Below are 144,179 nucleotides of genomic sequence, written 5' to 3' on the forward strand. Positions count from 1 at the left end.
CAGGCTGCAACAGGAGGACCTCTCCTGAGTCCCCAAGAACATATTGTTTCCTTCTGTTTGGTTCCTTTTGGTTTAAGTAGATGCAGAAACTCTCACTTTCCACATAGCCTGTTTTCTGTGGCCAGACCCTGATGAACGGATGGTCAAAGAGAGCAAATAATTCTCAACTGTTTGAGATGCCCATCTCAGAAAAGGGCAGGTGGAATTTTGATGAGTGAATTCTAATGAGAATTTGAATCTTTGTTTTGCACAGATGCTTTGAAGAACTGGCCAACTTGTCCCATAAATGGGGTTAAGTTTATCATGGCTCCTAAGTAACAACATTTTCAGCGGATAGATACTTCTGTACCTTGCAAACTACTGGAGCCTAAATCTGTTATGTATAACCAAAGCTCACCTCGAAGATGCATGGTACTTTCCTATAATACTTGCAAACTACAAAGTGTTTCTTACATTTCTTATATATTTTTAATTCATGTTCTTGCTTTAGAATTCTATGAAGTTAAATGTTAACATAACTCTTACTTTTATTGGAGACTTAGGAAAGCCAAATGATTTTTCTCAGAGTGCAATAGAGTGAGAGTACTGTTACGTGCTGTGTGGGAGCAGCTAATCAACACTGTATTCAGCCAAGAGTGATCATGTCATGGAGCTGTAGCCTTTCAGTCTGTGGCCTGAAGCCAACTGTCTTGAAAGTCCTCATGAAGAATGACATATAAGTAAAAAGATTCAGCAAGATTATGAGGGAGAGGAAGGATGATAAGGAGCAAAATTCCAGGAATTCCTTGGCGGTTCAGTGGGTAGGACTCCATATTTTCACTGCCCAGGGCCCAGGTTTGAACTCTGGTTAAAGAACTAAGATACTGCAAGCCAAGTGGCATGGTGAAAAAAAAAGGAAAAGAAAAAAAAAAAAAGGAGCAAACCCCCATGTGGGTAAACCATGCATTCTTCACATTTCAATTTATATATCCAAAGCTTAACATATCCTGAAACTCCTTAAGAGTGTGCAGCAAATAGAAATTTTTCTGAAAAACAAATATTCTACAAAAACTAAAACAACCTAAATGCCAATCAAGAGTAGAAGGGACATATAAATGGTGGTGTAGTTATACAACGGAGGAACAGCGATAAAAACAGAATGACAGACAAAACTTAAGTTCATTATGCTGAACGAGAAAAGAGACAAAAGAGCATGTGCTGTATGAACCCATTTATATGATGTTCTAGCTGAACCATTTATCTGAACTGATCTCTAGTGGAAAGAAAATCTGTCAGGCTTGCCTGGGAATATGGGAGTATGGGGGTGAGGCAGAGTGGACCGGGGAGCTTTCTGAAATGATGAAAATGTGCTCCATCTTGATTGGGGTGATAGTCACTCAAAATGTACACTTAAAATCTATACATTTATTGTCTATAAACTATACCTTGATGTATATACAAGTGTATGTGTGTGTGTGTATAATACAAGTGTATTTTATAGCCTTTCTCTGTGAGGCATTTTTCTAAGTGCTTTACATGATTTAACTTTATTATCACAAAACTATACAAGAGAATATATGTTTATTTGCACTTTACAAATGGGGAAACCGAGGCACAGAGTGGTTACATAAATATATATCTAAGGTAATGGGGCTGGGATTTGAACTAGGGGCAGGATTTGAACAGATTTGAACAGTGATAGTTCGGGTCCAGAGGTGGACGCTTAGCTGCTGAATCATATTTCACACTTGCCAGCAGTGGCAACCAGCTTGCTGTTTCCCATTTCCTATAACAGCTTTTCAAATTTGCTCATAGAAACAGAAAGAATCTGGTTACTTAAGTACACCTATTCACATTGGGCATTGGGGTGTTTTAATGATTCCATTTAGCTTCATGGGAGACAACACCTGAATTGCAGACTGGCCTTGCTAATTATCATGAAGACCAGTTGCCTGCACTTTGTTCGCTAATCATTGTTCAGTACAGTTTATTATAAGATAAGCAAAACTATGTGCTTGATGTTGCCAAGAAATAGAAGGTGAAAGTAATTCTGACATTAAGATTTGAAAGAAGACTCATTCACTCCAGTTTGATAGTTATAACTTACTGTATAGTTTATTATATGCTGATAAAAATGAACAGTGACACCAGTGTTCACTGTAGCTGACTGTGAGGAATGAAACTGAGGTGGGAGGAAGATTTCTAATTTCTTGGTTATACGCTGGAATATCATTTGCAATTTTTATTCTAAGTATGTATTCTGGATTTCTGGATGAGCTATTTTAAAAAGTTTTTTTTAACAGTGATTTAATTAACTATCCCTGCTTATGTGAAGGTTAGTAATTTTGTATTAATCATACACTGAAAAAACATGTACTGACTACTACTGTCTACGAGATGCCAGGTACTAGTACTGGAGATATATAGGAATTAGTAGTCTATCTAGTGGGTCAGACAGACATGAGTGAATAACTATGAAATGAGGTATGCACTCTGAAGTTGAAGGAACTTGGATTAGACCAGGGAAGAGTGCCCCAATTCTCCTTTTAGCTATGTGCCTTTGTTTACTCACTCAGTCATGTCCGACTTTTTGTGACCCGATGGACTGTAGCCCATCAGGCTCCTCTGTCCATGAAATTTTCCAGGCAAGAATACTGGAGTGGATTGCCATTCCTACTCCAGGGGATCTTTGTGACCCAGGGATTGAATCTGCGTCTCTTGTGTCTTCTGCAGTGGCAGATGGAATCTTTACCACTGAGCCACCTGGGAAGGCCCTATTAGCTACAGTAATCTACAGATTACTAAATCATAGGTAGCTCTACATGACTTCCAAGTGGGGGTGGGCTGGGAAGTGCAAGGAAATGAGACATTTCTGAGTGACTTAGGATTCTACAGTCCTCTTATTTTATGAGTATTACTGGAAGCATGCCCAGTGCATGGAAGATATGGAGCTGATTCTGCATGTAAACATGACTTGCAAGACATCGTTTTTTTCCCTAAACTTGGTTTCTCATACTAAAGTGGTTGGGGAATTCCCTGGTGCTCCAGTGGTTAGAACTCCACGCTTTCACTGTACTGGACCTGGGTTCAATCCCTGGTCAGGGAACTAAGATCCTGCAAGCCACAGGATATGGTCGAAAAAAGAAAAAAAAATGGGGGTTGGCAGTTGCCAGAGAACAAAATTGCAAGATTGGTATTTGAGTGCTTTTCTCTGTTCCATTTATGAAATGTATCCCTAAAGTTCAGTCACTGTCTTCCTATTTTGCAAGAGGCAGAGTGAGTAGGGGAGCTGGTTTGAAAATTCTCCAAGCCAGGCTTCAGCAATATGTGAACCGCAAACTTTCAGATGTTCAAGCTAGTTTTAGAAAAGGCAAAGGAACCAGAGATCAAATTGCCAACATCTGATGGATCATCGAAAAAGCAAGAGAGTTCCAGAAAAACATCTATTTCGGCTTTATTGACTATGCCAAAGCCTTTGACTATGTGGATCACAATAAACTGTGGACAATTCTGAAAGAGTATAAGCATACCAGACCACCTGACGTGCCTCTTGAGAAACCTGTATGCAGGTCAGGAAGCAAAAGTTAGAACTGGATATGGAACAACAGACTGGTTCCAAATAGGAAAAGGAGTACGTCAAGGCTGTATATTGTCACCCTGCTTATTTAACTTATATGCAGAGTACATCATGAGAAACGCTGGGCTTGAGGAAGCACAAGCTGGAATCAAGATTTCCGGGAGAAATATAAATAACCTCAGATATGCAAAAGACACCACCCTTATGGCAGAAAGTGAAGAAGAACTAAAGAGCCTCTTGATGAAAGTGAAAGAGGAAAGTGAAAAAGTTGGCTTAAAGCTCAACATTCAGAAAACTAAGAGCATGGCATCTGGTCCCATCACTTCATGGCAAATAGATGGGGAAACAGTGGAAACAGTGTCAGACTTTATTTTTCTGGGCTCCAAAATCACTGCAGATGGTGATTGCAGCCATGAAATTAAAAGACGCTTACTCCTCGGAAGGAAAGTTATGACCAACCTAGATAGCATGTTGAAAAGCAGAGACATTACTTTGCCAACAAAGGTCCATCTAGCCAAGGCTATGGTTTTTCCAGTGGTCATGTATGGATGTGAGAGTTGGACTGTGAAAAAAGCTGAGTGCTGAATAATTGATGCTTTTGAACTATGGTGTTGGAGAAGACTCTTGAGAGTCCCTTGGACTGCAAGGAGATCCAACCAGTCCATGCTAAAGGAGACCAGTCCTGGGTGTTCATTGGAAGGACTGATGTTGAAGCTGAAACTCCAATACTTCGGCCACCTGATGTGAAGAGCTGACTCACTGGAAAAGACCCTGATGCTGGGAAAGATTGAGGGCAGGAGGAGAAGGGGACGACAGAGGATGAGATGGTTGGATGGCGTCATCAACTCGATGGACGTGGGTTTGGGTGGACTCTGGGAGTTGGTGATGGACAGGGAGGCCTGGTGTGTTGTGGTTCATGGGGTCTCAAAAAGTCGGACACAACTGAGCAACTGAACTGAACTGAACTATTGTCTACTTTCTAGAGTCTCTTGAAATAGAAATGCCAAGTGGCCCACTAGCGACCAGGGTAGGAAGAACTCTCTCTACGTCCAGGGCAGTCACAGGGCCTTTGTCATATGAAGGAAAATACACTCATCATCATGAATGCTTGTTGTCTTTAGAGTCAGAAAAAGAATGGCCAATGGGACCTTTTCTTCCTGCTTTAGTTTAAGTGAAAAGTTGTTTTTATTAACAGATTGTAAAACGTGGCACAAGTGGTAAATAATCCACCTGCCAACACAGGAGATGCAAGAGATGCTTTAATCCCTGACTTGGAAAGACCCCCCTGGAGAAGGAAATGGCAACCCACTCCAGTATTCTTACTTGGAAAATTCCATGGACAGAGGAGCCTGGTGATCTACAGTCCATGGGGTTGCAAAGATACACAACTGAGCACACACGCATGCACACACAGTTGTAAAAAGATAAGTATTTTTTAGGACAATTAGCACCATATGGTGCGCCTGTACCAAGCATGTCTTCTTTAATCCTGTGCTCCTGCCTGTTGAAAATGTGAATGATTGCTTCTGCTTCCCCTGCTCCAGTACATTCATTGTAGTTTAATCCTTCCTGGAACACTGTTGTCCTTTAATACCTTCTTTATAATCATTCCTGATTTTGGAATTGTTCTGTAATTGGAAGTCAGCCTCATTGGGCAGGTGCATGTCTTAAGCTCTTCACAATGGCCTACCAGCTTAATTAAACTATAGAAACACAAGAACAATTAGGTGGGAGTATTTGCAAAATGAATGCATGTTAATAATCTGTATAGTTACAGAGACCTCACTCAGACCTAACTGCTTGGATGTGCTGATTTTATCAATGGAAAGAAAAATCAAGAAAAATTTCCATATTTCATGACTCCAATCTATTCTTAGCTGTGACCCTAAGGCTTCTGTGGTGTCAGAGAATTTGTTTGTAACCACAGCTTCTGGATTGGAGAGAGAAATGCCACTTCTGACCCCTTCTCTGTTTGCAAATCAGTGGAAAATAATAAGGAGAATAAGAAGCAGTAAATGTCCCTCTTTATTGAGATTAGGAAACATTCATATCTGGACTCACAATACTGTATTTGAAAAAGGACTTTCAGGTTAATGAAAACTGTATCAGTGTGAAGATAGACTCAGAAAGAAGGGTGGAGACTTCGCATTCCAGGCACAGATAAGACAGAATGCAAAATTCTTCATTTCACAGCCTTGGCTTGAAACAAGGTCAGGGTGCATAGGCTGACAGCAACTTTCTATGCTGGGTGAGTGCAAAACAGCGCTGGGTGACCTTGGGCGACAGCCAAGGAAACACACAGGAAATACAAAGACACTCCATCTTTGCCATTTCAGAAGACTACGGGTGGGTGGAGGATATACTATGAGGAATAAATAGCTCTCTAGTATCTACATCTGCCAAAGAAGAGTGAAGTCATCACTGTCTACCAAAACCTTCAACTGAATAGCTTTACTGGGAAAAGGGAAACTTCCACCTAGCCCAGCACCACTCACAAAGTTCACACAGTATTGATAAGATTTCTGGAGGCAGCAAGCCTCAAGTGCTCACCAGGTCATTTGCCTGATCCTTACCCCCTTACTATCTATTCTCATCACATGACTTAGAAATAATATCTCCCTCCCTCAGTACCAGCCCATTAACAATAATTTCCGAGTGTGGTACTGGAAAGAGACTGGAGTGAATAGGATGGAGAGAAAGGGGTATATGTGTAATATTGCCACTTTTTATTAAAAATGAATATTAATTTTTGAATTTGAAAAGGGGGAGACTTTAACTCTCAGGAATAAAACAGAGTAGAGAAATGCAAAGAGTTAAAAAGAGAAAAAAGAGTGAGAGAGAAAAATAATAGTCATAGTAAACAGAGGAGAACCAACATATGAATAACTGGCATCTCTTACATACTGTGCCATAGGCTTTTATGAAGGCTGACACCAGAACATATAGAACAGAGGGAAAGGACATGCAAATACCATTTATGTTCCCACTTCATCACCACTACACATACACACACAACACATACAAATCAACTATTTACACATGGATTTAAAAAATTACTCTTGTGTATGGACAAAAATGAAAACACAAATAAATTACTTAAGGTATTCCAAAACCTTTCTCACATTCTTTCTTTTGGGTGAAGCCCATTTAATCCAGTCATTAGTATTTGTGTTTCCTCATATAATGTGGTCTTTATGCCATTAAGATCATTGGTGATGAACATTTCACTAAAAAGCATCTTTGCATTGTCTCCAACATGTCACTTTGGGACACCAAAATAAGTAATTCTCAGTAGTGGGGAGGAGAAGAAAGGGGAGGAAGAAGATGCTATAGACCTGAAGCATTCACTCCTGGTTTTCTTCTTTAAAGTTGAAACTCTGTGACAGAAGTATTGATCTGTGGAAATAGCTTGTTTCTCCCCACTCTCCTCAAAGCAGAAAATTCAGCACCTGTACTTAAGAGTTCTGTTGGAGGAGTGGCTGGACTCAAAGTACGTTAGGAATCCAACTGCAGTTCAGTGTTGGTGTATTCAACAAGTTGCAGCAGTTCTTCAAAGAATATAGGCTATGGTTTCCGGTTGGGATGACCTCACCAGGACCCTTGACAACAGCGCTGGAGCAAAGGAGAATAAAATAGTTAGTTGAGACTTCAAAGACAGAAATAGAAGATGAACAGAAGATGACACATGAGACATAGCACAGGGTAGGAAGCCTATTTCTTCCCTCACATTCCAGTTAGTGTTAGTGTTCGTCACTCAGTGGTGTCTGACTCTGTAACCCTATGGACTGTAGCCCACCAGGCTCCTCTGTCTATGCAGTTCTGCAGGCATGAATACTGGAGTGAATTGCGATACCCTTTTCCAGGAAATCTTTCCAACCCAGGGATTGAACCTGGGTCTGCCACATTGCAGGCAGATTCTTTACCATCTGAGCTACCAGGGAAGCCTAACATTCTGGTTAGGGTGGGTTAAGGATAAAGTAGTTTTGGCTCTTAAACCCTGTTTGGCCTGAAAGACTCACCTTATTTCCTCCAGAGTAAACAAATAAAAGATAGAATCAATCTTTATAAAACACTTGCACATGGGGCTTCCCTGGTGGCTCAGTGGAAAGGAATCCTCCCGCCAATGCAGGAGACATAAGTTTGATCCCTGGGCTCGGAGAATCCTACGTGCTGCGGACCAGCTAACCCCATACACCACAGCTACTGAATCTGAGCTCTAGAGCCTGGGAGCCTCAACTACTGAAGTCCACGTGCCCTAGAGTTGATGCTCTGCAAGAAGAGAGGCCACTGAAATGAGAAGCCCATGCACTGCAACCGGAGAGTCACACCTGCTCACTGCAACTAGAGAAAGACCCATGCCACAGCCAAAGTCCAGCACAGCCAAAAATAAATAAATAAAATTATATTTTAAAAAACCCCCAAAACTTGCACCTTAAGAAGGGCAGATGGAGTGGTGATACTGATTTTGAAGATAGAAACTGTACAAGATTGGAGGGCTGGCATGAGTCACTGATGGCCCCTCATCCACAGAGGCTCATCACCAGCATGCTGTCAGGGTAGTCTGCATTGCTCGATACTTTTGAAAGGGAGGCAGTACCTAGTAACTAGTACTAGGGTCTTAGATAAGGGTCTGGGCAGAAAGACTCAAATTTTCTTGGCTCCTTCTATCTTACTCTTGCTTGCACTCATTTTGCTTCAGTAAGTGACATAGTTTCTCCAAGCCCTGATTTTATCTAATGCTTAAAAAAGCAATAGTGCCCAACTTATACAGTGGTTGCAAGGTTTAACTGAGCTAATTCATACAGTGCCTAATACACAGCTGGGGGCATATTAAAATGTTTGAGCAGCATTGGTTAGTGTTATGGTTTCTAGTCTTAGTTGAGAAAAGTCAAGATGGAGGTGTTTTGGGATCCCCTGGTGGTCTAGTGGTTTAGAATCCACCTACCAATGTAAGGGACAAAGGTTCGGTCCCTAGTCCAGGAAGATTCCACATGCTGTGGAGCAACTAAGCCTGTGTGCCACAACCACTGAGCCTGCACTCTAGAATCTAGTGTGCCTCAACTACAGAAGCCTAGGTACCTAAAACCTATGATCCACAGTGAGAAGTCACTGCAGTGAGGAGCCCATGCACCACAATGCCACAACAAAGAGTAGCCCCTGCTGGCTGCACCTGGAGAAAGCCCACACTCAGCAACAAAGAACCAGTATAGTCATAAATAAATAAAAAGATGAAAGGTGGTTAGAACTGCCACGCAGGGTTATGAAGAGTTATGAAGTTATAATAAGTGGACGGTATTTTTATTATTAATGATGACTATAAAGAAGTTATCATCAAAAGTACAATACCTGCTCAGTAGACCCTGGCAACAAGATACGACGTTGGTTGTATTTCTGACTAAGCCGGAGTTGAAGGCATTCTCCAAAATGTGGTGGCAGTTGATGTCTACAGGAGTGTTGGTAAGCATGCCTAGAAGTGGAACAGAGTGCCATTTATTTAATTAATGATGTCACCGAACTCTTCTTCTATTCTTGACTTCTCCACCATGCTCCACACATTTCACATCACAGTATGCTTAAGAGCAGCTCTGCCTCTCAGTTCTCTACAGCAACATATGCTGTGTATGTAAGTGGTGGGCACTGTCCCCCCAATGTTGCCATCCTGTGAGTGCAGGGAGACAGGACACAAACAACACAATATAATACCTGCGATGCAGGCCGTCAGGAAGCAGGCGATGGTCCCCGCAATCAGAGCTCTCATTGCTCCTGCGGTGATGTCACGCTTTCTTGAAGGAGCCATGGAAGCTGGGGAACGTGAAAGAAAGTATGAAAGGTTAATGTTGAGGATATTGATTTAAATTCCAAATTCTCTGCCTCTGAGAGTTCTAGGGCTGGAGTCTCAGGTCAGCTGACTTTTCTTTTCCTTTTGTAAACTGAGTGGGAAAATTCAAGATTCAAGAACTAAGTGATGAGCTCCACACCCAGAGAAGTTTCTCTGGCGTAGGAGACCTCACAGTGTGTTAAGGGCACGGCAAGGTAAATGGGTTGCAAGGAGGGATCCCAAATATCTGCAACTCATCTCTCACCATCCCCTTCTTTGCCTATGGTGGCACAGAATTAATTAATCACAGCATTTTCCCATTGAACTTCCACTGGCCCTCAGAATCCTTCTCCAGGTGGTCATTAAAAATCTACTGGAATTGGCATGCAAAGTGAAATGTATTTGTCATCTTTGAGTGGGGTAATAATATCTGTACAAGGAGCACAAGCTGGAATCAAGATTGCCGGGAGAAATATCAATAACCTCAGATATGCAGATGACACCACCCTTATGGCAGAAAGTGAAGAGGAACTCAAAAGCCTCTTGATGAAAGTGAAAGAGGAGAGTGAAAAAGTTGGCTTAAAGCTCAACATTCAGAAAACGAAAATCATGGCATCCAGTCCCATCACTTCATGGCAAATAGATGGGGAAACAGTGGAAACCGTGTCAGACTTTATTTTTCTGGGCTCCAAAATCACTGCAGATGGTGACTGCAGCCATTGAAATTAAAAGACGCTTACTCCTTGGAAGAAAAGTTATGACCAACCTAGATAGCATATTCAAAAGCAGAGACATTACTTTGCCAACAAAGGTCCATCTAGTCAAGGCCATGGTTTTTCCAGTGGTCATGTATGGATGTGAGAGTTGGACTGTGAAGAAAGCTGAGCACCAAAGAATTGATGCTTTTGAACTGTGGTGTTGGAGAAGAGTCCCTTGGACTGCAAGGAGATCCAACCAGTCCATTCTGAAGGAGATCAGCCCTGGGATTTCTGTGGAAGGAATGATGCTAAAGCTGAAACTCCAGTACTTTGGCTACCTCATGCGAAGAGTTGACTCATTGGAAAAGACTCTGATGCTGGGAGGGATTGGGGGCAGGAGCAGAAGGGGACGACAGAGGATGAGATGGCTGAATGGTATCACTGACTTGATGGACGTGAGTCTCAGTGAACTCCGAGAGTTGGTGATGGACAGGGAGGCCTGGCGTGCTACGATTCATAGGGTCGCAAAGAGTCGGACACGACTGAGGGACTGAACTCACTCCTGATGTTAGCCAGGACACACATAGGAAAAGTACATTGCAGAGCGGGGGCAAAAATAGGCCCCAAAGAATTAACTGCTGTTGCAGTGTCTCTTTTTCTAACACAAATAATGTTACAGAGCAACATGGAGATCAGAAGCACGTTTACACTGTATCTGTCGGTGAAGAATATTCTTTTCACTTACTGAGTCCGCCGATCACTATTCCCAGGGAACCAAAATTGGCAAAGCCACAGAGAGCATAAGTGGAGATTGCCTCAGAACGCATCTGGAAATAAGCATAAACACACAGATGTATACCTGATGTGACCTAGTTTAGTAAATCTGATATCCTAACTGGGCTTCCAATTCTGACTATGAAATCACTATTGACAGGTAAATGTACAGTGTATGGTGTCAAACACCCGTTGTTTTTTCCATCTCCCCCTGAATTTTGAGGAAGGAAAAGGGGCTGTGTGGGTTCAGAGACTTCATGAAGTTCTGAGATTGGTAGTCTTGGCCTCTACAAATGCTATTTTCTGCTCAATGATAACTTTTATATTGTGTCAGGCAAAGTATTAGCTGCTGATGATACAAAATTGGTTCTAGAAAATACTCACATTACATTTATTTGACAGAGGACTTATTCAGAATGTATAAAGAAATGCTATAACTCATTAAGAAGACAAGCACCCAATAAAAAACAGATAAAAAGATTTCATGAAAGATATGCAAGTGGCCACAATAAGCACAGCAGAAGATGTTTGACATCAATTGTCACCAGGAAAATGAAAATTAAATGAAAACAATAAACTATCACTATGCATCCATTAAAACGGCAAAAAAAGATGAACAACATGAAGTGTTGGCAAGGATGTGGAGCAATGGGAATTCTTATACACTGTTAGTGGGAATGTAAAGTGGCACAGCCTGTTCGTAAAATATGAACATACCTAGCAGGTTTTTTTGTAATTGAATTAACATAAGAGCCTGTATGAGCACTAATACCACTCCTAGGAATGTTCCCAGGAGAAATAAAAGCATATGCCTATAAGGAGATTGTACATGAGTATTTAAAGCAGCTTTATTCATAATAGCCCCAAGCTGGAAACAACTCAAATGTCCTTCAATAGCCAGATGGATAAATAAAGTGTGGATATCCATAAAATAGGATACTACTCTACAATAGAAAGGAAAAAACGAACACATGCAACAATATGAATCCTGAATCCATTTATACGAAATTCTAGAACAAGCAAAAATGATTTATAGTGAGAGAAAGATCACTGGTTTCCTGGGACTGGGTTGGGGTGGGATGAGGTGTTGTTGACAACTGGCCAAGGGAAGTTTTCTAAGTGTGGTGGAAATGTTCATTATCTTGACTGTGGGCGTGGTTACAAAGGTGACAGATTTATCAAAATATAGGCCTTTTTTGGTATGTAAATTATACTTCAGTGAAAAGGAATTATCTTAGCAAAAAGGAAGTTCACAGATAGCAGAGAGGTTCCTTTCCGCTATCTGTGTGTGTGCTTGCCTTTCTTTTTTCCTCAGCTCTGACCAGATTATAGGAATATTAGGTACTAGGAGAGTGAATAGTCTTTTTACAGGGAAAGATGAGAAGATGGTAGGTGGATTCTTGGAAGCATGAGCATGACCCTCCTCCTCTGTTCCAATGGACAAGACATGCTGCTCAGTCCAGATAATCTTCCTCAGATTGAGCAGCTGACTGTGGGAGGCTTGGAAGATTCAGTGGGCTCAGTTGTTCACCAGAGGCACAGCCAAAGTGGCAAAGGTGCCCACATGACCAAGGCAATAATTTTCTTTACCAAAATCCTGAAAAATCTATGATTTGTTTTGAAGAACAAACCAGGCTAACGCTCTATCAAAAGTAGCAGTGCCTTTTTTTTCTTTTTTTTTTTTCACTAACTGAATTTTTAAAAGCTCATGTTCAAGGTTCAAGTGGTAATGGTAAGTTTTTTTGTTGATTATAAAGCTCCTCTTCTCTTTCACAATTTCTGAGAACTCCTTTGTTGATATTCTCCATCATCATGCAGACAGGGAAAAAAAAATATTTCAAGTATTTGGGCGGTCCACTGTTTGCGGAAAAGCTCATTCTTGTCCCCTGCTCAGTCTATTGCTTTTTCATTTAGTTCAATTGGCTTCAAAAATAGGCAAGCTTGTTAAGAGGCCATGGGGAAGGAGATGGCAAAAAGTGCTTAAGATTCCCTCCTCATTTCTGAGGATCTAGGGGAAGAAGGGACACAGATGTGGCCACATAGGGTCTTATAATAAGAGGAAAAGGAGGCTGGGATGATTCCACTTAGCCTTTGCCCAAGAGTTATGTGATAGAAAGAGCTGCACTGTACTAGGAAATTAATAATAGTTCCTTCAGCTCTCCTTGTACTGGATCAAAGATGCCACAGGTACAAGGAAAGTCATTGCAGCATTACTTCTAATAGCTAAAAAATTGGAATAGTGCTCATCAACGAGGGACTGGTTGAAATAAGTTATGATGTGTTCATATTGTGTCACAGGCATCCAAGATACGTTGCCAAGGGCAAAGAGCATTGCTAACAGCAGAGAGCATGATGCGAAATGTGGAGAGGAGCGGAATCGTAGAGAAATAGGGAGGATGGCTTCCTTTCCCTGTACACCTCTTGTGCCTTTGAGCTCTGTACCATGGTACGTTTTATGTGTAAACAAACAAACATGGAAAGTATTATCTTTATTCTAAGAAAAAGAAGATGGTGAAAATGATGGAGTGATAAAGGGCTCATTCTGGGGGTAACGTGCTACATATGCATTCCTCTTTTTTTTTTTAAACTGAAGTATATTTGATTTACACTGTTTTGTTAGTTTCTTCTGCTCAGCAAAATGATTCAGATATATATATATATATATATTTATTATATACAGATATGTATTCTTTTCCATTATGGTTTATTACAGGGTATAAATTTAGTTTGCTGGTCTATACAGTAGGACCTTATTGTTTATCTATGTATAGTAGTTTTAATCTGCCAGTACCAAACCTAATTTATCCCTTCTTTTCTCTTTCCCCTTTGGTAACTGTAACTTTGTTTTTCATGTCTGTGACTCTGTGTCTGCTTCATAAATAATTTCATTTGTGTTATATTTTAGATTTCACTTAGATATAAGTGATATCATATGGTATTTGTCTTTCTCTTTCTGACTTACTTTACTTAGTATGATAATAGGTTCATCTACGTTGCTCTAAATGACATTATTTTATTATTTTTTATGGCTAAGTTGTATTCTATTGTGTATATGTACCATATCTTCTTTATCCATTCATCCATTGATGGACATTTAGATTGCTTCCATGTCTTGGCTATTGTAAATAGTGTTGCTATGAACACTGGGGTTACACTTTTCTCTGAGTATATTCCCAGGAATGGGATTGTTGGATCATATGGTCACTCTAGTTTTAGTTTTTTGAGGAAAAGTGAAAGTGAAAGTCTCTCAGTCATGTCTGACTTTTGCGACCCCATGGACTATACAGTCCATGGAATTCTCCAGGCCAGAATACTGGAGTGGGTAGCCTCTCCCTTCTCCAGGGGATCTTCCCAACCTAGGGATCGAACCCAGGTCTCCTGCATTGCAGGCAGATTGTTTACCAGCTGAGCCACAAGGGAAGCCCAAGAATACTGGAGTGGGTAACCTATCCCTTCTCCAGCAGATCTTCCTGACCAGGAATCAAACTGGGGTCTCCTGCATTGCGGGTGGATTATTTACCAACTGAGCTCTCAGGGAACCTCCATACTATTTTCCATAGTGGCTGTACCAATTTACATTCCAACCAACGGTGTAGGAGGGCTCCCTTTTCTCCATTCCCTCTCCAGCATTTGTTATTTGTAGACTTTAATGATGGTCCTTCTGACTGATGTGCGATTGTGCTCATTGCAGTTTGATTTTCATTTCTCTAATAATTAGTGATGGGCATCTTTCCATGTGTCAGTTGGCCATCTGTACATATGCATTCTGAACACTTAGATGAAGGTCATCAGTGTGCATACTTCAATGGATAACACTGTGTTTTTGCCTTACGGACCCAGGTTGTATGCTTTAGTCACATTGTACCTTTTCCAAGAGATGGTGGGATACTCCCACCACTTGTTGGTTGGTAAACAGAAATTGTAAGAACTCGTCCCCATTTGGTTGACTGGAAATAAGACATTTGGAAAAACAAAATGCTTTCCCCTTTGTGACTCAACAATAGCAAAAGCCATTGAGTTCCTATCTCCAAATATCCTCCTGTGAGTCTGCCCCTGGTTAGGCTCACTCCCAACCCACATCAGCTTTACTGTTCTATTTCTATCCTCTTAATAACCTGTTCACAAACTTGCTTAGTACAGCCAGAACTGAGAGCTCACTTTGCTTAATAACAAAACTACTTTTTCCAGGCAACCGGCAGTAGGGGATGGAAAACATTTCACTTAATGTAGCCTATTCTTTATTTTTGGCAGGGAAGCCAGCTAGTTTGTGGTGGCATCCAAATGATGAGGATGTTTGGCCAAGCTCCATTGTGTGGTCAGTTGAAGAATGAACACTGAGAAACAGGAGACCTGCAGAGCTATTGTTCATCTCAGATGTGTGGGTCAAAATGCCCCTGACCATAAATACAAATCAATACTTCCCTGGAGTATGCTGTTATATTTGTGTAACACGTGGGAGTAATCTGCGTGTTTGGTGTTTGGGAGGCTGGGAGAGATGGTCAGAGGTGGGCAGTCTCAGAACCTTGAACAGCATGCTTTTCCTTCCCTTTCCCTTTAAAGCCAAATATGTGCCTAGGACGTTAATTCCAAGCAGATTGTTTTGATGAGTAATGTTGGTGGTAGGAAATGTTCGCCATTTCCCTCAGAGTTTCCATGTGTGACAATTCTGTTCTTCAGAAAAGTAGAAGCTGGAGACTCAGCTGCAAATATGGCTGAGATAACAGCCTCACCTGGATTCCCTCATCCCATTCAAGGCCAAGTAGACATGAGCATCTCCTTGCAGGCTATGGACCTGAAATCGTGCCATAATTATAGGGCCTGAGCTTTTTTTCTTCCCTCATTCACTTGGAGGATAGTTGTTGTGTCTCACTGCCTCTTTAGTATAGGCACTAGGCGGCACTTGGGCAGTTTCTCAGAGATCAAACAGTTTCTTAAACAGGAAGAAAAAGAACTTCATGATCATTAGATGAAGAGTCCCATGAGAACAGAGGCTTTATCACTCATTTAACACTGTGGCAGCCATCCACAGCGCAGTGCTCAAAGAAGACATTCCATAAATATCTGATGTGAAAGTGAAAGTCACGTAGTTGTGTCTGACTCTTTGCAACTCCATGGACTATATAGTCCACAGAATTCTCCAGGCCAGAATACTGGAGTGGGTAGCCATTCCCTTTTCCCAGGGGATCTTCCCAACCCAGGGATCAAACCCAGATCTCCTGCATTGCAGGCAGATTCTTTGCCAGCTGAGCCACCAGGGAAGTCCAAGAATACTGGAGTCGGTAGCCTATCCCTTCTTCAGCAGATCTTCCCAACCCAGGAATTGAACCGGGGTCTTCTGCATTGCAGATGGATTCTTTATCAGTTGAGCTATTGGCTATAATCCCAGCTCATGGACTTGCACTGATAGTGGCTCAAAAGTAAATGATCATAGTGGTAAAGATTAGCTGTGTTTCTTTCTACACACAATCACATACACACATGTGCACATGCATGCCCTGTGATTAACTCAACGTAGCCCGATTGTGAAGTCAAAGATTTGGGGCCTGTTTTCTTCTCTGATGTACCCCAAATACCTGGCATGGTACCTGGCACACAGAGGCACCAGCAGCTATTTGATGAATGTATGTATGTGTTGAAGTATATTGGGAAGGAAATGTACTCACCGACATGTATTGCTGCACACCATCCACAAATTTGGGTCCACCCACTTGCCTTAAAGAGATCAACTTTGAGAGTTGCTGATAAGCCACAAATTCATTGAAGAATGTCTTATAACCTATGAGTTTGGCAACCATAAAGCTATCTTGCCAGTCTACTCCCATCATGAAGGCAAAGGGCATGAAGACGTAGGAGCATATTACCTACAAAAAAAAAAAAAAAAAAAAAGAAGACCTCATTAGAGCAGTGATTTGCTTCCAGTTTTTGGGTCTCATGCCTATGACCAGATTGTTCCCATCCCCTCTGTGTCCTTAGGCAAAGAAATCCCTGTGCCTCCTCTAGCCTCTCTTTATTCTTTAGAAGTAAAGGTTGAAACTGGTCATTTGAAGTAAGGTAGGATTTGGGGGAAGGAGTCAGGAATGAATGTGTTGGGGGAAGGAGGAGAGAGGGGTGGGAAGTTGGGGGGTTCCTGGTAAGTCTGTACATGGTAGAAGAGTGCACTATAGCCAGTTAGAGTATATTATAGACAATTCATAAACCAGCTTTATTTTTAACAAAGATTGGCAGAAATGAAAAGGAGGAGGAATATGATAGAATTGTACCTCAAAACTCAGTTGTGGGTAGTCAAACATGTTTCCCAACCAGGACAGGGCTGAATTCATAAAAGACAGCAGAGCTAGGAAGGCAATCAAATTCACGGCAATGTTCGCCACCAGGGAAATGGATGAGGATGCTCCCTGTGTTGCAGCTTCTAGGAGATTCCTTGAATCACTTTATCAAAAAATAGCAATTCCAGAATTACTAAAGGATTGTCAGTGGATGGACATCATAGGTGTAGAAATGGCATAATTGGAGCTCATTTGAATGGAGAGACAAACTCATTTGAATGGAGAGACAAACCCATGTCCTGGCTGAAATACTCACCACGAAATCATGAAAGGATTTAGTTTTTGAGAGTAGGTGATGGGCATATGAGTGTCACTCTTTTAATTTGGGGAAATAATTTATAATAAAATTTATAATAATTAATACAATTAATTAATATATTGTATTATATTTATTATATTTATTAATATATTAATAATTAATATAATAAATAGTTTATAACAAAAAAGAATAAAATATTATAGGTTTAAACAATTATATTTGATGGCTTCCAGAGAATATTTATAAAATATTCACAGTATCAGTCAGTCAGTTCAGTCGCTCAGTCGTGTCTGACTCTTTGCAACCCCATGAATCACAGCATGCCAGGCCTCCCTGTCCATCACCAACTCTTGGAGTTCACCCGGGAGTTCACAGTATAAGAAGTAACAATTCAAGGAAGGTCTGTGTCGCATCCATCATCTCTTTTAAGAAATGGAATGTCACAACAGCTTTGAGCACTCCCTCGTTAATCACATCTTCTTCTCTCTAATCTCAGAGGTACTTGGCCCACTAGGATTTGCTTTAAGATTCCCTTTTTAGAACTCTATTACACTGTTGGTGGGAATGCAAACTAGTATAGCCACTATGGAGAACAGTGTGGAGATTCCTTAAAAAACTGGAAATAGAACTGCCTTATGATCCAGCAATCCCACTGCTGGGCATACACACTGAGGAAACCAGAAGGGAAAGAGACACGTGTACCGCAATGTTCATCGCAGCACTGTTTGTAATAGCCAGGACATGGAAGCAACCTAGATGTCCATCAGCAGATGAATGGATAAGAAAGCTGTGGTACATATACACAATGGAGTATTACTCAGCCATTAAAAAGAATACATTTGAATCAGTTCTAATGAGATGGATGAAACTGGAACCTATTATACAGAGTGAAGTAAGCCAGAAAGAAAAACACCAATACAGTATACTAATGCATATATATGGAATTTAGAAAGATGGTAACAATAACCCTGTGTACGAGACAGCAAAAGAGACACTGATGTATAGATCCGTCTTATGGACTCTGTGGGAGAGGGAGAGGGTGGGGAGATTTGGGAGAATGGCATTGAAACATGTATAATATCATGTATGAAACGAGTCGCCAGTCCAGGTTCGATGCATGATACTGGATGCTTGGGGCTGGTGCACTAGGACGACCCAGAGGGAGGGTATGGGGAGGGAGGAGGGAGGAGGGTTCAGGATGGGGAACACAGGTATACCTGTGGTGGATTCATTTCAATATTTGGCAAAACTAATACAATATTGTAAAGTTTAAAAATAAAATAAAATAAAAAAAAGATTCCCTTTTTAATTTTCTTTCCCCTGAATAATATATTGTGTTAGTTTACACATTTGCTAGCTATTTATAAGTGAAATCCACATATTCCATATAGATACTTTGGCAACTTGGTTTTCCACTCATGGTTATGATTCTCTACATACAAACAATGGATGAATCTCAGAAACATATTGGTTGATAAATTCCGTTATATAATGACATACTTTTGAACACCCTAAATTCCTTATTTTTTTCCCACCCCTTTCTCTTTCTTTCAAAAAGAGCAAAAAGTAAATGAACCTAAGAGGGGTTAGGAAAACTAATATCACATCTCATCATCCCTATTATATAAGAAACTTCTGGAAATGGTGATCCTATGATTTTCCAACAGTCTTAAATCATGGCCCAGTGAAGCCTATGTGTGGGTTCAGTTGGTCAGTTGCGTCTGACTCTTTGTGACCCTGTGGACTGCAGCCTGCCATGCTCCTCTGTCCTCTGGGATTTTCCTGGCAAGAATACTGGGGTGGGTTGCCATTTCCTTCTCCAGGGGATCTTCCTGACCCAGGGATCAAACCCATGTCTCCTGTGTCTCCTGAATTGTAGGTGGATCCTTAACCGCTGAGCTACCAGGGGAGCCACAATGAACTCTATATGATATTTAAAACTAATGATATATTCACCTGAACCTAATATAATATCACAAACCAACTATCAGATCAGATCAGATCAGTCACTCAGTCGTGTCTGACTCTTTGTGACCCCATGAATTGCAGCATGCCAGGCCTCCCTGTCCATCACCAACTCCCGGAGTTCACCCAGACTCACGTCCATCGAGTCAGTGATGCCATCCAGCTATCTCATCCTCTCTTGTCCCCTTCTCCTCCTGCCCCCAATCCCTCCCAGCATCAGAGTCTTTTCCAATGAGTCAACTCTTCGCATGAGGTGGCCAAAGTACTGGAGTTTCAGCTTTAGCATCATTCCTTCCAAAGAAATCCCAGGGCTGATCTCCTTCAGAATGGACTGGTTGGATCTCCTTGCAGTCCAAGGGACTCCCAAGAGTCTTTTCCAACACCACAGTTCAAAAGCATCAATTCTTTGGTGCTCAGCCTTCTTCACAGTCCAACTCCCACATCCATACATGACCACAGGAGAAACCATAGCCTTAACTAGACGAACCTTTGTTGGCAAAGTAATGTCTCTGCTTTTGAATATGCTATCTAGGTTGGTCATAACTTTCCTTCCAAGGAGTAAGCGTCTTTTAATTTCATGGCTGCAGTCACCATCTGTAGTAATTTTGGAGCCCAGAAAAATAAACCAACTATACTTCAATCTAAAAAAAAGTTAATTAAATGAAATGCCTACAATGAACAGTCAAGGAAATGCATTGACATTTAGGTACTGGTAGTTAGGAAAGACTTCCTTGAGTGTTGAAAGAAGATATTTTGGATAGAGTCTACATAGTTATGTGAAATTAAATTCACTTTAATTCACTGTGTTCTCTGATAATAAAATTTTTGCTGCACTTCGAATTTGCAGCAAAACTCCCCTCCCCCACCCCCAGCCTCCTACTTTTGTAGTAATTAACTATTAACTAGGTGAACTTGTTCCACTTACCCACTTTCCATTTTCATGGCATTCTTGAGGTTTATTTTAGGTGTTTCTGTCTCAGGCCAAAAAAGTTTAGAAATAGCCAATGCCGCAGGTGCAGACATAACTGAAGCAGTTAACAAGTGAGAGGATGAAACCTGTGATTTCAAGAGAAAGACCAGTTTAAGGTTTAGCTTTTCTGTTGTGTTTAGAATGAATGACCCAAATGCCTTACAAGGGAGGTGATGGGCAGGCATTGATTCTGTGCCAGAAATCAGTGTTTCTTTGGAGGCTTGGAAAAGCTCAATAGTCATATCCTGGGCATCAACTTGAGAGAAGGGAGATGGCATCAGTTGACCAAATCTTTTGGAGAAGCACAAACCAAAATTTGACCATTTCAGAAGAGAATTAATCCTGTGTTTAGGAACTTTCTAAGACGATAACTCTACCTCTCTGTTGTTCTTTCAAATGTTCAAATAGCCCCTAAAGCTATTTCATTATGTCCTCAATTTAGTTGATGGGTATCTGGGGTGCAGGCATGCATACACCCTCTCCATCTTCCTTTTGCTTTCCTGATGTCCTTTGTGCCTCTACATAATATCCGTTTATTCAGAGTCCCTTTAATCTGTAAGTTGTTTTTGTTTTCCTCACTGCAGTTCTGCTTAAACTCTTTCCCTTTCCCTTCCACAACCTCATCTTGTTTCTGGATTCTCTTCCCTGTGTTTCCAGAATTATAGAATCTGCTCCTCCCTCCCTACTCCCATTCCATCCAGCACAGTTTTGTAGGCAGAATTCCTATAGCGATCCATCTGGGGCATGAGTCAAACTGCTGTTCCTGAGGTCTCTACCCTTTTTGTCTTTCTTCTTCCCACTGATTGGCTCTGTAAGATTTGGATGAAGTCCTGGATTGAAACTTGCCTATCTTATGTGAATTCCTCATCAGCTGGACCACGCAACTGCTATGTTATTCCATTTTTCCACTGGAGGCTCTAAGCTCTGTGCTCGAGGCATGTGCACCGGTTACCATAACATTCTTCAGCCCCATCCCATAGACCAACGGCTCTCAAACTGGGCTATACAATGAAATCTGAGGACTGAAAAATAATATTGATGCCTGGGTCTCATCCCAAGAGATTCTGGATGAATTACTCTGGGGTATGCACCTGGGCATTAGGGCTTTCAAAAGCTTTTTAAAAATCCCAGGTGATTCTAATGTGAAGTAGGTTTTGAGAATCTCTGCTGTAAGCCAGGAGTCAGAAAAAGCTTTTTGTAAAGGGTAAATAGTTTTGGCTTTTGGGGCCACAACTACTCAACTCTGTATCATAAAAGCTGCTTAGATAATGAACACGAATAGCTGGCTTCCAATTAAACTGTAGTTATTAAAAAAAAAAAAAACCAAAGTGATCTAAATTTGCCCCTGGGCCAGAGTTTGCTAAGGCCTGACCTAGATGGCCTTTAACTAGTGTCTGTAATAGTTAAATTTTTTTTTTTACATATTTAAATTTTCACCCGAAGTAACCTCATAATATGAGGTTATGATTGAAATACCAGATTTCATTCTGGTATGGTTGGATATAGTTCATGTTTAGGTGCCTGGGATATGAACGTGAAACACCAAAGCTCCTTGGGGTCACTCTATTCAAATGCCAAAAGAACTGTGACCATCTATACAGAAAAAAGGGATACTCTTTTTGCCTCCTTATCTGGCAGCAGTAGTAAAGGAAAGAACCGAAATAACAATAGTAAAGAAAAAAAAAAAAAGATTGAATTTTTCCATAAGTTAAGCCTGAAACATTCTTACCCCAAAAGAGATGTATGCACCTAAGACACTTCCAGCAATGGTAGAGAACCCAGCGGTCATGATTGCGTGGAGTTCAGACTTGGTGACGTATGGTAAATACGGTCGGACCAGCAGAGGAGACTCGGTCTGGAAATACAAAGCGACCAGATTAAACGTTCCCTGAGGAGGAGAGGCTACTACTCAAAATTCCATTCTCTACAGCAGAATTTCTAAGAGTGGACTTCAGGCCAGTTCCATCAGCTTGACCCAGGAATTTGTTAGACCCATAAGTTCTCAGAATTACTTAATGGAAAACTCTAGGGCTGGGTCCAGCAGCAGTGTTTTAATGAACTTGCTGGTGGTTCTGATGAGTGTTCATGTTTATGAACCTATACCATCAATGTCTGGGTCTTTTGGACTCTAGGGCAGTGTATATACAGAGTCATGTGTGAAGTTCGTAAGGCCAGTTTATGTAAGGCTCCTGCCTACCCTAGGATTGGACTCTGATGACTTGGTACTCTTTTCTAAGGTTGGACAACCATGGGCCAAGTAACTCTATCCAGTGGCCTGGCCTTGGAAACTATGATTCCCAAACCTCTGTGACTTCCCATCTCCCAGCTTCATCTCAACATACCCTAACCTCTTTGCTGATACCATAGGGAAACAAAGACACAAGTATTAAAAAATACCAGCAATAACAAGGACCGGTGCCCATGGGCCTTTCCCTAACTGAAAATCAGAGAACTACCCCTACTTGCATGGAAAGGCATCAATTAGAATATAGTTGTAAAGGCTTGAGTTCCATTAAGGAGGGCAGGTGGCCTACAGTGTGGGACTCTCCATAAATAACAGCTGTACTTTTAGCATATTAAGTACATATTAAGTATCAAATTGAGCACCACAGGAGCATGTGTGCAATTTTACAATTTTCCCCTAATTATTTCTAATTGTTCTATAAGATTGAGTGTGTTGAGCTTCAATTTATGGACTAAATAGAAACTCAGTACCTGAGCCCTCTTACCCTGCAGGTAGGAGTAATCAGCTCAAGATGGTGCCCTAATTAGTCCTGAGGGATTTTATGGCTATAATTATAATAATTTCAACTACTAGGGAAAGAGCTCTGCTCTAGGCTAGTAAGCTAGGCTTACCAATCAGAAGGCTCAGCCGCCTGGAGCAATTGTAAGCCTTTTAATTTGGGGCCATGTGTTTTTCGGGGTGACTTGATTTTTGCTTCAAATTCAGTTTCCTTGCATAGCCATGCTAGCAAGTATTCATACCTGGTTTCCTTGGTGTGTGATTCCATTCTGCCTGCAGTTATGTATCCTAAGTGATGAGGATTTCTTACTTATATACCCCTTAGGAATGCTGCCATTTTGAGAGATGTCCCTTAGCAACATGTTTCTCTGTTTAAATGGACTTCAGGCAAAAATGTATGTGATAGATAAGGAAGATGAAAATGCTTTTGTTCATCAGCATTTTTCTTTAGGCTCAGCAAAGAGACTGTTGGACGGTTCAGATAAGTTGAGAATGAGCTTAAGTACTGATATGGCTGCATGGTTCTTGGGGGAAAGCCTTTCTTGGTCTCTTTCATTGCCACAAGCTTTATATTAGTACTAAAGAATGAGAGGCTGCCTGTTACATATTTGCAGCTTCAAGACGAATGGTGAACTCCATCTGAGTAGATGAGCTGCTAGCCTTTGATGGGTGGGTCAGAAACCTCAACAACTCAGTTAATTCAGAAAAGATTTGTTGAGAATCTATGCATGAGAAGCCCTATGCTTTGATAAAATGATTCAGTTTTTCTTCCTGTCCATAAATTTCCAAGAACCCAAATTCCACACTAGGCATGGACTCTCTTAGAAGAGCGCTCTCTCTCTGTCTCTCTCTCTCTCTACCCTTGGAGTCTACACATTATTAATATTGAGGGTTCCTTATCTTGATACCTTCCTCCTACAGTAAAGGAAATAACACTGTCATTAAAAACATTTTTTTTTTCTCTTTCTGGAAAGAGTATCCATTTTAGCAGATGTTTTGTTTTTTTGATTTTACAACTTACCTGTCCAATAAATATATTGCCAGAAGCTACTACAGATTCAACAGGAGATGTTCCCATAGTCACTAGCATTACCCATCCAACCTAAAAGGCAAACAAGGATAAAGTCAGTAAAGAACTGTTTGTACACACAGAACTTCAAAGTAGGGATAAAAATCTTTAAAATGGAGGAAAATGCTGAGGACTTCAACAATTGTACTAAACTTGAATATATATACCTTATTGATAGGGACAGAATAAAGGGACAAAGTAGGTGATTAAATAGCAAATCACACTGTTGCCGCTGCTGCTGCTAAGTTGCTTCAGTTGTGTCCGACTCTGTGTGATCCCAGAGATGGCAGCCCACCAGGCTCCCCCGTCCCTGGAATTCTCCAGGCAAGACCACTGGAGTGGGTTGCCATTTCCTTCTCCAATGCATGAAAGTGAAAAGTGAAAGTGAACTCGCTCAGTCGTGTCTGACTCCTAGAGACCCCATGGACTGCAGCCTACCAGGCTCCTCCCTCCATGGAATTTGCCAGGCAAGAGTACTGGAGTGGGTTGCCATTGCCTTCACGCTAAGGGATTGCAAATAGGAAAAAAAAAAAAAAAAAAGGGAGACTCCTGTAAGTTAATGATTACTCAGGAAAGCAGATTTGCTTAAGCATAAAACCAAGTGAGCTAGCTTAGCAACAAACCCTGCAACGGAAGTACAAGACATTCCCCAAAACAACAAAACAATAGTGGCATGAGACCCACATCCTGCTCAGCGAGTTCAGTAACATGCTCTCTGCACACATAAAAACAATAATTTATGAAAAGGTGACACTTCAAAGTGAAAGACCCTCATTGTGCTGAGATCTGAAATAATTTTCCGTAGTGCCATGACAGTCTTGGCTTGACCTGGTGGGGACAAAATCTCCTCTGCCAAGCATGGAGGAGAAGCTGATGATGGAAGCATGGGGTCTACTTAAGAATGAGGAAGAACATGGTTTTTTCCCTGTCTGCACTTTTCCTTTGTTTATAAGACTGTAGCTCACTAGTTTCTCAGGGCGTGGCACCTTCTTGCCTGTCTGCTTGTAAAACTCATAAACATCCTATTCTAATAAATCATGCCTTTCATTGAATTCTTTCTGCACTGAGAAAGAAAAGACTGGAGCTCCTTGCTATGCTAAGTCACCTTAGTCGTGTCTGACTCTGTGTGACCCCATAGACGGCAGCCCACCAGACTCCCCCGTCCCTGGGATTCTCCAGGCAAGAACACTGGAGTGGGCTGCCATTTCCTTCTCCAATGCATGAAAGTGAAAAGTGAAAGTGAAGTCGCTCAGTCGTGTCCGACTCTTATCGACCCCATGGATTGCAGCCTAACAGGCTCCTCCGTCCATGGGATTTTCCAGGCAAGAGTCCTGGAGTGGGGTGCCATTGCCAGCTCCTTGATGTCCTTCAAGACGCCACCTAGCGTTTTCATTACATAGCGCATAAAGCAGGCTGATCAAATCTTTCTTGAATGCTAAGTCTGAGTCAATATGCCAGCAAATTTGAAAACTCAGCAGTGGCCACAGGACTGGAAGAGGTCAGTTTTCATTCCAATTCCAAAGAAAGGCAATGCCAAAGAATGTTAAAACTACTGCACAATTGCACTCATTTCACATGCTAGCAAAGTAATGCTCAAAATTCTCCAAGCCAGGCCTCAGTAGTACATGAACCGTGAACTTCCAGATGCTCAAGTTGGATTTAGAAAAGGCAGGGAAACCAGAGATCAGATTGCCAACATCCGTTGGATCATCAAAAAATCAAGAGAGTTCCAGAAGCATCTACTTCTGCTTTATTGACTACTCCGAAGCCTTTGATTGTGTGGATCACAATAAACTGGAAAATTCTTCAAGAGATGGGAATACCAGACCTCCTGACCTGCCTCCTGAGAAATCTGTATGCAGGTCAAGAAGCAACAGTTAGAACTAGATATGGAACAACAGAGTGGTTCCAAATTGGGAAAGGAGTATGTCAAGGCTGTATATTGTCATCCTGCTTATTTAACTTATATGCAGAGTACATCATGCGAAATACCGGGCTGGATGAAGCACAAGCTGGAATCAAGATTGCTGGGAGAAATATCAATAACCTCAAATATGCAGATGACACCACACTTACGGCAGGAAGCAAAGAACTAAAGAGCCTCTTGATCAAAGTGAAAGAGGAGAGTGAAAAAGTTGGCTTAAAACTCAATATTCAGAAAACTAAGATCATGGCATCCAGTCCCATCACTTCATGGCAAATAGAGGGGGAAACAATGGAAACAGTGACAGACTTTCCTTATTGGGCTCCAAAATCACTGCAGATGGTGACTGCAGCCATGAAATTAAAAGACACTTGCTCCTTGGAAGAAAAGTTATGACCAACCTAGACAGCATATTTAAAAGCAGAGACATTACTTTGCTAACAAAGGTTCATCTAGTCAAAGCTATGGTTTTTCCAGTATGGATGTGAGAATTGGACCATAAAGAAAGCTGAGCACCAAAGAATTGATGCTTTTGAACTGTGGTGTTGGAGAAGACCCTCGAGAGTCCCTTGGACTGCAAGGAGATCCAACCAGTCAATCCTAAAGGAAATTAGTCCTGAACATTCATTGGAAGGACTGATGCTGAAACTCCAATACCTAGGCCACCCGATGTGAAGAACCAACTCATTGGAAAATACTCTGACACTGGGAAAGATTGAAGGTGGGAGGAGAAGGGGTTGACAGAGGATGAGATATTTGGATGGCATCACTGACTCAATGGACATGAGTTTGAGCAAGATCCGGGAGCTGGTGATGGACAGGGAGGCCTGGTGTGCTGCAGTCCATGCTGTCTCAAAGAGTCAGACATGACTGAGTGACTGAACTGAACTGAAGTCTCAGTCATTGTATATTCTTTGAACACTATACAATGAATATCTCTTGACATGTCTATTTTGTATAAGTAATGTCTTGATTTTTTTTCCGAGTAATAAGTTATAATATTTTCTAACAGTCATGTCAGTCTTCACAGCATTCCAAGGACTATTTTAAGCCCTTGTTCTAGTGATGAATTTAATCTTTATAATAACCCTCTCAGGGAGGTCCTATAGTTAGACACATTTTACAGAAGAGGAAACCAAGGCACAGAACTGTTTAGTTGTTCTGTCAGAGATTGCTTAGTTAATAAGTAATGGGATGTAGTTGAGGTTTGGCTTTTTCTACCTAAGTCTCAAACATGGTTGACAGTTCCACTTTTGTAGTAGTTCTTCCAACCAGAGACTGTAGTGCCCACCCGAGAATGGGGACTTTCTGTTGCATCCTCTCTCCTTCCTTCCTGCTTCGACATGAAACACAGGAATGCTAAGTGTTTCAATTGACAGTCAGAAAATTATGCACTCTGGCACTCTTGCTGAAACCTTTAATCCTGCTGGTATTCTGGCTCTCTCTCCATTTTATTTATTTACAGGGATCAAAGGAGGGTTGTGGCTCTGCCCAAAACTTCTATATGCTGCCTTGTTCTTGAGTGCATTTAAACTAACTTACAAATTACTGAGTTTTGCAATATAATATGATGTAGGACTGACAGTGTTGGGGCAGCAGGACTGAGATGAGCTTTTCAGACCTAAAAAAAAAAAAATTTTGCATGCTGACAAAAGCCCTCATGAGAGAAGAGCAGCTTTCCTTTCTTCCTTTGATTCTCTAGCAACTCCTAGACAAGGAAGATCCATTTGGGTTATCATCTGAGGGTAAGCAGTGACTTTGTGTAAGGCATGGGTGGATAGTCAAGATGAAAGGACAATCTGGTCCCAACTTCTTGAAGTCAATTCTTTGGCTAAAGGAGTAACTGCAGAGGTTTCATGAAGATGTCCAGGGAGTCGCAAGTCACAGCGTTATTAGAAATCCTGGAGATAAAATTCCTTCTGCAGATCCATGGAGGATTTTGGGGTTTGAATCTAATACCTTGGGGTAGGAGTGGATTTTGGTACGAAGGGAAAGGCAGTTTGTAAAAATCCAGATAAAAGACATTCAAGACTTTGTCCCTGAGATAATCACCTCTGCCCCTGTCACCCACTTCCTTCTAGTCCCGGTACCTTTCTAATGATCCACTGCATCAATCCGAGGTAGTACAACATGGACATCACAGTGCTGAAGAAAATCACAATGGGCAGGACCTGGGGGTGGGTGGAGGACAAGAGTGGCCACAGGTTAACACTGATCCCAGCAGTACTAGTAGGTTTCAGATCAATCTCCTTTCTGTCTCCTTTTTCCCCTCTGAAATGTCATCAAAATACCAGAAACTTCTCTTGAATAAACAACACTTTTATCAGGCAATTTCCTCATCTACATACAGTTTCTTCTAATTCGTTCAGGATAAACTTGAGTGTATTTCATAGGAAACTTAAAAAAAATCCTACTGTGATGGGCTTTCCTTACTTCAGTTTCTAGAGAAGCAATGACATTTTGGGGAGGAAATTTATAATAATTAGATCAAGAAACTGAAAACCATTGGCAGATATCTTTGTCATTTTGATATTCAACAGACATAGGATTCACTACTTATTATCAGAGCAACCTGGATCAAGGTTAACTGCGAGCAACCTCAGGTCTTTATTCATAGTAGTGACACAGTAGGTACTTAAATAATGCCTCCTATAGAGCAAGCATTCATGCATTTAGTGTTTAGAATAATGAATATTTTACTTACAGATTTTTGAATCATTATACAAAGATTAGACTTTGCAACTAGTCTACTTCTGTGTTAATGAAGGTTGTCTTTTTCTAGATTTTTCCTGATGCTCTTTGGATGCCTTCCATGCAGCTCGCGTTTCTACGGGGAGCAGTTTCTACCCTGCATGAACCACACTGGGTTGTGGTCTGGATCCCTCACCACCCCTACTCCATTGTTCCTTTTCCCTCTGTTCCCAGCTAAATGGCCAAGAACAAGCTGCCATCAGAGACACAGAATGACTGGAGACAATTTGTACAGGATCTGATTTAGAAAACTCTATTAATAATATATAGTAAAAGACTTTTTGTGCCATTATTCAGAATGCACTCATTTATGTGCTTTTATTGGCTTTAATGGGCAGGCAGAGGCTTCCTGAAAGCTTCAAGGAGTTAAAGGGGCTCATCTCACTAACATTCCCACAGGGAATCTATTTTGGCAGAAAGGATGCCCTGGGGGAGAGGATAGGTGTTGTTCTTGTTGTTGTTGATGGTGGTGGTGGTGGGGAGGTCTGAAGACAGTGGTGCGGCCTGAACAGCAAGTTCCTCCTTCTTTGTGATTTTATTTTTTGTAATTCTGGATTCAATTCATGATAGGAACATATTTCTATCTCAGTTTGTAAACACTGGACCTTTCAGAGATGACTTAGTTATTTCAGCACCAAAGTATCAAATCAGTAGTTTAAAAAAAGATTCAGCATAGCAGTTGGCCAAGGTAATTTGGAGGTAAATGGAGTCCATGAGTGAGAAAACAATAAAAAAGTGTAGGAACAGTAGCATGCCATAAAAAAGAAATCTGAAGAAAAAGCCAAATGCTTTTTCTGACTTATCATCAAGGATTTGTAGGGACTTCCCAGAGGAAGGTGAGCTTCCTGGAGCTGTGGGAGGCCTGGGAGAGAATTGATTAGGCCTGACCTTGGGGCTAAGTCGCCAAGTTGCCTTTCCCCTGTAAAATAACATCCTTCCTGTGGTTGGGAGAAGGCCAGGCCTGCAGGCCTGCCAAGGTGAAGGCAGTACTGAAGGAAAGAGGGGAAAGGTTTAGCACCGGGATGGTTCTGTAAGAACAGAGGTTGGTGTGGGTGACCAGCTGTCCCAGTTTGTCTGCGATTAAGAAGTATCCTGAGTGCAGAGCTGTCATTGAGCCTGGACCAGGAAGTCATTAGCAGCCATATTCATTGCCAGGTACCTCATGTTCTTTCCACTGAAATCTCAGATCTTATTACCCCATAGGAGCTTTCATAAGTATGTCAGTAAATGTTACGCAACTCCCCAAAGTACAGGCATAGCTTGTTTTGTTGTGCTTTACTTTATTGTGCTTCTTGCATGTTGTATGTTTCACAGATTGAAGGACTATAGCACTCCTTCACTGAGCAAGTCTACTGGCACCATTTTTCCAACAGCACTTGCTCACTTTGTGTCTTTGGGTTACATGTTGGTAATGCTCACAATATTTCAAACTTTTTCATTATTACTATGTTTGTTATGGTGATCAGTGATCTTTGATGTTACTATTGTGATTGTTCTGGTATTTTTTTTTAGCAATAAAGTGATTTTAAATTAAGGTATGTACTTTTTTTTAGATATACTGCTATGTCACACTTAATAGATGATAGTAGAGTTGTAAACATAATTTTTATGTGCACTGGGAAACCAAAAAATTTGTGTGATCGCTTTATTGTGATATTCACTTTACTGTGGTGGTCTGGAACTGAACTTGCAACATCTCTGAGATCTGCCTATGTTTCGATATTTCTGATTTCCTCTACGTGTTCTCTTTAATGTTAAAAAAAATTATTTATTTATTTGGCTGCATCGTGGCTTAGCTGTGGCAGGCAGGATATTTGATCTTCAGTGTGGCATGCATAATCTTAGTTGCGACATGTGGGATCTAGCTCCCTGACCATTGAACCCGGACCCCCTGCATTGGGAGCTCAGTGTCTTAGCCATTGGACCACTGGGGAAGTCTTCCTTAATGTTATAATAACAAAATAATATGTTTTCAGCCCATTGACTTCAGGTAAATTGTAAATGAGAAAGGATGGTGCTGTGCTGTGCCCCTGTGACATGCCTGGGTTCTGGTCAGTTAGGACCTATCTGAACATCTGCAGATGAAGAAGCCACTTAAAAGGAAATGTCTACGCAGAAAAAAAGTGTTTGGTTTTACCTTGAATGCAAAAAAGTGGTCTGTATATTTCTCACCAAAGACGAATGAAGCACCAGCATCAGTGTACCCCAGGAATGTCTGAATTACAGAAAGGAAAAGAGCAGATCATTACAAACACTGAAACAGTAGTTACCATTCACAAGACAACCAGGCTCTGCAGAGGGTGAGGACCCAGAAAACTTGCGGAGAGACTTGGAGAGTTAATTTTCTTAACTTTCCCCCTCCAGTAGATAGATGGCCAGGAAGTATATTTTAGGACTGTAGCTGCATACGGTTCCTGGCATTTCTGACATTCACTTTGACTCTAGGGTGCTAAAGAATAAGCTGGGTGTGATACTTTGCTCCAGAAGACATAGATGGTACATGGCGGGTACTAGTTACTACTGGATGCATAGAGGTTTGTTTCTCTGTTTGGGGAAGCATCTTAGAAGAGTGGCCCCTGGGACAGGATGCAGGGGTCGAATGAGATAGAGAAGTGATGTCATGGGTGCTTAGTCATTCACTTGTGTCTGACTCTTTGTGACCCCATGGACTTGCAAACCCCTGTCGGGCTCCTTTGTCCATGGGGATTCTCCAGAGTAGAACACTGGAGTGGGTTGCCATGTCCTCCTCCAGGGGATCTTCCCAGCCCAGGGATTGAACCCAGGTCTCCCACGGGCAGGGAAGCCCATGATATGGGAAAGGGACAACCAAAATAATAATGAACTTGGCAGATTAACATATTCCACATAAACAAAATTATTTGTCTAACTCATGCTATGGAATTAAAATTTGAATCAACCAAATAGGAAAAGGAGTACATCAAGGCTGTATATTGTCACCCTGCTTATTTAACTTCTATGCAGAGTACATGATGGGAAACGCTGGACTGGAAGAAGCACAAACTGGAATCAAGATTGCCTGGAGAAATCTCAATAACCTCAGATATACAGATGACACCACCCTTATGGTAGAAAATGAAGAGGAACTAAAAAGCCTCTTGATGAAAGTGAAAGAAGAGAGTGAGAAAGTTGGCTTAAAGCTCAACATTCAGAAAACTAAGATCATGGCATCTGGTCCCATCACTTCATGACAAATAGATGGGGAAACAGTGGCTGATTTTATTATTTTGGGTTCCAAAATCACTGCAAATGGTGACTGCAGCCATGAAATTAAAAGATGCTTACTCCTTGGAAGCAAAGTTACGACCAACCTAGACAGCAGAGACATATTGAAAAGCAGAGACATTACTTTGCCAACAAAGGTCCATCTAGTCAAGGCTATGGTTTTTCCAGTAGTCATGTACAGATGTGAGAGTTTGACTATAAAGAAAGCTGAGCACCGAAGAATTGATGCTTTTGAACTGTGGTGTTGGAGAAGACTCTTGAGCGTCCCTTGAACTGCAAGGAGATCCAACCAGTCCATCCTAAAGGAGATCAGTCCTGAGTTCATTGGAAGGACTGATGCTGAAGCTGAAACTCTAATACTTTGGCCACCTGATACGAAGAGCTGACTTATTTGAAAAGACCCTGATGCTGGGAAAGATTGAGGGCAGGAGGAGAAGGGGATGACAGAGGATGAGATGGTTGGATAGCATCACCAACTCAATGGACATGAGTTGAGTGAACTCCGGGAGTTGGTGATGGACAGGAAGGCCTGGCGTGCTGCAGTCCATGGGGTCTCAAAGAGTGCGACATGACTGAGTGACTGAACTGAACTGAATGCAGATAAATAAACTTATTTCTGACGTATCTTAAGGCTTACATTTAAATGTTAAAAGCACTATAAAAAACAAGGTAGTCCTTTGAACTGAACTTACCTGAACTTGTTTGCCCAACCAATCAAAAGCCATAAATCCAGGTTCTGTCCTTAGTATCAAAAGGCCAAGAAGAAACTGTAACCCAATTCCCCAAAAGACAGGCCTCCAGTAAACCTATACAGAAAGAAGAAGAGACATCTTATTAGAAAATGAATGCTAAACTCAGCATAAATTACCAGAGGATCACTATTTTATTGGAAATTTCTCAGATATGGCTTGTGACTCACCTTTCAGAGGCCAAAGCAGCTGTGAGCAAAGAATCCCTCAGAATTATACTAAAAATCTCAGAATTGTACTATTTCTTCTTAAACCTGAGTTTAAGCCTTCAGTCCTGGAAACGTATGTAACCATTTTGTCATGATAAAATCACTTAGACATGAAGAGCAGTTTTACTAGAGTCATTAAAGGAGAAAGGATCTGGTCTTCTGGTCATGTGGTAAATATTAGATACATATAATTATTTTCCCATCTGGAAAATGGAAAGGCTGAACATGACTTCTCTGTGTGTCCAAGGTTTGTTGATCTGACAATTTGTAAGTAAATTAAGTGAAATTCCACCCTTTGGAGGGGCTTTCATTTCACTGTAATTTCACAATTAACTCTAATGCAGTCCAAGAGAGTGTAGCATGTAAATGGACAATCAAGTGCTTTCATTTTTGGTGCAGAGATGAGTGCTCTGCAAAGAACTACGGGACTGGAGGCACAGAAAGCAGTGGAGATGATCACCTAAACAGGGAAAGCAATTTGGATCTTATCAAGTGGCTTTGGTCTTTGATTAATGCTCTTTTTTTTGGATCAATCACTCAGCCAGTAAAGTCTTCAGACTTTCAGCTAGTAAAGTTTGCTGTTATGAATCATATGTGAAAGTTTTAATATCTCAAAATTCTTGCCGATTTAGTGGGTTCCAGGACGATAAAAACAAGGATGAGAATTGAATTCAATGTAAACAAAACTGCTTAAGGACAAATTTTTGGAGCAAAATAAACTCAACGGCAAATAGAAATTTGAGAAACTGCAGAATCCAATGGTAGAATATTGTTATTTACTGACCTGAAGAAATTTGGATCAAAATGAATGAGTTTTCTTTGTATGGGTGTTTAATGGGGGGGGGGGGGGCGGGGATGGGGATACAGAAGTAGAAATCAGACTTGACAGAAGAGAATATTTCACTGGTTGAACAACTGGAAAATTACTGAGAATGAAAAAGGTAGAGTAATAGAACTATTACCATTCAGGAAAAGGGCACCTTAGCCATTTAAAATATCATAGCAAGGTAAGAAAAATATGGAATAGCAGTTCAATTCTTTCATACTCATTACTTTGAGCAATTTACACATGAGGGAAAAAAAGGAGAAAAAAAATGATTGATTTCATACTTACTTTGGTTGGGTGCTTGGAAAATAGAAATGTTAGGGAAGTGTACATTATGAGTCCTCCAAAAGACACCAGCTGCTGTTGGCCCAGTTTGGCAGTGTCAAAGACCAGCCAGAGAATAACTCCCAGGATTAGGCAGCCCCATATCACCCTAAGAAAATCAGGAAGGATGCTTTGGCATCATCTGTTGTGCTAACGTGGAAATCTTAATCAGGCTTAAATGTACAAAAAAAAAAAAAAAAAACCAAAAAAACATATTGAGAAACACATCCTGGCACTTGGAAATTATGTGTCTACAAATTGCAAAAGACTCTCTTTGGGTGTAGCTAGAAAGGCACATAGTCAAAAAATGAAGCAATGTATCCCCAATACTCCACAACTCTTGGACTCTTTGCTGGTGTAGTATTCATAAAGGGGTCAGAGAGGAGAAAGGATGCCTGGAGAAGAAATCTGGTGATTTCTTCCTGAGAGCTGCTGGGAATTCTCTCCTCCATTTAGGGAGATGGGTGAAGCATTACCTTCTTCCTCTCAAGGAAGAACTTGAAATGTGTCCTCTGCATTGGGGGACCCACCCAAGCCTCGGAGAGCTAAGTTGGATTTTAGACCTGGTTCTGACTCCCTGGAGAACCCAGTGGGCAAAACAGGAGTGATTCAGTAAATGGCAAAGCTGGAGAGGATGCTCTGTTGGGATTGTACAACTCTGGTCATTAGGCCAAGAATGTGTGAACTTTCTTGGTAGATCCCATGTTGGCCATACTGAGGAGAATGGGTTCTGGGTCCTACCCTGCAGGGCCACCTGCAGGCAGGGGGGGTCCCAAAGAGACAGGCTGAAAGAAAAGCCCTGAACAGTCACCTGCAGGACAGGGGTCCTATAAGAGAGAGTTGATTTTAATAATTTACAGATGCCCAGAGAGAAAGTCACCCCTTCAAGTCAGAACCATCCCAACTTTTGGACAACATTTTATCACTTAGTGGCACTTGAAATGAAGGCAGTTTGTAGGGGCATTTGAGCACATCTTGCATGAATCACTGCCTGATCTAGGCCTTCATGTCCTGATTATAAAATGAAGGTTTAAAAAAAATTTTTTTAATGAATTATTCCCTGGGTTGTTCCTAGCTTTAATATCCCATCAATGAGGAAGCAATTTTAGAATGAATCTATGGAACAGTGTTGCAAAAGACTAACATCCCTCTCAACCACAATAAAAGAACTGAGTGCATTTACCACTTCAACCAGAACCAATGGCTGTCCAGTAGCCTTTGGCCTGGAGACAGGAACCTGGCTATCTGAGACTCATATTTGGCCATGAGGTGATCCCAGACCACAAAGAAGATGGCAACCACGGTGATCACGAAAAGAGGAAGGGCTCTGTGAAAGTTCATCACACAGGCTGCAATCACCAGGGCCAGGTAACCTGTGCAGGAAGCAAACACAGACAGTGAACATCACCAGTCAGCTGGAGACCAGCCTCCAGCACTGATCTGGCTCAGCCAAGGGCAGGGCCCACCAGGAAACCATTGAACACAGGGTTGCTCTTGACATAGCTATTGGCCCTTCTGATGATAAGGATTGTATTGTGGGTCAAATTCCTTTATTTTTTTTTTTTAAATAGTCTCTCCAAGAATGCTAGAAGCACAGGGTGCCAGGTTTTTTTTCTTAAGGAAACTTCTGAATTCCTGAATCTTGTTGCTTGATCACTGGGGCTCTTGCTTAGTGGGTGCATGCTAAGTCACTTTAGTGCTTCTAAGTCTGTGTGACACTATAGATTATAGCTTCCCAGCTTTTCTGTCCATGGAATTCTCCAGGCAAAAATACTGAAGTGGGCTGCCATGCCCTTCTCCAGGGGATCTTACCAACCTATTGATCGAACCCGGGTCTTCTGCACTGCAGGCAGATTCTTTACCATCTGAGCCACCAGGGAAGCCTCTTGCTTAGTACTGACTACTTTTTCTGATACCCAGACTCAGCAGATGAGCTTCTACAGAGAAAGGCCAGGCACCAAAGCAACCACTGGCAAAAATTATTGAGTCTCCTGGTTTGTGGCCCAGATTTGGCCTAAACTTGAGTAGGAAAATCTCTGAATGCCACAACACCGACATGCTACAGAATCTCTAAAGGAAAGAGGTGGGTGATGACTAGGCTGATAGCTTTAGAAGAGGAGATTCTGGGATAAGAACACAAGGTTTTCCATTAAAAGTTGGCAAACATGGCTTTGTTTGCAAGTTAAATTTGGCCTTCCACTTGTTTTTGTAGGTGGCAAGTACAGTTGTATTTGTATATTTGTATTTGTAGTCTACAAATAAAGTTGCCTTGGCACATGGCCACACCATCTGCTTAGTTTGTACTACAATGGCATAGCTGTGTAGTTTTGAGTATGGTCTGCAAAATACTATTTGGGCTGGTAGAAAGCAAGCAAGCATGCTTTCAACCCTGATGCTCCCTGTTCTGGCAGTGTGAGACCGGAAAACCACTGACCTCTTGGGGCCAGCCATCTTGGACTAATGTCCATGGACTTGAGTGGGAGGGCTCACATTTTATAGACAGGAATGGTCTTTGAAATGGGCCCTGGAGCCTTTTGTTTGGAGGGAATCAAAGCAGAACACCTGCTCATCTGTGAAGACACCCTGGTCCGGCTTTCAGGTAGGAGGAGAGGGCTTCGTGACCCTAGGCTCCTCCTTGTTCTGTGTTCATATAAAGCAGTAATTGATCAGATATTTCACCCCTTCAATTAGGTTGCTGCCTTGTGATTGTCACCATTTTTCCAGTTACCTGAATTTGCATTATCCGACCCTCAAATCCATACCACATTAACAAAGACTATGGGAGTAGGTGATCTAAAAAGTCAGCTGCTGGCTGCATAAACAGGACATGGGGCTTTCCCCTGGTGGCTCAGTGGCAAAGAGTCTGCCTGCAGTGCAAGAGACCTGGCTTCGATCCCTGGGTTGGGAAGATGCCCTGGAGGAGGGCATCGCAACCCCCTCCAGAATTCTTACCTGGAGAATCCCATGGACAGAGGAGCCTGGCAGGCTACAGTCTATAGGGTCTCAAGAGTCAGACACAACTGAAGTGCCTTAGCACGCAGAACAGCTATCTACATGGGCATTTCAAGCCGAGACCCACCACTCAGGGGCTTTTTGGTGAAATTCTCTCCTCTCTGGATGACTCACAGATAATTCAGGGAAGGGAAGACTTATTTGTTTTCTACAGAAAACTGATATTTGCGAGAACCTGGAAAAGAGACACTAGTATCCCATTCCCTTTTGCTATTTACCTGCTATTAAAATGCCCCAGATGATGTACCAAAGGGTTGTTTTGTGTTCCCTGCAAAAATCAGACATCCTCCCACACATCCTTTCCAGGCACCTGTAACAACACAAAGGCAAGAAGTAGGCAGATGTAAACACCACATACACGACATGTCCTGGCACGCTAAAGCGATAGTAGATTAGGCTTTGTAAGTCATCAGGTAAACATATTCATGAGGTATGTGTCCTACAAAATAGAAATAAGAAACTCATTTCATTTTAGACCAAAATCAGCCATGGTTTGGCTCAACCTTTGCTGAATGGATGTGCCAAGCTCTGAGGGATTATGGAGATGCAGAAAATGTGCTCCCAGAAATAAAGCAGAGGACAGGATAACCAACCAAAAGCTGAGAATGAATCATAGGATGAGACTGTTTCTCACTAGGCTAGATCACCCCCTCTCTAGTGGAAGGGTGACTGTCTTCACAAGATGCTTGAAAAGTGAAGTAGGATTTTGGGGATTTGAGGGCTGTCAACCAATGGGTTGTGATATAGCTTTCTTAGAAGGTTCTGGAATTGTTGATGTCTTTGTTTCTGCCCAGAGCTTTGTTACAGGGTGGTGTGGAGTGTGCAAGCCATGTGTGCATCTGATCACTTCTTCCAAGGAAGATGGTGTACAGCAGTAAGGGAGTCTGGAGAGGTCCCAGGGTGGTACCCACAACAACTGTCCTTTCTTCTCCCTGGTGTTCCCAGTCGCCCTGTGCTTGCTTTGAACTCTGGCTTCCCTGCATACACCTCTTTCCTCAGTGTGCCTCCCAACGCAGGCCTCTCCTCTCCTACTTGAGGCTAAACGGAAGGAATTTACTTGCACATTTAATATGACCACTTTCAGGCCATTGGACAGGATTTCTAAGATAACCCTGTCTCCTGTATAGAAGATTCACAATCTCCAGGATCTCAAAGGACTCAGACCCCAGCTGGGACCTCCCAGCCCCTTGGTAAACATTCTCCAGTTCCCCTCCCTCCAGCAGTCATGCCCACGTGTCCATGTCACCGTCCCCTTCATGGTTCAGGGCACTGCTCAAGCCCTTCGCTTCCGCAAAGCCTTCTTGCATTTCCTCAGACAGAGGTAGTCCTCTGCAACCTCTTCCTACTATCTCCTTTGATTATGAAGGAGACAATCCTTCAAAATCAAAGATAGTAGGAGATGATTCCTACTATCTCTTTTGTTATGAAGCCTTGACTGACTGTTAACTTCATGGAGAATAGATGTCTGAGCCCAACATCAGCAGCTTGGACACTGAGTGCTTGACAGGCCTTTGTTGAATTCTTAGATAAATGAAATGGTAGTTCTTATTGCTTTTCTGGAACAATATTTTACAGCTGTGGGTTGGGACCCATTCGTGAGTTGTGAAGTTTTTGATACAGTGCGTGATAATTGTCCTTAAACAAAAGAATAGGACATATCAGAGTATGTCACACATAGTGATGACAGGCATTATTTCATGAACATTTTGTCTTATGTATGTGTATGAATTGGTGTACTGAGAATTAGTGGCATTGTTCTAGAACATGTTGAGGGAGTATAAGTACAATAAAGACTACATTTTTCGTGGTCTAGTTTAGGACAGGCTGCTCATACATTGTCCTCAGTTGCAGATATAGTGTTATAAGGCAGCAGCGTCAGACAGCAACATTCAATAGAGCACATCCATCTACTCTAGGTCAAATGCACCAGACTGTTTAATTGCAGGGAGTGTGTATAGTCCATTACAGCAACCTGACACTGCAAAAAAAGCAAGTGGCTAGAAATAGTCACTTTGGCCATTTGGTTATCTAGGCTGAATGACTCCAAATCTCTTGGTGGTTGTTTTTCCATCCATTAACATTGATGAAACCTGAGTACCTCTGACCACCCAAGAGAATCTCTTGGCCCCAAGGGTCAGAGATTCTTGAACTAAAATGAGGATGAAACTGAATTCAGGTTTCCAACATGGTAAAAATTCTTTTTAAAAAGAAAATTTTTATTGGAGTATAAGCTGCTTTACAATGTTGTGTTAGTTTCTGCTGTACAGGAAAGTGAATCACCTATATGTATACATATAACCACTCTTTTTTGGATTTCCTTCCCATTTAGGTCACCACAGAGTACTGAGTAGAGCTCCCTGTGTTATACAGTAGGTTCTCACGGTGGTAAAAATTCTTTATGATGTATATGTGACAAGAACTTTCAATCTGAATTTTGACCAGCTCTATCTTCTGATACACAAGTTCCTCAGAGACTCAGGAATTAACACCAAATTTAAATAGGAATTTAGAAAATTTACAAATACTTTAGTGTTATGATAGAGACAGTCTTGGACTAGGAATCAGAAGCTGAAATTTAAAATAGCTTTTTTTGCAGCTGACAAACCCTTGGCTAAGTCTGAGCTTCATTTTTGTGGTCCAAAAAATAAAAGTAATAATTTGCCTCTCCTGCTAATGAGTGATAAGGACGTGGACTATTTTCATGAGACCATGAGGTAAGAGCAAGTTTGTTGGGACTAAAAGTGAATTGGGTTTTGAGAAATCAATTGCTCATTGATTGAACATTGAGAAGATGAATTAACTACTTTTGCATGGACTGGGGCAATTAGTTGGCAATTTACAGCTTTAATTAGAAGACTGTCCTGGATATTGGGTTCCTAGGACATCAGCAATTTGAATTTACCACATTGATTATACTAGAGTTTCATTAATTTTTCTGAAAATGCTGTTAGGTGGGTAGTAGGCAGGGGAGATTGGTGGTGACTATCTCTGATAAATCATCAGATCAGATCAGATCAGTCGCTCAGTTGTGTCTGACTCTTTGCGACCCCATGGACTGCAGCATGCCAGGGCTCCCTGTCCATCACCAACTCCCGGAGTTCACTCAGACTCATGTCCATCGAGTCAGTGATGCCATCCAGCCATCTCATCCTCTGTCGTCCCCTTCTCCTTCTGCCCCCAATCCCTCCCAGCATCAGAGTCTTTTCCAATAAGTCAACTCTTCGCATGAGGTGGCCAAAGTACTGGAGTTTCAGCTTTAGCATCATTCCTTCCAAAGAAATCCCAGGGCTGATCTCCTTCAGAATGGACTGGTTGGATCTCCTTGCAGTCCAAGGGACTCTCAAGAGTCTTCTCCAGCACCACAGTTCAAAAGCATCAATTCTTCGGCGCTCAGCCTTCCTCACAGTCCAACTCTTACATCCATACCTGACCACAGGAAAAACCATAGTCTTGACTAGACGAACCTTTGTTGGCAAAGTAATGTCTCTGCTTTTCAATATGCTATCTAGGTTGGTCATAACTTTCCTTCCAAGCAGTAAGCGTCTTTTAATTTCATGGCTGCAATCACCATCTGTAGTGATTTTGGAGCCCAGAAAAATAAAGTCTGACACTGTTTCCACTGTTTCCCCATCTATTTCCCATGAAGTGGTGGGACTGGATGCCATGATCTTCGTTTTCTGAATGTTGAGCTTTAAGCCAACTTTTTCACTCTCCACTTTCACTTTCATCAAGAGGCTTTTAAGTTCCTCTTCACTTTCTGCCATAAGGGTGGTGTCATCTGCATAGCTGAGGTTATTGATATTTCTCCCGGCAATCTTGATTCCAGTTTGTGTTTCTTCCAGTCCAGCGTTTCTCATGATGTACTCTGCATATAAGTTAAATAAACAGGGTGACAATATACAGCCTTGATGAACTCCTTCTCCTATTTGGAACCAGTCTGTTGTTCCATGTCTAGTTCTAACTGTTGCTTCCTGACCTGCATACAAATTTCTCAAGAGGCAGATCAGGTGTTCTGGTATTCCCATCTCTTGAAGAATTTTCCACAGTTTATTGTGATCCACACAGTCAAAGGCTTTGGCATAGTCAATAAAGCAGAAATAGATGTTTTTCTGGAACTCTCTTGCTTTTTCCATGATCCAGCAGATGTTGGCAATTTGATCTCTGGTTCCTCTGCCTTTTCTAAAACTGCTTGAACATCAGGAAGTTCACGGTTCACATATTGCTGAAGCCTGGCTTGGAGAATTTTGAGCATTACTTTACTAGCATATGAGATGAGTGCAATTTTGCGGTAGTTTGAGCATTCTTTGGCATTGCCTTTCTTTGGGATTGGAATGAAAAGTGACCTTTTCCAGTCCTGTGGCCACTGCTGAGTTTTCCAAATTTGCTGGCATATTGAGTGCAGCACTTTCACAGCATCATCTTTCAGGATTTGGAATAGCTCAACTGGAATTCCATCACCTCCACTAGCTTTGTTCATAGTGATGCTTTCTAAGGCTCTAGGTCAGATCTTCCCGACCCAGGGATCGAACCCGGGTCTCATGAGTTTCAGGCAGAGGTTTTAACCTCTGAGCCACCAGGGAAGTCTTATGATAAATTATAATTAATGTTAAAAATTAGATGAGAATAAAAAAGTGGCAAAACTACTTTGCTTAGGAGGTACTGTTCGTGCTTAGTCACTTACTCCATGGACAGTAATCTGCCAGGCTCCTCTGTTCCTGAGGATTCTCCAGGCAAGAATACTAGTGTGAGTTGCCATGCCCTCTCCCAGGGGATATTCCAAAACCAGAGATTGAATCCAGGTCTCCTGAATTGCAGGTGGATTCATTACTGTCTGAGCCACCAGGGAAGCCCAAGAACATTTCTATGGTTTGAACCTGTACCCTTTTCGATGTGTTTCTTGATCATCCTCCTCTTCTTCATCCTTTCTTAGAGAATCCTGCCCGATGGTGATGTGCTCTTCTACCTGGAAATCAAACACGGGGACAGAGATGGATGATGAGAATGCTGAGCATAATGGACTCTGATCTATTTTGCTCAGAATTTGGTAAGGAAATTTTTCCAAATTATTTAAATTACTTTAAAATTATTATGCAAGATGATGTCTCCAATTATCAACTGCTCAGAGATTTTTCCCCTTGTCACAAAAAAATCTAGGTTCATTCATCTCTCCCTTTACTTAAAAGGAGCCATTGGTATTTTCTCCATTTCTTCAGCCAATGGGCTAATATCTCTGCTTTTAGTTCCTATCTCTACTGTAATCATTCAGTTCCCGCTCTGTTTTCAGACCAGTGCTCAATGAAGTTAATACCAAAGGCTACATAAATCTCCCTTTATATTCTGTTAGCCCCAGTTTCCAGAAAACTGAGACTAAGGCTGTTTTTATTTTCCTGGCAGCCCAAGGCTTGGTCTTCTGATATGAACAGTAGCTCAGCATCTTCCATAGCTGTTAAACTACCCTTGGGAACTAGGGTTCTTCTATCAATTGGGTTAAGGGGAAATATTTCCTCACACAACTAGCCCTTGCTCTAGTTACTGAGTGATGTATATGCCTGGGCTTCCCTGGTGGCTCAGACAGTAAAGAATCTGCCTGCAACGCAGGAGACCCGAATTCAATCCCTGGATCAGGAAGGTCCCCTGGAGAAGGGAATGGCTATCCACTCCAGTATTCTTGCCTGGAGATTTCCATGGACAGAGGTGCCTGGTGGGCTACAGTCCATGGGTCACAAAGAGTCAGACACGACCAAGCAACTTTCACCTTTTCTTTTTCGTACCTGTGCTATCTTTTTCTTTGGGGTGGAGGGTGTTGTACAGCATGTGGGATCTTAGTTTCCCAACTAGGGATGGAACCCATGCCCGCTGCATTGGAAGCATAGAACCTTAACCATTGGACTGTCCTGCTGGGAAGTTCCAACCTGGGATATCTTTTATGGACAATCTTCATAAGTACTGTTGGAGCTCTTAAGCATCCATGACCCATTCTATTCTTGTGATGGTGGGAAGGATTTCCTGCCTCCCATCATTCTGTGATAATGTCTCAAACAGGTCCAGCTATTGTAAGCAAAGGCAAGGGAAGGTTGGGAGGGAGTAGGCAGCTGTTGGAGAAGGCAATGGCACCCCACTCCAGTACTCTTGCCTGGAAAATCCCATGGACCGAGGGCCTGGTGGGCTGTAGTCCATGGGGACGCTAAGAGTCAGACACAACTGAGCGACTTCACTTTCATTTTTCACTTTCATGCATTGGAGAAGGAAATGGCAACCCACTCCAGTGTTCTTGCCTGGAGAATCCCAGGGACGGGGGAGCCTCGTGGGCTGCCATCCATGGGGTCGCACAGAGTCAGACATGACTGAAGTGACTTAGCAGCAGCAGCAGCAGGCAGCTATTAAGCAGTTTTGAACATGCTCAAGAGGTATAATGCCAAATCTCAGACTTAGTTTGTTGCCAGATCCCATGAGGCTTTCATTTCTCTTTAACAAAACAACAAAACCCATGGAAATTAGTTATTAGCATGTCTCTGAAAGGATCCTCAAAGATTATCTTGTCCTTTGAGGCTAAACTCCCATTATGCTCCTGATTCAGGCAGCCTCCAGGTCGTGGGCTGGGCCTCAGGCACAAGGATGGTTGTAATAGAGACCAGCTGAGTCCAGGCTGCAGCTGCAAAGGTCAGGGGTTCAGAGAAGCCCTTCTCATTTTCCCCCACCTAACGCTACACCTGGCCAAGAGAAAAAGTTTGGTAAAATTTTCACTTAAATGATCTTCATCATTATTTTCTTTGACTAAAATTGTCCCAAGTTACTTACCATATGGAATGTCTAGTATTTCTTTGTTTTCTCTTTTGGTCTTTTCAACCCCTTTTCATCTTTGAAACAAGACAAAACAAAACAACAAAACCTTCCTGACCCCACAGTCATGGGACATCTATACTCCCTCCTTCCCTTGACAGTCAAACCACTTGAAAGAACTGTCCTTACGTTCAGAGACATTCCATATCCTGTTCACTTCTCAACTCTCTGTGACCAAACTTTTACTGAGATGGCTTCTGCTAAGGTCACTGCCAAGGTCAACTAAGGACCACTGTGACCAAACCAGTAGCTACTTCTCAGTCTTCATATTTCTATTTATAATAATACTTAATTTTTGTTTTTGACTTTTTTTGTGAAACAATTTCTAAACCAAGACTTTTAAGAGCATATTTTTTTTAGGTTCATAGCAAAATTGAGAGGAAGGTTCAGTTTTCTCATATATTTTTGCCCCCTACCTCATGCAGCCTTTCCCATTATTGACTTCTCCACCAAAGTGGTACATTTGTTACAAGTGATGGACCCATGAAGTCTATAGTTTACATCAGGGCTTATTCTTGATGTACATTCTATGGGCTTGCTCAAATGTTTAATACCAGGTATCAACCATTATAATATCATGCAGAGTATTTTCACCATCCTGAGAATCCCCTGTGCCTATTCGTCCTTCCCTCCCTCCCACCTTCCCTCCCATCTGGGCAGCCAGTGATCTTTCTGCTGTTCCCATAGTTTGCCTTCTCCAGAATGTCATTTAGTTTAAACTACACAGTATGGAGTCTTCTCAGATTGCTTCTGTTAGTAATACATATGTAATGGTCCCTCATTTCTTTTGATGTCTTGATAGCTAATTTGTTTTTAGTGCTGAATAATATTGCATTGTCTGGATGGACCACCATTCATTTATCCATTCACCTACTGAAGGATATTTTGGTTGCTTTTAGGTTTTGGTGATTATGAATCAAGCTTGTATAATCATCCATGTACAGGCTTTTGTCTGAAAAGAAGTATTATCTTCTCTCTCTCTCTCTTTTTTTTTTTGGTTGAAGAACACTTACTGATATGAACACTTTAGAATATATTAAGTGAAATAGACAATTACCAAATAATATGAAAGCACAATCCCAATATACCTGACATGCACATAGGTGTATAGGTAACTTGGATTGAAACAAGCTACATTCCAATATGTTAGACACTGATTTTTTTTTCTGGAATTACAGTTCATTATTTGTCTTCCAAATTTTGCTGCAATAGTATTTCAAATTTTCTACTTCAAATAAGCTATTTATTTATCATGAGCAAACTCCCCCTAAAATATGGCACCCCCCAAAAATTACTTTTTAAAGGATGATATACATGGGTAATTTGCTCCCTTTTAAGCAGCAGGTTTTTTTTTCAAATGAGACCCTTACATCTGTAGCTTATATAATACTGTACATCAACTATACTTCATAAAAATTTAATTAAAAAATCTATAATCAGTGAAAATATCCTTCAAAAATGAAGACATAATATAGATATTTTCAGGCAAACAAAAAAATAAGATCCTACCCAGAATTCAATATATAAAAGAAATAAGAGGTTTTGTCACAGAGCACCTCAACTTGCTGTGTACAGTTAGATGTCATTGAGGGGCCCTAGGGTGTCACAAACACAGTTTTAGAACCGTGTCTTAGAACCTTCCTCTTGTCTGCCTCATTTACTTTAAAATTGAGATGTTTTTGTTGAAGCCAGTGCTTTCTGTCTTAGGATGGAATTTGGAATGTGCAATCACGAAGTGTCAGAGCAAGCCTGGGTACTCTCTCCATCAGAGAGGACAGGTGTATAAACACAAAATCTTTGTTTGTGCATATGTGTTTTCCTTATGATCCTGCCATACCCACTCTAATTGCCATTTAACTTGTTCCTCTGAGTGCCAGACTTTCAGTCCCTATAGCTGTTGCACGGCAGTTGCCGTGGTGACAGATTCACTGTTTTCCAGTCATACCTGTTTGCCATTTTCATGCTCTCTGTTTTGCACAACTCTGTTCCTTAGTGAGTGGTCATTTCCTGATGGGTTCTGGTTTTCAAAGCCATCTTCATCATTCTAAGAAAAAATACAGGATTGCAAAAATAAAATTTCAGAGCCAAAAAAGAAATGTTCTTTCAATGAATGATACTCAAAGACTTTTGAGGGATGGGACAACAAAGATGAAGTGTTTAGATGAGTCAGCTGATTAAAGAAAGAAACAATGAATCTTAGTACTTAAAGAAATAGAAATGACTATAAAAAAATTTGAAAATTTACTATCTGTAAAAGCCACATAAGGAAAAAGATTATCTCAGTCTAGAAATGTAAATCCTTTTGTTTTCTTGCCTTTTTTTTTTTGGCTGTGAAATCTTAGTTCCCTGACTAGGGACTGACCCCAAGCCCCTTGCAATGGAAGCCCAGAGCTCTAACTACCGGACAGCCAGGGAGTTCTCTAAATCCTTTTGTTTTCTAATTTAATCTAAGGATACCTATGGTTGCTGGTACCAAAAATATGTTTTAGTTAAAAGTTTAGATGACTTATATTTCACATATTTTTTCCTTGAAAGATATGAATGCTGTAAGTACAAGACTAACAAAAGCTTAAATGTTTTGTATTTTTCCACTTCTTTGATTATACATGTTCCTGAGCAGTTTCTCTGCTTTTAATCTTTCTTTACTTCAGATCTGTATGTAAATTCCTTCTATGCTACTCTTTCTACATAATAAAATGCGACTCCTGGGCTCTGGAGTCAATTGCACACTCCTCAGCACAGTTCAGGGTTGCTCGATCCTGTTCATTCGTCTTACTCCGCTCCCCTTGCAGGCACCACGAAGGAACACCCACCCAAACAGAACTATGTGCCCTTCTCCAGGCCCAGATTAAGTTTTCCTGCCTTGTGTCTGAGATGCTTTCTATCCTGCAAAACAACCTACAAAATATTAGCAGTTCCTTCTAAACAAGATTTAAAGATAAAGCATGGTTCAACTACAAAAGATGATGATCTGAAAAATGCATGTGTTGTACTGAAAGTCACTACTTATATTTGAAACATGCATGATTTTTGTTGGTGTTGTTATGATGGAAAAGATTGGTGTGGTCCAACTTGAAGAAGACAGAAGGAAGAAGGTTGCTGGGACTAGGCTATGTAGCCTTCCAATAAGCAGAGCTGAGATGAGAGTGCAGCTTTCCAACCTCCTTTTCAACACTTCACACAGACTTTCAAATTATAAAACGAAACAAAATATAGTTAACTGTGGGCTGGATAATTTTATTCTTAGACGTTGGATTTGTGAGATGTTAAAATGTGTTCTGTTTGGTTTAAAGCATTCTCTGGTAGTAATGAGCATGATAAAAAATGCCTTCTTCTGCGAGACCAATTTGGCTTTAACTTTTTCTGATTTTTCTTTTACAAACTGAGTAGGGTTTTCTCTTGGAGGTGTGTCTTGACCGCTAGACAAACACTTGGCTCATTTTTCCTTTACCTTTTTGGGATGGGTCCAATCTTTCTCCCATCTCTTCCCCAACTAGCCTTTTTAGATGGCATTTTATTCCAAGTAAGGCCGCAGATAGATAAACAGTGTCAGATAGGTGCTTTTATCTTTTCAAGAAATGTTTCCTGCTAGCCTTGTCAGCTGTGACATTGATTTGAAAAAGAAACAAGTGTGTGAGTTTGATTATTATTTTTAGCCATGTAGGATCTTCCACCAGGGATGGAACCCATGCCCCACTGCACCACCAGGCAAGTCCCTCTGTGAGTTTCATTTTAACTTTAGATCTCTGGCTGGCCCCACAGATCTAGGGGAAAAAAGTACAATTCCAACTTGTAATGTATGTTCCAAACCTGCAACTCCTGCTTGGAAGGCAGATTCTTTGCCTCTGAGCCATCTGGGGATCCCCTATTGGAACACAGGACTGTATAAACGTGAATAAAGTCTAACTTCCAGCACTCTGATTTATGCATGAAAGTCTTGTGGCCAAACTGCTTTTTTTGTGTGTTACAAATGCTTACACCTTACTTTAGCCCAGCTCCTTGCTTATAACTTCCATGAGTGCTGAAAATTTACTTAATAAAAAGCTAAAAATAAAACCCAACAGGAGTTGGAAAAACAGGACCTAGGTAACTGAGGGGGGTTGGTCCTTTGGGTCCCTAAATACACAGGTGACACCGGGCAGGTCACATCTTTCTACCACTATGTCCACCCATCTACACGACAGTTTCCACTTGGTATTCTCAGGGTCCATTTCCAACTCCTATCATTTTCTGGCTCCAAGAGCTTCTGCTTCTAGGTGCTGATTACTCCTGCCACCTAGTGGCAGAATTGGAGACTTCCTTGAGCAGCTTGGTGCGGGATGGAGCTGACCTTTTATAGGGTTAATGTAAGAGGAGAGGGGTGGGGGTGGCAGTGTAGGGGTTGAGTGAGCGGTAGAGTGGGCACCTCTGGACATGTAATGGGATTGTTTTACCCCCACTATAGTACATGCTTTGGCTTTTCAGCGTTGTTCAGAAGAACAATATCTCCCAGTTGGGGATTTTCAACAGAAGCAAAGGTGTTTCTGGGTGTTAATTGGTGCCTGAAAAATGACCCTTAAAATACCTGTTTATCTGCTTCTTTTTAAATTGGAGTCCTATGTGCTATAATAGGTGGCCCATAATTACTTCTTAGCCCATTGTTTTTTTTTTTTCCCCATCTATTTAGCAATTCGGATTGAAAGATATCATAGTACACTGGACTCCTACAACCATGACTGTATTCTGAGGCATACCTGCTCCCTGAATGGGTAACAACGTTGTGGGTGTGGTGTATGAGTACTCTAAGCAATTTACAGCACAGCACTTTTAACTTCTCTACTTAACCTTAGTGGCTGTGTGTCCTAAGGGGATGATCTTGGATTGGGCCCCCGCTGGAGGGCAGATCCTTGAGCCAGGAGTACTTGGTGTTTGGGCTTGTTCCCCTACCTTGTCTTTTTAATCTTGCATTTCCATGTGGTTCAAGCAACTATAGATCCACAGTCGGTGTTCCAGGGAGTACAGATGGACAGAAGCCTTTTAAGTTAATTTCTTCCTTTCATTCAGTTTCTAAACCACACAACTTCTAGAACATAGTCCTGAAAACTGAAATCACCCTCCTCCCCACTGGCATCTATTTGTGGGTGGGAGGGGTCTCCTATAGAATTTTAGCTGAACACATCACCACCCAAAATAAAGGTGACAATTGCAAGCTTCCCTTTTAACTAGATTCTGGTCAATGAAATGTAAATAGAAGTGGAGCCCTGAGTTGGGCAACTTGGGGATGCTCCTTAATATATGGCTGGCAGGTCCTCTTTATTCCTTCTAGCCTCTCCTCTGTCCCGCTGCCTGGTGGTGGATGGTTCCAACTGGGTCATGAACACAAAGGCCCCATCCTTGTGATGTCAAAGTGGTGAACTAGAGGGGCCTTGGGCCCCTGGAAAACTTTAGCTCCCACTCTGCCTCTGCACAACCCACCTCCTGACTTATCTGCAGGAAAGACACTTCTCCCTTATTACTTTTGGTTTTTGCTTTTATGTACACCTGAGCTTACATAATATTTAGTGGGTTCAAGACACTGTATGAAACCTTTACAGCATTTTGCATTTGATCTATAGAGGCCTGTGAGGTGACTATTGGGATCACCCTTTTTACAGATGGGGAAACTAAGGCAAAGATAAGTAAATTCCCTGACTCATGTACAACCAGAAGTACAGAAGATGGTATCTGAGTTAAGACTTTCCAACTTCAGGCCCTAATATACTCGTAGAGTTTAGCCAGTGGGCCAAGGCCTTTTGGCCTTGGGAATGTCTAAAGACATCGTAGTATACCTACAGATTGAATTCCCTTTCAATTAAGAAAGCCTGATTTGGACTATAGCTATTAACATTAGCTTAGAGTAGAAATGACAGAGATACTTAAGATTCCAGAAAGGCTGGGGTCACTTTTAAACTTGTTTTAGGTTCTGGCAGTCATTTCTTACGCCAGCATGATGGCCTTCCTACCTTAGATTCTAAGTCAACTCTGCCCTTTAAATAACATGAGTGGGCACTCCTGCATTTGTGGGCAGGTCACGTCTCCGTGGGGGGCTTCCCTGGTGGCTCAGATGCTAAAAAATCTGCCTGCAATGTGGGAGACTCAAATTCAATCCCTGGGTCAGGAAGATTCCCCTGGAGAAGGGAATGGCAACCCACTCCAGTATTCTTGCCTGGAGAACTCCATGGACAGAGGAGCCTGACGGGCTACAGTCCATGGCTTCGCAAAGAGTTGGACATGACGGAGTGACTAAGGCCAGCATAGTACATGTCTCCATAATGAATGTAATATTCTTTCTTCTTTTAACCATGCCTGCTCCACTCACTTGGTCTCTCTCTTCCACTGTGGCCCTGATTGAACCAACATGGCTTCCATTTCTCAGCTGCAGTGTCTCTATCGAGACTCAGTATCACTGTACCAGGAGGGCCTTTCTTTCCACTTTCCTTATACAAACTGCTCTGGCCTCACGTGGTCTGACTAGGGGTCTGGCCTTGCTGAGGCAGGCACTGCTTGGCTTTGAGACCTGGAGCAAGAACGGAAATCTTCCTCCAAGGAGACTTTGACCCTAATCTTTGGCTGGACGTAGAACGTATAGGTTTATCCAAGATGAGATTTCCCAGCAGGCAGAGCGATGTTGACAAGGAGCTCCAGGAATTGCTGTGACGTTCCTTAATTTGTTCTAGGGCTTGGCATTACATAGCAAGTTTTAGGAGGTGTTTGATAATATACCTTGGGTGGAGGGTTTTATACTGCTCAAACAGATTAGATTGGTGATCTAGGTTGCTTATTTTCCATGTATTTAATATGTATATAAGACTGTGGTGGTAGTGGTGGTTTAGTCGCTAAATTGTGTCTGACTCTTATAACCCCATGGACTGTAACCTGCTAGGCTCCTCTGGTCCATGGAAATTTCCCAGGCAAGAATACTGGAGTGGGTTGCCATTTCCTTCTCCAATATGTGTGTATCTATTTCCAAATCTCTGTCCACCTTTAATGCAAACTTCCTCAAAGTGTTATTCATGCTTTACAGCCTAGGCCCTAGGCATAGAAACTGGTTTTTAGCTGTACAGGCTAGTTGTATTTTCTCAATAGGATACCATAAAGGCCCACAGCAAAACAGATAGAGGACAAAGCAGACTGAGGGTCACCGCTTTCCTTGCTTTGATTTAATCCCTGTGTTTCCATACCAACACCTGAGACCTGAAGGACATTTGCCTGATTTATCTCTGTGTTTGCTTCCGAAGTACCTGGTGTTTGGCAGAAATGCTCTGTAGCTGTGCTGGGGGAGATATGTGCTTGGAGAGATATACAGTGGTCAACCACCCAGAGCTGGCTCTGACGTGACCACAGGAAGGCGCCTGCAAAAATGAAACCCGGAAGTATCCAAGAGTTACCTCTGCTTCATCACCCAAAGCGGGGATTTGTACTCTGCTAGGTGCAATTGGTGGAGAAGGAAATGGCAACGCTCCAGTGTTCTTGCCTGGAGAATCCCAGGGACTGGGGAGCCTGGTGGGCTGCCGTCCACGGGGTCGCACAGAGTCAGACACGACTGAAGCGACTTAGCGGCAGCAGCACCAGGTGCAACTGGTGCCGTGTGCAAAGGAGCATGGAAGACTGAGCGTGCCCTGGTTGCCCCTGGAAATCTCCACCCCTTTCCTAGAGCCTGATGACCTGTCTACCTCCTGGTCCTGGGAATTCCCTGACTGCTCTCCCTCCGGGAAGAAGGTACCTTTATTTATTTATTTATTTTTTCTAATTTTATTTTATTTTTAAACTTTACATAATTGTATTAGTACCTTCAGAATGTGAGCTCCCCTTCTCTATTCTCTGGCAAAGCCTGTCTTGCTTGCACCAAACTCAGTTTCATTATCGGCAGCATAAACTTGGGCAGCAAAGAACTCCCCGACCAAGCCAGGAATGCTTCAGTTTGACTAAACCCCCAAGAGGGGTGGCCTTGTGTCTAATTTGGTAATAGAAGCAACAACGTGGTACATTCTGAGAGGCAGGGACACCTTAAATATTGCCACGGATGTTGACGTCCCAATGCCTGCAATGAAAATGGGAATGTGATGTCATTTGGACTTGGGACTGGGTAAATCTGTATTTTACCCCCTGGACTCTGAGCTGAGAAGCCAGATACTCTGTCCTTTGTTCTCTGATGAGTACCAAGTGCCCAGCACAGTGCCAGGCTCAGAAGTGCTCAATGACTGTTTTAGAATCATACATTAACAGATAAAACAGTGTCTCTACAAGCGGTAACCCACCCGAAGTGACTCAGATGGTGAAGAATCCGCCTGCAATGCAGGAGACTGGGGTTTCATCCCCGGGTCAAGAAGATCCCCTGGAGGAGGGCATGGCAACCCACTCCAGTATTCTTGCCTGGAGAATCCCATGGACAGAGTAGCCTGGTGGGCTACAGACCATGGGTTCGCAAAGAATCCAACACAACTGAGCGACTAACACTAACCAGTGGTGGGGGCTAGCACAAGACTGCTCTCTCTCCTTCCTTAAGAAGGTCATCTTGTGTTCTGATATTCTTAGCCTTAAGTGTCTAAGTGAAGGTGTCAGTAATACATCTCCAATTTCGGCTGCTTTTCTGAGTTTCTTCAAGTGATCTAACCTTTCTGTATCCATTTCTCTGAAAATGGATAAGGACTAGACTCCAACCAGTCCATCCTAAAGGAGATCAGTCCTGGGTGTTCATTGGAAGGACTGATGCTAAAGCTGAAACTCCAATACTTTGGCCACCTCATGCGAAGAGTTGACTCATTGGAAAAGACCCTGATGCTGGGAAGGACTGGGGGCAAGAGGAGAAGGGGACGACAGAAGATGAAATGGCTGGATGGCATCACTGACTCGATGGACATGAGTTTGAGTGAACTCTGGGAGTTGGTGATGAACAGGGAGGCCTGGCGTGCTGCAATTCATGGGGTCGCAGAGTCAGACATGACTGAGCGACAACTATAGAGCAACTACTTCAAATAATAACTTAAAATTCCAAAATGCAATACAAATAGATCATAGGCAATGACTCAGCATAAATCTCAGGCAACTGCTTCTTGGGATATTGATAAATTATCTATATGAATTGTGGCTGCATTATGATTAAAAAGCTTGAGTTCCATAGTCACACTTGGGTTCAAATCCAGCCTTAATTTCTTGAGGCCTCATACTCTATTACATGGGAACACAGCATTCTTTACTTAACTAAGGGGGCTGTGTGGTCAGTCTGGTGCCACTCATAGTAAGTACTTTGAAAGTATTGACTTTCTTTTTTTTTTTTTTTAATGTTAATTTTATGGTTTAGTTTGCTACTTGCTTGCTTGTTCTGGGGCATTTAGTCACTTTGTTCTCTTATTAAAATTCGGCTTGTAAAAGTCAACATCTGTTTTGTGAATCTAATTTCTTCAAATTACCATTATTACCCCCAACCCCACCACTTATCCACCTATCTATCTATCATCTATTTAAAAAATCTACAAATGTCAACTATTTTAAGACTATTCCTGGGACTTCCCTGGTGGACCAGTGATTAAGACACTGCCTTCCAAGGCCAGGGGCATGGGTTTGATCCTGGTTTGGAGAGCTAAGATCCCATATGTTTTGAGGTGCAGCCAAAATAAAATAAAAATTTTAAAAGGCCATTACTTCCTAATATTTTCTTCCAAGTTGCATGAGCATTGCCTTGGAATGGTTGCATTTTCAAAGGCAGTATTCCAGAAGCCTCTAAACTTGACCTATTGCTCCTGACCCTTTTGACTCATACAACGTCTGGCTCAAGTCTTGGGTTTACGTAATCCTTAATGTGAGATGATGGGCACTGGCTAGACTGCTCCTCTGTGAAACATTTCAGTTCTTCCTGCCAAGCCTGTGTGGGTTGACAGATTGGGTGCAATATCGTGGGAGGCAAGCACCTGATCAGCCTGGGGCTCATTGTCACACTGCCCTGGCACAATCCTCTGTTACCTCTGAATGCTCTAGTGGGAGCTCTGAGTTGGGTGCAAGGTGTCAGGGCTACAGAACACTGATGACATTCTCCCCTCATGATCTTTGTGAGCCAGAGGCAAGGGGAACCTCTAAGGATAGAAATATAAGGAAAAGTAGAAACAGGCAGAGTTCTATACCTGGAGGAGAAAAATTAGAGGAAAGTTTTATTTGTTGGATTAAAAAGAATACTTTTAAGCATGCAAATACTCACGGACTATGACTTCTGTGAACTTTCTAAGAATGTTTTTTTGACATGGACCATTTTTAATGTCTGTATTGAATATATTACAAAATTGGTTCTGCTTTATGTGTTTTGTTTTTTTTTTTTGCTTTTTAAAAAAAATTATTTATTTATTTTAGTTGGAGGCTAATTACAATATTGTGGTGGTTTTTGCAATTCACTGACATGAATTAGTTTTTTGGCCATGAGATATGTGGGCTCTTAACTCTCTAGCCAGGGGACGAACTTATAGCCGGTGCGTTGGAAAGCGAAGTCTTAACCACTGGACCACCAGGGAAGTCCCTGGGGAGCTTTGTTGAGGAAACTTCTCAAGGAAAAAATAGCCAAATGGAGAAATTTTGGCAAAATAAGTGATAGTATGTTTTGAATCTATTTTTAATGAATCAAAACCCCAAACAATTTAGGGATTAAGATTCCAGAACAAATTATAAACATTATAACCCCTACTAATGTAGAAAAAATGATCAGAGCACCGCTTGAGGGAGGAGGAAATAAAAAGATCAATGATAGGCTAAGTAGGCCTGTTTCCTCAAAGTTTAATTTCTGGAACTGGAAGAGATTTTAAGTAGCAGTGTTTAAAGTAGAAAGGTAAATGCTAAAACATATATAGTCAGCCAAAATCAAGTGATGGAAGAGAAGGAAATAAAATAATGGAAAGTAGAAAATATACAAATTCTGTGATCATTCACAATTTTAAGTTGGTTATAAAAGGAAACATTAAAATAAACAAACAAATACATCTTCAGAAGAAACCAAACAAAAATAAACCAAACCAAACAATGAAAAGATTAAAAAAAAATTACAACCTGAAATATGATGAGAGGAGCTTTTTTTTTTTTGGAAGTTGCTCAGTTGTGTCTGACTCTTTGTGACAGTATACGGTCCATGTAATTCTCCAGGCCAGAATACTGGAGTGGATAGCCTTTCCCTTCTCCAGGGGATCTTCCCAACCCAGGGATTGAACCCAGGTCTCCCACATTGCTGGCAGATTCTTTACCAGCTGAGTCACAAGGGAAAACCAAGTATACTGGAGTGGGTAGCCTATCCCTTCTCCATCGGATCTTCTAGACCCAAGAATTGAACTGGGGTCTCCTGCATTGCAGGAGGATTCTTTACCAACTGAGCTATCAGGGAGAAGAGCTAAGAGCAAGCAAATCAGTTTGAGTCAGATAGAATAACAGAACACAACCATATACTGAAAATGACTCAGTGGTCATCATCTTAATCAATCCAGGCTGAATAGAGCACAAGAAATTCAATGACTATGTCCAAAAAAATACCAGTGGTCAAGGTACACTCACACTCTTTAATGTATGGCCATCTATATACAAGTGGCATGGATTAATAAGGGAAACAGGGAGAAAAATTTAGACACGTTTAGAAAGACATTGAGAGAACACTTTCAGTCTATGAGAAATCAAATGGGAAAGCAAGGATAAAGGAAAACCAAAATAACAGAGAATAGAAATCTAACATCTCTTGAGCTCCAATAAAAAATATATGTTGTGGCTGAGATGGCTAGTTGTCCCCAAAATCTATTCTTCCCCATTTCCTTTAGAAACACAACTCTGAATTTTAGCAGGACCTATGATTTCCCAGAAAAGGGCATGTTTCCTAACCTTCCAGCAGTTCTGATGAAGTCTGCCTTTGTGACTGAAGCTATGTACAACTTCTGGGAGCTGTTCTAGGGCAGGACAGTGGGTGGAGCTGACATAGCCATTTCAGAATGCTTTTAAAAACATAAAATTAAATATATAGGATTAAAAGGAAGCCAATTATATTGAAATACCAGTTATTAAAATATTGAAATTAATTTGTGATAGGATAACATATATGCATCTCTATTAACACATTATAAAACAAGGAAAAAAAAACCCAACAAGGTCCAGTGGCAAGTTCCAATAACCACATTAATTTCAATGCCATGGATGCAAATTATGCAACAGATATGAATTCTTTTTTCTACTTGTATTTACTAACTCACTGTAGTGAGGCTCCTGTCACATACATTTCAAACATGAGGTTCGATCTCCCCTTGGTTTATGGAGTGGAATGTGCTCCTTTCTCATCAGGCCCGTTGGGAAGGTTTCCCTGCCCACTCTCCAGCTGATGTATCTCTTAGTTATGAAGCCACCATAAATGAATACATCTGGGAGAATATGGACCTTTTTTAAAAAATCTTATTTGTCCCTGGAGGTCCTGGTTTTATGTCTGATTCTATTCACCTTGCTGCTGCTGCTGCTGCTAAGTCGCTTCAGTCGTGTCCGACTCTGTGCGACCCCATAGACGGCAGCCCACCAGGCTCCTCTGTCCCTGGGATTCTCCAGGCAAGAACACTGGAGTGGGTTGCCATTTCCTTCTCCAATGCATGAAAGGGAAAAGTGAAAGTGAAGTCGCTCAGTCGTGTCCGACTCCTTGCGACCCCATGGACTGCAGCCTACCAGGCTCCTCCGTCCATGGGATTCTCCAGGCAAAAGTACTGGAGTGGGGTGCCATTGACTTCTCCTGGGTTATATTTAAAAGATGAAATGTAGATTATTTTCCAGTGTAATTCTGGAACCCGACCAGACCAAGCTCAGGTAGACTGGAGAGTGGTTGTTGCATGCAACGTCCACTTGGTGGTGCCACTCCCCTGATGCTGCTAGATAGAGGTGCCACGAAGGCCAACCCAAGGGCCCCCTCTGACTCCGGCAGTCTGGAAGCTGGAACCTGGTAAAAACCATTACTGTGACCTCATGTTTATATACTCTGAATGCTTACTTAATATCCTGTCTAGGGTGATTATATCTAATAAATAAATCCAGTCATTGGTAAAAAGCATTCTGAGATCACTGACCAAATTTGGGCCAAATTGAATACCAAAAAGTAAAAAATAAGAATAAAGTCTGTAACTTACTCACGCCAAAAAATAAGATGGAATGACAGATGGATAAAGGACAGCGTAGATGAAGAAATATGTGATAAATTGCAGTAAAATACAGATTGTAGGTGATGTGTTCACTACAAAACTCTCAACTTTTCTGTATGTTTGAAAAATTTCATAATATGATGTTGGTAATTAATTATAAGATGATGAATAAAAAGGAATATTAGTCCATAGTGATATTCAAAAAGAGAGAAAAAAGAAAAAAAGGGAAGTTCATTCTTTTCAAAAGAAAAGAATAAGGTAAGGAATATTGACAAAATTAAAGTCAACATTTTGCAAATCCTAAGGTAATAATTGATTGAGGAAAAGGTCATCAATGGATGCAAAAACCGTGGGGTGAAATGTACTGGGGACCTGAAGAATCACTGCTCAGATCACTTACTAACTAGAAAGAGAAAAATGTAACTTCATAATGGAATAGTCTACCAAGTTATCCCAATAGTGGAGTTAAATTTCTCTAGCACACATATGTGTATGTTTTCCTTTTTTCACATATGGTTTCTAGATCCTGGAACTAGTTAAAAGTCATATACATGTAGAATTGTACTCTCCTAGACATCACTGCCCTTCTGCTGAGCTATCTTTCACTCTTTTCTTAGTTTCTGATATCTGTACTTGATAATGTGTGATTATTTCAGCCTGGTTCCAATTTTCTATTATTGTTTCTTTTGCCTGTCTTTGACTTAAGTTGATTGTTTAAATATTTGAGGTCACTCCCATAAGAACTCCTAAGATATACTTGAGAGGGAGAGTCTCAAGACACCCACAGAGCAGCTAATCCTAGGAACAATAATATGACAACTTCTGTACTTCTTATTCTGGGTCAGGCACAGGGCTCTGTGCTTTCCCAGGAACTACCGTACTCAACCCCCTTTGCTCTTGATTTTCTAACATTTGCATCTTCAATAATTTTTTTTGTTATGTGAAGTCAAGAATTCTTCTCCCATTAAAAACCAGTTTTCTATCTGCACTTACTGGTTGCTACGGTCTGAATGTTTGTGTCCCCTCAAAACTCATTATGTTGAAATTCTAACCCTCAAAGATGATGGTATTAGGAAGTGGGGCCTTCAAGAGTTGCTTGAGTCATGAGGGTGGAGCCCTAATGATTGGGAATAATTAGTGCCCTTGTGAAAGTAAGCGCACAGAAATCCCTACCCCTTCCACTACACAAGGACACAGGGATTTCAAGGGTGCTGACTATAAAACAGGAAGAAGGCTCACAATAGAACCATGACTATGCTGACACCCTGATCTTGGGCTTCCAGTCTCCAGATATAAATTTCTGTTATCTTTAAGCTACTGAGTTTGTGGTATTTTGTTACAACAGCCTGATTAGATAAGATACTGGTTTTCCGTTTTGCCTCATGTTCATTCTTTAACCCATGCTGAACTGGCTTTCATTCCTACCATGCTAGAAATCACCCTTGCTAAAGTAAATCAATGGTTTCCATTTCCCTAAGTCCAGTTTTCATCGTACACAATGGACCAGGTACTCTTTGAAATGTTCTTGTCCCTGACTTCTGTGATCACATTTTGTTAGTTCTCCCCTACCATCTGGGCTTCTTCTTTTGTACTGTATAAGCCTTTTCACTCAACTCTTTACTGTTATGTACAGTTCCTTGGGGCTCCCTCCTAAGCACTCTCATCTACTCCTTAAACAAATACTTACTGTGCACCTACTATGGCAGAGACACTGTATTAGTTACTCGGCATTGCATATACAGCCCCTCTTCTTAGGAAGTTTAGAGGGAAGTGAAAGTGAAGTCACTCAGTCTTTGTGACCCCATCGACTGTAGCCTACCAGGCTCCTCTATCCACGGGATTTTCCAGGCAAGAGTACTGGAGTGGGTTGCCATTTCCTTCTCCAAAGCTGTCAACCATAAATTATTTAACTGATCATTTCATTATAGTCAGTATGCCAGCTAGTGATAGGGCTCAGTTGCTCAGTCGTGTCCGACTCTTTGCGGCCCCGTGGACTGTAGACTGCTAGGCTCCTCTGTCCATGGGGTTACCCAGGCAAGAATGCTGGAGGGGTTGCCATTTCCTCCTCCAGAGGATCTTTCTGACCCAGGGATCAAATGTGTCTCCTACATTGGTGGGTGGATTCTTTATCACTAGAAACACCTGAGAAGCCCCATAGTTGGTATAAGGACTATTGGAAAGTTCAAGGTACCACTTCAACAGGTTAACTGGAATAAATGTGGCTTTGTCTGAAATTCCAAAGATTCAACCCATTTAATCACAGGGGGAACCAGAAATGCTCTTATAAGCAAAACATCTTCTCACATTTGAGAAAAAAATTAATAAACAAGAATAAAATCTTTTTGAATTTATCAGTTGAAATTGAGGTTCTTCTTACTCTCATTTCCTTCTCTGCAGTGTTTCACTAGGTAAATCTCTAGTCTGTCTGAAGAGATCAAAATTTAGGTGGCGAAGTGATTGCAGATTGTGTTTTGTTTATAAAAATGCTTCTACCTTGTGCCACGAGGCTGCTGGTGGAATTTCGGTAGGGCTCCTGATTGTCAAAGATCAAAAGATTAAGACATGTTGGCTATCTATATTTTGTTGCAACTTTTAAATGTACTTTGAACTTCCAAACCACATCATTCCAGCCTGATAGGACAAATATTCTTGGATCTTTGATTAAAACCTGGAATGATAGCTCAGTTCAGTTCAGTCGCTCAGTCGTGTCTGACTCTTTGCGACCCCATGAATCGCAGCCCGCCAGGCCTCCCTGTCCATCACCAACTCCCAGAGTTCACTCAGACTCTCATCCATCAAGTCAGTGATGCCATCCAGCCATCTCATCCTCTGTCGTCCCCTTCTCCTCCTGCCCCCAATCCCTCCCAGCATCAGAGTCTTTTCCAATGAGTCAACTCTTCGCATGAGGTGGCCAAAGTACTGGAGTTTCAGCTTCAGCATCATTCCCTCCAAAGAAACCCCAGGGCTGATCTCCTTCAGAATGGACTGGTTGGATCTCCTTGCAGTCCAAGGGACTCTCAAGAGTCTTCTCTAGCACCACAGTTCAAAAGCATCAATTCTTCAGCGCTCAGCTTTCTTTATAGTCCAACTCTCACATCCATACATGACCACAGGAAAAACCATAGCCTTGACTAGACGGACCTTTGTTGGCAAAGTAATGTCTCTGCTTTTCAATATGCTATCTAGGTTGGTCATAACTTTCCTTCCAAGGAGTAAGCGTCTTTTAATTTCATGGCCGCAGTCACCATCTGCAGTGATTTTGGAGCCCCCAAAAATAAAGTCTGACACTGTTTCCACTGTTTCCCCTCTACTTCCCATGAAGTGATGGGACCGGATGCCATGATCTTTGTTTTCTGAATGTTGAGCTTTAAGCCAACTTTTTCACTCTCCACTTTCACTTTCATCAAGAAGCTTTTGAGTTCCTCTTCACTTTCTGCCATAAGGGTGGTGTCATCTGCATATCTGAGGTTATTGAGATTTCTCCTGGCAATCTTGATTCCAGCTTGTGCTTCTTCCAGCCCAGTGTTTCTCATGATGTACTCTGCATATAAGTTAAATAAGCAGGGTGGCAATATATAGCCTTGACATACCCCTTTTCCTATTTGGAACCAGTCTGTTGTTCCATGTCCAGTTCTAACTGTTGCTTCCTGACCTGCATACAGATTTCTCTAGAAGGCAAAAAAATAAAATCACCTTCTCCTTATCCCAACTGTAATGACATTGTGACTCCATCAAGAGTTCTATCAATGTTGAAGCCCAAGTGGTTGTTGGTTCTGGTATTAGAACTCAAGTTGGAATTACATAATTCTTTGAAATTTGGGGTCTGTATTATTTATTATACATGGCCTAAAAACATTGTTCTGTCTCTGTTATTACCTGTCACCCACACTTCTAGGGTTTGTTGTTGTGGTTCTTGTTGTTATTTTTGTTGTTAACCTGTCCTCTCAGAGTTCTGGGCCTTCTTGGTTCTTTCTTCTCCCTATCTAGACAGTTTCAATTTTAGAATGATTCACATTCTAAGAGGTAATTTGTTATACATTTCCTATGCCTTATGGCATCGAATGGAGAAGGCAATGGCACCCCACTCCAGTACTCTTGCCTAGGAAATCCCATGGATAGAGGAGCCCAGTAGGCTACAGTCCATGGGGTTGCAAAGAGCCGGACACGAGTGAGCGACTTCACTTTCACTTTTCACTTTCATGTATTGGAGAAGGAAATGGCAACCCACTCCAGTGTCCTTGTCTGGAGAATCCCAGGGACAGAGGAGCCTGGTGGGCTGCCGTCTATGGGGTCTCACAGAGTTGGACACGACTGATGCAGCTTAGCAGCAGCAGCAGCAGCAGCATGGCATCCAAACACCAAATGAAAGGATAAACACCCCCTTCCCCCTTTTATAAACAGCACCCACACAGATATCCACGTATAATAAAGCTCCACATATTCAGAGCTGTGGCTATTAATAAGGTGGCATTTTCAATTGGTGACAAAGCTGATGTAACTCGAGTAAGAGTGTCTCATTTAGTAATGACATCAGAACCTCTTCGTGAAATTTTGGGCTGTGTAAAGTAATTTTAAAAGGGTGCATAAGTCAGTATAGTAGAGGGGTCCTGTTCAGTTCAGTTCAGTCGCTCAGTTGTGTCTGACTCTTTGCAACCTCATAAACTGCAACATGCCAGGCCTCCCTGTCCATCACCAACTCCCAGAGTCCACCCAAACCCATGTCTATTGAGTCGGTGATGCCATCCAACCATCTTATCCTCTGTCGTCCCCTTCTCCTCCTGCCTTCAATTTTTCACAGCATCAGGGTCTTTTCAAATGAGTCAGTTCTTCGCATCAGGTGGCCAAAGTATTGGAGTTTCAGCTTCAACATCAGTCCTTCCAATGAACACCCAGGACTGATCTCCTTTAGGATGGACTGGTTGGATCTCCTTGCAGTCCAAGGGACTCTCAAGAGTCTTCTCCAACACCACAGTTCAAAAGCATCAATCCTTCTGCGCTCAGTTTCTTTACAGTCCAACTCTCACATCCATACAAGACCATGTAAATGTAAAGGCATCTAAACTTGCTAGGAACGCTAATTGCCACTTGAAGCCATGGGTAGACAGTGGCTCTTCTCTAAACCACATTTTAGCAATTGCGTTTTTTTCCTGATTATATTTGTAACGTACTTTGAAGGAAATGGCACCCCACTCCAGTACTCTTGCCTGGAAAATCCCATGGACAGAGGAGCCTGGTAGGCTTCAGTCCATGGGGTCGCAAAGAGTCGGACACGACTGAGCGACTTCACTTTCACTTTTGATGTTTATGCTGATGAGTTTTTAATGTACTTTTGGAGATATTTCAGTCTTGTGTACTCTTCTGACATCAGAAAAGTACTCCTGGTTGTTTGTAGTCTTATTGTATAATCAGCCTACCACAGGCTTTCATGTACAGCAAAGTAATTAATATTGTGAAAGAGTAAAGTACTTCTGCTATAAAAGCAGTTTGAAAAATGAGAAATTATTTAAAATGGTTACAGAATACAAGTTAATTTCCTTTCCCTACTTCAGTCTGCTTTACCAGAAAAAGGATCACTTATTTGTCATTGTGAAATTCTTAGAAAATGTGTTTAATCCTCTTAAATACACTCAATACTAAAAAATCTGTATTTCTTATTTTGGTAAGTATGGTAAGTTCTGTTGGGTACAGAGTACAAGGTGCAATCAAAGGATGGTGAGGACCTTTCCCACTGTATCTCTTGAGCTGTCTGATTTTTTTCTCCAGTGTTTTGTTTTACACAGGTTTTGAATTTCTTAACTTTTATTGTGTCTACTAAATACTGCATATATACTATTCTGATTGTTTACTACCAATAAAAGACCTGTTAATCATACACACAGAAAAATTACAATTAAGTATGGTCTAATACTTAAACAAAAACTGTGAAGAATATAACACTTGTCTGTGAAGCAATTTGGTCAGACAAATCACTAAATGACTTTATTCTTTCAATTAATTTCTTAATTTCATTTCTAAAATTAACAGCAGAAAACATAGCTTCAGCTCTTCATTAATGTCTATTATTGGAGAAAGACAGAGTAAGAAGGAAGAAAAGGGAAAGAGGGAAGAAGAGATGTGGGTGGTATCAAGAGACATTGGATATCATTAATGATACCTTCATCTTGTAACTTCATCTTGTCATACCTTGAGTATCACCTAAGCTATGCAAAATCCTGCTTTGTTTTTGCAATGATTGGTTTATATAGTGGGTATTCCTTGGGACCTTCCTGCAAGTTCAGTGAAATCAACCCCAAGTCTACTTTCAGTTCCTGTTTCAGCCACTCTCCAGCCCTCTTCATGTAAAGGTGTGTTTCAGGGACTTCCATGGTGGTCCAGTGGTTAGGACTCTGAGCTTCCACTGCAGGGGGCCCAGATTCAATCCCTGGTCAGGGAACTAAGATCCCACAAGCTATTCGGTGTGGGAAAACAACAACAACAACAAAGCAGGTTGTTTTATGCTAAAGCCTGAATCACCTGCAGGATAAAGTCTGGGTTAGTCATGCCTGATTCTTGAGTTACTGTGGGGAGTTATGGTCATTTATTTCTAAATATTATCCTTACTTAGAATCCAGTATTTTATGCTACTACTGCTACTAAGTCGCTTCAGTTGTGTCCAACTCTGTGTGACTCCACAGATGGCAGCCCACCAGGCTCTGCTGTCCCTGGGATTCTTCAGGCAAGAACACTGGAGTGGGTTGCCATTTCCTTCTCCAATGCATGAAAGTGAAAAGTCAAAGTGAGGTCACTCAGTCGTGTCCTACTGTTTGTGACCCAATGGACTGCAGCCTACCAGGCTCCTCTGTCCATGGGATTTTTATAGCATATCATTATGTCGTAGGCATTTGACTTTGCTCACAATTGGAAAAATTTTGGTTTTTGGCTTCCCTGGTAGCTTAGCTGGTAAAGAATCTGCCTGCAGTGCGGGAGACCTAGGTTCAGTCCCTGGGTTGGGAATATCCTAGAGAAGGGAACGGCTACCCAGTCCAGTACTCTGGCCTGGAGAATTTCATGGACTGTATAGTCCATGGGATTGCAAAGAGTTGAACATGACTGAGCGACTTTTACTTCACTTCACTTCACTTCAAAATTATGTTAGCCATTAAGCACTTCTTTCCACAGAGTGCTAATTAAGTGCTAGAAACTTACAGTATACAAAAAATTTTAAAAAGAAATTCATTTGACTAAATAGAACATGAATCAAAATGAACCAAAATATCTGTAGTGCTTGCACGTGCTCAGTCATGTCTGACTCTTTGTGACCCCGTGGATTGCAGCCCCCCAGGCTCTTCCTGTCCATGAAAAATTTCCAGGCAAGAATACTGGAGTGGATTACCATTTCCTACTCCAGGAGGATCTTCCTGACCCAGGGATCAAACCTGTGTCTTCTGCAACTCCTGCATTGCAGGTGGATTCTCTACTTCTGAGTCACTGGTGAAGCCCCAGAATAAACCAAAATATTTGTAAATCACTTTTTAAAGTGCTGTGAAGAGCCCCAGGTATTGAGAGCTGAGCTCTCCAGGGTGCTGGGGGACCTCAGGGACATATGGTTTTATGTTCAGTTGACATGGTAACAATTCAGATCTGCTTGCTGGCATCTCTCAGTTTTTCCATGGGTGGATTCCAAGATTTGCTATAAGAAGAGACAGACTTCACACTTAGAGTTCAAAATGTGGTTTCACCTGCACCAAAATAGCCTTCCCACCTAAATGGTTTAAATAATAGTTACTTGAGCATTAGTAATAAATACTTGAGCATTTGTTAGGTACCAGTGCTTTACATTTGGAGAAGGCAATGGCAACCCACTCCAGTATTCTTGCATAGAGAATCCTGTGGACAGAGGAGCCTGGTGAGCTGCAGTCCATAGGGTTGCACAGAATCGGACACAACTGAATCGACTTAGCATGCAGGCATGCATTGGAGAAGGAAATGGCAACCCACTCCAGTATTCTTGCCTGGAGAGTCCCAGGGACAGAGGAGCCTGGTGGGCGGCCATCTATGGGGTCACACAGAGTTGGACATGACTGAAGTAACTTAGCAGCAGCAGCAGCGCTTTACATTAATTTCACAAAAGTCTTATGATGCAGGGTATCAGTAACTATTTTTGGATGAGAAAATAGGTATAGAAGTTATGTAACTTGGGAGTTCCTTGCTGGTCCTGTGGTTAAGAATCTGACTTCCAATGCAGGGGGCGCAGGTTTAGTCTGTGGTCAGGGAACCAAGATCTCACATGTTGTTGGGCAGTTAAATCCATGTACCTCAACTACTGGGCCCACGCTCTAAAGCCTGTGAGCAGCAACTAGAGAAGACTGAACACTGCAGTGAAGACCAAAAAAAAAAAAAGAAGAAGTGCACCAAAAAAAAAAAAAAAAAGAAGTTAGGTAGTGTGCCCAAATCACAGAACTAGTAGTCTAGTTCTGAAGTTTCGATCCAAGGGGTTTTGCCCTCCTCAGAATAATTTAATATGTAGCTTTCAACCTCAGTATCTGTGTCCTGTTATCCTCACTTTCCCCAACCCCCAACAGTCTGGCTTTTTTCGAGTTCACCCCCTTTCTCTCCCCTTCTTCTTCCTTAATGAGAGTCCCTTTGCCATCTCCAGCCAAGGTCAAAGTCACATACGCTAAGGCCAGTGCTTGGAACATTGCAGACTACTTCTTACTCCCACCTATGCTTTTCTAAATTCTTCGTTCCTACTCCTTTCTTCCTTCTTCCCTGACCTAAAGACCTTGTGCTCTGCAAGGGAACAAGGAAGTGGCCATGTGGGGCAACAGAAAGCCACAAATATGCAGTTTCCTGGAAACGTCCTTTGTTGAATCTGCCCCTCTTTGCTGGATCCAACATACCCTGTTTCTAGACCTTTGCTTCTCTCCTGCTTTGCTTGCCTGCATCTGCCCCTCAATTAAGCAAATACTTTGTTTCAAACCTCCCTGGCTGCACAAGTCAGACCAATACTCTCTAACCAACTTACTCCTTGTATATGTTCCTGAACCTTTAGTCTTGAGTGGATGAGAAACTCAGAATGCAATAACTAGAATTAGAAAAATAAAGATTTTTTAAAAGCTAGAGAAGTTATAAAGTAATATGGATGACAGTGTAGGATGATCAGTACATTTCCAAAGCTGAGCAGGTCAGCAGAGTAAGGTAACTGTGTGGTCCAGAAGGGGAGCTGTTAATGCCTGTTCTGGCCCCTTTTAGACTGTGACTGACACTTTCTCATGATGCAAAGAGCCTCGTCTCATATTAATGGGTTACTTTCTGATCATGTTTCATAGAGAAATATACATATATATATAATTGTTGTATAGTTGATTTTTAACATATGTTAGTTTCAGGAGTAGAGCAAAATGACTCATATATATATTCAGTTCAGTTCAGTTCAGTCGCTCAGTCGTGTCTGACTCTTTGTGACCCCATGAATCGAGGCACGCCAGGTCTCCCTGTCCATCACCAACTCCCGGAGTTCACTCAGACTCACGTCCATCGAGTCAGTGATGCCATCCAGCCATCTCATCCTCTGTCGTCCCCTTCTCCTCCAGCCCCCAATCCCTCCCAGCATCACAGTCTTTTCCAATGAGTCAACTCTTCGCATGAGGTGGCCAAAGTACTGGAGTTTCAGCTTTACCATCATTCCTTCCAAAAAACACCCAGGACTGATCTCCTTTAGAATGGACTGGTTGGATCTCCTTGCAGTCCAAGGGACTCTCAAGAGTCTTCTCCAACACCACAGTTCAAAAGCATCAATTCTTCGGCGCTCAGCCTTATTCACAGTCCAACTCTCACATCCATACATGACCACTGGAAAAACCATAGCCTTGACTAGACAGACCTTTGTTGGCAAAGTAATGTCTCTGCTTTTCAATATGCTATCTAGGTTGCTCATAACTTTCCTTCCAAGGAGTAAGCGTCTTTTAATTTCATGGCTGCAGTCACCATCTGTAGAGATTTTGGAGCCCAAAAAAATAAAGTCTGACACTGTTTCCACTGTTTCCCCATCTATTTCCCATGAAGTGATGGGACCAGATGCCATGATCTTCGTTTTCTGAATGTTGAGCTTTAAGCCAACTTTTTCACTCTCCACTTTCACTTTCATCAAGAGGCTTTTGAGTTCCTCTTCACTTTCTGCCATAAGGGTGGTGTCATCTGCATAGCTGAGGTTATTGAGATTTCTCCCGGCAATCTTGATTCCAGCTTGTGCTTCTTCCAGTCCAGCGTTTCTCATGATGTACTCTGCATAGAAATTAAATAAGCAGGGTGACAATATACAGCCTTGACGAACTCCTTTTCCTATTTGGAACCAGTCTGTTGTTCCATGTCCAGTTCTAACTGTTGCTTTCTGAACTGCATGCAGATTTCTCAAGAGGCAGGTCAGGTGGTCTGGTATTCCCATCTCTTGAAGAATTTTCCACAGTTTATTGTGATCCACACAGTCAAAGGCTTTGGCATAGTCAATAAGCAGAAATAGATGTTTTTCTGGAACTCTCTTGCTTTTTCCATTATCCAGCGGATACTGGCAATTTGATCTCTGGTTCCTCTGCCTTTTCTAAAACCAGCTTGAACATCTGGAAGTTCACGGTTCACGTATTGCTGAAGCCTGGCTTGGAGAATTTTGAGCATTACTTTAGTAGCGTGTGAGATGAGTGCAATTGTGCAGTAGTTTGAGCATTCTTTGGCATTGCCTTTCTTTGGGATCGGAATGAAAACTGACCTTTTCCAGTCCTGTGGCCACTGCTGAGTTTTCCAAATTTGCTGGCATATTGAGTGCAGCACTTTCACAGCATCATCTTTCAGGATTTGGAATAGCTCAACTGGAATTCCATCACCTCCACTAGCTTTGTTCGTAGTGATGCTTTCTAAGGCCCACTTGACTTCACATTCCAGGATGTCTGGCTCTAGGTGAGTGATCACACCATCGTAATTATCTGGGTCATGAAGATCTTTTTTGTACAGTTCTTCTGTGTATACTTGCCACCTGTTCTTAATATCTTCCCCTTCTGTTAGGTCCATACCATTTCTGTCCTTTATTGAGCCCATCTTTGCATGAAATGTTCCCTTGGTATCTCTAATTTTCTTGAAGAGATCTCTAGATTTTGACTATAGTTCCCTATGCTATACAATAGGTCTTTGTTATGTATCTATTTTATATATAGTAGTGTGTATAGTGGGAGAAGGCAATGGCACCCCACTCCAGTACTCTTGCCTGGAAAATCCCATGGACGGAGGAGCCTGGTGAGCTGCAGTCCGTGGGTGCCGGGAGCCAACACGGGAGTCCCCACCCATGACAAAGGTCATGTGGGAGAGTTCTGGTGGGCAAGTCGAGCCAGAACTCGAGGGGTGCCCCTCTGGGCCTGCCTGAGCATTTACCCCAAAACCAAAATCTGTCTGTTTTACTATTTTACGACTTTCACCAACTCTTCTGACATTACCGGGATCTATCCCCGACCACCTTTCTCTGTAAGAAAATCAATTTAAAACTCTAAAATTGCTAAATAGAACTAGTAGAGGATTTCTTTGTTGAGCTAATGCTTGCTGCCAAGTTTCCATATCCCTTACCTACTGTGTCCCTGGGAGTGTATTGATTAATATAGCTGGTGTATAGACATGTAAGTAGTAGCTTTAATGTTTGTAACCTTGGACCCTTGAGTTAATTCTTTTCTTGTTATAGCCCACCACTTTTGCCCTATAGGTATGCAACTTTATCTAATGCTTTTGGAGGGTGATGCCTGACTTTAGAATTATCACCTTTGGAGAAAAATAAGTTTTCTGAGGAAAAGGGTCATAAAATGTTAACAGGCTTCCTGGCCAGAAGATGATGTAAATCACCTAAAACTTTTGCATATGATAAGTTTGCAGGAAGAAAGCCTGGCTTCGATAAGGATCAAGGACTGCTGACCTTGCCTGACTCTATCCCTTCCCCCATTATCCTCTATGCACAACTTAAGGTATAAAAACTACTTTGGAAAATAAAGTGCGGGCCTTGCTCACCGAAGCTCAGTCTCCCCATGTCGTTCTTTCTCTTTCCTTTTCCTATTCAGGCTGATTCCATGGAGCGCAGGGGCTCTCTGCATTCACTTTCCTGCCTGGGCTTCTAAGACCCACTCGAGAAGGTGCCCAGGGTGGGGCACCTTCCGAGATTCGAGAGGGTGCCTGCAGCCTACGTGAACAGAGCAAGTCCTGTGCTGGGGCTTTATTAGCTTTCTGCATAAACCAAGGAATATTAGCCTCTTTTCTCTCCTCTATTTTCTTAACTGCAAAATTCTTTCCCTGTCTCTTTCTCCTTTTATCTATTATTTATCTTTTAATCGCCGACGCCGTCCTCCCGAGGGAATCCCTGGATCCTACCGGGGCTGGACCCTGGTGTACGGGGTCGCTAAGAGTCGGACACGACTGAGCGACTTCACTTTCACTTTTCACTTTCATGCATTGGAGAAGGAAATGGCAACCCACTCCAGGGTTCTTGCCTGGAGAATCCCAGGGATGTCAGAGCCTGGTGGGCTGCCGTCTATGGGGTCGCACAGGGTCGGACACGATTGAAATGACTTAGCAGCAGCAGCAGCAGCAGCAGTGTGTATAGTGAAAGTGAAAGTGAAAGTTGCTCAGTTGTGTCCGACTCTTTGCAACCCCATGGACTTAGTTCATGAAATTCTCCAGGCCAGAATACTGGAGTGGGTAGCCTTTTCCTTCTCCAGGGAATCTTCCCAACCCAGGGATTGAACCCAGGTCTCCCACACTGCAGGCGGATTCTTTACCAGCTGAGCCACCGGGGAAGCCCAGTAGTGTGTATATGTAATCCTAATTTATCCCTCCCTCTCAATAAGGAATTTTTTCCATGACTTTAGTTGCAACCTCTTATAATCTGGCTGGCTAACTTATTCTAGAATGTTCCTAAGTCCACAGAGTATAGAAATTCAGTTTTAAATGTAAACATATTGGTTTTAGATTCTTGGGACCAAGATTTTGAAATTAGCAAAGAGCCATGAGGTAAATAAAAAACTGTCCTCTATTCCTGTATGCCTCTTGTTACCACCCTCTCTGTCTTCCTGTTCATGTCTCTCATAATCTTTTCATTCAGGGCCCTGACTTCTCCATATAATGTCATATGAAAAAAATAGTTCTTGACATGGTGGCCTGGGGAATTATACCCTTTGGGCCCTAATGAGCATTTTCCATCCACTCAGCTCAAAGGTCTGCGTAGTCAAAACTATGGTTTTTCCAGTAGTCATGTATGGATGTGAGTATTGGGCCATAGAGAAGGCTGAGCACCAAAGAATTGATGGCTTTTTAATTGTGGTGCTGGAGAAGATGTGTGAGAATCCCTTGGACTGCAGGGAAATCAAACCAGTCAATCCTAAAGGAAATCAACCCCGAATATTCACTGAAAGGACTGATGCTCAAGCTGAAGCTCCATATACTTTGGCCTCTTGATGTGAAGAGCCAACTCATTGCAAAAGACCCCGATGCTGGGAAAGACTGAAGGCAGTAGCAGAAGGGGGCAACAGAAGATGAGTTGCTTGGATAGCATCATCGACTCAATGGACTCAGAGTCTGAGCAAACTCTGGGAGATAGTGAAGGACAGGGAAAAGGGTCAAACCCAACATAGTGACTGAACAACAACAGCAACAGCTCAGAGTAGGTGCTCAAAAGATATTTGTAGAATGAGTTAGTGAGGGAATGAAAGCCTGTAGATACGAATTTTGAACATTTAGGAAATTTTCTCCAACTGCCAGTCTAGGGGAGCTCACCTCCTTGCATCATGAATAGCACTCTTTGCAGACTATGTTGTGCTACTTTGCCACTGTTACCGAATTTAACCTAACAGAAGCTCCCTGTTTTCAGCTCCTAGTATAATGTCTGGCATGAGGTCAGAACTCAATAAATTTTTGTTGAATCAATAAATGTTATGCTTTATGTTGAAAGAGTTTTGGCTCTTGGAAGGAATGAAACAAACAAAGGCTTGAATTTATAAAACCAGGAGATTGGAAGGAACACCAAGGTATCTTCAGGTATATTTCCTGACAATCATTCCCAGTAATCATCTCCTTTGTTCCTGAAAACCCATGAGAGTTTTCTTAACCTTGTGACTCCCAGGATTTTCATAAGAAACTTCTATTTATTGTCAAAGGATATAAGACATTTTTACCTTCTCTTTCTTTCTGATTTTCAAAGGAAAAAGAAAGTATGACCAGGCATGCCAAGACTATAAATGGCTTCTGGGCCAAAGGTCTTAGCCCACGTGTGGAGTGAATTTAGACGCCTCCAACTCCAGAGCCTGGCTTTAAGTGAAAATCATGCTGTTCTATGTCTGCCTAAATCTGCAATATGAGAACAAAATTCCAAATTTCTGTGGCATGATAGAGATTTCATGCTCCCAATAATTTGTTCTATATAAAATTTCAAATTCTCCCATCTTTGATATTTTTTGACAAATAACAGTTGAGTTAGCATCCGGGGGCTAGTTTGTCATCAACATCAACAGTGTCTAGATAAAATGGGTCTGCAAGCATCACTGTCTTCCTTTTAAATTAAGAGCTTATGGAGTGGAAGTTTTAAAATCAGTGGTAAAACAGAGAGAGAGAGAGAGGAAGCCTGGTAACCAGTCTTGGATCTGTCTTAACTGAGGTAAGAACATTTTCCTGAAAACCTTGGCAGCCCATCCTTTAGAGGTGTGGAGGTTGGGGCTGTGTTGGCAGCACACAATGCCCTGTGAGCCAGTTTCAATTGGTGTTCCCATGACTGATCAAGGGCTTTTAGTCATCACTGACATGACACCTGCATGACAATCAGGACCAGAGACAGATAACAAATCAGGTTTTACTCCATGCAACCAACATGTAAAACCTCAAAAGAAGCCTCTTAGAATCAGAAGGGATATTCATGGTAGGAAAATAAACCATTTAATCTCCCGCTTCTCCTTTCCTTTTCCTGTGACCATTAGATGCCTGAATTCTTCCCCATGGTAAAAGGCAGCCATGATGGCTGTAAGCCTCAGAACCTTAGTCCTTGCTGTACTCATGACTGATCATCTGGTGCATTCCTCCCAAAGCTACTCACACTCTCCTGAAGCCTCAGATGTGGCTAGAACCATTCATCATTTAATCATACACATACTCCTTTATGACATGTCTAACTTTGCTATTTAAATCTCAGGTTATTGGGCTTCCCTGGTGGGTCAGTGGTAAAGAGTCTGCCTGCCAATACAGGAGACACTGGTTCAAGACCTGGGAAGATCCCTTACATCTTGGAGCAACTAGGACCATGTGCCTCAAATACTGAGCTTATACTCTAGAGTCAGGGAGCTGCAACTTGAGAGTAGTCCCTGCTTGCCACAACTGGAGAGAAGGCCCATGCAGAAAAGAAGACCCCCCCCACCCCAAATTAAAAAAAAAAAAAAATCCTAAGGTTATTGGTACCATTGGCAGGAATGATGGAGTAAGAACATCTCAAATTCCTCACCTTCATAAAGGCAACAAGAACACTGGAAAAATTGTCAAAATCACTTTTTTGGAGCTCTGGAAATTAACCAAAGGCTTATGACAATCCAGAGAGTATTTTTTCCAAATAAAATGACTGAATCTCAGAACTGCAGGCTTTGTGGTGTCTGAACTCTCTAGTCCTATTCCACTCTCCCCAGAGTCATGATGACCTTGAAAAACAACTGAAATAGCAGTGAAAACTAAGCAGCCTAGCATCCTAAGGAAGAGGCAAAATGGGAATGTCACTCTCCCAAAGTCTAGTTTCAAGATCACAGCCCTTGTTTGACCTGTCCTGCAGTTTCTCGGCAATTCCCACTCACAAGGCTTGTCTTTATTTAATCTGAGTCTGCATTTGTGTAAGTGTATGCATGCAAAGTCACTTCAGTCGTGTCCAACTCTTTGTGACCCTATGGACTGTAGGCCACCAGGCTCCTCTGTCCATGGGATTCTCCAGGCAAGAAAACTGGAGTGGGTTGCCATGCACTCCTCCAGCAGTTCTTCCAACCCAGGGATCAAACCTGTCTCTCCTAAGTCATCGTTCACCCAATACTATTTCCCTGAGGGCCATGGTTTAACATCGGAGGCAGCTGCCTGAGATGGTGATGACAGTTGGAGAAAACAGCAAGATAAACAGAAATGTAAAGGAAAAGTTGGAGAATGAGATATCCATAAGGGAAACTAGAAGCCCAGGGACATGCCTGAGAAAGATCTGAGAAAAATTAAAATTCTCATCTCTGGCTGATGTGGAAATTCAGCAGAAGCAGGGAGTCAAGTAAACATGGAATTGGAGCTGGCCTGCTGGAGGACTTCGGACAACCTCCCCAGCAGTCCCAGAGCCCCTATCATGGACTGGGACATTGACTGGTTTCAGGCACTTGGGAATTTATGTCAGATCCATAACTAATTATTAAACTCACTGAACAGAGCCTTTAGTGGCTGCTGTTGCTGCTGCTACTAAGTCGCTTCAGTCGTGTCCGACTCTTTGCGACCCCATAGACGGCAGCCCACCAGGCTCCCCGTCCCTGGGATTCTCCAGGCAAGAACACTGGAGTGGGTTGCCATTTCCTTCTCCAATGCATGAAAGTGAAAAGTGAAAGTGAAGTTGCTCAGTCGTGTCTGACTCTTAGCGACCCCATGACAATAAACGCAGACTCCATAGAATTAGTTCAGTTAATTCAATAAACAAACCAATAGGAACCATAATGGCAACAGCAACAACAACAAACCCCGGAAAGGGGGGAGGTACTTGTTTTTCAGAATTACCACATTATTTTATTTTCTTAAATTGAAGTATAGATGATTTATATAATGTTTTGGTGGTTTCAGGTGTACAGCAAAGTGATTCAGTTCTGTCTATATATTCTTTTCCAGATTATTTCATTGTAGGTTATTACCAGATGTTGACTAGAGTTCCCTATTTTATTTTGCTATCCTGAGGGAGGGAGGCAGTTGAACAGAATGTGCAGGATGGGACTGTCCGAGCTGAGGGATGACAGTGTCCTGTTCCTTGACCTGTCTGGTATTTTTTAATACCTTGTCTATCTGGTTTTATGTGTTTTTCTGCATGTTACATTTTACAGTGATTGGAAAAACCCTGCCTACAACTCTGATCTTGCCTCTTCTGAGCCCACCTCTCTTCCCTCTGCCAGAGGAATGTCTTTTCTATCCTTATTTTCTCCAGGCTCTTAACACCTACTCACAACACAAACTGTCCCCAGCCCCCACCCTCCCCCCAGTGACCAGTGATATCCAAGTTAGCAAATCAAATGAACTTGTCTCCTCCATGGAGGAGTCTTTGCTTTTGACCTTGCAGTTCTTTTCCCCTCAGCTTCCCCAGACTGTTCCCCCTCACCTGGTTCTGTCCTCTCTTCCTGTGACTTTCCAGTTCCTGAAACACTGGTGCTCCCCAGGTTCCCTTCCCATGGTCTCATCCACGCCCTTGCCCACCTCTCTGCTAACAGCCCCCCCAAAGTATAGTGTCCCTTCCAGGCTCTGGTGCAGGTGTGCATGAAGCTTCCTGCTTCATCTCCATCTTTATCTGAATGTTTGGTGTCATCTGAATTTCAAACAGGCCTCAAAATGAAGTCATTCTCTTCCTTGCTCCAACCTGATTCCTAGATTTTCTGTGTCTGTAAAGGGAATCACTTCCAAGTTGACATCTCAAGCTAGAAATGTGGATGTGTCATTCTTTTTAACCTGAGTACCAAGAGCTACTATTATTATGTTCATATTGTGCTAGGCACTTTCTACTTTATGCCTCGCCCCGCTTGCAGATTCCTATTTTGAAAGTCTCATGCCCTGAGTGGTATGTTAGGAGATGGAAACTTTGGGACGTGATTAACTCAAGAATGGGATTAGTGTCTATAAAAAAAGACCTCAGAGAGCTCCCTGGTATTTTTGTCTTTGTGAGAATGGGGGCCTCACCAGATATTGAATCTGCTGATGCCTTTATCTTGGACCTCTCAGCCTCCAGAACTGCAAGAAATACATTTCTGTTAATAAGCCACCCAGTTAGAGATATTGGGTTGGCCAAAAAGTTTGTTCGGGACTTTGTCAACAAAGGTCGGTATAGTCAAAGCTATGGTTTTTCTAGTAGTCATGAATGGATGTGAGAGTTTGACCATAAAGAAGGCTAAGCATCGATGCTTTTGAACTGTGGTGCTGGAGAAGCCTCTTGAGAGTCCTTTGGACTGTAAGGAAATCAAACCAGTCAATCCTAAAGGAAATCAACCCTGAATATTCATGGAAGGACTGAAGCTGAAGCTCTAATACTTTGGCCACATGATGCAAAGAGCTGACTCATTGGAAAAGATCTTGATGCTGGGAAGGATTGAAGGCAGGGGAAGAGGGCAACAGAGGATGAGTTGCTTGGAGAGCATCATCGACTCAATGGACATGAGTTTGAGCAAACTCCAGAAGATGGTGAAGGACAGGGAAGCCTGGCGTGCTGTAGTCCATAGGGTTGCAAAAAACCAAGACATGACTTAGCAGCTGAACAATAACAAGCCACCTAGTCCGAGATATTGGGTTGGCCAAAAAGTTTGTTTGAGTTTTCCTGTAAGAGTTTATGGGAAAAGCCTGAATGAACTTTTTGGCCAACACAATATTTTGTTACAGCAGCCTGAGTGAATTAAGACCGTTTTTTAAGAAACATAGAGTACATACATCGTTTACATATATTACAGAGGAAGTTGTGGAAATATTCATGGGCAGGGGAGCTCTTATTCCTCTCCCTGACGATCCCACTGCAGGGGGGCCTGTAATTAGTATTAATACTGTCACCCAGCATCAGTTTCCATTGCCTGTAACCTGGTTCTGACCATCAGACTAACCTAACTGGTGTCTCAACCACACACAAATCTCTTCCCATTTCTGTTCACCTTTAAGTAGTGCTGGAGTACTTTAATACTTTGATCATATAAATTTTGATCGTTTCCTTCTCAAACATCTGATGAGCACACATGGAGGCCACATGGTCTAACACCAGCCTCCCCCACTCCCTTCACCCCCCAGCTCTACATCCTCTCTACCCAGAGCACACAGGCTCTTTCAGGTCCTGGGCCAGGGCACAGGCAGTTCTCTTTGTTGGAGATGCTCTGTTCACAACCTTCCCTGTTTATCTGGGAAATCCCTGCCTATCCTTAAGCGACACCTGATGTTCTCTGAACATCTGTGACACAGAATAGCGTGTTATTCCCTCTTGAATTGGCTCCCTCCCTAGTGGTGGCCATATCTAGGGGGCAGTTAACAACCATGCTGAGTAAATAGGTGTCTCTGGAAATTCTTATTGAAGGTCTAGCACTGGACAGATGACCTGGTCAGTGCTTAAACAATCTGTATCACTGGAGGCAGAGGTGGTGAGGAGACATTTCACAGGTATCTTAATCTTATCTTCCAGTAGTTACCGTCACGTATTTCCTAGTCACTTCCCCACAGTTTATTGACCCTAAAAGCCCAATCCCTCTTTCTTTTGTCTATATACTTCTCCACAATTTATCATCCTTTTAAAAAACACATATAAGCCTCTGAGTCTTACTGCTTCATTGGGATTTTTACTTTCTTTCTGTGAAGTTTATGTGTACAGAAAATTAAAAATATTAATAAAATTTGTGTGCCTTTTCTCCTATTTAATCTCCCATTTGTCAGTTTAATTCATAGACCTCAGGGGCTGAATCTAAGGCAGTAGAGGGAAAGATTTTCTCTCCCCTACACTTATAACCTGTGAGATAAGCATGACTGTGATAAATACACAGATGAAACTGAGGCTCAGGGAGGCTACAGTAACTTGCGCAAGACTCAGGACAACTCAGGGTTGAGTCAAACCCTTTTACCTTCCTTGTTCCTTTCTTTGCTGTTGCTTAAACATTTGTTTTGCTTGCGTATCGAAGTTGAAGCCTAAGGGATTTCTGACATCTGTTCACATGGGCTTCCCAGGTTGGGTGTCAGCTTAGGAAAGGAAGCATACTTGGGAAGAGCCTTGAAAAATCCCTGTCCCAGACCCAATCAGAAAGCCTGGTATTTTCTGGTGACAGTCTCCTGTGACATATGGACCTGGGCCAAGCAGCATTACTCGCTCAGTGAGTTTTGGTTGATGACATAAGACAGTTTGCAAAACCCAGCTGTGTGGGGCAGGTACCCAGGCCTGATCTGACAGAGGATTTAATACCTGGTTTAAGAAAAAGGAACTCTGATCTGAATAGACATTTCTTCAAAGAGGACATACAGATGACCAACAGGCACACAAAAAAGATGTTCAACACCGCTAGTTATTAGAGAAATACAAATCAAAACTATGATGAAATATCACCTCACACAAGTCATAATGGCAATCAGCAAAAAATCCACAAACAGAAAATGCTGGAGGGGGTGTGGAGAGAAGGGAACCCTCCTACAGTGTTGGTAGAAATGTTAATTGGCACAGCCACTATGGAGAACAGTATGGAGGTTCCTTAAAAAACTAAAAATAGAGATACCATATGACCCTGCAATCTCACTCCTGGGCATATATTCATAAAAAAAACATGATCCAAAAGTATCCATGTTCATTGCAGCACTATTTACAATAGCCAAGAAATGGAAGCCACCTCAATGTCCATTGACAGAGGGATGGATAAAGAAGATGTGGTACATATACACAATGGATAATACTTAGCCATTAAAAAGAATGAAATAATGCCATTTGCAGCAACATGGATGAAACTAGAGAGTGCCATTCTGAGTGAAGTAAGTCAGGCAGAGAAGGAGAAATATTGTATGACATCCCTTATATGTGAAATCTAAAAAGAAATGATACAAATGAACTTAGTTACAAAACAAAGAGACTCATAGACTTAGAAAATGAGCTTATGGTTGCTGGGGGAAGGTATAGTTAGGGAGTTTGGGAAGGTCAAGTACACACTGCTATATTTAAAATGGATAACCCACAAGGACTGGAGCTCTGCTCAATGTTATATGCCAGCTTGGGTGGGAGAGGGGGTTGAAGGATATTTAAGGCTGAGTCCCTTTGCTCTTCACCTGAAACTACCACAACCTGGTTAATTTACTATATCCCAATACAAAATAAAAAGTTTGAAGTTTGGTGGGAAAAAAAGAATACACATGTATACTTAAAGAAAGAGAGAGAGGAAGGGACTCTGAGGTGCTGACTACGTTCAGGATCTGGATTCTTCCCCATTCTTCCCCACTCACCAGTTCTTTGGGAAACTGTCTGTAGGTAAATACTATATCCATGCCATATGAGCCCTAAACACAGGCAGGAGAGCACAGTGTTGTTTTCAAGTGACAGGGCAGGTCAGGGATCAAAACAAGTTGAGTTAAGAGACTTTACAGGTTTGTCAACCCAAGAAGGAAAGAATAATAGGCTTAAAAAGAACCATTAAGAACCTTATTGCATTACAATAATCCCTCTGCTTTAGTGAAAAAACTTGCCAGAAAGGCCAGGAAAAGACATTAATTACTTGGTCTTAAACATAAAACCAAAGCTCTGCTCACCTGAAAGCCAATGTTGCTGCAACCCTGGGCTGGGAGGGCCGCCACCCTCTGCAGCTCCACAGAGATTTTGCTGCTCATGGACTTGGGCTCCGGAGTCTTTTCAGATGTCTGGGCTGGAGATCCGCTGTACCTGTGAAATCAAACACAGCCTCTGCTGAAGTCAGAATGCCACCTACTGTTATAGGCACCAGGCCATCGATTCAGTTTGGGAACTTTGATCTAAATCTCCTGGTTGGGGTGGGGCAGGAGTGGCGAGGGGCGGGGTGGACGCTTTCAGGTCAGGTCCACCTACCTTATTATTCCTTCTCATTATCCCCATTCCTGCCGGTCCATTTTTACTCAGGGAAGAAGAATCCTGTGGTGCTCAAAACAGAAAAGGACATTTTCTCTACAGTCTTGAGTGAAAGAATCTAATTCCTGTGCTAGTGTTGGACACTGGGAGTGGTGAGTGGCAGGAAATGTAAGCGCTGGCAATTACCAAGTGACCAGGATTCTGTGCTACAGAATACCTGTGAACACAGGTTCTAGACATTACATATGGTGGTCTTGATTTATCCTGAAACAAGGGAAAACTGAGGTGTCCATGAACATCACCTCAGTTAATCTCAGAGTAACAAAAGTTAATGGTTTGCTCAGGGCCACTTGGCTAATGAATGGACAGTGAAAAGTCAAATTCAGGTCTGGTGGATTGGGTTGCTTCAAAAATTCAACTCCTAGAGGCACTTCCCTGATGGTCTAGTGTTTAAGACTTCTAAGAGTTTAAAAATGGTCCAGATCAAAATATCTTAAAAATAAATGCAAAGATGTAGCAGTAAACGAAAAGTGACCAACTTCAAAGATTCTTTCCTCTATGAAATTTTTAGCTGTGGGACTTTTTTTTTCCAAAACAGCAATTTCCCCCAGTACATTTAAAATGAACTATCATACATCTATTCATTATTGTAATTGTGAGGCCTATGTGGAAATGTGAAAAATGTTTATGTCAAGTGAAAAACTAAAATGTATAAATTGAATGCTGTGTGCAGTAGACAAAGAATGGAAGAAGATATCAAATACTACTAGTGGTTATTTCTGGGTTGTGTTTTTTTTTAATCCTCTGCATGTTTTATTTTATTTATTTATAGGGATTGCACTGGGTCTACATTGCTGCTTTCAGATTTTCTCTAATTGTGGTGAATGGGGGCTACTCTTCCTTGTGGTGCCTGGGCTCCAGTAATCGAAGCACGTGGGCTCAGTAGTTGTGGCTCCCAGGCTCTAGAGTTCAGTCTCAGTAGTTACGGTGCATGGGCTTAGCTGTTCCATGGCACGTGCGATCTTCCTGGACCAGGGATTGAACATGTGACTCCTATATTGGCAGGCAGACTCTCAGCCACTGTACCACCACTACCAGGAAAGTCCTGGGTTGTGGTTTTATGGGTGGTTGCTATTTTCTCTTTCATCCTTTGCTAAATTTTCTATAAAGAGTGTGATTTACTATCATTATCATCATATTGAATATGTGTATACACATATGTGTATATATGAACACATATACATGTATACGTGTATACATATATACAATATGATGATATGAACATATACACATACATGTGTGTGTCTGTGTGTATGTTAAGAGCTCATTGGACCTATACTGCCTGGGTTCAAATCCTGGCTCTGCTGCTCACTACAACTCAGCTCAAGGTCTAAACCCAGCCTTCTGCCTGTCCTTAGGCAGCCCAGGAGCGAAGAATGGTTTCTAGATCTTAACACAGTTGAAAAAATTGAAAGGATGAATATTTCATGACATACATAAACTATATGAAATTCAAATTTCAGTGTTCATAAATAAAATTTTGTTTGCACACAAACATGCCCGTTCATTTATGTGTTGTCTATGGCTGCTCAAGACTCAATCTAGTTTATAGTTGGAGAGGATCCTTATTCACCAAAGAAAAAGAAAAACCTTCATTCTTCTGTTTATGGTTGTAATTGCAGAAATGTGATTCAAATGTCTTGACATTCTTGCAGGCAACAACCCAGTATTTTCTCTACCCCTAGGCTGTAGACAGCATGTTTGAAAAGATACAAGCATATTTGAGAGCAGGTCACAGTACAAGCAAGATCACACTACAGTGTTGATTGAAAGACACAGTGACCTGTTCATTTCATTCTGAGGTTGCTGCTGCTAAGTCACTTCAGTCGTGTCGGACTCTGTGCGACCCCATAGACGGTGGACCACTAGGCTCCCCCATGCCTGGGATTCTCCAGGCAAGAACACTGGAGTGGGTTGCCATTTCCTTCTCCAAAGCAGGAAAGTGAAAAGTAAAAGTGAAGTCGCTCAGTCGTGTCCAACTCTTTGAGACCCCATGGACTGCAGCCTACCAGGCTCCTCCATCCATGGGATTCTCCAGGCAAGAGTACTGGAGTGGGTTGCCATTGCCTTCTCCGTCATTCTAAGGCAATATCAGCCAAAAGGAAAACTTGAGAGCTACTTAGGGCAAATTGCATGTACAAGTAGGATGCTAAAATGCAAAAATAGATACTCATTTCCAGAGAAGTTTTAACTTAAAATGCTATATATCGGAAACTTTTGGTTAAGAGCTTTTAGAAGTAATGAAAATTCTGACTTTCTTGGCAGCACAAGAATTAACTTAGGACTATTCATGGGACTATCACTTGATGGTACCTTGGTAGAAGCTATGGCTCATTTTAAACAATTTGGAGATAGACATTGTGATCAGAAAATGAGGTGAAAGACCCTTGCAACTTTCCAAGACCGAATATTAAATCATTCCCCAGTTGCGCAGAATCATTATTTGTAAGGAATAATTTGTGCCAAGGCCTGGGAAACTGTCTCTTAACTCTACTGCATCAGCTATTTTCATTGCAGGGTTCCTCAAACTCAATTTTAAACTTTGAAATCACTGCATAGCAATCAAATCACTAGACTTTTTAATCAAGGGATCTATGTTATATTCCATTCCATAAAAGTTGGTTTTTAGACCCAAAACCATGGACTGTATATCAAATATTAAAGAAAAATGAAACACTTCCCCACCCCCTTCAAATTTAAAAAATTCTAAACACATGTCAGTAGATCTTGCTTCATGTATGTAGTTCTATAGTAAGGTCATTCTTTTCCTTTTGGTGACATATTTCCAAAAAGAGTAAAATGAATTAAAAAAAATTGTCCACAACATTTCTCCCATGTTGAGAACAATGTATTACATGTTTCAGCATGATTTTTATCTGCTCCTGCTGTCATCCCTGGAAGGACATTTCACGTACTACAGACTAACATTTTTTTTTTTTTTTTGATACATCTTGAAGTAGTTTAGTAAACTAAAAATGTAATCCTGTGATGGGTACAAACCCTAATCTAACCAACTTGAATTTTTGAGTTGGTTAGTTAGATTAAGAAAGAATCCAAGAGTGAGAAAAAGAAAAGCAATAATGTGTCTTTTACTTGGGTTTCTCTTACCTTGGACGTGGGGTATCTCTTCACAGCTGTTCCAGCAAAGCGCAGCCGCTGCTCCTTACCTTGGACGAAGGGTATCTCCTCACCGCCGCCCCTCCTGACCTTGAACGTGGAGTAGCTCTTCTGGGCCCTCCAGCGCCCGCCCGCGCAGCCCCCGGCTCCTTGGACGTGGGGTAGCACCTCCCGGCCGCCGCCCCTGACCTCGGGCGGGGCCGCCGCCCCTGGCCTCCGGCGGCGGGTAGCTCCTCTCAGCCGCTCCTGCGCCTTCGCAGATATGCAGATTACACCATCCTTATAGCAGAAAGAGAAGAGGAACTAAAAAGCCCCTTGATGAAAGTGAAAGAGGAGAGTGAAAAAGTTGGCTTAAAGCTCAACATTCAGAAAACCAAGATCATGGCATCTGGTCCCATCACTTCATGGGAAGTAGATGGGGAAACAGTGGGAACAGTGTCAGACTTTATTTTTGGGGGCTCCAAAATCACTGCAGATGGTGATTGCAGCCATGAAATTAAAAGACGCTTACTCCTTGGAAGGAAAGTTATGACTAACCTAGACAGCATATTAAAAAGCAGAGACATTACTTTGCCAACAAAGGTCCGTCTAGTCAAGGCCATGGTTTTTCCTGTGGTCATGTATGGATGTGAGAGTTGGACTGTGAATAAGGCTGAGCGCCGAAGAATTGATGCTTTTGAACTGTGGTGCTGGAGAAGACTCTTGAGAGTCCCTTGGACTGCAAGGAGATCCAACCAGTTCATTCTAAAGGAGATCAGTCCTGGGTGTTTTTTGGAAGGACTGATGCTAAAGCTGAAACTCCAGTACTTTGGGCACCTCATGCGAAGAGTTGACTCACTGGAAAAGACTGATGCTGGGAGGGATTGGGGGCAGGAGGAGAAGGGGATGACAGAGGATGAGATGGCTGGATGGCATCACCGACTTGATGGACATGAGTTTGAGTGAACTCTAGGAGTTGGTGATGGACAGGGAGGCCTGGTGTGCTGCGATTCATGGGGTCGCAAAGAGTTGGACATGACTGAGTGACTGAACTGAACTGAATATGTGTTTGAAATAAAAAATACTTTGAGATGCTTCTCCACCAAAATCACCTTTGAAGTTAGATTTTGCTTTTCAACACCCCTGCTATAGAGCTGGTACTAGGAAAGGCCAGGTGTAGAATCTGCTGCCTGGATAATGCCCACCCATGATTTATGATTACTTGGCCTTCTGGATCACTTTAGTTATAATCCTTAGCCAGACGATCTTGGTACAAGGGTGGGCCAGGAAAGCAAAAGGGAAGAGAATTAGCATCTGTTGATCACTGCCATGCACCGTTTAGGTACTTACAGTGCTTCCGTTTCATCTTTGCAACAGCCCTACAAATGAGGTGTTGATAGCCCCATTTCACAGATGAAACACTTGAGGCTCAGGGGACGAAGTGACTTTTCCAAGAACATAACTAGTAAGTGGCAGCATCATGATTTGAGCCCAAGTGTCTGAAACCTAGACCTGTCAAGAGCTAAGTTCTGGAAGGAAATAAAGCCAAGAGAAGCACAACTGAGTTAATACCCAAAAGTGTTCAGTCTATTAGTGGGAAAAGCAAACTACAACCAAGATGAATGGAAAAACTTAATAAAATGGAAAGAAGCAGAGTTTAATCCATCTGCATACTTCGAAATCCCCAAAAGATGTGCCAGTGCTTCACTGAGGTAATTCCTAAGAAGCCCCAAGAGTTGACCTGTCATATATGATTCCACTGGAAGTGAATGCTTGGATCTGCAAATGACAGGAGGACAAGGATGGTACCCACTTAATCTCTGTATTTAGCATCACTTAGAGCAGAGCAGGCTCAAGGCTGAATAGCTTGTCTATTGACCAAAGGAGGATCCTGCATTCCCATTGTCCCAGGAATCTGTGTGAACTGTATAATGAACTATAAAGGAGGTTAGCGCCCATGGCTGGCCCTGCCCAAGAACCAGCGCTGGGAGGAGGGTGAAGTAAGCAGAATCTAGGGTGCACGTTTTTAAGGGGCCATTTACTCTCAGTGAGTACAGGGTCAGGACCTGAGAGTGAGAGCTTTCTTAAATTTTGTACCCCAGACCCCTCGCCCAGCTCACCCTACTCCTGGTCCTGCCATGAACAAGCCCTGAGTCTGTTTTGGATCAGTGTAAGGTAGCAGTTAAGCATGTAGGCTCTGGGCTCAGTCTAGCTGCCAACCCAGGCTCTGCCTCTTACTAACGCTAACTAGCTGGAACCTCAGGCAAGTTACTCACCAGAAACCTCTCTAAATATCTGTTGTTACCTGCAAAATGAGGTTCGGAGTTTTGCCTACCTTCTAACAGGCCTACTGGGAAAGTTTGATGGGGTACCACATGGAAAGTATCTGGTGCATTGTAGGAAGAAGGCACACACTCTAGATTCCAGAGCAAATCTGCCAGCAGCTGCCCCAAAAGGCAACCCAGGGGAAATATTCTTTGTTCCTTTTCAATGCATGAGAAAACAAGACACAGTTTGCAAGGTCATGGTAGGTGGTTTTGGATGGTCAGCTAAATAAGGCTGCTACTAGAAAAAAATATTGCAATCTGTGGAGAAGAGACCATTCAAATGTGTTTTCTTCACCACTTTGCAACTGTGATGGCAAGAATTATGAATGGATGCTAAAGTTAGTGGCTGGCAGAATTTGGTAAGAAGGACATTTATGTGCTTCTTAGTGTCTCCCCACAAAGTACGTATTAATCAAAGAAAAAGTAAGAGAAACTTTACAATGGGGAAACCTGGAGGACACCACCTTACCAAATAGTCACCAGAAATGGGGGAAAGTGACATTCTGTGCCTCCTGATATGAGCACTGAGCAGGACACTGCATCACTTTTGTGGAATTATTGCCCCAAATGTATAACCTGAGTCTAATTGGGGCCAATTGGGGGATGTTTTACAAAATAACTGGACTATATTTCTCAAAATTGTTATGTTTGTAGAAGACAAAGAAGACAGAGAGTCCATCCCATATTACAGAATACCAAAGATATTTGACAGATAAATGCAGTACATCATCCTGGAGTGAGTCCTGTACCAAGGGGAAGGTTTGTTATAAAGACCAACATAGGAACAATTGAGCACATTTGAATTTTGGTCATAGTAAGGTATAATCTTAAATTTCTTCATATTGATAATGATACTATGGTTATGTTAGAGAATGACCTCAGGAAATAGACTTTGGAATATGGAGGAATAAAGGGGTATGATGTCTATAATTTATTCCTAAGTGGTTCAGAGCAAAACAACACGCAAATGTATATAAGAACTATTGAGGTGTTATATAAAGCTAATGAGGTGTTACAAAATAAAAAGATACAAAAAGATGTTTTGTGAATTATTCATATATGCTAATTATAAATTTAACTTCTGTGTCATGTATGTGGACAGGGAAATTAATTTGTATATACATGTTTCCCTTTTACTTTTTTATTTTGCACCATAAAAACAACAATCAGTAACATACTGCTTTTCTTCACATCTGTATGATTTTAAGACATTGCTTAAAAATAAAAAAAAGACATTGCTTTTTCTCCTGGAGAAATAGCTTATAGATGAAACAAATGGTATCAAATTGTGAAATCTGCAAACCTCAGAAGTCAATAGCGTGAAACCTAATCCCAGGGCAGGGAAGAAAACAAGAGTCATGAGAGAAGAGGCAGGCATGCATAAGGACGGCAAGCTGGGGAAATGAACTTTACCAATGCCACTGACCCAGAACACACAGGAGTTACACTTTTCCTTCTTCACTTTAAAGGGTGATTTGGGGTCTGTAGGCTGAAGAATGACTTCAAATGACACAGGAGTTGCTTTGAGGAGACATACAGCAAGAAAGTTTCAAGAACAAAAGAATCACTCTACAGGTCTAGGTCCCAGAAAGAACCCACCGTGAAAAGCAAAGTCAGAGAGCTGATGTCTTGCTGCTTCAGCCAACCACCTCCACTGGACCCATGAAGGAGTCTCAACAGCATTTGAGGGAGAGTTCAAATCAACATATATATGGTGTCCTTACAAACCCTGTAAGGTTACTTTCCTGACCAGATGGTGACAGCTTATGCCCTGAAGAAGCACAGAGATTTCCAAAGTTAAATAAGGTGGAAAATGAATTGGCTTCATAGCTTCCTTTTCTTCTAGTCTAACAACAGCTTTCCCCTCCTGGCTCCCCACCCTCTGTTCCTGCAGGTACTTATTGCCTTATGCTTAAGACAATGACGAGGTGAACTTTGAAGTTCAAGGACCGAGCAGTCCTGAGGACAGGACGTCTGGAGGCCCAGGAGCCACATACACTGTGTTCTCATAACGGCTGGGCCTGCCTTCATTCCTGAGAACCTATCCCTGAGGTCAGTAAAGCTCATTTGCAAGCCTGGTGACTACTCGCTGTTCCACGGGGATAGCACGACATGAAAACCTGAGGTTTTCAGTGTTGCAATGGTCTGAAATATCCGTGAGTTTAGAAAACAAAACCACAGTTGTTCCTGGCTGGGCTGGTGCCCCAACCCAGTCCTAGCAGGACAATGCTGTGGCTGTGGGCTCCCACTGAGCTCTGAGACGCTGAAGAGGGTCAGCACTGGTACCAGCATGGAGCTAGGGCACATGCAGTGGGAGCCCTGCACGACAGGGCTCAGTGATGGTGAGATGGTCATGAGCAAAGAACTGACTGCCTCCCCTCCACAGGAGGGGACTGGGGGGTGGCTCGGAAGGCAGGATCTAATGCAGGAGCTGGCCTGAGAGACCAAAGAGGAGGAGGTTCTTGATGGGATTGAAGGCCTCTTTCAGGCAGAACTGCTTGGTCTTTGTGAGGTTAACCTTGCAGATGGTGGGTGAATGGAGGAGCCCAGTTTCACGGTGAACCAGGGCCTTTCCTTCCTTTCCCTGACATTCTGTGAAGCCTTTGGCTTCTTGAAAGTGCGAGCTAATGTCAGACTTGGGACTGTCTTCTGCAGGGACCCCTTTGTAGTGTAGATGCGCTGGGCAGCACTTGGAGATCTGTAGGAGACATTCAGTGGGGGCTGTGAAATGCAGATTGGTGAGGATCACACACTTGGATGCATGGTAGGCGTTTCCAAGGTTGAGGAACAGAAGAACTGTAACAGGCCTGCCTTGTTCAACAGCTGGCTGATAGCTGATGTGAGCACTGGTTCCCACTCTTGTCTATTGAGGGCTCTCTTAGCTTCAACCTTGCCTTGTGAAATATTTATTATGTCCATGAAATGCTCAGGATATTCCAATTAAAAGGTCTCATATCCCCCTTTGAGGAAGTAGATCTGTGGGGCTGGAGCCAGCAGACAGCCAGGTGTCACCAGAACATACAGTGCAACCCCCTCCCCACAAACCCCCACCCTGGCCTGGCTGCTCCCTGCCCCAGAAACTCATATTTATTTGGCTGTGCCACACAGCTTTGCAGGATCTTACTTAGTTCCTTGATCAGGGACTGAACCTGCATCCTCAGCAGTGAAAGCATGGAGTCCTAACAACTGGACATCCAGAGAACTCAGAAACCCTAATTTGTATTTTTTTACATCTCTGAAACAATGTTACTCCATGTATTTCCCCCCATGTGGTTAAATACAGATTCCACACATATTTTACTATTTATGTTCAGAGTTGGGATAGACTTATTAAAAACAGCAAGGATTCTGCTACTTAAAAAGATTAAGGTTTTTGAAATAGGGGTTTTCTCTTACATGCTGCTGCTAAGTCACTTCAGTCGTGTCTGATTCTGTGTGACCCCATAGAAGGCAGCCCACCAGGCTCCCGCGTCCCTGGGATTCTCTAGGCAAGAACACTGGAGTGGGTTGCCATTTCCTTCTCCAATGCATGAAAGTGAAAAGTGAAGGTGAAGTCACTGAGTCGGGTCCGATTCTTCACGACCCTGTGAACTGCAGCCTACCAGGCTCCTCCATCCATGGGATTTTCCAGGCAAGAGTACTGGAGTGGGGTGTCATTGCCTTCTCCTTCTCTTACATAATATATCTTTAAACCAGTAAAACTTGTCATTTCTAGGTCAAGTTATGTGACTTAGAATAATAGAGATGCCCCAAGTAATTGTCAGTGATATTGAATTTTAAAAATATAAGGATGTACCCCAAAGTTATAAGTGGCCCTTAAAAGTTGCTCTAATTCTAAAAGTAAATGTTTTAAACACACCTTGAGCTCATATTTTCAGCCTCATCCATCATTACCCAGTTATTTCACATTTTGGCAGAAGACTGAGATAGTGTCAGGGCTCTTAGAGCAGTTGGTAGAACATCTGGAAGTTGCAGCATTATTTGGGAACACAGGGAAACATTGGTATTTAAGTCTGTTCAATCTACTGTGCAGGAAAGGACAATGTCCTGCATATGTACTGTAACCATCATAAACACAGAAAACTATGTAAAAGTAAGCAAAAAACCTCTGTTTCTGAGTTTTTCTGTTAACTTTAGTTTCTTACTTACCAATTGCTTTACTAGCATTCATTAGCCTGATTTAAGGAGAAGGCAATGGCAAGCCACTCCAGTACTCTTGCCTAGAAAATCCCATGGATGGAGGAGCCTGGTAGGCTGCAGTCCATGGGGTCACTATCAGTTGGACATGACTGAGAGACTTCACTTTCACTTTTCACTTTCACGCATTGGAGAAGGCAATGGCAACCCACTCCAGTGCTCTTGCCTGGAGAATCCCAGGGATGGGGGAGCCTGGTGGGCTGCCATCTCTGGGGTTGCACAGAGTTGGACATGACTGAAGTGACTTAGCAGAAGCAGCAGCTGCAGCAGCAGCAGCAGCCTCATTTAATGGAGAAGGTAATGGTACCTCACTGCAGTACTCTTGCCTGGAAAATCCCATGGACGGAGGAGCCTGGTGGGCTGCAGTCCGTTGGGTCACTAAGAGTCGGACGTGACTGAGCGACTTCACTTTCACTTTTCACTTTCATGCATTGGAGAAGGAAATGGCAACCCACTCCAGTGTTCTTGCCTGGAGAATCCCAGGGGTGGGGGAGCCTGATGGGCTGCCATCTATGGGGTCACACAGAGTTGGACATGACTGAAGTGATTTAGCAGCAGCAGCAGCAGCCTGATTTAACAGTCATCAAAACCAGTCTTTATGGGTAGCTTTCACTCATTCACTCAAAACAAATTTTAGTTATGAAAAGGAAAAAAAAAAAAGAAATCCTATTCCCAGTGTCTCTAGTGAGAATTGCAGGTACTGAGATACTGTTCATTACTGTTCTGCCAGTGGAGGAACCCGGGAGAATGCCTGGCCTTTATCCGCCTCATTTTGTTCTACTCTCTTCCTTGCTCACAAATCTTCCAGGGCCTTGCGGCTCTGTTCTGGCTTTGGAGCATTTTGCACTTGAATTTGGAGCAGTCGCTGGACTGCTTCATTCTCACAGTTCGACTTTCAGTTCCTCAGGTGAGCTGCCTGGGACCATCCAATCTTCTTGAAGGTGCTGACTGGCTTGGGTATCACCGGGCACAGGGCCTGGCCTGGAGGGAGTGCAGAGGCAGCACAGCTATACAGGGGCTCAGAAGGCTTCTAAATAGCATCCCCCTGAAAAGAACCAGACAGGTGCACCTATGACTTCTGGAAACAAGGACGTTTTTAAACCTCAGGTTGCATCTAAACGTGATCTGAAAAGGGCTTCAAAAGTAATCAAAGTTAAGACGATTTTAACATCCAAAAGGACAATGTTTGCTACAGTGGAACCATATCAAGTCTACAAAAGTTCATGAGTCCGTAACATTCTTAAAAAGAAAACTCTAGAAAAATCCCCTCATGCTTGTCACCACCTAAGCAAATTTAATTCCTTACTGTGAAAGTTATGGAGAAAAGGAAGCATTTACATCATCCAGTAGGAACAGCATTTCAAGGTAACAAAATAGCCCCAGTTGATGAGAAGCTACATTTTATACAATGCAAGTATAAAAGGAATGACAGGATTTGAAAAGCCTTGTTAGGAGACTTCTTGAGCAAAGATGGTCAGTTGGTCTTAAATAAGTGAGTGGACAGTAGGTGGGATGCTGGATACTCTGTGGGGCTAAGTTCGTGGGACACAGGTGACACACTGGCCTGGGGCACAGAGAAATAGCAGAATAAAGAGATCGGGCCACAAAGAACTAAACAGACATCTCTCCAAAGAAGACATGCAGTTGGCTAACAAACACATGAAAAGATGCTCAACATCACTCATTATCAGAGAAATGCAAATCAAAACCACAATGAGGTACCATTTCACCCCAGTCAGAATGGCTGTGATCCAAAAGTCTACAAGCAATAAATGCTGGAGAGGGTGTGGAGAAAAGGGAACCCTCTTACACTGTTGGTGGGAATGCAAACTAGTACAGCCACTATGGATAACAGTGTGGAGATTCCTTGAAAAACTGGAAATAGAACTGCCATATGACCCAGCAATCCCACTGCTGGGCATACACACCGAGGAAACCAGAATTGAAAGAGACACATGTACCCCAATGTTCATCACAGCACTGTTTATAATCGCCAGGACATGCAAGCAACCTAGATGTCCATCGATAGACAAATGGATAAGAAAGCCGTGGTACATATACACAATGCAATATTACTCAGCCATTAAAAAGAATACATTTGAATCTGTTCTAATGAGGTTGATGAAACTGGAACCTATTATACAGAGTGAAGTAAGCCAGAAAGAAAAACACCAATACAGTATAATAACACATATATATGGAATTTAGAAAGATGGTAACGATAACCCTATATGCGAGACAGAAAAAGAGACACAGATGTATAGAGCAGTCTTTTGGACTCTATGGGAGAAGACAAGGGTGGGATGATCTGAGAGAATAGCACTGAAACATGTGTATTATCATATGTGAAACAGATCGCCAGTCCAGGTTCAATGCATGAGACAGGATGCTCAGGGCTGGTGCACTGGGATGACCCAGAGGGATGGGATGGGGAGGGAGGTGGGAGGGGGTTTCAGGATGAGGAACACATGTAAACCCATGGCTGATTCATATCAATGTATGGCAAAAACCACTACAATATTGTAAAGTGATTAGCCCCCAACTAAAATAAATAAATTAAAAAAATAAAAAAAAAAAAAAAGAGATCAGGCCAATCTTAGTCCAAATGGACAATTTGTTTTGAGTGGGTCCACCGATATTATGAGCTTCTGAAGTGGGACAATGTGAAGTACACAACATTTCTGTTTTTGCATATGGATGTCTTGGTGTCTTTTTTCTTAAAAGTTCTAAAGTTAGATTGTTGTTTAGTTGCTAAAACAGAAGCTGCCTCTTTTGCCACCCCCATGGACTGTAGCCTGACAGACTCCTCTGCCCATGGGATTTCCCAGGCAGAATACTCCAGTGGGTAGCCATTCCCTACTCCAGAGAATCTTCCCGACCCAGGCATCGAACTTGAGTCTCCTGCATTGGGAGTCAGATTCTTTACCATTGAGCTACCCAGGAAGCCCTGAAGTTAGATTACCTTGATCTAACCCAAATTTCCCTCTTCAAGGCTGAGTTCTTGAGCAGGGTACGCTATCTCTTAGAGACTCAGTTTCTTAGACCTCTTAGGGTTTTTTGAGGACCTAATAATAATATTTGCGAAATTGCTGGACCAGAGCCTGACACTTTCAAGACTCAATAAATTAGCTATTATCGTTGTATTTTCTGTATATGTCTGTGTATAATCTCCCCTCTCCTGCCCTCATCCCAGTCCAGCGCATGAGATTCTAGACTTCCAGTTGAGTAAGTTTAGAACCCATTAAAGTGTCAGGGCCCAAGTTCCAGACTCTTCCATTACTAATCTACTTGTAGAACCTGGGTGAGTCAGTTGCTTAGAGACTCTGGCCCTCAATTTCCTCACCATGAGCCTGGGAAGAGAGGTGGGCAGGGTGAAGGGGACCTTAAATGTGTGCCATGTGGGGAAGAAAGATGACACAAAACAGGATATTAAGATGTCGTTCAGCATGATTGTGTTTTAAAACCTGGGACACATGCATGTAAGATAGAAGTGATGTTTCCTGTTCAGTGGGCAGGACACTGGTCTTATTTTTCTTAACATCTTCTAAAATAAAACAGGGCTGCCCTGATTCTACTCTTTTCAGGATTTAGCGAACAAATATTTGTTTACTAAATCTTTTAAATCTGTTATGATCATAATTCTTGTTCCAGAATAAAAATTCCATGACACTGTCACTTAACAAAACAGTAAAATGTACTTATTGACCACACCAATCACCCACTTGCCTGATAGACCATAAGCTCTGTTACGGCAGAGAGCTTTGTTTTTGTTCATTGATGCAACTCCAGGACCTATAACAGTGCCTCAGATATAGTAAATATTTGATAAATATTAGTTTAATTGTTCAAAAATCCTTACAAAGTTATCAGCTTGGATATTGAGTGTTTCTGTAAAACATGGGGCTCAGGTCCTGTGAAAAGGCTACATTTACTTGTCTCCATTCAAGGTTGATTTGAGTCAGGGAACCATCAAAGTTGAGTAAGGGCTTTGTAAATATGTGCAGTGCGTGTCACTAGCCATAGCAGACTGGGTTTTCCCCAGGACTCTCCCTGTGCAGTTTAGTCACAGAAAGTAAATAGGAATTCAGATTCCAATCCCTGCTTCTCTTTGTTCCTGCTAAATGAGGGTGGCTGATTACAAAGGAGCCTGTCAGTGCTGAGGTCTCCGCGTTCCAGAGTTGGGTGAGGAGGTGATCAGGGAGTGGAAACTGAGTACAGCCTTGGCAGACAGCAGAGACAGGGCAATGGGTGCCCCAGGCAGAATTGGTTTGTTCCCCCAATGAACCATGGTGGAACACCTTCCCTGTTCAGGCCTATAGAATCAAAAGGACCTCAGAAGTTAAACACCATGTCCCAGGTCACAGAGCTAGAACCTCCTGGAGCCAGACAACCCAATCTATGCTGTCTGCCTTGAAGACTTGAGTTTTCCCCACTGTTCCTCTTCTGCTTTTGGCATCTCCAGTTCCTAAACATTTATTGAGAGCCTGTCATGAACGAGACACTATTCTAGACACTTAGGTGTTATCAGTGAACAAAACAAAGATCCATGTCTTAATCTGTGGGGTCTGAAACCAAGAGAAGGACCCAGAGACCAAGCCAAGAATTTTGCCTTGAGCTCCCCCTGCCTTAGGGGCAGATACAGAAGCCAACCTCTGTAAAGGCGTTCTTTGCTTCTCCCCTGTCCAATCTGAATATTCTGCACATAATCTGGATGTGAAAGTTGGACTGGAAAGAAGACTGAGCACCTAAGAATTGATACTTTTGAACTGTGGTATTGGAGAAGACTCTTGAGAGTCCCTTGGACTGCAAGGAGATCAAACCAGTCAATCCTAAAGGAAATCAGTCCTGAATATTCATTGGGATGACTGTTGCTAAAGCTGAAGCTCCAATACTTTGGCCACCTGATGTGAAGAGCCGACTCACTGGAAAAGAGGGCAAGAGGAGTAGCGGGCAACAGAGGATGAAATGGTTAGATGGCATCGTCGACCCAATGGACATGAGTTTGAGCAAACTCTAGGAGATAGTGTAGGACACAGATGCCTGGCATGCTGCAGCTCACAGGATTGAAAAGAGTCAGACACGACTTAGGCACTAAACAACAATAACCATCTGGCTTCAGCATTAAAACTTCTCCAGATGGAGCCTCATTAGTTCTTGTAGCTCCGTGTAGGCTTTATTTCAGTCCCTGGTTCAAGAATGGTAGTCTAAGCAAAAGTAAACAAGTGTACCGACAAGGGAGCTGACTGTGCATCAGATCATGAGCTCCTTATTGCTAAATTCAGACTTAAATTGAATAAAGTAGGGAAAACCACTAGACCATTCAGGTATGACCTAAATCAAATCCCTTGTGATTATACAGTGGAAGTGAGAAATAGATTTAAGGGCCTAGATCTGATAGATAGAGTGCCTGATGAACTATGGAATGAGGTTTGTGACATTGTACAGGAGACAGGGATCAAGACCATCCCCATGGAAAAGAAATGCAAAAAAGCAAAATGGCTGTCTGGGGAGGCCTTACAAATAGCTGTGAGAAGAAGAGAAGTGAAAAGCAAAGGAGAAAAGGAAAGATATAAGCATCTGAATGCAGAGTTCCAAAGAATAGCAAGAAGAGATAAGAAAGCCTTCCTCAGTGATCAATGCAAAGAAATAGAGGAAAACAACAGAATGGGAAAGACTAGAGATTTCGTCAAGAAAATTAGAAATACCAAGGGAACATTTCATGCAAAGATGGGCTTAATAAAGGACAGAAATTGTATGGACCTAACAGAAGCAGAAGATATTAAGAAGATGTGGCAAGAATACACAGAACTGTACAAAAAAGATCTTCAATACCCAGATAATCACGATGGTGTGATCACTGACCTAGAGCCAGACATCCTGGAACGTGCAGTCAAGTGGGCCTTAGAAAGCATCACTATGAACAAAGCTAGTGGAGGTGATGGAATTCCAGTTGAGCTATTTCAAATCCTGAAAGATGATGCTGTGAAAGTGCTGCACTCAATATGCCAGCAAATTTGGAAAACTCAGCAGTGGCCACAGGACTGGAAAAGGTCAGTTTTCATTCCGATGCCAAAGAAAGGCAATGCCAAAGAATGCTCAACCTACCCACAATTGCACTCATCTCACATGCTAGTAAAGTCATGCTCAAAATTCTCCAAGCTAGGCTTCAGCAATATGTGAACCGTGAACTTCCTGATGTTCAAGCTGGTTTTAGAAAAGGCAGAGGAACCAGAGATCAAATTGCCAACATCCGCTGGATCATGGAAAAAGCAAGAGAGTTCCAGAAAAACATCTATTTCTGCTTTATTGACTATGCCAAAGCCTTTGACTGTGTGGATCACAATAAACTGTGGAAAATTCTTCAAGAGAGGGGAATACCAGACTGCCTGACCTGTCTCTTGAGAAACCTATATGCAGGTCAGGAAGCAACAGTTAGAACTGGACATGAAACAACAGACTGGTTCCAAATATGAAGAGGAGTTCGTCAAGGCTGTATATTGTCACCCTGCTTATTTAACTTCTATGCAGAGTACGTCATGAGATACGCTGGACTGGAAGAAACACAAGCTGGAATCAAGATTGCTGGGAGAAATGTCAATAACCTCAGCTATGCAGATGACACCACCCTTATGGCAGAAAGTGAAGAGGAACTCAAAAGCCTCTTGATGAAAGTGAAAGAGGAGAGTGAAAAAGTTGGCTTAAAGCTCAACATTCAGAAAACGAAGATCATGGCATCTGGTCCCATCACTTCATGGGAAATAGATGGGGAAACAGTGGGAACAGTGTCAGACTTTATGTTTTTGGGCTCCAAAATCACTGCAGATGGTGACTGCAGCCATGAAATTAAAAGATGCTTACTCCCTGGAAGGAAAGTTATGACCAACCTAGATAGCATATTGAAAAGCAGAGACATTACTTTGCCAACAAAGGTTCGCCTAGTCAAGGCTATGGTTTTTCCTGTGGTCATGTATGGATGTGAGAGTTGGACTGTGAAGAAAGCTGAGCACTGGAGAATTGATGCTTTTGAACTGTGGTGTTGGAGAAGACTCTTGAGAGTCCCTTGGACTGCAAGGAGATCCAACCAGTCCATTCTAAAGGAGATCAGTCCTGGGTGTTCATTGGAAGGACTGATGCTAAAGCTGAAACGCCAATACTTTGGCCACCTCACGCGAAGAGCTGACTCAATGGAAAAGAGTCTGGTGCTGGGAGAGATTGGGGGCAGGAGGAGAAGGGGATGACAGAGGATGAGATGGCTGGATGGCATCACTGACTCGATGGACATGAGTTTGAGTGAACTCTGGGAGTTGGTGATGGACAGGGTGTGCAAAGATTCATGGGGTCTCTGATTCATGGGGTGTGTGATTCTTGCGTGCTGTGATTCATGGTGTTGCAAATAGTCAGACATGACTGAGCGACTGAACTGATTGACTGAAACAAGTGTAGGGTTTTTTAGTGGGGAGGTTTTGAAGTCTAGAGTTCCTTAAACAGGTAGCAAACAGGTAATAATAGAGGGCACTGGTTTGCTTGAAAGTGCCTGTGGCATCACTACAGATCAGATTGGAAGAATAGCAATTAAATTTATGACAGTGATTGTCTCAGAGCAAGACAAGGAAGGCTGGGTCAGTGGCTGCGGGGTCCCTTGACAACAGAGTTGGCTATCTGTGTGCATTATTTGGGTTCTTTAACAAAGAAATGTTATAAAGCAAATTGGATTGAAAGTTGTTACTTTTGCCTGGTGGGAACATGGTTGTTTTTATTGTACTCTTGCACTTTCTGGGTGGTGAGTATATAGGTTAGAACAAGGTGGTTGTGGTTAACAACCAGATTATCTGGGCTCATTCCTATCTGTCACTTATCGACTCAGCCCGTCTTTCTTTATTCATATGTTATAAAGATTGAGTGAATTGGTATGAAAAGCATTTCGACTAATGCTTGGCACATTATCAGAACTATCGTAGAAGTATTAACTGTACTGTTCTTATAGCTAAGAATATAGATATAAATAACTATAAATTGATCAACAAAAATGATGCATAGGATTTTCTAGGTGCACAGAAAGTTTGCAATCTTGATCAAAGAAGTTCTGCTAAGGCCCCAAGACTCCTGTGAAGTGAGCCTGATAATATGGAGTGGATCAGGAGATCCAGATCATGAGTAAGAAGTGGAGACAAACTCTGAAGTGTGGGTGCTCAGGCATTTGTTTGAGTACACACAGTGACATCCAGTAAAAAAGGGCCTTTCCATGTGGTTCCAAGAAGAATTAGTAATTCATAAACAGGAAGCGTTAATTCCAAGAACCAAGGCACAAGGCTGTTTTTTCACACTCTTCTGTACAAGAAGGTTTTTTCTTTCTTCTTCTTCTTTTTTTTAAAGTTTCCTGTTGCTCTTTCATCCATTTTCCAATTATAACCTCCATGTGCAGTGGATTAGCCTCACTGCAGATGTGGGTTATTTAAACACATGTATATTTTTAAAGCTGAGTAATAATTTTTTTATCCTTTAATTATAAACCAAACACATTTCTGCTCTCTTTGCTGACAGGAAACTGTCATATCTTATGTGTCTATTGTCTCTAAGCGAAATGACTTTACCCAACAAGTTTATTATTAATTTCTGATTTCATGTGTAAAATAGAAAATAACTCAAATTTTAGTCTCTAAAGGAAAAAAAAATGTGAGCCCATGTGTGGCTGTTAGCGTAATGGACACCATCTTGGGCCCATATAGTCCTCCCTATCTTTCTGCTGACCCTACCCAGAAATGTGCTCAGTGAATCACTTCTCTGTTGTCAATGGCTTTGTAGATAATAGATATTTTTTTATTAATCATCAGGACCAGGTGGCTTTTATGCTCTGTTAGTGCCCTAACAATGATGAAGACCTTTGAGAATATATTCCTGGCACCCATGAGACTAGTTATCCATTCTATCTTCTTGATTCAAGAACACACACCCTATTTCCAAGCCCTTACTCGCATTGTTGTTTTTAGTCACTAAATCATGTCTGACCCTTTTGTGATCCCACAGACTATAGCATGCTTCTCTGTCCATGGGATTTCCTAGGTGAGAATACTGGAGCAGGTTGCCATTTCGTCCTCCTCCAGGGTGTCTTCCTGACCCAAGGATTGAACCTGAATCTCCTGCATCTCCTGCATTGGCAGGTAGATTCTTTACCACTGAGCCACCAGGGAAGCCCACTTACCTCCATACCTGAGGTTAACTATAAAATTGTCTCAATGGCCCCTGGGGGTGTGGAGTGCATCTGTGAATGCTTCTAAGTCATGGTCCACCCAATCCCACCCTGGGGGTTACCCTGTAATAACCTTACCACTGATAAAGTTTCAAGATACCTTTCCAGTTGGGTGAGCTCTTTTCATTCCCTCCATCCTCCAACAATCCACAGAGACCAACTCACAATTCTCTTTGTTCATTTTATTTTTCTTCTCTACTCACTGCCTCTCAGATCTCCTCACTCTTTCCTCAAAATGTTCTACTCTTAGGCCTGATTTTCATTTCTCAAGAGACTTGAACTGTCTAAATAAATATCTAGGATACTGGTTGTTTGTTATGATCAGTGCATTTTCTTGGCAAAACTCTTATCAGTCTTTGCCCTGCTTCATTCCATATTCCAAGGCCAAATTTGCCTGTTACTCCAGGTGTTTGTTGACTTCCTACTTTTGCATTCCAGTCCCCTATAATGAAAAGGACATCTTTTTTGGGTGTTAGTTCTAAAAGGTCTTGTAGGTCTTCATAGAACCATTCAGCTTCTTCAGCGTTACTGGTTGGGGCATAGACTTGGATTACTGTGATATTGAATGGTTTGCCTTGGAAATGAACAGAGATCATTCTGTCGCTTTTGAGATTGCATCCAAGTACTGCATTTTGGACTCTTTTGTTGACCATGATGCCTACTCCATTTCTTCTGAGGGATTCCTGCCTGCAGTAGTAGATATAATGGTCATCTGAGTTAAATTCACCCATTCCAGTCCATTTTAGTTCGCTGATTCCTAGAATGTTGACATTCACTCTTGCGATCTCTTTTTTGACCACTTCCAATTTGCCTTGATTCATGGACCTGACATTCCAGGTTCCTATGCAATATTGCTCTTTACAGCATCGGACCTTGCTTCTATCACCAGTCACATCCACAGCTGGGTATTGTTTTTGCTTTGGCTCCATCCCTTCATTCTTTCTGGAGTTATTTCTCCCCTGATCTCCAGTAGCATATTGGGCACCTACTGACCTGGGGAGTTTCTCTTTCAGTATCCTATCATTTTGCCTTTTCATACTGTTCATGGGGCTCTCAAGGCAAGAATACTGAAGTGGTTTGCCATTCCCTTCTCCAGTGGACAAAATTCTGTCAGATCTCTCCACCATGACCCGCCCATCTTGGGTTGCCCCATGGGCATAGCTTAGTTTCATTGAGTTAGACAAGGCTGTGGTCCTAGTGTGATTAGATTGACTAATTTTCTGTGAGTATGCCCTCACAGTGTGTCTGCCCTCTGATGCCCTCTTGCAACACCTACCATCTTACTTGGGTTTCTCTTACCTTGGGCGTTGGGTATCTCTTCATGGCTGCTCCAGCAAAGCGCAGCCGCTGCACCTTACCTTGGACAAGGGGTATCTCCTCACTGCCGCGCTTCCTGACCTTCAACGTGGGATAGCTCCTCTAGGCCCTCCTGCGCCCACACAGCCACGGCTCCTTGGACGTGGGATTGGTCCTCCTGGCTGCCGACCCTGGCCTCGGGCGTGGGGACATGGGGGCGTGGGGTAGCTCCTCCCAGCCGCCGCCCCTGACCTCGGACGCCCTTGACCTCAACAACACAAGAGAAGACTCTATACATGGACATCACCAGATGGTCGACACTGAAATCAGATTGACTATATTCTTTGCAGCCAAAGATGGAGAAGCTCTATACAGTCAGCAAAAACAAGACCAGGAGCTGACTGTGGATCAGATCATGAACTCCTTATTGCCAAATTCAGACTGAAATTGAAGAAAGTAGGGAAAACCACTAGACCATTCAGGTATGACCTAAATCAAATCCCTTATGATTATACAGTGGAAGTGAAAAATAGATTTAAGGGCTTAGATCTGATAGATAGAGTGCCTGATGAACTATGGAATGAGGTTCGTGACATTGTACAGGAGACAGGGATCAAGACCATCCCCATGGAAAAGAAATGCAAAAAAGCAAAATGGCTGTCTGGGGAGGCCTTACAAATAGCTGTGAAAAGAAGAGAAGTGAAAAGCAAAGGAGAAAAGGAAAGATATAAGCATCTGAATGCAGAGTTCCAAAGAATAGCAAGAAGAGATAAGAAAACCTTCTTCAGCAGTCAATGCAAAGAAATAGAGGAAAATGACAGAATGGGAAAGACTAGAGATCTCTTCAAGAAACTTAGAGATACCAAGGGAATATTTCATACAAAGATGGGCTCGATAAAGGACAGAAATGGTATGGACCTAACAGAAGCAGAAGATATTAAGAAGATGTGGCAAGAATACACAGAAGAACTGTACAAAAAAGATCTTCACGACCCAGATAATCACGATGGTGTGATCACTGACCTAGAGCCAGACATCCTGGAACGTGCAGTCAAGTGGGCCTTAGAAAGCATCACTATGAACAAAGCTAGTGGAGGTGATGGAATTCCAATTGAGCTATTTCAAATCCTGAAAGATGATGCTGTGAAAGTGCTGCACTCAACATGCCAGCAAATTTGGAAAACTCAGCAGTGGCCACAGGACTGGAAAAGGTCTGTTTTCATTCCGATCCCAAAGAAAGGCAATGCCAAAGAATGCTCAAACTACCCACAATTGAACTCATCTCACACACTACTAAAGTAATGCTCAAAATTCTCCAAGCCAGGCTTCAGCAATATGTGAACCGTGAACTTCCTGATGTTCAAGCTGATTTTAGAAAAGGCAGAGGAACCAGAGATCAAATTGCCAACATCCGCTGGATCATGGAAAAAGCAAGAGAGTTCCAGAAAAACATCTATTTCTGCTTATTGACTATGCCAAAGCCTTTGACTGTGTGGATCACAATAAACTGTGGAAAATTCTTCAAGAGAGGGGAATACCAGAACACCTGATCTGCCTCTTGAGAAATCTGTATGCAGGTCAGGAAGCAACAGTTAGAACTGGACATGGAACAACAGACTGGTTCCAAATAGGAAGAGGAGTACCTCAAGGCTGTATATTGTCACCCTGCTTATTTAACTTCTATGCAGAGTACATCATGAGAAACGCTGGACTGGAAGAAACACAAGCTGGAATCAAGATTGCCAGGAGAAATATCAATAACCTCAGATATGCAGATGACACCACCCTTATGGCAGAAAGTGAAGAGGAACTCAAAAGCCTTTTGATGAAAGTGAAAGAGGAGAGTGAAAAAGTTGGCTTAAAGCTCAACATTCAGAAAACGAAGATCATGGCATCTGGTCCCATCACTTCATGGGAAATAGATGGGGAAACAGTGGGAACAGTGTCAGACTTTATGTTTTTGGGCTCCAAAATCACTGCAGATGGTGACTGCAGCCATGAAATTAAAAGATGCTTACTCCCTGGAAGGAAAGTTATGACCAACCTAGATAGCATATTGAAAAGCAGAGACATTACTTTGCCAACAAAGGTTCGCCTAGTCAAGGCTATGGTTTTTCCTGTGGTCATGTATGGATGTGAGAGTTGGACTGTGAAGAAGGCTGAGTGCCGAAGAATTGATGCTTTTGAACTGTGGTGTTGGAGAAGACTCTTGAGAGCCCTTGGACTGCAAGGAGATCCAACCAGTCCATTCTGAAGGAGATTAGCCCTGGGATTTCTTTGGAAGGAATGATGCTAAAGCTGAAACTCCAGTACTTTGGCCACCTCATGCGAAGAGTTGACTCATTGGAAAAGACTGTGATGCTGGGAGGGATTGGGGGCAGGAGGAGAAGGGGACGACAGAGGATGAGATGGCTGGATGGCATCACTGACTGGATGGATGTGAGTCTGAGTGAACTCCAGGAGTTGGTGATGGACAGGAAGGCCTGGCATGCTGCAATTCATGGGGTCGCAAAGCGTCCGACACGACTGAGTGACTGAACTGAACTGGTTGTTTGTCACTGGTAGAAGCATTTCAGATGTGCAGGGCACTCAGTGCCGATCTGTGGATAATGACCTCAGATCTGAACAGACCCTTAATGAAAGAAATGGTTCAGTTCAGTTCAGTTCAGTCGGTCAGTCTTTTCTGACTCTTTGCGACCCCATAAATCGCATCACGCCAGGCCTCCCTGTCCATCAACAACTCCCGGAGTTCACTCAGACTCACATCCATCCAGTCAGTGATGCCATCCAGCCATCTCATCCTCTGTTGTCCCCTTCTCCTCATGCCCCCAACCCCTCCCAGCATCAGAGTCTTTTCCAATTAATCAACTCTTCCTTAAATCCACTTCCTCTCCAGGTCACTTCTCCACATCTTGAGCCTGATCACACTACAGGAGCCTCATCCACTGAGGTCACCAGTGACTCCTCCTCACTGCAAATCCATAAACCTTGGGCAATCCTTATTGTGATGCTGAATCTTGGCCCACTTTGGTTGCAGTTACCCTGCACTTCCGCTGCCCTTTCCTGGTACTCCTCCACCCTTGTCCACTCCCTCTTAGTTGCCTTTGTCACTTCCCTTCCTCCACCCACGTGGGGAATTAATGTCCCCAGGACTTCTGCCATAGATGTATGATTTACTGATTTACAGACTTTCTCTGAATGGCATCTCTAGAAGTCATCCAAACATTCTGCGTGCAAGTTGTGATATGGTGATTTATTGTAACACATACACATTTGGTCTTCCTTCCCCTTTCTGAGCACAGAGCTCCTGAAACTCTTGTAAATTCCTACACATGAAGAGCATCTTTTATTCTACTGAGGCAACTCTGGGTGGGCTCCTGGATGGCTCTAGGATGGAGGCTGGTCACCAGAAAGATCAAGCCATGGAGACTCTTGGGATTTTTCTAATTAATCCAACCTGATAAAAGTGCCATGGGAACCTGTACTGATCAGAAGCACAGTGACATCATGGACTCATGATTGGCATCTGAAATGGAAGGGTGGGAGGTCTTGAAGGACTGAGCCCTTAACCTATGGGATTTGATGCTGTCTCCAGGTAGACAGTATCAGAGTTCAGTTAAACTGTAGGACACCCAGCTGGTGTCAGAAGTGTTATGAGAATGGTCCTTGTGTGAGAATCAGGGAAAAACACAGGAGGATTTTGCTTATGTACACATCCACATATGCAGTTCTGGAGAAAGCATATTGAGCTTTCAGTATCATTCTTAAAGATCCATAATCCCATAAGAACTAGTGGAGAGAGAGAGAAGGAGGATATGAAGAACCTGCATCTCTTATGTCTCTTGCATTGGCAGGTAGTTTCATTACCACTATTGCCACCTGTGAAGCCCCCAAAGGAAGCAAAGGAAGTCCAAATTTCCAGAAGGCAGATGCTCCACACCCATATTTGGAATCATCTCCACTTGGCTGTCTCATAGGCACTACCAACTCAGTGTGACCGACCCTGAAACCAACCACCCAAACAGGTTCCCATTCCTGTCTCCTTTCATCCATCTGTATGTGGCACTGCCATTCACCCTGCTTCCCAAGTCAGAACTTTGGGGGAAAGTTTATTCTCACATCTTACACTCAATCACCTTTAGTACCTGCTCAGTTCAGACAATCACCTCCTCTCACCTAAAGTATAGCCATAACTTTTTCTAACTTATTGCCTCTAGTTCTTTTCTACAATAGTTTATCTTCATGTGACTGCCCAAGAAGTATTTCACATGTGACATTTCATCCACAAGGGAAATAAAACACCTAAGCCAAATAGGTAAAGTCTTGGTCCTTGCCCCCCAGAAGGCATTATCTTTCATCCCTCGACAACAATGTGATCAGCCAGACTGAACTCCTTGAGTTCATGCTTTGCACATGTGATTTCTCTGTATGGAACATCACCCCAGCACCCTCACTTCCTCATTTACTGTCCACCTGTAGTTCACCAGGCAAAACTCACCCCACACTTCAAGCCTCTCCCCCTCAAGGGCCTCCTCCTTTGTGATGCCTTTTTGGCTTCCCCAGGTGACATGGGCCAGGCTTCTGGGATCCACCTACTCTCAGGGACTCCCACCTACTTACCCACCTCCAACTTTCACACCCCTCTTATACACACGCTTTTGTTTTATACTGCATTGACTTTCAGCATCGTTAATGATTTGCGCAAGGCAGCATACTTGCTCTATGTATAGAGAACCAAAGCAAGATCAATGGACGGAAGAAAAGTTTAGATGCAGAGATCTGGGCAACCAACTACTCTAAGCAAAAAGAGAGTAAAAGGTGGTCCGGTGGTTAAGAATTCACCTGCCAGTGCCGTGGACACAGGTCCAATCCCTGGTCAGGGAACTAAGATCCCCCATGCTAGAGAGCAACTAAGCCCACGAGCCACAACTGGAGAATCATGTGCTGCAATGAAAGATCCACATGCCACAACAAAGATCCTGCTTGCTACAGTTTAAGACCTGACAGCCAAATAAATGTTTTTTAACCTAAAAAAAGGAGTGAAGGGGGTATATGGAGAATTTTAAAACTCACATGTGGAGTTTGCTTAATTTCATTTGTACCACTGATTCCTGTTACATATTTATTTGAGGCTGTGAGGATTCAACAAGATTAGCAAAGTGGTATTGTATCCAGAGCTAAATGCACTTTGCAGTGATTATCTACTTTTCTTAAATCTTTTGCTAGTCTCTGAAATCCTTGGATGCTAAGGCTGTGTCTTTTCACATGTTTCTCCTCTGAGCCTAGCAGTAGGCAGCGAACTCCACAAGTTCTCCATCACTGGGAGGTGGGACTGCCTCTTACTACTAAGAACTGAGTGAGATTTTTGAATGAATGTGCAAAATAATGAACCAGAAAGGAGACATTTTCTAATAATTCTTACAGAGATCATTCATCATGCCTTTAGTAAGCAGGGCGCCTAGCAGGCACTAGATACAAGCAATGAGCCAATCAGGGGCTCCAGGTCAGCCTGGCTCACAGGTCTGCTGGAGGCTGTGAATGTGGCTCAGAGTGGGCATGTCCTGCTGGGCGTGGTTTGTGTAGCAGGCTGGATGGGTGGTACCTGGGCGTTAAGTGAGTTTTTTGGACACCCCATAAGCTGTTAGAAAGGGATAGGGGAAGACTTGAGGACTCAACACATTTGAAAGTCAGATCCTTGGAAGTGATTCAAGAGAGACATGTGGTTTCCTGTGGTGCGGGAGGCAGGGGAACATGGCAGTGTAGAAAACAGGTTTCAGCCCCTCACCAGCTGTGTGACCCTGGCTCTTCGCCCTCTGTCTTGGGTGGGTTAGAGGGCTTTAAAAGAACATAGGAAATAAGTGGTACTTGTTTCTGTGTTGAACTCTCTAACACATCATTGATAAGTATCTGACCAAACCACTGTACCAAAAACAAAACAAACAAACAAACAAAAAACCCTCCTGGCCAAACCCAAGAGTCTTTCCATTGTCTCATTCTCCTTAATTTCTCTGGCCCCTGGCTCTGTTGATGGCACTTCACTTTCCTTGACCTTCTCTCCAGCCTGATTCTCTTCATTCCAATTGCTACTGTCCCTCTACTTCCCCTGGGGTGGGAGTGATTGCTTCTTTAGATGTCATCTTTCTCTAGATTCCCAGTTTCCCCCTGCCCCTACCTTTGTGACACTTTCCAAATCAGTATCTCTAACCTGTGCTCTCATCCTAACCCTGTTCTGATCTCCATGTGTCACCTTTCTGTTCCAAGATTCCTCCTCTGTTATAAAGTATAATTGACCCCATGCCCTCTAATACTTCTTCCAACTCTAGACTTTGGTTTGGGGCAGCCAAACAGAACAGACAAACATTTTAAAAATGCTCCTTTCATATGATCCAACATTACACGTATAAGAATCTGTCTTACAGAAATACACAAATCTTAAAGGACAGATGGTCAAATATATTCATGATGACTTATTAAGAGAAAAACATTAGAATGGTTTATAGGAGAAATGGTGAATTATGATATTTCATACCATGAGAGAATAAGTAGAAGTTAGAATAAGGCATGTCTATAAGGACTTACAATATTAAAGGATTCTGCAGAGTATGGTGAAAAAAAAAGTGAGTTGCAGAACTTTATATCTGTACTATTATCCCATTTGTGGATGTGTTTGGGAGGAAGGGCTTCAGCAATACATGAACCGTGAAGTTCCAGATGTTCAAGCTGGTTTTAGAAAAGGCAGAGGAACCAGAGATCAAATTGCCAACATCTGCTGGATCATGGAAAAAGCAAGAGAGTTCCAGAAAAACATCTATTTCTGCTTTATTGACTATGCCAAAGCCTTTGACGGTGTGGATCACAACAAACTGTGGAAAATTCTTCAAGAGATGGGAATACCAGAACACCTGACCTGCCTCTTGAGAAACCTGTATACAGGTCAGGAAGCAAAAGTTAGAACTGCACATGGAACAACAGACTGGTTCCAAATAGGAAAAGGAGTACATCAGGCTGTATATTGTCACCCTGTTTATTTAACTTCTATGCAGAGTACATCATGAGATATGCTGGACTGGAAGAAGCACAAGCTGGGATCAAGATTGCTGGGAGAAATCTCAATAACCTCAGATATGCAGATGACACCACCCTTATGGCAGAAAGTGAAGAGGAACTCAAAAAGCCTCTTGATGAAAGTGAAAGTGGAGAGTGAAAAAGTTGGCTTAAAGCTCAACATTCAGAAAACGAAGATCATGGCATCTGGTCCCATCACTTCATGGGAAATAGATGGGGAAACTGGAAACCGTGTCAGACTTTATTTTTTGGTGCTCCAAAATCACTGCAGATGGTGACTGCAGCCATGGAATTAAAAGATGCTTACTCCTTGGAAGAAAAGTTATGACCAACCTAGATAGCATATTGAAAAGCAGAGACATTACTTTGCCAACAAAGGTTCGTCTAGTCAAGGCTATGGTTTTTCTAGTGGTCATGTATGGATGTGAGAGTTGAACTGTGAAGAAAGCTGAGCGCTGGAGAATTGATGCTTTTGAACTATGGTGTTGGAGAAGACTCTTGAGAGTCCCTTGGACTGCAAGGAGATCCAACCAGTCCATCCTAAAGGAGATCAGTCGTGGGTGTTCATTGGAAGGACTGATGCTGAAGCTGAAACTCCAATACTTTGGCCACCTCATGCGAAGAGTTGACTCATTGGAAAAGACCCTGATGCTGGGAGGAATTGGGGGCAGAAGGAGAAGGGGATGACAGAGGATGAGATGGCTGGATGGCATCACAACTCAATGGACATGAGTTTGAGTGAACTCTGGGTGTTGGTGATGGACAGGGAGGCCTGGCGTGCTGTGATTCATGGGGTCGCAAAAAGTCGAGCACGACTGAGCGACTGAACTGAACTGAACTAAACCAGAGTACTCAAATTAAAATGTCTTTTTTTATTTGTTTTTTTTTGGGGGGGGGGACCTTTGTAAAAACTTTTATATTTTATTTTTTTTATACCCAATTTCTATTTTGCATTGGAGTATAGCCAATTACCAATGTTGTGATAGTTTCAGGTAGACACCAAAGGAACTCAGCCGTGCATATATAAATGTATCCATTCTCCCCTAAACTCCCCTCCTATTGAGGCTGCCACATAACATTGAGCAGAGTTCCCTGCACTATACGGTAGGTCCTTTTTGGTTACTCATTTCAAATATAGCAGTGTATACATGTCGATCCCAAACTCCCTAACTATCCCTTCCCATAATTCTTTGCCCTGGCAACCATAAATTCATTCTCTGAAGTCTGTCAGTCTGCTTATGTTTTGTAAATAAGTTCATTTGTATCATTTCTTTTTAGATTCCACAAATAAGGGAAGTCATACTAAAATGTCTTTGAGACTAAGGTACAAAATATATTAGACATATATATATGTCTAAGCTATGACATATATTAGAGCCTAGGAATGAATGCTAAGGCCTCATTTTAAAGTATTAAACTGCAAAAAACTTAGAGATTAATCTCATGTTAAATCTCTATGGGGCTGGAGGTGATCAAGTTCCTAAATTGGAAAGGAATCTAGAACTTCAAGGTCTTTGAGGCTAGAATGGGAGAAAACAAAGCAAAAGTCTTGGACGTGTTCCCTTTAGGCATCTGTATTCTAGTCTAAGAACCACAGAAGCTACTGGGAGAGTTTCATTAAAGAAGAAGGTATGGGGAGTGGTGCCGGGGTCCAGCCCCGGCTGATCCAGGGTATTCGAAGGAGAGACGGCTTAGGCGACCTATTCAAATGTTAATTAGAGATATAAGAGTAATAGAATGAGGATAGCTCAGTAGGAAAATTCAGTGGAGAAAAGAAGCTGAGTAGCTTGGTTTACGCGGAAAGTCAATATAACCTGTGACACCAGGTTAGCTCTGACCACGGAGGCCGCAGGCACCCTCTCGAATAGCGGAAGGTGCCCCACCTTAGACACCTTCTCGAGTGGGTCTTAGAAGCCCAGGCAAATAAATGGTTGCAGAGGATATCCGCGCTCCAGATGGAGACTCAGCTGGAAGTTAAAGGGAAAAATGACATGGGGAGACCAAGCGTTGGTGAGCAAGGCCCGTAGTTTTATTTTCAACAGGGGCTTTTATACCCTAAGTTACACATAGAGGATAATAGGGGATGCAAAGTCAGCAGTCTTTGATTCTTATCAAAAACCAGGGTTTCTTTCCTACACATTTATCGTATACAAATGGTTTAGGTGATTTACATCATCTTCTGGCCAGAAGGCCTATTAACATTTTATGACTCTTGACAAAGACTTGTCAACCGTAAGACTTATTTTCTCTAAGAGTAATTATTTTAAGGTTTGGCGCCATCTTCCGAAGATAAAATTGCATTCCTATAGGGCGGATGTGTAATGGGTTTACAACAAAGGAAAGAATTTATTACCTTAAGGGTCTAAAGTTACTAACACCAAGGCCACTACTTATTTTTTCTACATACCAACTATTAATTAATACATATTCAAGGATACAATTCAGGGGATGTGAAAACTTGGCAACAAGCATTGGTTCATCAATGAAATCTTTTACTAGTTTTATTCTGACAGTTTCTAACTCTCTGAGAGGCTCTAAGCTATTTGAATATCTTAAGCTTCCCGTGCCTCTTGAGGCTGGGAGACTGTAAACAATCATATACATAGCTGTAGGAGTCCGGGTAAACTTGTCAGGTGAGTTAGAGAGCCATCTGAGGGGTTTGGATTTAAACACTTCTAATTGCCCAGGAACTTTATTAATTGGAGCTGTAAGTTAACTCTTTGACAGAGAGAGTGAGATGGTGGTGGCAGACGGCCCCCAGTAAAGTCAGAGGTGAGAGCACAAAGCAATAAAGTAGGCAGACTCTGGTTTTTTTGGGGTAGATGCTCGAGAATATCCGGGGGGACTCCTGAGGCTCGATCCTGCCTTTGCGTATGCCGAGCCTCCTTCCTCATGACCTTTGTCACGAGTGGAATGCCTCACTGGCTCCCGGCAGAGTGGCAATTTTGAAAAAAAGATACAGAGCCTTGAAGCTGATTTCACTGTCATTTACTGAGATAGACCATATCAGAGTTTAATGGTTGAGGTGAGGTGGGATGGGTCTTGGAAATACTTGAGATTTTCCATGGGTCACATGGATGTGGAGACGCAGAGAAAAGTTTGAGTGAGTTCTGATAGTGGCCCTCTGAAATCAAGCTGGAGATAGAAATGTGAGTTGACTCGTAGACACGTATATAGACACGTAGTGAAGAGGATGAAAACTGATCAAGGGTAATCCCAAGAGCTCTGACGTTTCATTGTGAGGATTAAATGAATGATACACTTAAAACCCCCAACACGATGGCTGGAACAGAGTAGGCACTCAGTAAATGTTAGTTTTCTTCCTCTCAAGAAACACTTTTTGTTTTTATTTTTTATTTATTTAGTTTATTTATTTATTTATTTATTTTTTTACTTTTTCTTTTTTCTCATGAAGCAATTTTTTTGGGGACCATTTTGCACCACGACTTCACTTTCACTTTTCACTTTCATGCATTGGAGAAGGAAATGGCAACCCACTCCAGTGTTCTTGCCTGGAGAATCCCAAGGATGGGGAAGTCTGGTGGGCTGCCGTCTATGGGGTTGCACAGAGTCCGACACGATTGAAGCGACTTAGCAGTAGCAGCTGCACCACTTGCAGATCTTCCTGGGGCAAGGGATTGAATTGGGGCCCACGGCAATGAAACACAGCCAGGAATTCCTAAGAAACACTTTTTAAATGAGCTGATTGTCAACAATTAATCCAAAATAAGACTGATCTTTTAGGACTTTCCTGGTTGGGCTTTCCAGGTGGCATTAGTGGTAAAGAATCTGCCTGCTAATGCAGGAGATATGAGATGTGGGTTCAATCTCTGGGTCGGGAGGGTCTCCTGGAGGAGGTCATGGCAACCCACTCCAGCATTCTTGCCTGGAGAATCCCATGGACAGAAGAGCCTGGAGGGGTATAGTCCATAGGGTCGCAAAGCATCGGACACAACTGAAGCTACATAGCAGGCATGCACAGTGGATAGGAATCCACCTGCCAAGGCAGGGAACATGAGTTAGACCTCTGATCTGGGAAGATTCCATATGCCTTGGGCAACTCAAGCCTGTGGGCCATAACTACTGAAACCTGCGAGCCCTGGAGCCTGCATGCCGTAGCTGCTGAGCCGGTGTGTTGGAACTACTAAAGCCCGTGCACCTAGAGCCTGTGCTCTGTAACAAGAGAAGCCACTGTAGTGAGAAGCCCATGCACCACAGTGGTAGAGTAGCCCCCTCTGGCTGCAATTAGAGAAAGCCTGAGTGGAGCAACCAAGACACAGTGTAACCCAAAATAGATAAATCATAATTATTATCTTTTAAAAAACAGATTGACCGCTAAGAATAAACCTGCAAATAGGGTCACAGGGCTAATTCAGAGCAACAGCCATTGCACACTTGTTGAGTTATACAAATATAAGCATTTCAGAAAAGGAAAAGGAAATTGTGATATCTGTACCTACCATGGGAACCACAGATGACCTCTGGTGCTTCTTCCCCCAGTGGAGGGCCAGACGCCAGGTTCTCTCCCCAGCTCACCTAGGAGAGTGCCTTAATAACTCCTGCTGACTGGGTATGGATAAACCCATTTTAAAGAATCTGTTTCCATCTTCCACTCTGTCCCTCCTTAATCTGTCCCACCCTAGGTCCTAGGTAGATCTCAAAAGGACAGACAATAGGAGATTTTCAACTCTGGGGGAAAAAAAATCATTTGTAGTAACTACTAGGGGAAATTTTTGGTTTGGTAATTTGCTGAAAAAGTTCATCCTAGCTATTCAATCCTATTATGCCCCTTTCTTCAAATATAACAATCCATTTGCTTTTCTGGCCTTCCCTGGTGACTCAGATGGTAAAGAATCTGCCTGCAATGAGGGAGACCTGGGTTTGATCCCAGGGTCAGGAAGATCCCCTGGAGGAGGGCATGGCAACCCACTCCAGTATTCTTGCCTGGAGAATCCCCATGGACAGAGGAGCCTGGTGCGTTGCAATCCATGGGGTTGCAAAGAGTTAGACATGACTAACTAAGCGTGCACGCACTTGCTTTTTTCCGGGGAGATTTGGCTTATCACTGTTTTGTGTTGTTTTTCAGTCGCTCAGTCATGTCCGACTCTTTGAGACCACACGGACTGCAGCACACCAGGCTTCCCTGTTCTTCACCATCTCCTGGAGTTTGCTCAAACTCATGTTCATTGAGTCGGTGATGCCATCCAAACATCTTGTCCTCTGTCCCCTTATTTTGTTACTAAAGTTTATTGACTAGAGAATTTCAGATATTCTGAAGATAAGTGAAGGCAGAGTACACTAACTTGGTGTTAGAATTCGGGCTTTAGGGGAATTCCCTGGTGGTCCAGTGGTTAGGACTAGGTGCTTTCCCTGCTGGAGCAGGGGTTGAATCCCTGGTGGGGAATTAAGATTCTGCAAGCCATGCAGCAGCCAAAAAATAAATAAATAAAATAAAATGGGGCTTTAACAACTGGGAGGATATGGGAAGAACTCTGAGGTGAGGGAGAGGAGCAAGTGTGAAGCCCCAGAACACAGCCCCAAAGCTGTGTCTGTATGGTTCATAATGAGATGCCTACTAGATACCCACGTGGAAGAGTCATGGAAGCAACTGAAGGGTTGGAGCTAGGGCAGAGTCAGAGTTGAAGACAGAAATTTAGGACTTACCTTCATTTAAATCGGGTGTGATTAACTTTCTGCTGAGCACCCCTCTGACAGTGTGGTGAAATTACTAGGGTCATTTTATATATTCCTGTATTATTATGATATATTAAATAACAGATCTAGTTGGTAAACCTGTTAATCATTTGAGACCTGAGAAATTAACAACCATGACCTCCAAGTAATAGAAAAGGAGTCAATATCTTTAGATATCTGGAACAATTGTAATATGAAAATGTTTGTGGTTTCTGTTGATAACAAAGCCACAGGTACTGCAATATTATTGTACTTACATTCCTTTATTCATGAATGAAATATTCAGCCTTTTCCAGCTGCATCTCTGCAGATTTGGAGTGCTTGTCTATGCCCATGGCCATGCAGTCTGAGGGCCCTCTGAAGTCTGTGTGAGTCTTTGGACTCAAGACGACTGCCATGGCCCAGGTACACTGCTCACAAGGTAACAGCCTCATCAAGGTGAACGGGAGACGGCTGGAGATGATCTAACCAAGCACGTTGCAATGCAAGCTACTGGAACCTGTTCTGCTTCTGGGCAGCATCCTATTTCTCTGCCCACTTTTCAGCTCCGCTCTTCCCCACAATTTGTTTGTTGTCACCTTGCTTCCTCTGTCTCCCTCCTCCTCCTCCTCATTGCATGTCAAGCACATGCTGATGTTCTCACTTACCCAAAGCTGCTCTTGTCAAAATTCCCAGGGTCTTCACATTGCCTACAATGTGAGGTAAAGTGTTTGCCTACAATGTGAGATAAAGTGTTTGCCTACAATGTGAGGTAAAGTGTTTGCCTACAATGTGGAAGACCTGGGTTCAATCCATGGATCGGGAAGATCTCCTGGTGAAGGAAATGGCAACCCACTCCAGTATTCTTGCCTGGAAAATCCCATGGATGGAGGATACAGGTAGGCTACAGTCCACAGGGTCACAGAGTCGGATAGGACTGAGCGACTTCACTTTCTTTCTTTCTTTCACATTGCCAATGGCTACTTCTCTGCATCTCCTCTTTATCTCCCAATCTCCATTTTACTTTTAGAAGGACTTTCTTCTGGCTTCTATGACTCATCACTTTCCTGGATTCCCTCCTACCTTACCACTCTTTCTCAGTCACCTATACCTTATATAAGAATCCTCCAGTTTTGGGCTATATAGAACTGTGTGTTTTGTTAAGAATTAAAAAAAAAAAAGATGAATGGGCCTCACCCCAAACATTCTGAGTCAGAATGGGTGGTTGGGGTACTCATGTCCCACTGTGTTTTAAAATAAATGGCACTAGTGGGAATTCCCTGGCAGTCCAGTAGTTAGGACCCCACACTTTCACTATTGAGGGCACAGGTTGTGGAACTAAGGTCCCTCAAACTGCTTGGTGTGGGCAAAAATAAATAAATAAATAACACAAGTCCTGGCACAGATCAAACTTTGAAACCTAGCACCATCCAGGATTTAAAAAATTACTTTTTCATAGCCTAATTATATAATATGTATAATAATAAAATCAAAGCAATATTCCTTTTATACTTTGTATGTCACCATAATCCCATTTATAAATGTCATAATTGGATGTTATGATAATCTCCCTTTAGATTTCTATGATTTCAGTTGAGTTATCAAGGATGCAAGAGAGTACACAATTCCAAAAAACCAATCATAAAGATAAATTCCCTTGTTTCCACCCTCTGCCTAAAAATAAAAGCAGCAGCAACCTTGGATCTGGGGTCAGAAGACCCAGTTCATATTACAGATGTGATATTCCTGCTCTGGACATGTCATTTAACCTTTTTCTAGATCTCAGTTTTGTCTCATCCACATTATGAGGATTGTTATAATCCCTGTTTGGACGTGATTCATTATTCTGTTGACCTGCTTCCATGTCTGCTTGACACTGTTTGCTGGACTGTTTCCAGGACAACTGCTGGAAACGGACCCATTCGTCAGTTTCTATCTCTGGAGGAGTTAGACTCAAGAATCTATATCCAAGACACTGTTTTGATACTTATGATAGTCTGACATAATTATTTGAATATATTATTGAAAGGTTATTTTCATAAAAGGTGAGGGGCTAGATCATAGTTTCATTGTTTAAGAGCGCAGACTTTTTGCAAGACTAGATAAAACAGAGTTTAGAGTCATCTAAGAAAAAGGTCTGACAAATCTCAAAAAAGTCCATGTTCATCTCTTTTTTTGGTCCCATTTGTGTGGTTGTGTGCATGTGTGTGTGTAAGAAACAGCCTGCAGGATTCTGATTACAGTGTGGGAAGTGACTGGATGAACAAGTGCAAAAATAGCCCATTTCTTAAAGAAAACTGCTCTGAACAGATCTGATTGAAGTTTTTGTTTGTTTCTCTCTTCTTCTCAATCTATAAAATGAGCAGTCACTAGCAAGCTGCCGTAAACACAGTTTGTACAACTTGTCTTGGCATCTTTATGAAGTCCCAGCTCTCTCCTTTTAGATGATCTGACCACCATCTTCCATGAAGAGTGTGCTCAAGGCAGGTGTGACAATATTACGGAGCTTTGCTGTCCAATGTGGTAGCCTTTAGTTACCTAAAGGCTGTTTAAATTTAAATTTAATGAAAGTGAAACACAATTAAAAATTCACTTCCTTGGTCAGGTTAACCATACTTTAAGGGGCGATAAAGCACAGGTGGCTAGTGGCTAGAAAAAGCATGTAGTCAAGCATCAAATGATTACTGCTAATTACAAAAACCAGACATCTCAGGTTAATCATTCTTGTGCTTTTCTGTGTATGGGAAGATGCAAGAAATTGGAGTCATTTGAAAATTTCACTTAGATATGCATTTTAACTATCTAGGGGCCAGTATATTTAAAGCACAGATTGCTTCCTGATTTGTTTTTTTTCCCATCCTGCATTCCCCTCAGGGCACACTGTCCTGGGCAGCTGCAGTAGCTAACGGCTTGATCCTTTTATACTGGAATGGCAGGTAACTTTTTATTTTTTCCCAACACTAATTTCATCCTTCTTGGTCTTCTCTTGTCCTCTGCTGCCTTTGCAGACTGTTCTCAGAAAGCAGAGCACACCCTTGGAATTACCCTAACTGGCCTCAGTCTGGTCCCCCAATTGTAGCCTTTATCTGTATTCTAAGTCTCTAATTTTGTGAAAACTATTTGTTCTGAAAGGCCCAAGATGTAATGAACGGTCCATTCAGCAGACTCCTATAGCTGTTCGAAATAAGAACGGTTCCTGTATCTGGTGCCCTCTGTGTACCAGGCAACGTGGCATACTCTCTACGTGCAGGTTTCATTTATTTCTCTCATTAGGAGTAATGCTCTCATACTTAAATGAGGTTCATATGGATTTTCCTCTGTTTTCCAGATGAGAAAAGGGAGACCCAGAAAAACTGAGTTACATGCTAAAGTTGTTATAGAAATACTCTCCAGCCAAGCCCCTTGCCCTAGCCAGAATGGTTCTGGTCACGTATGACTTGCACTGTGGCTGTTTATCCAGTGGGCTGTAATCTTCAGGAATGGGATAATACCACATTTGTCTTTATATTCTTTATAATTCCTGGCACAGCCCCTTTTGCACAGCACGGGTGTACTAACTGGGTGATGGAACAGTACTTAGAAAGCCTAACCTTCACACTTAGAATTCTCAAGGTTTTTCACATCCTTCAACAGAGAAGAGCATTTTAATAAGATTTGTGGGAGAAGTGAACTGAAAGCAAAATTTGCCAAGGAAAGCTGAAAAAGGTTTTATTTTTTTATTTTTTTTCAGATTGGCTCTTGAGGTTAAGGAAGAAGGAAACATTCCTGTGGGTGGAGGTGCCTAAGGAAGGCATCCTCTCACATTGGGTTCAAAGCCAAGATCTTTGCTCCGTGAAGTCCTATTTTCATGGGGTTGAGACAAAAACCCCATTTACAGATGAAATTGTTGCTCATGCTGGCAAACTGAAGCAAACTGACTGCCTGGAGATGGTGTGCTTTGTTAATTCAGCATCAAGCTGTTGTCCTGGAGGGGGAAATATCTCTCTCTACCTCTTTCTGGTCATCTCGTGGCTGAACTAATAATAAAACTGGTACAAGACAGAGTAACAGGAGGAAAACAAAATTTAATTAACGTGTGTGGAGGTCTGGTGGAAAATGAACCTAAGAAGTGGTCAAGGCAGGCAACTTTTGTACTTTTTAGACAAAGAACCAATAAATTTGTTGAGGAATTGATGGAACAAGACATTTTGGCTTTGGGTTCTTAGTGAAGAAACTAAACAGAGTTTGGGCTTGAGGTAGTAAATTAAAGATGTAGCCAGGTTTGCTTAAAACAGCCTCCCGGTTCAAATTCCCCATCTCTGAGGATAAGGGTGTCCTCTATTTCTAGATGTAGGGAGGGCATCTTTCACATGGAGATTTATTTCCTGCTTTCAAGGAACAGAGAGGATGGTTGAAGTGTCTTTCTTGCATCAACTGTTTGTTAAGTAGCTGTTTTTTAATGAAGTTTTTAAAGGCCTCTTTCCATTTACAGTTATTACAATGTATTGGCTGTGTTCCCTGTGTTGTGCAGTGCATCCTTGAGCCTGTCCTACACTCAGTGGTTTTACCTCCCACTCCGCCCACCCCATGTTGCCCCGCTCCCCTTATCCACTGGTTATCCCTAGTGTGTTCTCTCTATCTGTGAGTCTGCTTTTTTGTTATGTTTACTGGTTTGTCATGTTTTTTTTGATTCTAATGTAAGTGATATCATATAGTATGGGTCTTTCTCTGTCTGGTTTATTTCACAGAGTGTGTGTGTGTGCACGTGTGTGTTAGTCACTCAGTCATGTCTGACTCTTGGTGACCCCATGGACTGTAGTCTACCAGATTCCCCTGTCCATGGGATTCTTCAGGCAAGAATACTGGAGTAGGTAGCCATTCCTTTCTCCAAGGTATCTTCCCTACCCAGAGATCAGAACCCAGATTTCCTGCATTGCAGGCAGATTCCCACCAGGGAAGACCTTCACTTAGCATTGCACTCTCCAACTCCATCCATGCTGCTGTGAATAGCAAACTTTCATTCTTTTTTTTATGATTGAGCAGTATTTTCATATGTATATATATGTGTGTGTGTGTGTGTGTATCACATCTCTTAAGTAACTTTCAGTTCAGTTCAGTCATTCAGTCGTGTCTGATTCTTTGTGACTCTATGGACTGCAGCACACCAGGCTTCCCTGTCCATCACCAACTCCTGGACCTTGCTGAAACTCATGTCCATCTAGTTGATGATGCCATTCAACCATCTCATCCTCTGTTTTCCCTGTCTCCTCCTTCAAAACAATGCATATGCCATGAGGCATATTTGGGGGTGGTCTGCCCTGGACTCCAACACTCTGCTGGGCATTATTGAAATGCAACTGGGAAGGGCTTTCTGATCTTCATGGACCATCTTTAGGTGGATTTTGCATTTACATTCCAAACACTTCTAACTAGCTGTTTTAGCTAGTCAAAACCAGTTGTCTTAGAAAAGCCATTAAGGAGCTAATGTAGAATAAAGTGGGCAGATTATTTATTTTTTTATTTTTTGCTTTGTCTTCCAAAGCTACAGGTTATCTTTGACCACAGATGAGAAAGAATGGATTCATCAAACCTGGATACAAATAGGAATTTATTATACAAAAAAGATGGCATATCATCAAATCAATGGGGAAAATTTGGTTTATTTAGTGAATAGTGCTGGGTAAACACATAACCTTGCCTGAAACAATCCCCTCTTTGCTAGTAGCTTCATTGTCCACCCCTTCTGCCTATAAAACTTTTATTTTCTAAGCTATTCAAAGCTCTTTTTCTGTCTGCTAGATGAGATGCTGCTGATTCATGAACCAGTGAATAAAGCCAATAAGATCTTTAAAATTTACTCAGTCAAATTTTGTTTTTTAACAATCATCAGTTACTGGGACTTCCTTGGTGGCTCAGTGGCTAAGACTCCGTGCTCCCAATGCAGGGGGCCCAAGTTCGATCTCTGGTCTGGGAACTTGAGTATGTTTGGTGCCCAAGTGCAAGAATGCTTAGGGTATATATATTTAAGAAACAGACTGATGTGTTTTTAATTTGTCAAGATGGTGCATCTTTTTATATGCTTTTTGGCTTCCCTTGTGGCTCAGCTGGTAAAGAATCCACCTGCCATGCAGGAGTTTTGGGTTCGATCCCTGGATTGGGAAGATCCCCTGGAGAAGGGAAAGGCTAACCATTCCAGTATTCTGGCCTACAGAATTTCTGTAGGCCCCCATGACTGTATAGTTCATGGGGTCGCAAAGAAACAGACATGACTGGGTGACTTTCACTGCATATGCTTCTTGGCAATTCTGAAAAATGTCTGTTCATGACTCTTACTAACCCTTTTTCTGTTGGGCTTCTAGCATTTTATTAATAGTAGGAATTCTACATTAGGTGTAGCCAGCTGCCAAAATCTTATTGCACTTTTGGAACTTTTTGCATTGTAAGAATATTAACTATTAAAATAACCAAAAATAGCTTACAAGCAGTTTTAAATGTTGGTGTGCTTGAGAATTATGAAGGAGGAAAAAGTTTTTTCAGCCTTCTTAGGGTTCCTTGCTGGGTCTGAAAATTAAACTGACAAAGACAGATTAACAGGAGAAAAGCACACACATTTTATTGAATTTTTACAGGTTCGTTAAAGAATGAAGATGTGAAGAAATGACCAGAGCAGGAAAGTTTTATATCTTTTAGACAAGGGAACAATACATCTGTGAAGAATTGACAAGCAAATGGGTTTGTCCTAGGGAGTAATCCAGCTAGTGCTAGTTAGTCCTTCTCTTCCTTAACTCCGAAGATAAAGTTAGCAAGGTTTGTTGCAGATCCTTCTGGTTGGTGTCTGGGCTGATAAGTGTTTGTCTCTAGTCAAAGGAGAATTTATTTCTTGCTTTTAGGCAGAAAAGGGCAAGCCTTTCTGCATTTACTGATGCTTCATATGCTATCAGCTCAACATAATTTCTGTCAAAGAGGGTGACATACTTTAGGGTGACATATTCTGATTTCCTCAGAACCACCTGGAATGTTAAACATGCATATTCCCAGACCTCAACTCTGGAGAGTCTATCAGGTTGAGGTGGGACACAGCAATGTGTATTTCGAACAATTGATCAACTTGAGATTGGTTATCCCTGGAGAAGTATTGTCTCAGAGGGTGTATAGGGGAGAACTGGTGAGTTTTTCACTATGCAAGAGTGGAAGAGGAGGAAGTGAGCTAATTCAGAGAACTTATGCAGTGAAAAAGAAAAGTTTGGGGAGCTGTGGTTAGAGCGCATCTCCTTTATAGTCTAATAAGAGGACAGTTGAATGTTGAACGTGAGCAAGTCTTGATTACAAGTATGAGAAGGGAAAGGTTGTAAATCAATGCCAGGAGGGATTATTCAGGAAGTGACTATGAGAAATAAAAGTTGGCTCAATAGGAACCTTAACTGAGAAGCATTATATTCATTCATTGTACAAATATGTGTTGAACACATACTGGATTTAGATACTAAGCAAGATGTTGGGCATGCAAAGAAAATAAGAAAATGATTCCTATGCCAAAAAAGAATGGGAAAGGCTGATTCACAAAGAGGTAACCCAATAAGGTATACTATATGCTATAGCAGTACTATGGTGGCACAGGGAACGCTACTCAATATTCTGTAATAATTTATAAGGGAAAAGAATCTGAAAACAAATAGATATACATATATGTATAGCCAAATAACCTTGTTGAAACTAACATAACTTTGCAAATCAACTATTGCTGCTGTTCACTTGCTAAGTAATGTTGTCCTCTTTGCGACCCCATGAAGCGCAGCAGGCCAGGCCTCCCTGTCCCTCACCATCTCCTGGAATTTGCCCAAGTTCCTATCCATTGAGTCAGTGATGCTTTAGAGGTGGAGGGTAGATTGGTAATGAAGTGGGAAAGGAAATCAGCCAGATCCTAATGCTGGCCTAAGGAATTTTATCGTATTCAATGTGACAGGGAAACTACTAGAGGATTTTAAGGTGGGGATTGGATGAGATTTGATTTAAATCAGAGAATGAATTGGGGTTGCAGGCAGGAAATATGCTGGGAGCCCACTGTAAGGAGTCCAGGACTAGGGACCGAGAAGCCAAGATGGCAGTAGGAGCCACAGAGGTGAGAGAGGTGAAGGGTCTGGTTACCCTGGTGGAGAACGTAAGACCTGCTATTGGAGCAGACGTGGACGGTGAAGGGAAGGTCAGAATCAAAGCTAGGGCTCTTCCCCACTGTCTCTGCTCCTATCTCTCACCTTGAGCGGCTACCAGACACAGTCTGATCACTTCCCTGGTGCCCCAAGCCTGTTCTCTCCTCCTCCATCCCTAACTGGGTTGCTGACTAAATGATATTTTAGATCAGTGATACTTCTAAACAAAGCTAATCACATCACTCCCCTCCTTAAAATTCTTAGGTGAGACCCTAATTGTCCTCAGATCAAAGCCCAGACTCCTTAGGGGAATGGAAAGGAATTGCAAGTACAGGTTTTCTACATTGATTCCTCATTTAATCCCTCCCAGAATTCCATAAGGAAGTGATTATCCCCATTCTATGGGTAATACACTAAAACCAGAGGTGAAAGAATTTGCCCAAGATAACAGGGTCACAGAGCCATTAAATGGCAGATGCTTGTTCACAAGAAGCCAGTGGTTTCCAAATAAGGTTGTAAGAGGAGTAATTGTTGAGGGATGAGGGAGCCCCCAAGGGCAACAATTTCTGAATATCCTGGGGGAGGAGGTGATTTAAAAAAAAAAAAAACAGATCTTAATTTTTATAACAGTATTACATTCATATCAAAATTGAGTGGAAGTACGGAGATTTCCCATACACCCTTGTGTCCCAACACATGCACAGCCTTCCCCTTTATCAACATTTCCCAACAGAGCGGTGCATTTGTTACAACTGATGAACCTACATTGACACATCATTATCACCAAGAGTCCACAGTTTACCGTAGAGTTCACTCTTGATGACGCACGTTCTATGAGCTTGGACAAATGTATATTAACATGTATCCACCATTATAGTATTATACAGAGTAGGTTCATGGCCCTAAAATTCCTCTGCGCTCTGTCTGCTCATTCCTTCCTCCCTCCCTGGCAACCACCGATCTTTTCTGTCTCTGTAGTTTTGCCTTTTCTAGAATTCATATAATTGTATTCACGCAGTATGTAATCTTTTCAGATTGGCTTCTTTCACTTGCTCAATCATTTTAGTCATGTCCGACTCTTTGAGACCCTATGGACTGTAGCCCACCAGGCTCCTCTGACCATCGAATTCTCCAGGCAATAATACTGGAGTGAGTTGCTATGCCCTCCTCCAGGGGATCCTGACCCAGGGATCGAACCTGTGTTTCCTGCATTGGAGGCAGATTCTTTACCTACTGAACCACCTGGGGAGCTCTCTTTCACTTAGTAATATGCATTTAAGATTCTTTCATGTCTTTTCATGGCTTGATATCTCAATTTTTTTTAATGCTGAATAATATTCCATTTTCTGAATGTACTAAAATTTATTTATTTGTTCACCTAGTAAAGTACATCTTGGCTGCTGCTGCTGCTGCTAAGTTACTTCAGTCATGTCCGACTCTGTGTGACCCCACAGACGTCAGCCCACCAGGGTCTCCTGCCCCTGGGTTTCTCCAGGCAAGAACACTGGAGTGGGTTGCCATTTCCTTCTCCAATGCATGAAAGTAAAAAAGTGAAAGTGAAGTCGCTCAGTCGTGTCTGACTTTTAGCGACCCCATGGACTGCAGCCTACCAGGCTCCTCCATCCATGGGATTTTCCAGGCAAGAGTGCTGGAGTGGGGTGCCATTGCCTTCTCCATCATCTTGGCTACATTCACGTTTTGGCAATTAAGAATAAAGCTGCAATAAACATCCACATGCAGGTTTTTATGTTGACGCGTTTCTAAACCGCTTTGAGTCAATACCAAGGAAAGTGATTACTTGATCATTTGGTATGAATATGTTCAGTTTTGTAAGAAATTGTCAAAGTGCCTGTATCATTTTGCATTTCATCTTGCTCTACATCTGACCAATATTTGATGGTTTCAGTGTTCTGAAATTTTACCATTTTAACAGTTGTCTAGAGGTATCTCATTCTTTTAATACGCATTTCTCTATGACCTGTGATATAGAGCATCATTTCATGTGCTTATTTGCCATTTATAGATCTTTTTAGGTGAGGTATCTGTTAAGGTCTTTGGCCCATTTTTTAAATCAGTTATTTGTCTTCTTATTTTTGACTTTTAAGAGTTATTTGAATATTTTAGTTAATATTCCTTTATCAGATATGTCTTTTGCAAATATTGCCTCCCAGTCTCTGGCTTATCTTTTCATTCTTTTCACAGAGTCTGTCACAGTGCAGGCAAATTTAATTTTAATGAAGTCCAGCTTATCAGTTCTTTCTTTCATGGATCGTACCTTTGGTGTTGTATCTAAAAAGTCATTGCCAAACCCAAGGTCATCTTGCAGGGGTTTTGTAGTGTTGTGTTTTACATTTAGGTCTGGGATCTGCTTTGAATTAATTTTGGTGAAGCTTTATGTCTAGATTCCTTTTTTAGTGAGTGGATGTCCAGTTGTTCAAGTATGATATGCTGGGTATGTTGTTCGTGGTTTTGACTGCACAGCTATAACTGTGACAAAAAGATCAGTCATGGCTCCCATCTTTGTAGTGGTTTCTTGAAGGAGTGTGTGGTCTTAACGCAGACTGTGTGTCCATTCAAGCACTTCCAGCTCTCCTGAAGAGATAATACAGTGGAGAGTCAGGAGAGTACCTGCCCGGGGAGGAAGCTTAAGGGGCTTTGGAGTCGTGGAAATGTTCTGTCTCTTCATCTGGGTGGTGGTGAGATGTAAAAATTTGTGTGCTGCATGGATGTTATGTTGCAATTACAAAACAAATAAAGGGGCAGTACAGGGTACAGGTTAAGAGACCGGGCTCTGGGCTCAGGTAAATCTGGGTCTGAATCTCCAGCTCTTGACTTGGACAGGGCACTGTCTCCAGACCTCAGTTTTTTCACTTGTAAAATGGGTATTATACCTTCTACCCTCATGGTTATATGCGTGTGTGTGTTAAGTCGCTTCAATCATGTACAATTCTTTGCAACCCCATGGACTGTAGCCTGCCAGGCTCCTCTGTCCATGGGATTCTCCAGGCAAGAATACTGGAGTGGATTGCTGTGCCCTTCTCCAGGGGATCTCCCCCACCCAAGGATCGAACCTTCATCTCTTAAGTCTCTTTTATTAGCAGGAAGGTTCTTTATCACTGGGCTCAGACAGCAAATAATCTGCCTGCAATGTGGGAGACCTGGGTTCAATTCTTGGGTTGAGAAGATCCCCTGGAGAAGGGAAAAACTACTCACTCCGGTGTTCTGACCTGGAGAATTCCAGGGACAAAGGAGCCTGGCAAGCTACAGTCCATAGCGTCACAGAGTCTGACAATACTGAGTGACTTTCTTTACCACTAGCACCACCTGGGAAGCCCTTGTCATATGTAGAAGGCTTAGCAAATCTTAAGTTTAAGAATTTAATAACTTGTAAAAGAACTAATTCTTTTTGGCCTATATTATCACTGAAGACAAGACAAGAATACATTTTATCAGGAACATTTGTTCAGTTCAGTTCAGTCCCTCAGTCCTGTCCTACTCTTTGCGACCCCATGAACTGCAGCAAAACAGGCTTCCCTGTCCATCACCAGCTCCCAGAGGTGCTCAAACTCATGTCCATTGAATCGGTGATGCCATCCAACCACCTCATCCTCTGTCCCCCTGTCCTTGTTAGATACCAGCTTATTAGACACCAAGCAAAAATGTTAGATACCCGCAAAAATGTTTACCAGCTTGTTAAATATCAGAAAAAATGTTTTTGTTGGTGAAAAGGTGGTACGATTCTTTCTGGCATGTCTGAGACTCTCTTAGTTTACATTCCTGGAACGCTGTCTGTCCCAGCCAGCAAGGAGAGAAGGACCCCAGCTCTCCCGCCACACTGACCACGTGACCTCGAGGCAAGGCACGGAAACTTTCCTTTTCTGTACAGCAAGGGCAATGCTCTATGCAGCTGCTATGGATGAGATGATCAGTACAAAATAAACAATGGAAAACATGATTCAAAATTGTGATTTGTTGTTGGTTGCCATTTCCTTCTCCAGAGGTCGGTCTGGAGGAGGGGAATTAGAGAATCCTTGTGGCGCCCTCTAGCGGGCGAACTCTGTTATCACACCTTCCCAGGGAATTGACAGCGTCGTACCACGTGGAGGGAGGGACACGGGAATGGGAATCTCTTCTTCCTTCTGAATACACAAGATTCTCTCTGTTCTCACTGCCTGGACTGGAAGAGCTCATATGAGGGCGAGACTATTTCACACACCCTGGGTGTCAGATGTCTTCCTCATGAGGGATCTCCTGATGGGTTTAAGTGCGTCGCTGAAGAAGCGAGTAATGTCCAAGAGAACAAACTTTGTCCTTTGTTGCTGCTCAGTGTGGGGCAAAAGGGACAGTGTTCCTTGGAAGCTGGTTAAAAAAAAAAAAAAAACAAACAAAAAAACAGTTCAGGACAGAATTTTAGAGCACTTGCTATTCTGTAAGGTCCTGAGGAACAGCAGGATTAGGGAGTAGAAAAGAGGCAATCAGCGGAAAAGAACTCTGGACTTTAAAAGCCTCATTAGGTGTGTTTGTTATGCTTTCTCCAGTCAGAAAGTGTAAGTGTGATGGAGTGAGAATCTGTTAATCACAGTTTAAAGCTGTTCCAGCTGCCAACCCTCAGCAAGCAGCTGCTAATTATTTATCAGATAAAGTTGTCCCACGTAAAAAGTTCCACTGAGGTTGAAGGTCCGTGGAGTTGGTATGACTTAACCAAATCCACAAAGTGTTTCTGGTTTTAGGTTTTAGAAATAGCTTAATCAGATCTTACATAAGAAAAAAGTCATGCAGCTGGAACATAGGTTAAGCTTTGTGGGAGTTTCAAATAGCCAATAATGTTACGGATTGCAGGACTCTCAGAGTTGGCAGGAAATCCCAGGTCATGACTGGGACACGATGCAAAGCAGGTAGCCCCTTTACGCCCACATCCTTGGATCTCAACACCAAGGCAATTCAGTCATCCACAGGAACTGTGCTTTAAGAGAAACCAGACTTTCTCAACCCCAGCACTAGTGACTAGTGGCTGGATAATTCTGTGGTGTGGGGTCCATCCTGTGCCTTGGAAAATGCTGGCAGCATCCCTGGCCTCTCCCCTCTAGATGCCAGTGGCACCTCCCCTGCCCTGCCTTGAGACAATCAGAAATGTCTCCAGACATTGCCAAATGTCTCCTTAGAGGCAAAATCCCTTGGCTGAGAATCACTGCAGTAAGACTCAAGATAGAATATCATCTTCTGAAATTTTGTTTTTAATTTTGTTATTGGAAAGACTATTTTAGCTGAAGCATCTCAGGGAGACTGGTATAAGAGGAGGAGAAAAGTCATCCTAAACCAGGCTGGACTGCAGCATTAGTATTCTGACTTGGTCCTTGGAGATCATTGGTTAAACCTCTGCTTTACAGATGAGGAAACTTCACCTTACAGGGAGGTATATCATTTGTCCAAGCAGAGGTTGTGGTGTGGAAAACACTGGAGAACTCCCATGGAACGTTTTCTTTTTCCCTTATCCAAAATGAAATCCACTTGAAGAATTAAAGGGGAAATCCTTTTTTTAAAAACATTGTTTTCTCTTTCATCGTGTTGGCAATGAAGCTTACAGCCCTGAAAAATGTAAAGGAAGTACTGTTTCATGCATGGCTTTCTGTGTGACTATGATGGGAAACTCAGTATAATATACTAATAAACTCAGTATAATATTTGCTGATCACTTAGGACTGTCGAACATGCCAGCATGGAACTAAGGGGTTTAAACTTAGTGTATCATTTAACTGTTGCTTAATTGGGTAGTTGCCCAGTGGGTAACTACTGTTACCATCCCCATTTTAAAGATAAGGAAATTAAGGCTTATTGGTGAGGTTGGGTTGCCAAAGGTCAAGCCTTATAAATGATGAACCTGGAGTACAAATTCAGATGGCTGTACTCAATTCAAATTGAGAGTAATATTTTAATAGGAAGTGTAAAGCAGACTGCCCACCCCTCAGCACCCACTGACAGAGTCGCCTTTCCGATCCTGGCACTCCAGGCCTGACACACTGTGGCCCTACTCCTGCGCTCAGTCCTCCCCATTCCTCCTCCTCTCACCCACTGTGTCCTCTGAGCTGAAACCACTGCCTCTGCTCCCCTTTCCTTTCCTGCTTCTGGCTTCTCCTCACTGGGACGGCCTTTCCCTTGTGAGTTTACATATAAATCCGTGCTGGATGGGTTTTCCTACATGAAGGCCTCTTGCTTTCTCCACTTTGGGAGAAATACTAATACATCCTTCCTGGGAATGGATCAGGATGCTGGGTGTACTTTAGAAACAGAGATTTAATTCTCCTGGATGACAGAGGAAGAAGGCCCAAGGAGGACGGATGGGCTGGAAGGGACACTGAGAAGCAGGTTAAAACATTTCATTGGGAGAGAGTAGAAGGCATAAAGAGTTGAGAGCCGGAGGAGGGAGGGTTCTGCATCACGTCATTGTACCAGGTTTATTAACACAGGGCCGCAAGGGGTCTGGGTGGGGCACCAGTATTGTCCGTCATTGATCTGACCACTCTGTGCTTTAACCAGAATTGTTCAGTGGAGCAATTAGGAGACTATAACTGGGACCAAACGCCTGGCACCCTGTAGAGACTCCATATGTGTATGTTGGATGAATGAATTAGAGACAAAGGGAGACAGTAGCATTTTCACATGCTATACATCCAGGTGAGTTTTTAAGAGTTCAAAAAGCATGGGTAAAACTCTGTGGAATTTTTCTGGAGTCCGGAAACCTCAAATATTGGATACTTCTGGCCAGGCAGAACTTCTCTCCAGGAACTGTAGGTGTCTGAGCAGCAGGGTTTTCTTGGGGATCCTCCAAGAAAGATACAGCCTCCACCTGTATCTTTCTTCTTATGTTGAAAACATGACCTTTTCTGTGGTCATGTACCCTGGATCAGCCGGGGCTGGACCCCGGCAGTCATGCACAGGGATTAGATGATTTTTTGGTAGATTATGGTAGACAACAGTAGGTGGAGGTGGATAATATTATATGGACTCAGATCAAATTCTGCCCAACATCGAATGTATTAAACACTCATTGATTAGAAAGCAGGATCAAGTCAGTTCATACAACATAGCCGTGTACTCAGTGAAGTCCCAGCTCTTTGAGTCAGGGTTGGGAGGCACAGATGCAGTAATAGCAGGGAGGATGGATTCGCCTAACTTTATATGCATCATGCAAATAGAGTCCTCTCAGTGGCTGGATATAGAACCATTCATGGAACAAGCCTCAGGTACCATTCCCAAAGACAGAGGGCCAGTGGAGACCCTCAACTGGTTCAGGCAGCAGGTGCCATTTGTACTGCAGCAAATCCACTTCTGTTGAATATGAAGGTTGGACATGATCAGATTCGTGCTTTAGAAAATCTGGTTCCAGCTGCTGTATGTGGAAGGAACTGGGGACCAGAGTGCATGGATGGACTAGTTGGGAGACAACTGCAGGTTTCTTTTTGAAAATTTGTGTTGCATTTATTAATATTGCAGCTTAAAAAATCTTTGGTATTACTTCCCTTTTAAATCAAAAGCACATTTTTGAGCATCTAGAATGTGCCGGGTATGGGGATATGTATTTCACATGTACTTTTTCATTTCACCTTCACTGTGACTCTGTGAGGTAAACAGAACACATATTTTTATTTATTATTTGATTTCCAAAGAGGCTGCTGCAGTTTTTCAAGCAAGAGCTGTTGGTAGCTTTGACAAGGGCAGTGGAGGTGGATGAACTTGAGAGTTACCATCAACAGACTAAGGGGAAGTGAGGCCAGAGATCTCCACCTAGCTCTGCATGTCCAACCACCTCGTGTGCGAGAAGTAGATCTCACAGTCCTCCAGGGGACATCGCACCACGGCAGGAAGTTCTGTTGGAGGAGCAGAGGATGGAAAATGTACAAGTAAAACCTTGAGCTCAAGTCCTCTATGAGCACCTGCATTTGTGGCCTGGGGACCAAGCCACAGTGACCCTCCGCTGGGCTCCGTCCCGTGTATTGAAGTCTGAGAGCAAGGCAGTCAACCCTCAGGGAAGCAGGTGATGAAGTGGTCCACTGAGGGAGGCCCTGGGTGCTGTAACGCTTCCCCAGGTCAGAGCTGTGCATCATGCACTGTCCCCCGAGGCCCTTGTCCTGTCTTTGCAGGAAGGGCGGGGAGCCACCCTCTTAGCCGCACTGCCTGCAAGGCACAGCTGGTGCTGTGTTCACAATGAGGTCGCCACACGGCCTGTCCGTTCTCTCTGTGGGAATTTTGGGAGAAAGTGTCTCTTCCTGGTTGGTCGTCACATTGAAAATGGGCGACTGCTGCCCGGGATGTGTAGGTCTGGAGCACAAGTCCAGAAAACAGTTGCAGCCTCCCAGGAAGGCGCCCTCTCCTGGCCTGGAGCAGAACCTCACGGTCTGCTGCTGCTGCTAAGTCACTTCAGTCGTGTCCGACTCTGTGCGACCCCATAGACGGCAGCCCACCAGGCTCCCCGTCCCTGGGATTCTCCAGGCAAGAACACTGGAGTGGCTTGCCATTTCCTTCTCCAATGCATGAAAGTGAAAAGTCAAAGTGAAGTCGCTCAGTCGTGTCCGACTGTTCGCGACCCCATGGACTGCAACCTACCAGGCTCCCCCGTCCATGGGATTTTCCAGGCAAGAGTACTGGAGTGGGGTGCCATCGGTTCACGTTTCTCCCATTTTCCACTTCCTGGTTGGCCATCCCAGTCCTCCGGGCTAGTCTTGGGGCACCCGGGATCTGCTCCCTGATTGGGTGGGATCTCGGTGCACTCAGGTGCTATTCTGGGCCCTTAGGAAGCACTTAGTACTTGAAGTTCCTGTTCCTCCAGGGAAAGGGGGAGCCTTGGCTAACCCTGGCTCTGGCGGTAGAAAGTGGGCCCTTCCTGGGGCGTCCTGTGCTTCAGCTTTGTCAGTTGCTTCGCCACACCTGTGTATGTCCCACAGGCCCTGGCTAGAAGGAGCTGGTGGAAAAGGCTCTCAACTGTTCACTGGCCATGCAAGCACACTGCCAGGAGAGGGCGCCGGTGGTCAAAACTGGAAGGTAGGTGGCGTGGGGGGAAGGGAAGGAACAAGCTCTCTTTCAGAGGTAACTAGAGGTATTCCCCTAAACCTAGGAGGCCAGAAGCTGGTAAAACATCCTTCTGTTCTGACCTGGGAGCTTACCAGGGACCCATGTCACAGCCAGACTGGCCTAGGCAGAGAGTGAACTTCACTCAAGTGTCTGTAGCTGTCACTGTGGAAAGATGACCCTCACCTAGTGCGAGCCAGGAGGTACCCAGAGGTTTCCTGCACCTTTGAGTTCGTTCGTGGGCAGTGAACAGGCAGCATGGGCTCCGCCTCCCTCTCCCCTTTTGATGGAGGTACCTGTCATTTATCTCACGGAGTATTCACTCTACTTGACTGCCTGGGCTTCTGAATGTATTTCCGGATGTCTCCAGAAGCAAATTACTTGGGAAGGATGACTTAGCCCAGTGCGGAGGACTTTACCCTTAACCACCAACCCCTATCTGCTGGTAGGAAGGCGGCCTGGGGTCAGGCACAGCTGCAGAGGAAATTACATTGCAGCTGCAGCCCAACTGATGAGAAACACAGAGAGCGTGGTGCACTAGAGGGTCCCTGCTGAAAATGAATGCTTCGAGGCTGCGGCTAGTTTCTGTCAATGTTGCAGATAGTGCTGCAAATATGTGTGTGCTGATTCCTGTGTATTTAATGCTTAGTTTTAAGAGCATGGGAGGGCTTTTGGTGCAAAGTGTTATACCATCTGAGTTAAATTAGCCCATTCCAGTCCATTTTAATTCACTGATTCCTAAAATGTCGATGTTCACTCTTGCCATCTCCTGTTTGATCACTTCCAATTTACCTTGATTCATGGACCTAATATTCCAGGTTTCTATGCAATATTGTTCTTTACAGCATGGGACTTTACTTCCATTACCAGTCACATCCACAATTGGGCATTGTTTTTGCTTTGGGTTCGTCTCTCCATTCTTTCTAGAGTTATTTCTCCACTCTTCTGCAGTAGCATATTGGGTACCTTCTGACTCGGGGAGTTCATCTTTCAGTGTCCTATCTTTTTGCCTTTTCATACTGTTCATGGGGTTCTCAAGGCAAGAATATTGAAGTGGTTTGTCATTCCCTTCTCCAGTGGACAATGTTTTGTCAGAACCCTCCACCATGATCTGTCCATCTTGGGTGGCCCTACACAGCATGGCTCATAGTTTCATTGAGTTAGACAAGGCTGTGGAATGGGCAAATTTAACTCAGATGACCATTATATCTACTACCTTGGGCAAGAATCCCTTAGAAGAAATGGAGTAGCCATCATAGTCAACAAAAGAGTCTGAAATGCAGTACTTGGGTGCAATCTCAAAAATAACAGAATGATCTCTGTTCATTTCCAAGGCAAGCCATTCAATATCACAGTAATCCAAGTCTATGTCCCAACCAGTAATGCTGAAGAAGCTGAAGTTGAACGGTTCTATGAAGACCTATAAGACCTTCTAGAACTAACAAACAAACAAGATGTCCTTTTCATTATAGGGGACTGGAATGCAAAAGTAGGAAGTCAAGAGATACCTGGAGTAAAAGGCAAATTTGGCCTTGGAGTACAAAATGAAGCAGGGCAAAGGCTAACATAGTTTTGCCAAGAGAACACATTGGTCATAGCAAACACCCTCTTCCAACAACAAAAGAGAAGACTCTACACATGGACATTACCAGATGGTGAATACCAAAGTCAGATTGATTATATTCTTTGCAGCCAAAGATGGAGAAGCTCTATACAGTCAGCAAAACCAAGACTGGGAGCTGACTGTGGCTCAGATCATGAACTCCTTATTGCTAGATTCAGACTTAAATTGAAGAAAGTAGGGAAAACCACTAGACCATTCAGATATGACCTAAATCATTTGATTATACAGTGGAAGTGAGAAATAGATTCAAGGGATTAGATCTGATAGAGTGCCTGAAGAACTATGAATGGAGGTTTGTGACATTATACAGGAGGCAGTGATCAAGACCGTCCCCAAGAAAAAGAAATGCAAAAAGGCAAAATGGTTGTCTGAGGAGGCCTTACAAATAGCTGAGAGAAGAATAGAAGTGAAAGGTAAAGGAGAAAAGGAAAAATATACCCATTTGAATGCAGAGTTCCAAAGAATAACAACGAGAGATAAGAAAGCCTTCCTCAGCGATCATTGCAAAGAGACAGAGGAAAACAATAGAATGGGAAGACCAGAGATCTCTTCAAGAAAATTAGAGATACCAAGGGAACATTTCATTCAAAGACGGGCACAATAAAGGACAGAAATGGTATGGACCTAACAGAAGCAGAACATATTAAGAAGAGGTGGCAAGAATACACAGAAGAACTATACAAAAAAGATCTTCACGACCCAGATAAACATGATGGTGTGATCACTCACCTAGAGCCAGACATCCTGGAATGTGAAGTTAAGTGGGCCTTAGGAAGCATCACTATGAACAAAGCTAGTGGAGGTGATGGAATTCCAGCTGAGCTATTGCAAATCCTAGAAGATGATGCTGTGAAAGTGCTGCACTCAATATGTCAGCAAATTTGGAAAACTCAGCAGTGGCAAAAGGCAATGCCAAAGAATGTTCAAACTACTGCACAATTGTGCCCATCTCACATGCTAGTGAAGTAATGCTCAAAATCCTCCAGGCCAGGCTTCAACAGTATGTGAACCAGATATTCAAGCTGGATTTAGAAAAGGCAGAGGAACCAGAGTCAAATTTCCAACATCTTTTGGATCATCAAAAAAGGAAGAGAGTTCCAGAAAAACATCTACTTGTGCTTTATTGACTACTCCAAAGCCTTTGATTGTGTGTATCACAACAAACTATGGAAAATTCTTCAAGAGATGGGAATACCAAACCAGTTGACCTGCCTCCTGAGAAATCTGTATACAGGTCAAGAAGCAACAGTTAGAACTGGACCTGGAACAACAGACTGGTTCCAAATCGGGAAAGGAATATGTCAAGGCTGCATATTGTCACCCTGCTTATTTAAGTTGTATGCAGAGTACATCATATGAAATGCCAGGCTGGATGAAGCACAAGCTGGAATCAAGATTGCTGGGAGAAATATCAATAACCTCAGATACGCAGATGACACCACTCGAATGGCAGAAAGTGAAGAGGAACTGATGAGTTTCTTGATGGAAGTGAAAGAAGAGAGTGAAAAAGTTGGCTTAAAGCTCAACATTCAGAAAACTAAGATCATGGCATCCGGTCCCATCACTTCATGGAAAATAGATGGAAAAACAATGGAAACAGTGAGAGACTTTATTTTTTTGGGCTCCAAAATTACTGCAGATGGTGACTGAAGTCATGAAATTAAAAGATGCTTGCTTCTTGGAAGAAAAGCTGTGAACAACCTATTAAAAAGCAGAGACATTATTTTGCCAACAAAGATCCATCTAGTCAAAGCTATGGTTTTTCCAGCAGTCATGTATGGATGTGAGAGTTGGACTATAAAGAAAGCTGAACACCAAAGAATCGATGCTTTTGAACTATGGTTTTGAAGAATACTCTTGAGAGTCCCTTGGAGTGCAAGGAGATCCAACCAGTCAATCTGAAAGGAAATCAGTCCTGAATATTCATTGGAAGGACTGATGCTGAAGATGAAACTCCAATACTTTGGCCACCCGATGTGAAGAACCGACTCATTGGAAAAGACCCTGATGCTGGGAGAGATTGAAGACTTTGCTGGGGAAGGCGAAGGGGATGACAGAGGATAAGATGGTTGGATGGCATCACCGACTCAATGGACATGAGTTTGAGTAAACTCTGGGAGTTGGTGATGGACAGGGAGGCCTGGCGTACTGCAGTCCATGGGGTCACAGAGTCAAACATGACTGAGCGACTGAACTGAACTGAAAAGCAGTATAAAGTGTGACACATATTGTCCACCTAAATATGTATAAAATGCACACATTTTATAGGTTGGGAAGTTGCCCTGGAGGAGGACATGGCAACCCACTCCAGTATTCTTGCCTGGAGAATCCCATGGACAGAGGAGCCTGGCAGGCTGCAGTTCATAGGGTTGCAAAGAGTTGGACATGACTGAAGTACTTTGTATAATACACACTTTACATGAATTACTAAAAATATTAAATCTTAATAACTATTGACTAGGCATAGAGTCAATGCATAGAGAATGCAAGGCAGTCCTCTGGCTCTTAATTATGTTTTATCTTGTGTTTTATGGTATTATAGATTCTTTATTATACACCATTTTTAAATAACCTAGTCCAGTTGTTAAGATCTTCAGAAAAGATTGTTAGTTCCCTTGGCCGTTCATTTCAGAATTGTAACAATCTTGCCCATTACATGGTCTTACCTGAGTTCCTTCAGCTTAAATTTCTCATGCTGTATCTGGGGCTCCAAGGGCAGCTGAGACCCGGTGAGCTGTCTGGCTCACCGCATGGGCTTATGCTCAGGGCTGTTCAGGACTAGGGAGGGTCCTTGGAATTGCCAAATTTAGCAGCAGGTTGCAAGTGGAAGCAGCCCAGATTTCTGGTAAATCCTAGGAAGAAGGTCGGAGAAGGCACTGGCAACCCACTCCAGTAGTCTTGCCTGGAAAATCCCATGGACAGAGGATTCTGGTAGGCTGCAGTCCATGGGATCTCTAAGAGTCGGACACGACTGAGCGACTTCACTTTCCCTTTCATGCATTGGAGAGGGAAATGGCAACCCACTCCAGTGTTCTTGCCTGGAGAATCCCAGGGACGGGGGAACCTGGTGGGCTGCCATCTATGGGGTCGCACAGAGTGGGACACGACTGAAGTGACTTAGCAGCAGCAGCAGCAGGAAGAAGGTCAGCGCTGAGCACTTGGGAGCAGGGCCCCTTTAGAACATCCAACCATCTCATCCCCCCTTTAGAACAGGGGGCAGGAGGCAAAGCTGCCCAGCCTGCAGACATGGGGTCGCAAAGAGTCGGACACGACTGAGCGACTGAACTGACTGACCGGGTCCAAAGATGGGGGGGCGGGATTGCCTTTCCATTATAGAGATTTTGTACCTTATGGATTTTGTACCTTATGAATACACGTGAGTGTATTTTTATTAATACACACGAAATAGTTTTTTAAAAGAAGGGAGGTGCTGTGAGAACCCACCTGCTCTTTCTTGCCCTTTGTGTCACACTCCCGTGGAGGCGGCGCTGGGGAGGCCGGCGCAACCTGTGATGACCCAGAGAGGCCGCGTGGTGGCAGTGTTTCACCTTCATTTGCCCAAGGTAACCCGTCCCCGTTTTAATGAACTCCCCACTGCGCACTGGAGGAGGGGTTGGGGTGGGGGGGTCCCTCTAGGTTCAATTTATGGGCTTCAAGTGAAGATGCTAAATAAGATCCTGAGTGGAAAATAATGGCTGTAATAGATATCCTCTGGCTCCTCCCTGCCTTCTTTCCTGTTAGAACGTCTCCTGGCTAAGAGCCCCTTGGCCGCAGGCAAGGGGGAATGTATAGCACAAAAGAATCAAGGGAGAAACTGGGCTGGTTTAAAAGGCAGACCGGGACCTGAGGGTGAAGAGGCAAAGAGCAAGTCTTTCTCAATCTGACAACGGTGGGTCGGGAACTAGGCGAGACCCCAGACTTAGGAAAGGAACTGGCTGTGATGAGACCTTGTGGTTTTCTTTCACTTACCAGCTGGAGCCCTCAGGGCCTTTCTTTCTAAGGGTCTGGGGAGGTAGGGAGCTTCTTCCAGGTGAGAACTTGCAGAGGGCGAGACTGAAAAGTGAGGGGAAGCTGCAGCGTTGAGGTGTGGGGACAATTCCAGGCCCCTCCTAGGCCAAGTTCCTCTTCGGTGAGATGACTGTGCTAATCCACTTTTGAGGTTCCAGGGTCCCCAGATCATGGCTATCTGGGGATCACTAAGGGAATTAATTAAATAAGCAGATTCTGGGGCCCTGCCGATGCTTTATTCTGGGGGTGAATTGATAAGAAACTGTCTTCCCACTGCACCCCCTACCCAACCCCGCACCCACCCCTAATCCCCTCTCCCCCACCTCCCACCCTCTCACCAGGCTTTATTGAGATACAATGGACAAATAACATTGTGAAAGTTTGAGGTGTGCACATGATGATTTAGTATATGTATGTATTGTGAAACAATTACCACAGGATGTTTAGTTAACATAACATCATAGTTATACTTTTTCTTGTTATGGTGAGAACTTTTAAGGTCTACTCTCTGAGATATCAAACACAGTATTGTTAACTATAATCACTGTTCAACCCTTCCACCGTTTCTCTGTTCCCCCCTTCCACCCCCCTGTCAACCACCAACATACTCTCTTCTCCTGTGATTTTGACTTTTTTTAGATTCCACATCTGAGTGATATCATACAGTATCTCTTCCTCTGTCCTGACATTTCATTTAGGATAAGATATGTATGTCCTGTTTTCTTTATCCATTCATCCATCAAGGGACACATGATGGTTCTGTGTTTTGACTGTTGCAGATAATACTGCAGTGGACTCGGGATGCAGGCATCTCTTTGAGATAATGATTTCATTTCCTTTGAGTGTATATCCAGGAGTGGAATTTCTGGATTCTAGTAGTAAAAACTGGTTTTTGAATTAGGTGTAGAGGAGACAGATATAACAGTGTGGGAAAACACTGGAAAAAAGTCTCCAGTTCAGGTTGCTTCTTTCAGTTCTGTTCAGTCACTCAGTCATGTCCAACTCTTTGTGACCCAGTGGGCTGAAGCACACCAGTTCCCTCTCCATCACCACTCCCGGAGCCTACTTAAACTCAAGTCCATTACATCAGTGATGCCATCCAACCAGCCCATCCTCTGTCATTCTCTTCTCCTCCCACCTTCAATCTTTCCCAGAATCGGGATCTTTTCCAATGAGTTGGTTCTTCACATCTGGTGGCCAAAGTATTGGAGTTTCAGCTTCAGCATCAGTCCTTCCAATGAATATTCAGGACTGATCTCCTTTAGAATGGACTGGTTGGATCTCCTTGCAGTCCAAGGGACTCTCAAAAGTCTTTTCCAACACCACAGTTCAAAAGCATCAATTCTTCGGTGCTCAGCCTTCTTTATAGTCCAACATTCACATCCATACATGACTACTGGAAAAACCATAGCTTTGACTAGATGGACCTTTGTTGGTAAAGTAATATTTCTGCTTTTTAATATTCTGTCTAGGTTGGTCATAGCTTTTCTTCCAAGAAGCAACATCTTTTTTCATGGCTGCAAGTCACCATCTGCGGTGATTTTGGAGCCCAAGAAAATAGTCTTTCACTGTTTCATTGTTTCCCCATCTATTTGCCATGAAGTGTTGGGACCAGATGCCATGATCTTAGTTTTCTGAATGTTGAGTTTTAAGCCAACTTTTTCACTCTCCTCTTTCACTTTCATCAAAAAAGTCTTCAGTTCCTCTTCTGCCCGTAAGGGTGTTGTCATCTGCATATCTGAGGTTATTGATGTTTCTCCAGGCAATCTTGATTCCAGCTTGTGCTTCATCCAGCCTGGCATTTCTCATGATGTACTCTGCATATAAGTTAAATAAGTAGGGTGACAATATACAGCCTTTACGTACTCCTTTCTTAGTTTGGAACCAGTCTGTTGTTCCATGTCCACTTCTAACTGTTGATTCTTGACCTGCATACAGATTTCTCAGGAGGCAGGTCAGGTGGTCTGGTATGCCCATCTCTTTCAGAATTTTCCACAGTTTGTTGTGATCCACACAGTCAAAGGCTTTGGCATAGTCAATAAAGCAGTTCAGTTCAGTTCAATTCAGTCCCTCAGTCGTGTCCGACTCTTTGCAACCCCATGAACCACAGCACGCCAGGCCTCCCTGTCCAAGATCAACACCTAGAGTTTACCCAAACCCATGCGCATTGAGTTGGTGATGCCATCCAACCATCTCATCCTCTGTCATCCCCTTCTCCTCCTGCCCTCAATCTTTCCCAGCATCAGGGTCTTTTCCAATGAGTCAGCTCTTCGTATCAGGTGGCCAAAGCATTGGAGTTTCAGCTTCAACATCAGTCCTTCCAATGAACACCCAGGACTGATCTCCTTTAGGATGGACTGGTTGGATCTTCTTGCAGTCCAAGGGACTCTCAAGAGTCTTTTCCAACACCACAGTTCAAAATCTTCAATTCTTCGGTGCTCAGCTTTATAGTTCAACTCTCACATCCATACATGATCACTGGAAAAACCGTAGCCTTGACTAGATGGGCCTTCGTTGACAAAGTAATGTCTCTGCTTTTTAATATGCTATCTAGGTTGGTCATAACTTTCCTTCCAAGGAGTAAGAGTCTTTTAATTTCATGGCTGCAATCACCATCTGAAGTGATTTGGGAGCCCAGAAAAATAAAGTTTGACAGTTTTCCACTGTTTCCCCATCTATTTGCCATGAAGTGATGGGACCAGATGCCATGATCTTCGTTTTCTGAATGTTGAGCTTTAAGCCAACTTTTTCACTCTCCTCTTTCACTTTCATCAAGAGGCTCTTTATTTCTTCTTCACTTTCTGCCATAAGGGTGGTGTCATCTGCATATCTGAGGTTATTGAGATTTCTCCTGGCAATCTTGAATCCAGCTTGTGCTTCCTCCAGCCCAGTGTTTCTCAGGATGTACTCTGCATATAAGTTAAATAAGCAGGGTGACAATATACAGCCTTGACGAACTCCTTTTCCTATTTGGAACCAATCTGTTGTTCCACGTCCAGTTCTAACTGTTGCTTCCTGACCTGCGTATAGGTTTCTCAAGAGGCAAGTCAGGTGGTCTGGTATTCCCATCTTTCAGAATTTTCCACAGTTTATTGTGATCCACACAGTCAAAGGCTTTGGTATAGTTAATAAAGCAGAAATAGATGTTTTTCTGGAACTCTCTTGCTTTTTTGATGATCCAGTGGATGTTGGCAGTTTGATCTCTGGTTCCTCTGCCTTTTCTAAAACCAGATTGAACATCAGGAAGTTCATGGTTCACGTATTGCTGAAGCCTGGCTTGGAGAGTTTTAAGCATCGCTTTACTAGCATGTGAGATGAGTGCAATTGTGTGGTAGTTTGAGCATTCTTTGGCATTGGAATGAAAACTGACCTTTTCCAGTCCTGTGGCCACTGCTGAGTTTTCCAAATTTGCTGGCATACTGAGTGTAGCACTTTCACAGCATCATCTTTTAGGATTTGCAATAGCTCAGCTGGGATTCCATCACCTTCACTAGCTTTATTCATAGTGATGCTTCCTAAGGCCCACTTGACTTTGCATTCCAGGATGCCTGGCTCTAGGTGAATGACCACACCATCATGGTTATCTGGGTCATGAAAATCTTTTTGTATAGTTCTTCTGTGTATTCTTGCCACCTCTTCTTAATATGTTCTGCTTCTGTTAGGTCCATACCATTTCTATCCTTTATTGTGCCCATCTTTGCATGAAATGTTCCCTTGGTATCTCTAATTTTCTTGAAGAGATCTCTAGTCTTTCCCATTCTATTATTTTCCTCTATTTTTTTTGCAATGATCACTGATGAAGGCTTTTTTTATCTCTCCTTGCTATTCTTTGGAACTCTGCATTCAAATAGGTATATCTTTCCTTTTCTCCTCTGCCTTTAGCTTCTCTTCTTAAGACAGTTTAAATTCTTGCTCCACTTTCAAGAAATGGAAACTGGAAATCATGGTCAGTACATAGAGGTGGAATTTATGAGAGAAAGACTGTGTATCCTATCAGAAAGGTCTGTGGGTCAACACCAAGGAGATTGAAAGAACATTCATATGTATCCAGTTGAAATTGAATATTTGAAGTATGCATGTATCTATCATCTTTTATGTTTCCCTGCTGTAACTATTTTTTTCTTTAACCACCTACCTGTGAGTGGTAGTTTTGAATATAAAGATTCTGTATCAATAATAAATTCTTGCCTCAGAGGATAGATGTGGGGAATAAATGAGATCACATAAATTTTCTAGACCAGTGCCTGATACACAGCATATACTCAATAAATACAAATCCCCATTTTCTCTTTCTTTCCAGTAATAGGGTACTACAACTTCCTAAGATAGCTGATTCCATTGCCAAACAACTTTAGATTGTGAGAAGCTCTTCGAAAGCCTTGTAACTTCTGTTAGCCTTAGTTTTGTCCATTGGGTGTACACAGAACCAAAGACAGTCCTACTGGTATTGAAAGACCCAGTCTTGTGTCTCATAGGAAAAGTGAGCCTTTTCCTCATTCATTTTATGCATTCGTCCCTGGAGCCACCTCACTCTTCCTGCATGATACCCCAGATGAATGTGACATCCTATATGTGACACCATAGAGCTAATCCACCACTTCCCCATTGTTCTGGGCCCTCCCCTCCAATGAGACCATCTGTCATGGATGTGTGTTGTGACAGTGTTAAATGTTGCTAATACAGCCTTGCTGCTCAAGTCCTTACCTTTGAGACAGCCGCTAAGCCAGGCATTCTCTGTCCTGAAATTGTGTTAATACATTTTATTTTTTCAGCCTGTATGTGAAAATTTGTATGAATTACATTTCATCTTGTTGGTTTCTGCCTACTTTTCTAGCTTGAGTACTTTCCCCAGTATTTTAATGAAGTCATTCAGCATAGTAACTATTTCTTCCAGCTTAATATTGTCAGCTAATTTGGTAAGAGGGCCTTCTAGGTCTTTTTCCAAGTTGCTGGTAAATATAATGGACAGTAAAGGGATTGGGACACGGTCGTGACACTTGCAAAAGATCTTGCCCTTCCCTCCCATTCATTTAACATTCCTTTCAACAATAGCTGTTAATCTATCTGTACATGTCAGGCATTGTTCTTAATACTGGGGATACAGCAGCGGACAAAATGGGAGAAACATTCTATCTCTATGAAGCTTATATTTTAGTGGACGTCAATTTTACTAAGTCCTACCTCCATCATATACATTTATGCCTTTGTCGTTTAATTTAACTCACATTTATTGATATGAAGAGTTTGTTCAGTGCTTGTTATATGATGAGTGCTGTTTCTAGTCTTGCACGCATGTGATAAATAGGTGGGAGCCGATGCAGAGCACATTGGCCGGGTGTCCAGTCACTAGACTGGCAAAATGCTCATTATCATACTCTTGGGATTCCTTCTCCTTTCTGAATCATCCATAAACTTCTTGAAACATTGGTAGTCTGAGAAGGAGTAGCTCCAAACTTTCGTTTTTCAGCAGGGGAAAAATCTGTTGGCTAGCTCTCCGTAGTAGCTATTTCTTGACACTTGGGGGCACTGCTGAACACAGATTGTCCCCATCCATTTGACCATGTGGCCCCTGGCGCATCACCCAGTGAGGCTGGCGCCCTTCAGTGGAAGGTGGATTTTCCCCCACTCTGGGCCTCATATGGTGGGTTCTCGGGAGCAGTTCTCAGTCCTCAATCCTTCTCCTCTACGGCTGACACCATGAATGACACCCTTGGGACCTTCTGTGAGGATCTGAAACCCTGTGTCTCTGTTGTTTTGAAAATATTTTGGGTAGGTGGTTGAAGAGATTGAGGAGACCTGGTGTTGAGGTGGTTTTCCCTTGCAGTCCTCAAAATCTAAAAAATATATTCTTTTCTCTTGGTGAGATAATGTTAATTGATCAAAACCTTCCTGATTGTCTTTTCTTTAAGGTTAAACAAACAAACAAACAAACAAAAAAATGGAGTTCCTTCCTAAGGAAGAGGATAGGCGATGAGTCACTATGTTGGGAGTTCTGCTGAACACTGATTGCCCCCTACCCTATCCATGTAGCAGTGGTGATAATGGTAATTGTGCAAGGGGGATGGTGCAAATGAGCTGGTGGGAAAGAAATTTCAAACAATGTATGAAGTGCAATTTCTCAGAGATCTCTGAGCATTTTTAAATATTGGTAGAAAAAAAGCCTTCAGTGGGTTACCCCAAACATATACATTATCTCTTTTGATCCCCCAAATACCCTGCAAGTGTATTTTGGCCATTTTGGTTATTTCACAGATATAGAAGCAGGTTTAGAGAAGTGAAGTGACAGGACCTCTCTGTACAGGGTCTTGGAAGCTGGGTCTGTTGGGCTCTGAAATCTGACTTGGTCCACCATGCTGTGTTTGCAGGCTCCCTCTCTCTGTGCCTACCTGGATCCCATGCACCCTCATTCAAGCATGGAGAGGACTGCTGGAGGGCCTGAAGGCCCAGTGAATTTCTCCTAGGCCAAGAATTTCAGGAAGGACTTTTTCTTTGCAAAGAGCTGCTGATTTGATCCCCTGAATAACTGCATCTCTTTAAGCCAACATACATAATGGGATCATCATTGTTCAACTGGTCAGTCACATCCGACTTTTTGCAACCTCATGGACTGTAGCCCACAAGGCTCCTTTGTCCATGGGATTTCCCAGGCAAGAATACTGGAATGGGTTGCCATTTCCTTCTCCAGGGAATCTTCCTGACCCAGGGATTGAACCCATGTCTCCTGCATTGCAGGCAGATTCTCTACTATCTGAACCACAGGAGAAGCCCACATAATGGGCTAGAAGAGTCATAATGTGCTAGAGCTAAAAGAGACATTGGTGATCATGCATCTTAGTTATTTTACTGAGTTGACAACTGAAGTTCAGGGAGTTTAAATGACAAGTAGGCAGTGAAGGAACTGGTAAAGTGACTTGGTCTTCTCACTTCCAACCCAGGGCTTTAAAAAACTGGTTAATACAAACATACAAAAAAATCCAACCAACCTAACAAAAAATGGTTATTCTATTATATATAAAATAGATAACCAAAAAGGACCTACTGTATAGCACAGAGAATTAATTCTCAGTATTTTGTAGTGTCCTATAAGGGAAAAGAATCCAAAAAAAGTAGATATGTGTGTATGTGTAACTGAATCACTTTGCTGTATACCTGAAACTAACACAACATTGTAAATCAACCATACTTCAATTAAAAAAGAAACCTGATTGTTGATGACTTTACCTTGGAGGTATTTATTATTCTTATAACAATGAAAATTATTGACATATTAACAACACTTGGGGGCTTTCTGGTTGGCTTACCGGATTCAGGTAGAGAATCCACCTGCCAATGCAGGGAAATGCAGGAGACATGGGTTTGATCCCTGGGTTGGGAAGATCCCTTAGAGGTGGAAATGGCAACCTACTCCAGTATCCTTGCCTGGAGAATCTCATGGATAGAGGGGTCTGGCAGGTTATAGACCGTGGTCACAAACAGTCAGATACAACTTAGCAACTTAGCACGTGCGAGCATGCACACAATGTACACTGAATTTCTCGTTCTTGCCAAGACAGAGGAATAGGTTTATTTTTCTGCTGTTAGCAGCTATAAAACTGGGCAAAATATATGAGCAGCTATTCTCAGCCGTTGGACAGTGGGGGTAACAGGGATGCAGTTCTTGAAAGAAGGGAAGTACACAAGGTGAAGTTCACTTTCTTGCTGACTTTTTGCCTGAGACGTTTCCCACATGGTAGGGAGTTTGGCTGAGGGGAGGACACAGAGTCAGTAGGTCAGAATTGCTAAGGCTGTGGAACTTGCAGATTTGGGCACCAGAGAGAAGGCAGCTGAAGGGAAATAATCCCAGAAATCTGTGTAGGGCCTTCCTTTAAGCTCGTTGTCAAATCTTTAGCTACATATCCATTGAATGAGACTCTGAAAAATCAACTGAGAACATCTGATAGAGGACTGAAAAGTGAACAGTGATTTTAGAAGTTGCACGTATTAGGGAGATCTTGGCATTCTGATCCAGCCAAAGTGCAATTGGCCCCTTATTTGAGACCCCAGAAAGTCTCCTCTCTGGAGGAAAGACTGTGTCCTAAGAATAAGGGACACACCATAGCATTAAGAGCAAAGATGAAATAGACCTGCCTTAACAAGGCCAAGACCCAAGACTCAATAGAATCAAGATGATCTGTTAGTATTTAACTGCTTGTCAGACAAATTGTCAAACTTCTTAGAGGAATACAACAAAATTCAGTGTCTCTATAACATTCACAATGTTCGGCACACAAGAAAAGATGTCTACGTGGGCAAAGAATAAAATTAAATATGTAGATCTTCTTTATGCTTTGAAACCTGAATCATTTTCTCTCGGCTCTTTTCCTTTCAGAATGTTTTGTGCTTAGTCAATCAGTCGTGTCTGACTCTTTGCGACTCCACAGATTGTAGTCTGCCAGGCTCCTCTGTCCACGGGGATTCTCTAGGCAAGAATACTGGAATGGGTTTCCATCCCTTCTCCAGGGGATTTTCCCAACCCAGGGATTGAAGCCAGGTCTCCCGCAGATTCTTTACCATCTGAGCCACCAGGGAAGCTCTTGGGAATGTTTTAGTTTGACATAAATGATTAATGGACCATGGAATGTCTGGGATTTAGCAATGGGATTGAATTTCTCTATTTTTTTTAAATTGAGGTATAATTGACGTATAACATTATATTAGTTTCAAGTGTACAACACGATGATTCTATATTTGTATACATTGTGAAATGATCACCATAGTAAATCTAGTTAATGGTCATCTTACATAGTCACAGATTTTTTTTCTTGTGATGATGACTTTTAAGATCTACTCTCCTAGCAACTTTCAAATATCCAATAGATTATTATTAACTATAGTCACAGGGCTGTACATTGCATCCCCAGACTTATTTATCTCATGACTAGAAATCTGTACCTTGTGACCCCCTTCTCGCATTTCTCTTATCCTCAGGATTGGATTTCTGATCTCGAGTGACAAGCTGTTCTTGAATTGCTCTTAATGTCTTGGTGGAGAAATTGTCCTGCCCATTTAGGGAGAAGTATACCTCTACAAATAGGCTGGCCTCCCCAACTGAACTTCAGCATTGCTGTGGTTCAGTTGGAGAATAACATTTTGAAACATATCTCAGTTCCCTCTCATTCTTCTTTACAAAGGCTATCTTGTTGGTCTGTGTGTTTTTATTTTCATTAGGGGACTTTGTGGATGGAGGTGGCGTAGTGGACAACACAGGGCAGATTATTTGATGTTTTTTTGTGTTGGGGAGAATATCCTAGATTTCACTGAACATCTGGATGACTGATAATAAGATAGGGAGGAACTGTAAAATCTGAGAAAAAAGTGTAAAATATCCAGAAGAAATATCTTCTAGCAGCTCTTTGTTTCATGA

At 42.5% G+C, this 144,179-nt stretch overlaps 1 protein-coding gene across 3 annotated transcripts; it reads right to left on the reverse strand.

Annotated features, from left to right (window-relative positions):
- Window positions 1-5,562: 5,562 nt before the first annotated feature.
- On the reverse strand, window positions 5,563-82,344 carry SLC28A3 (solute carrier family 28 member 3). 3 transcript variants are annotated; one of them, XM_061426051.1, is made up of 19 exons: window positions 82,163-82,344; window positions 78,703-78,832; window positions 46,002-46,100; window positions 42,097-42,179; window positions 37,435-37,526; window positions 35,388-35,577; window positions 34,169-34,313; window positions 32,789-32,902; window positions 30,991-31,068; window positions 28,193-28,273; window positions 24,131-24,211; window positions 22,096-22,221; window positions 20,322-20,452; window positions 17,107-17,275; window positions 16,510-16,707; window positions 10,818-10,899; window positions 9,260-9,358; window positions 8,903-9,023; window positions 5,563-7,168 (listed from the first exon to the last, which is right to left on the reverse strand). In XM_061426051.1, exons 2-19 carry the CDS (start codon window positions 78,778-78,780, stop codon window positions 7,042-7,044), a joined length of 2,094 nt encoding a protein of 697 aa, XP_061282035.1. In that variant the 5' UTR covers window positions 78,781-78,832; window positions 82,163-82,344; the 3' UTR covers window positions 5,563-7,041. The 3 variants fall into 3 exon arrangements, with proteins under 3 accessions (XP_061282035.1, XP_061282034.1, XP_061282036.1); XM_061426050.1 differs by lacking the exon at window positions 82,163-82,344 and adding an exon at window positions 78,995-80,914; XM_061426052.1 differs by lacking the exons at window positions 42,097-42,179; window positions 78,703-78,832; window positions 82,163-82,344 and having other exon boundaries at window positions 46,002-46,079.
- Window positions 82,345-144,179: the final 61,835 nt, after the last annotated feature.

This window comes from Bos javanicus, chromosome 8 (genome assembly GCF_032452875.1).
Source record: "Bos javanicus breed banteng chromosome 8, ARS-OSU_banteng_1.0, whole genome shotgun sequence".
NCBI classification, from domain to species: Eukaryota; Metazoa; Chordata; class Mammalia; order Artiodactyla; family Bovidae; genus Bos; species Bos javanicus.

Bases quoted from the DNA above. Each gene is read 5' to 3' on its own strand.
- SLC28A3 (XM_061426051.1), bottom strand. From the start codon at position 78,780: ATGAGCAGCAAAATCTCTGTGGAGCTGCAGAGGGTGGCGGCCCTCCCA. The intron at 46,101-78,702 runs GTGAGCAGAGCT...ATTTTTTCTTAG, and splicing joins GCAGCAACATTGGCTTTCAG to AATGATGAAGATGGCTTTGA. The intron at 10,900-16,509 runs GTGAGTACATTT...GCTTATTTCCAG, and splicing joins GTGTGCAGCAATACATGTCG to ATGCGTTCTGAGGCAATCTC.